The sequence below is a fragment of the Lissotriton helveticus genome, chromosome 1_1 (assembly GCF_964261635.1).
Source record: "Lissotriton helveticus chromosome 1_1, aLisHel1.1, whole genome shotgun sequence".
Lineage (NCBI taxonomy): Eukaryota > Metazoa > Chordata > Amphibia > Caudata > Salamandridae > Lissotriton > Lissotriton helveticus.
In genome coordinates this window covers 869,922,312-870,066,490 of record NC_136057.1, presented here as the reverse complement: position 1 = coordinate 870,066,490, position 144,179 = coordinate 869,922,312, and positions in this window count along the sequence as shown.

The window sequence follows — 144,179 nt, the reverse complement described above, 5'->3', positions numbered from 1 at the left end:
TTGAGCCCGTTCGAGACCGCGAGAGGCCGGGCCGGGCCCACCCTCTTACCGGACCATATTGGAAAAGGTTAGCGTTGTTTAAATTGTTTAATTTTCCTTGAATTGGCGTCTAGCCCCCATATTTGCAGTACCAGGCTCTGTTTTCTATTTGAACCTAAGGACCTGTGCAGATTGCCGCTAATGGAGGAAAGGGGGGAACTCTGCATTTGGAGGCTCTGTGGTGGGCACTTTGGACCAATTTTTGGTAAGAGCCACATCGGTATTGGCTCATGAAATCGCCTTGACCGAGCGACGCTTATTGCTAGATCCCCTGGCTTTGAAACGATCGTCCTGGGTGACTTAAGGTATGCAAGGTCCCCTGAGCAGCAAACTATCAGGAGTGATAACTCGACTGCAGAGCACGGGGGAAACCATCGCCCCTCGCTGAGCCCAAAGAACCTTGTTAACCTACCCACAGCAACGGAGCATGTTTTGGCTGCCGAGCCTGCTGTGGTGCCTCCTAGAGTTTTTCCCTGCGACTCACCTTCTCGCCCCTTGACTAGATCTGCTTGTAATTCATACCAGCAAATTGCAGCCCATCCACTGGCACCAGCTACAAAAAAAAAAGCGGGACGGGGCTACGCAGAGGAACAAAAATCCCAAAAATCTGAAACTCCTGAAACCCTCTAGAACTGGCGTGAGGGAGCCTATTACAACTCCATTGGGGGCGGAGACCCTGACACCACCGTGTTCGAGGGGCCTGTCAGGCCCAAACTTTACAGAGGCGTGCCCTCCACGAGGTCATGTGGACCTATTGGCAAAAATGGGAGCCCTCTTCACAGCATCTCTTCGCCCGCTCCTTGACAGACTCTCCCTTATAGAGGAAAAACTCCTGCATATTGAAACTTGCTTGGTCTTGAATAAATCAACCAGTAATCTACCAGGGGGGGGAGGGGGTCAGCTGCGCTCAACTGACATGATTCCTGCCCCAGCACACATCCCCCCAGTTCCCAATGGTTTAATAACTGCACTGCCAAGCAATCAGATACTATCCACTACCAGGGGGATAGCAGAGTCAGGTCCCCTTGAGAACCTGGGCAGCACGCCCTAGGGGGAGGGAGACTGTAATGCATTTCCAGCCCAAGTATCTTCCGCGGAAGAGGAAGGTTTAACACGGGTCTCTAAGAGGAAAGATAAATCGGTCATTCTACAGAGACCCGTGCTATTTTCCAATCTCCCTCCCATAGATTTGCCACCGGAATCAATGCCGTATGTTGTTGTCTTGGCATGCGTCCCTGGGCTGGCCCCTGGCAAGGAGGAATCATACCCTGATCTTAAAAACAAATGTACCCATTGGTTAAACCTTACCAGACCACTCCCACCGCAGGTACAGAGTGAAATCTTGTTTGCCCGAAGGGTTAGCTGGGTGGGCCAGCGCAAGAAGGACATTGAGGGCGATTGTATCCTGATCAATTTCAGGGACAGCCAGGTGGTTAAATTCATATGCAATTGGCAGTCGATAAGGGCTGTCTCACGGATAAGGTCCCTTCTCCTAACCTATTTTTTCCCCCCTCTTCCACCTTATCCTTTTTCAGATAGTTCGGGCCAACGTGGACTAAGTAGGGATTGTTTATCACAGGTGGGAAGACAAAACACCAGCTATGCCAATTATGAGGCTCCATCTTCTTTTGTCCTCCCCCTAAACAATAGGTTTAGTACCTTAGACCATGTTGACTGACTGACTCGGTGCAGTCAAGTCCCACGATCAGATGAGGGAGACATGCACAAAGCTCAGTTAGTGCCATTGAAGAGGGCTTAATCAGTTGAGCTCAATGATAGGGGAGTTAACGATGATAGTAAAGGGGCTACAACCCATAATCCAACTGGAATGGCAGGGAATTTGCAAATGATTACAGCTAACCAGGGAGAAGCTACCCACCCTTCGAACTCTATAGGAATTAACATGGGCCATGAAGAGGTGGTGTATGAAAACCCCTTGTTGAGAAGCATTGATCGGGTTTAATTAGAGGATGTTGAAGGGGCAATAGCGTCTCAGTATGACTCTGAAATTATGGAATTACAGAGAACTAGTGCAGCTCCCACACCAGGGTTGAGGATACTATCAGGTAATATAGTAGGTCTCAAAGCAAAAATGGACATCCCAGAGTGGGGGGAATTTATTGACTCATATGAGATCTCTCTATTCCAAGAGACTTGGGCCCTGAAGTCGATGCACAGATCTGGGTTTGCCACCTACAGTAAACTGGCCACTCAGGGGCCAAGAGGCAGGCCTTCCGGAGGATTGGGTATCTGGGTCGCCACACATCTTGGCTGCTCAGTTAAGCTGATAGATACCCACACCCCCGACATTCTATGTGTTGTCCTCTCCCTCAACAATTCCCCCAAGCTGGTAATTATTAATGTATATTCACGTCCCGTTAAGCAGGGGCAGACTGCGCAGACGTTGGACTGCCTGACTGCCTTCCTCACCATGATATCTGATCAAACCTTTCTTATCATTGGAGGGGACTTTAATTCACATGTTGAGCCTTTAAATGGGCTATCTAGTCCCATAACAAATGACGAGGATGCCTCGTGGGGAATTCCAGCATGTAATCATTATCCTCTGAGAGCCTGGACTCCTCTTGCTCTGCAAATGACCACACTAACTCTGACCCACTCGCTGAGAGCGTGTAATGGCAGATTGTTTGAGGATAACCCAGGGAAACACACATTTGAAAGGAATGACAAGGCGTCCGCAATAGATTATATTCTGGTGAAGGTGGATACTTGGCACAGGACAGTGAATTTTAAAGTTCAGTGTCGCCCTGAAAGCGATCATAACCCCTTAATCATTACTCTTGAGTGGGGCAACTCGGCAGCTGGGAATGCTGACCTTCCCCAGCCAACGTCGAACTTGACTACTGCCGAGGGTGGGAGAAGAATACGTTGGGCAGCCTTTGCACAATTACCTGAGGCAAAGGCTTTGCTCTACAAATTGATCCTTCCCTTTCTGGAAAAGGATAGCCTTATTGGCGATATATGTAATGATATTAAGTGTTTAGAGGAGCTAGGGGCAAATCATCAGGACTTGGGTGGAATACTGGCTGAGTTTTTACTTATTTTTCTTCTACTAAGAAAAGGAAGGAAGACAGTAGCAACAATCCTTGGTATAACCGGGCATGTAAAGAAGCAAGGATTGATTTGTTGACTAAACTAGGTGAGGGGGATGTCCCATCTATTAGGGAGGCTAGGGCTTCTTTTAAAAATATTATTTTAAACGCAAAATCTGAATGGGAGATAGAGAGATGGCAGTCTATTAACCCCTTGCATGCTGATGACGGCCCCCGTCCGTCATGCACCGCGGTACTCATGTGCTGATGACGCCTGGGGGCCGTCATGAACCCGCCCACTTGCGATTTTGCCGCACAGGCACAGAATCGTGGCTGCATGCAAGGGGTTAAGAGAGCCCTCGATGATAGGGATACAAAAGGGTTCTGGAATTTGGTTAGTACAGGCAACCCAGATGGTAAGAATGCAATTGAGCCAAATCTTGGGGATGAAGTTTGGCGATCCCACTTTGAAAAATTATACTCAAAGTCTCAAGAGGGGTCTGCCATAGTGGGGCCATCTGTAATTGATCTCACTCATGTTTCATCCGCTGACATTCCCCCTTGTTCCCTGGGTGAGGTATCAATGGCCTTAACCAAAGTCCTTCCAAATAAGGCTCCAGGACTGGATAGGGTCCCAGGTGACCTATACAAATCTGAGCAGGTAGTATGGGTCCCCTATCTGAGGTCTCTTTTCAATGCAATTCTCCAGGGTCCGACACCCCCCCAAACGTGGGCAAGGGGTGAGATTATTCCAATATTTAAAAAAGGTTGTCCTCTAGAACCGGCTAATTATAGACCTATTATCCTGATTGATGTATCGCGAACATTTTTTGCGCGCGTCCTCTTGGAAAGACTCCAGACCTGGATTGACGACCATAACATATTGACCCCCCTCCAAGCGGGACTTAGATCAAAGACCTCAACCATAGACCAGTTGTTTCGTCTTCAACTTATCTATTGGAAAACTATCACCTTGGAGGGAGGATCACTTTACTTAACATTTGTTGGCCTCAAGTCGGCATTCTATCTGGTTGATCGAGATCAGCTGTGGACCCTCCTTCTAGAAATGGGGGCTCCGGTTTACTTGTGCCATCAGTTACGAAACCTCCATGTAGACACCTTTGCCAAAATTAGGTATGGGAATAGAGGGGAACTCTCAGCTCCGATCCCCGTAGAGAAGGGCGTAAGACAAAGTTGCGTCCTCGCTCCAACACTATTTTCCCTTTTCCTAAATGGGTTAATTGTTGATCTCTTGGAGGTTAAGGATATAGATTCTCCTAAACTTGCAAATCGCAAAATGCCAACACTTATGTTTGCGGATGACACGCTGCTCCTATCAAAAACACCAATGGGGATGCAGCGTGTCATAGAGGCATTTGGCTCTTTTTGCAAGAAAAGGAACCTTGGGGTGAACTTAAAGAAAACCAAATATATGTTCTTCCATGCAGACACTACTAATTGCCCACATCCCAAATTAAATTTAACTGCCCTTGAGAGAGTACCTGTTTTTGATTATTTGGGGCTTACCCTAAACGATACCATGGACTGGGGCCCACAGACCTCGAAGGCGAATTTAAAACTCACTCAGGTCAGTGGGGGTATCTTAAAAATACACCGGAGTTGTGCAGTAAAGGTTATTGGCCCCCCTGTAAAAAAATTTAGACTACAAGCAAGGGGTGCCTCCCTGTATGGTGCGGAGCTTTGGGGCCATTCTCATTCCCATACTAAAGGATTGAGCACAACTGAGAATAACTTTTTAAGACAACTATTGGCTCTCCCTAATAGTACCCCTCTAATCCCTCTACGGATGGACCTAGGCATTCTCCCTATCGCTGAAGTGATTGCCTCTCGTCCACTACTTTATTGGCAACGGCTATGGAGCACCCCTGAGCTGGCCAAGTATAGAGAGGAATTAAAATCAGTTATGTGTATTCTAGGGGCAGGGAAAATCCCTTGGCTATCCTGCATTCGGAAGACCTTCTGCCAAATTGGAAGGAGTGATATCTGGTCTTCACCTGAGGAGTCATGTTCTGCCGTCTCCAAACAGTCGATAACTATGATATTAAATAATTTCATCTTCTGTCCATTTATAGGGTGATACAGTCTTCAAGTCTAACCTCGAGGTTCCTTGATGCAAAATCACTCTATAAGATGGAGCCGGCCTTAGATCTTATACAACCATCCCTAGCAAAGAAATTGTTCCTCCAATTTCGACACGGGACACTCCCACTTTATGCATTTTCTAACAACTGGCATGGAGCTAATAGACTATTATGTCCCGGGTGTAACGAGTCTGAAGAATCAGAGGCCCACGTGATCTTTTTTTGCCCTGCCTACAAGGTTGCAAGATCAAAGTGGGTCTCCAACTTTGTAGGAATTTTGGATTCAAATGTTCTTAGGCTACTTAAATATGACACACACCCTGACTTTGTTGTTGCTATAACAAAGTTCCTTTTGGCAATGTGATGTAAGTGCAGATGTTTGGTGAAAAGTTAAGGCTGTGTAAGATATTGACTCTCCCGTTGTCTATGTTCCCAGATTTTAAATGTTTCAAATTAATGTTTGTTTTTAACCATGTTTTAACTGTGTCTTTTGGTTTATCTATTTATATTCTTAATGAAATGGCCCATGTGATGTATTCCCCTTGTAGATGCGACCAGTTCCCCAACAATACTATCTGTCTTTTTGCCCATTGTACCCTATGACTCTAAGGAAACATCATTCAACTCAATTTTAACTGTCATTGTTTTTTAAATTCAAAGTATATTTTATAGTGTGTTTAACATTGAAACTGAGCTTTTATGGCAGCAATTGCCGAAATAAAGTTTTTTTGAATTGAATTGAATTGAAAACTAATAAAGGTAAAAAAGGTTTTGAAGTTCTGGTTTCCTTGACCTGTAATTAGCTGTCACTGTCTCTAAAACTAGAATCAAGTTACATGATCATTGTACTTTGTCTATGGGAGGTTCTGTTTACCTGATTCTTGGTCTTTACCCCATATTTCCTTCTGGGTAGGTTGAAAGTGCAGTGGTTTATTGCATTTGAATGTGTACATACATTATTCCACATTGCATTCTTGCCAGTTACACAGTGATACATTACAAAAGTGCCTAATTGAAGAGATTGCATCAATTCAATGTTGTAGATTAAAAGCCACGAATTCTAGTGAAACTGATCATCAGGGCTGAACAAAGCAGTTACACAAATAACTTGAGTCGTTCTTCAAAATGTGTGATTGCACTGTTGTACTTTAAATGCAGATACGCTGATGGCTGTTGCGAGCCATTGCAGGTTCCTGGGCAGAGGTTCCACCACAATCTCCGTAGCTCCTTGGACCTCGTCTGTCTTTTAGCACACCAAGTATACTGCCCTCTTTAGATGCAGAGGTGTGGGAACCATGCATCAAGGTAGTTGTGCACCAAGGCTAAACACTTATGTGTAGAAGTAGTGTGGTAAGAGAACCACACATGAATTCTGCAGTGTTATCTTACCTCACAGGAGTGCTTCAGCCAGACGACATGATCTCTGTGGGTGATTGAGCGGTTTTGAGCTGGTTTGTTGTTCGGGCTCTCCAAGGGCCCGATGTAGGTAATTCTTATTTACCACTTCTTAAATACCGAATTTTACCGATTCGGTATTTAAGAAGTGGTAAATATGAAGGGGGGAAATGTAGGTATTACAGATTCTGTAAATACCGAATCTTTAAGATTCGGTATTTACCGAATCTGTAAATACCGAATCGGTATTGCCCATTGATTCCTATGGGCCTTGAAGCCCATAGGAATCAATGGGCAATACCGATTCTGTAAATACAGAATCGGTAAATACCGAATTTTGCAAAGGTGCAGGGGGTGTCACTGTGACACCCTCTGGCACCCCAAAAATAGGCATGTGCGCCATGTGGCACACAGACATGCCCTAAGGGCATGTCTGTCTGTCACATGGCTAGGTGTGCATGCACACATGTGCATGCACACCTGAATTCGGTATTTTAACACCCAATTGGATTGGGTGGTAAAATACCGAATCTGAAAGGCCTGCAGCACTCAAAGACGTGCTACCTACATGTGCTTTTACAGAAACGGTATTTTTACAGAGTCTGTATTTACCGATTCGGTAATTTTACCGAATCTGTAAATACAGATTCGGTAAAATACCGATTCTGTAAAGCATGCTCCTACATCTGAAAACCCTAATACCGATCGGAAACGGCCGAAATCGGCCGTTTCCGACCGGTATTAGGGCTCCTACATCTGGCCCCTAGTCTCTTGAAATGTATGCAGTCACCTGAGACTTGGAAGTTTCGGTGGCCGTCTGGGATAACGCCCTATTTCAGCCACACCCCTCCAGATAAAGACGTCTCACACAGGGACGTGTGGAGGAGTCAGTGGTGAATTGTCCAGCAGCATCAAGACTCCTCATAGCTCACATGCTCCTGCTCAAGGCACCGGCGTGAACCTGAACATTTTCCACCACCAGAGCAATTAGAATTCAGGTTTTTGGGGACAGTTTGACTGGACCAGTCAGATAATTGATTTGTGTCCAGCATACGTGTGATGCACCCAATCCACTGAACGAAGCTCTCGTTCTGTGACTCAAGGAGTGCAGTTTGTTCAGGTCACTAATGTTTTGAGCTATTGTGTGTATGGAACTCAGAGTGAGTAGTGTGAACTCACTTGTACATACACATTGTGAATGATTGTGATACTGTTCTGTGTGTGGGTCTCATTGTGACTGCAAAAGGCAATGGACATTTCTGTTGTGTATACCACGTGACAAAATTGCACACACGACTTTTGAGTAGACTTTATGGTTTTGGTTATTGATTTGTGCAGTAACCAAACTGATTTAAAGAGAGGAAATGCGAACTGCACAATCTTATTTACAATATAGTTGTGTCTGTATTTTCTTTTGTTTCTATCATCTGCAAGGTCTGAAGTCCAGATCCTCAGGAAGCGCATATCTGATTGGCCCTGCCTGGAAACTGGTCTCCACAATCCCAGATGAGCATGTGATTTGTCCTTGTGCAGTTGTTTGCTTCCAGGATTGTGCGGCTGTAATCAGTACGAAATACATGTTCACATTAGAACAGTGTTCACACACTAGGCCTCATTAGGCCATAGCATGGTATGTCTCAGTGCTAGTTTTGAATGTCCATAGTTAACATTACATCAGGAATAAACTTCGAAATTGTGATTCTAAGCGGTGTCTTCTTGCATTTGGATGCACAACTTGTTCCTTCATGTTTTGGAGTCTTTATTTTAGCTTATTCTTTGTTACCGACCCCCTCTCCGAAGAGTCATCCTTTTTCTGCTGTGTTGATTGTTTAACGGAAAGGACTGGGTGAACCGCGGGGCCGAGGGTCGATGCTGACTCTGTTTTTTGTAGCAGAGAGAACAATGCCTCCCAGCGATATAGTATCTGACAGATGTTTTGACACCCTTGTCCAAGTGGCGCCACGGTCGGCAGCCTTCACTAATTATAGAAGCAGTCTGTCATCTTTTGTTGATTGCACCTTTAGAGTCACATACCTTCATTTGTCCAACTCCCGGCGGTGAACATACCACAGTGTGGATGCGAGATTTAAGCTCTGACTGTAACAAGCAAAGAAAGCCTGATATTGGAAAACAAGTCCAGAACACGTGGCCGAAGAGTCCGATTTAGGGACTGGGGAATTGGGTTTGAATCCCAGCGTCGGAGCACCATCCTGTGATTTAAGACAAATAACTTGATCTCCCGTGTCTTAAACAAAACAAGCATTTGCAATGCAATAGGTCTCGTATTTACATGAGTTTAAGCTATTGGCATTGTAAATGACAATGCCTTTTATTTATGTTTTAAAAACCAAAACATAAATAAAATGCATTGGCATTTATAATGCCAATAGCTCAGACTTGCGTAAATGCGAGACCTATTGCATTGCAAATGCTGGTTTTGTTTACTTTCCCTGGCTGCACACATTGGCGTCCGTCTATGGTGTTCAGCCTGCCACTGTTTACTGGAGGTCACTTCTCTTATCAGCTAACAAGCCACTTCGCCACAACCCCACTCGCCGGAAAAGTCTGAAATCAGAATATTGTACAGAAATGCTGTAAAGGTTGAAAGTTAAAGTAGATCGCCATCCTTCTTTCTGTACATTTGCAGCTCTGCCCACCCTCTCCCCCCATCCTTATCTTGGGTACGGGTACGGTGGCCTGAGGCTACCACTGCTCGCACGAGCATCACACCCAGCTCTACCCAGGAGATTGGATTTTTTTGCTCGTGCTTTCTGCCGGAGACTTTGTCCCCAGACTTTGTTGTTTTTAGCGTCCCTGCAGTATTGTGCGCAACAGAAAAATGATCGAAAACCCCCAAACGCCCCTGAAAGTTCATGTCAGCAGAGCACACTTCACTTCAGTCTAGTTCGGCTTTAACTGGACGATTCAGTGTCTTGTAGGTGGGGGCACTTGGAGGAGGGTGGGGGGAGTAACAGGAGAACAGGTGTCAAATGCGGACTCTAACCACAGATTGAATGGTTTTGTTGAGCAGGAATACCCGGTGTGGAATTTAGTTACTTGTGCGAGAAATTAATTATGCTGAATATAGGCGACCACTTCTGTTTAACTCGCGTTTCACGGGCACATTCTGAGCTAGTCCTGGTTTTACCGACTGCATCGCACAACTTCATGGAGCTTGGAATCATATCTGTTTTTAGGTCTCGCCTGGCGAAAGCAGCTCATGCGCTGTCCTCGCTACTGCGAGTACCTTTTGTCATTGATTCTGGCTATGGTTTTCGTGCACGCGTCTGCTTGGACAAACATGGCTGCTCTTGCCATTTGTCCATAGCAGACAGTATGTGTCTGTTCATATTGACTGTGGACAGTCGGATGCCATCTTGCGAAGAAGCTTTCATTGTCATAGCAACGAAAATGCCGCTTTTCGTATGGGTGTACAAAATGTGCACGCACGCTCATGGCGTCAAGCTTTCGTCTTCCCAACACGATTGCCTTCTCTCACTTGCCAGAAGTGCCGGCTTCTCAGTCCGTCCGCCAGCGCCTCACACACACTGCACGCACATGCACACTTCCCGCCCTCCTCATCAGTGCTTTATCACACTCACTGCCCGCAATCACCTGGGAGTCATAATGCCTGACATTGGCAGCTCTTTTATTATTATGAGTGACATGTTGATGTGCCGTCCGATCAATGCCGGTGACAACTCCTCACACTACTAGCCTGGAGACCAATTTATCACATTGTCCATTAATGTGACCCTTTCACGCTGCCAAACATTACCAGCTTTTCACAGTGCCGGCCAGTGCCAGTTTATCACACTCTCACCAGTGACAGCTCTTATAAGGCCCCCTAGTGCAAGCTTTTCACTACACTCACTCGTGATAGTGCAAGCTTTTCACTACACTCACTAGTGATAGTGCAAGCTTTTCACCACACTCACTAGTGATAGTTCTATACACAGTTCAGCAGTGGCAGCTCCATGTTGCTCACTATTGCCGCAAAGGGACGATGGAACGGGGCAGTTCTAAATCCTCAAGCAGTGACCAATGTCTGTAAAATTAGTGCCCTAGCCACTGTGTCTGCTGAAAGGAGCGCTTTATAACAAGTGTAGCTCACCTTTCACCTCTTTAGGCCGCCGTCTTTACTCCTGCATCTCCGTGGGCACTTGTAAGACTGCCAGCACTCTGAGGCGCGAGCAGGAGTCTCCCGGTTTAAACTGGTGTTTTTCACAACTTTTTTTCCTCGTCACCCAAAGAAGCAGTGGGTATTTCCAAGTTCCCCCTACTATGACAAGGCATTAAGTTACAAAGGGGCATATGTACAAAAGCAGTTGTATGAGTACAGTATTGGAGGACTTGGAAAATATACTGTGTGGTTGAAGTCTCGAACCTCCTTCTAAGCACCTCTGCAGCTGTCATACTCGGAAGCCGAAAGTGAATCTGCTGTTCGGACCTGGGAAACTGTAAATGAAACGGCACCACTTCCTCCCTAGTAGGAGAAATAATGCTACGCAATTAGGGGTGTGGCTACCATTGGTGCAGCGGCACCGGGGCCCATAGATCTCTGAAAATTGCGGTCTTTTACTACCCCACCAGCAGACAAAGGGGCAGTTTTGTTCCGTGCAACAGGTCCCATCCAATCCTTGCTATGCTACTGAAAGCAGTGGCTGCTGTCAGTTAAGTCCAGCCTGTAAAGAGTGACTCTCATGTGCTGAGGTGCACTTTGAACAAGCATTAAAAATGCAATAGGTCTCACCTTTTATTAAGTTAATGCCATTTGCTTTGCTATACAATACCATTAGCAAAGCAAATAGCTTTAACTTAATCAAAGGCTGGACCTATTGCATTTTTAATGCTTCTTTGTTGAAGGGAAAACCGAACGCAAATAATATGATCCATGTCCGAGAAACCGATACAGGCTGTAGACCCCGCTGCGCCTTCCCTTACACAATACTTATGCAGAATGTACCCCAGAGAAGGGGCGAGCGCAACCATGCAAGGAAAACCTATCAGTAGATATTCACCTGTGACACGTTCACACTTTTAACACCAACTAAAACGCTTGTATACTATGGTTTAAACCTTAGTTACGATAAAGTAATCTCTCATTTTCGGTGCTGACTTACGTTTTCAGCGTTGCTCTCCGTGTTTTGTGAGAGCTGATTGACAGAAACCAGCACGCCAGATTGCCTGTCAGTCATTGCTGATTTGTACTTCTTCTTGTCTTGATTAACAGTTGGTGTCATTATTGTATAGTAAGTGCCACAAGATCACCCATGCATGCACACTTGGACACCCATGCTTATAGACCCACAGAACAAAATAAAAGCCATGACAAAAACAAAAACAAGCGCTGAAAGACAAGCGCGGCCCGTGGCCAAGAAAGTTTTAAGTCCATCTACAGAATTTACTTTAAGGGAGCGAGCAGCGGCGGGCGTGATAATTGTAAACAGATGGGGCAGCTGTTCACTCCCGCAAGGTAAATGCCGTACATGCACGAGGGCTCATTGGAAACAGTGCAGTACATGCATGAGTTTCCAAAAAAGTACGGAGTGAATCCAAAAGGTCACTCCTAAGCTGCGATTGCGCGCAGCGTACCCGAGACGTAAAAAGTCTGACTTTCAGGTCTCGCGTAGACAGCGCATGCACTGTCGCAAAACCTATAGTAAACACAATAATCAGGGTAATTTCGCCTGTTGCTTGCCATTGGTTGATTATGGCATTGTTCTTCTTATCCCGCTTACTGTTGGCTGTTGATCGGATACGTCATTTCCATTTTTGTAGGAAGCAGCACTGACCAACTACAGTTTCCCTACATTGTGAGTGTTTATATATTATTTTGGGGACTACTTTTTCGGTTGAACATCACACACACACATGCATTCATAATCAGCACGGCTCCCTTTTACTAGCCAGCACTGTTAATGGTTTCATTGTTTCCTCCACAATGCGCTCCGTTCTCACTCCCCCTCCCACCTTGTTTAAAGAGCTTGAGTGCGGTGCTTCATCTGAGTAATGCACTGCACTCACCGTATTGGGATTACCATGTGCCTGACTGTGGGAGCCAAGCACTCCTGTTTCCACAACCATTTGCACAGCTCGTGATTTCCCGATTCATGTGCCCTAAGGCGCAGCTATGCCAAAGGAGGCCAGAGGGTATCACCACGGCGTTGCCCAGGTGATCTTGCAGCATAATCAGCCAGCCCTTGTCACGTGACACTGCTTCTGAGGGCGCCACTGACATTGCTGAAGCCTCCTCCCATGTTGGAGTACACCAACAAGAGAGTACACTGCATCCGGAGTCCCCAAGGTGCCGCTGTTGCTATCAACCAGGGGGCAGATGTTGCCAGTCCGCCCCCCTGCACTAGAGGCCACAGTAGTGTGAGATGTCTAGCGGGGCCACAATCACCATTTGCCACCCTTCTCGGGCCTCCCTGTCTTGTAACTGCATCAAGACATGAGCCACATTGCAGAGCCTGGGGGCATCCGAGTTCTGCTTGAAGTCACTCACTACCACCGCTAGTCCGGGTACATTGTTCCGCTATGAGCAACAAGTATGGTGACAACTCCGCATCACATCTCACCTTTTTGCTTAAATGTACTTGGTCATCTCAAGTTACCTGAATTGGACCTGAGTGTCCCCAGCGTTGCCCCTAAAACACAGAGGGCAGTTGGTGGTGGATTTACTTTGCAACATTCTAGTCTCTTCCTTCTGAAGCGGAGGTGGCAGGTGTACAAATTACTGTATCTCTCTTAAAAGGAGCACCTGCATTGTTTTATCCTGAACACTACTAATTTTGGGAGCACATTGCTTTCCTATCAGACACCACTCTAAGCACTAGACTAGCACTGCTAGCTTGCCAGCAGATTATCTAATCACCTCCCTTCTCCCCCTCCCTCCTCGCTTAAAGAGCTTGCTGGAGCTCCTTTGTCATAAAACCTATCACTGAGCGTCACGCGCCCTCACAAATGCATTCTTTTAAGAGCGCTGAAACTTCGCGTTTTAACTTTAAATATTTCTTTCATTTATCTTTTTATTTCTTTTCAACATCGGTAAGATGCTGCACTTTAACTTAAAAAAATTCTGCTTTTTAAGCAAAGAATAAATACGAAAATAAAAGATCGCCGGGAATTCGTCATCACTGGCACAGAAAAAAAGTTACTGGTCTATCCTAATTTTAGGGCACAATCAACACCACCAAGTTGTTAAACAAAGCAATACAATCCAGGGAGAGATAACATATTATTTGGTTACATGACTAGACTTACCAGTACTGCAGAAACTTGATCGTTTATAATATTTTTTTAATGTTGTGAAACCAGTTATAAATTAAATACTTGAAGGGAGGATAAAAAACACAGTGAGGGCGCATGTTTGGCACTTCGTACGCACTTGTCATACAACTTATGAGTATCCCCTCAATCCTCAATTATTTAAAGAACTCTAACTTGCAATTTTAAGTCAACTTGGTCGGAACGATGGTGCTAGAAAGATCAGTGTTGTGGAGGGACGTTGCATAAAACAGTGAATAAATACATTGCAAGTTGTCTCGTTCAGTTCCAAAGTTGACTTCACAGGAACAAATCCAGCAAGAATGTTCCCTTTAGAGACCAGCACTGGCAGGTAAAGCTCATGTTATAAAGCTTTGTTTTCGAGTTAGTTCACTTCCCTATAACGCTTTTAAATATCGGATGAGAAGGGACTATCTGGAGAGAGGTAGGGCGATTACTTGTGGCTATTACGCATGGTGACTGACTGCTGTCTGGCCTAAGCGTGGAGATTGCTTGATTGAGGAAGGAATGATGCTTGCTGCTCAAAACAGATTTAAGGTCAAAATTGGCAAACACATCGGTTCCAGCTGCTTTTCTTGATATTTTCTGCGTCAATCTTTGCTCCGATTAGCATAGGCGCTGGAAGTATTGGTGCGGGGCGCTGTAAATCAAAACAAGCATTTGCAATGCAATAGGTCTCGCATTTGTGAGAGTTTAAGCGATTGTAATTGTAAATGACGATGCCTTTTATTCATGTTTGTGAAACCAATACGTAAATAAAAAGACTTCGTCATTTACAAAGCCAATGGCTCAAAGTCTCACAAATGCGAGACGTATTCCATTGCAAATGCTTATTTGTAATGAGATCTAGTACTCGCTGTAGTCGCTCATACCGTTTCTGTGTATTCATGGTCCATAACAGTTTTCCCATTCCATAGAAAGTGAAGTCTTGGGTATGTGTGACGAAAATACAACTACGAACTGTGCTTGAATTGGAGAAAAAGGGGTGGAGTCACAAGGGGCTGAGTCATGAAACGCTGTCTCACAGTCAACTGATACATTTAGTTTTTAAACACTGTGTTACAAAGGAATTGGCAAAAAGTAGAAATAAGACAGTAAAACAGTTCTGACTTACAACCAAGATGGATCGCACACCGCTAGCCTCTCCTCCGGGTTGCCCCTTGGAACTCTGGTACATGTAGTGCATGTAGATGGACGAGTAAAAAGTAGTTCACCACAGTTGGTGCGAGTGGTTACTCGTTATCCCCAAGATCTCTGGACCCGAGACATGGCCCGGGTTTCGGGACAGTTTCCCTCGTCAGCAGAGCAGTGTTTGGGGTGGATGAGAAGGCCGCCAAGTAACCGTCACAGGCCCTGATGCCTCTCCGGCACGCAGGTGCGTCTCCAAGAGCTCGTCAGCTCAAGGCTCACGGGAGCCGTTTAAGTACAACCAAGATGGATCGCACACCGCTAGCCTCTCCTCCGGGTCGCCCCTTAGCACTCTGGTACATGTAGTGCATGTAGATGGACGAGTAAAAAGTAGTTCACCACAGTTGGTGCGAGTGGTTACTCGTTATCCCCAAGATCTCTGGACCGGAGACATGGCCCGGGTTTCGGGACAGTTTCCCTCGTCGAGGCCTTTGACTGATGTGTGGCGGCCTTCTCTTCCACCCCTAACGATCTTTCTCTACTGATGAGGGAAGTTATCCCGAAACCCGAGACATGTCTCGGGCGATATCCTGAAACCCGGGACATGTATCGGGTCTAGAGATTCATCAGTCCAACAAGTACCGACTTGCACCCACCTGGGTGATCCACTAAAGAACTACAAGTACCAGAGTCCCGAGGGGCGACCCGGAGGAGGGGCTAGCGGTGTGCGCTCCATTGATGACTAAACACAATACGGCTCCCTTGAGCTTTGGGCCGACGGGCTCTTGGACGATGCACCTGCGTGCCGGTTCTGGCATCGAGGCCTTTGACTGTTGTGTGGCGGCCTTCTCTTCCACCCCTAACGATCTTTCTCTACTGATGAGGGAAGTTATCCCGAAACCCGAGACATGTCTCGGGCGATATCCTAAAACCCGGGACATGTATCAGGTGTAGAGATTCATCAGTCCAACAAGTACCGACTTGCACCCACCTGGGTGATCCACTAAAGAACTACAAGTACCAGAGTCCCGAGGGGCGACCGGAGGAGGGGCTAGCGGTGTGCGCTCCATTGATGACTAAACACAATACGGCTCCCTTGAGCTTTGGGCCGACGGGCTCTTGGACGACGCACCTGCGTGCCGGTTCTGGCATCGAGGCCTTTGACTGTTGTGTGGCGGCCTTCTCTTCCACCCCTAACGATCTTTCTCTACTGATGAGGGAAGTTATCCCGAAACCCGAGACATGTCTCGGGCGATATCCTAAAACCCGGGACATGTATCGGGTCTAGAGATTCATCAGTCCAACAAGTACCGACTTGCACCCACCTGGGTGATCCACTAAAGAACTACAAGTACCAGAGTCCCGAGGGGCGACCCGGAGGAGGGGCTAGCGGTGTGCGCTCCATTGATGACTAATCACAATACGGCTCCCTTGAGCTTTGGGCCGACGGGCTCTTGGACGATGCACCTGCGTGCCGGTTCTGGCATCGAGGCCTTTGACTGTTGTGTGGCGGCCTTCTCTTCCACCCCTAACGATCTTTCTCTACTGATGAGGGAAGTTATCCCGAAACCCGAGACATGTCTCGGGCGATATCCTAAAACCCGGGACATGTATCGGGTCTAGAGATTCATCAGTCCAACAAGTACCGACTTGCACCCACCTGGGTGATCCACTAAAGAACTACAAGTACCAGAGTCCCGAGGGGCGACCCGGAGGAGGGGCTAGCGGTGTGCGCTCCATTGATGACTAAACACAATACGGCTCCCTTGAGCTTTGGGCCGACGGGCTCCGGGACGACGCACCTGCGTGCCGGTTCTGGCATCGAGGCCTTTGACTGTTGTGTGGCGGCCTTCTCTTCCACCCCTAATGATCTTTCTCTACTGATGAGGGAAGTTATCCCGAAACCCAAGACATGTCTCGGGCGATATCCTAAAACCCGGGACATGTATCGGGTCTAGAGATTCATCAGTCCAACAAGTACCGACTTGCACCCACCTGGGTGATCCACTAAAGAACTACAAGTACCAGAGTCCCGAGGGGCGACCCGGAGGAGGGGCTAGCGGTGTGCGCTCCATTGATGACTAAACACAATACGGCTCCCTTGAGCTTTGGGCCGACGGGCTCTCGGACGACGCACCTGCGTGCCAGTTCTGGCTTCGAGGCCTTTGACTGTTGTGTGGCGGCCTTCTCTTCCACCCCTAACGATCTTTCTCTACTGATGAGGGAAGTTATCCCGAAACCCAAGACATGTCTCGGGCGATATCCTAAAACCCGGGACATGTATCGGGTCTAGAGATTCATCAGTCCAACAAGTACCGACTTGCACCCACCTGGGTGATCCACTAAAGAACTACAAGTACCAGAGTCCCGAGGGGCGACCCGGAGGAGGGGCTAGCGGTGTGCGCTCCATTGATGACTAAACACAATACGGCTCCCTTGAGCTTTGGGCCGACGGGCTCTTGGACGACGCACCTGCGTGCCAGTTCTGGCTTCGAGGCCTTTGACTGTTGTGTGGCGGCCTTCTCTTCCACCCCTAACGATCTTTCTCTACTGATGAGGGAAGTTATCCCGAAACCCGAGACATGTCTCGGGCGATATCCTAAAACCCGGGACATGTATCGGGTCTAGAGATTCATCAGTCCAACAAGTACCGACTTGCACCCACCTGGGTGATCCACTAAAGAACTACAAGTACCAGAGTCCTGAGGGGCGACCCGGAGGAGGGGCTAGCGGTGTGCGCTCCATTGATGACTAAAAACAGTTCTAACTTAATTGGTTGCAAAGACTGGATTTTAAAATAGCTTATAGGGCTAGGAAACATGCTGCAGGGAACGTTGTGTGCCCTGTAAGTCTCAGTGAATAATAATCGTGGTAAGAAAACTGGTAGTTAGTGCACTTGCTGAAGAGATCTGGGTGTGGTCTTGTCAGACTCGACATCCTTGGCGAGCTAGTTCCCCAAAAGTTGCTAAAATCTTGTGCCCATTTCTACAGACACGTTGGTATTAGATTATATTTAATTTACTTATTAGTCACTAGTAAATGGTACTATATGTACACATGGCCTACAAATTAAATGCTACTAGTGGGCAGCAGTACTCTTAGGGCCACCCACCAAAGTAGCACTGTAAATCATATCTCAGGCCTGGCACTGCAGGCTGTAGTGCAGTTTTAAACTGGTATTTATACCTGACAAAATAAGCCCTTTGACAGCCCTAAACCTTCTTTTCAACACTTGTAACTCACTCCTATGGTTGGCCCTAAAGGCTCACATGGCCGGGTGCATCGTATTTGAAAAGTAGAACATGTGTTCTTAAGTTTGAATGTTCTGGTGATCTTCCAAACCCTCAACCAATAACCCAACTTCGTATAGGTCTACTCACAGTTTTGTAGGATAGAGGTTAATGTGTCTCCTACAAAGCACATTGTGTAATATGCAGATGACAGATTTTTATTTTATATAGCTAGGTAAGTACTACTTTTGAAAGAGACCCTTCGATTAGTACAGACAACCTCCTGGCTTTGCTTTTATCCTGGCCAATCACTCTTAGCATTTAACCTCTACCAGTAAAGGCAGTGTAACTCCTACACCCCGAAACCCTCATTGTCTTGTATAGGATCTTGTACAATTGATTTACACATTTGTATGATTTATTGTCAATGCAATATGTATGTATGTGATGTAACATGCTCAGACACCCTACACTGGGATGTAGGTTAAAAACTGTACAGTGCATACATATCTCTTATATACAGGGATTGAAAAAAGTAAAACGTTTGCCTCCAAATTGTAGTTTCCCTTAAGTGCTTCTGAAGAGATAACAAGCTGTGTTTCTTTGTTTCTTCTCCATTGCATTGACATCAAGGTGTTAGACCCCCAGGTAGCTTCCAGACAGGTTAATACTCGAAAAAAGGAGGGCTGATTGGCCTTTAAATTAATATTATCAATTAGTATCCCATATATACCTGAGACTAACCCCTTCAAGCTCTTTGGGGTCTTTCACAATGATGCAGCGAGATCACCAGCTTGGGTTTATTCTAAAACACCATACTCACCTGGGCCCATAAAACATTCATACAATAAGCTGGATATCAAACCCTGGAGATCAGGACTTTAATTTACCTTGAAATGTATCTTACCTTTACACCAATTCTTACCAAACCTTAACACCTTAGCTCTTAATTTCCTCTGGTCGATAGATCAGGTTGTTAGCATAATAGGTATAAATGACATTTACCTTTATTTCTTTGAATGACCACAGACTGTGGAGAGTTAAAAAAAAGCTTTAAAGAGAATGATCAAATAAATCGTAAAACTTAGTAAAATCTCACAACATTGGTACCTAGGAAGGGTGGAAAAGGAAATGTTTTTAAGACATACCACACAGAATTATATTTACCTAGAATGGTGTGAGGACCAACCCCTGGCCAAGAAGCTGGAAAAGGGACTCCCGAGGAGTCAGGAGCCAACAGGACAGGACAGGTAACCTATTTTAAGTGCAACAGCAGCGTTACACCACTTTCTGGTGCTACTCTCCTCGATTCTTCCCCCTTCTGGATGGACAGATTCTTCTCCCTCAGCAATCTCTCCAACTCTTTTCTCTCTCCGTCTCTCGATTCTTCTGTCAGAGTGCTCGAGCAGCGTCTCTGACCTCCGTGACATCCGTCTTCTTCTGCAGCAATGATGGGTGGGTGAAAGGTCTGTGACAAGTCTGACACACTAACTGACTGAGCCTACCTTAGTTATACTATTCTCAGTGTAAGTACCACACCCCAATGTTTCAATATTTGTTTATTCCCTACTGGTAATTGGACAATGGGATGGGGAGAGGCCATCCCTCCATACTAATGTAATGTCATTTTTATAAGGTTCATTATTCTATGTTCCCTCCCCTTACTTTTTTTCCCATGCTTTAATTCTCACCTGCATTTTACTTTAGGATTTTTACATTGTATACAAAATTTCGTTTTTCTCCTCCCCCCTTCTGTCTTCTGGTCAACTGTACTTGGCAGAGTTTCAATGTCACAGCTCGAAGTTTTACAGAGTCCAATGCACTTGCACACACCTCTGCAAGATGGCGCTTTCAGTCACCCTCCAGGCCCAAATACGAACTAATAACTGAGTCAAAGAAAAACATGTTAGAATACGAATATAAATGAATGCACTGTATACCACTTTTTCCTACTCTAATTCCCTTGATTTATTTTAGCTATTGCATTAGCAGTTTAGTAAGACAAGCAAGGTTTAGTTTAAGCATAGCCATGTGCATCAGCATGTGAGATTCAAAGCGGCCATTTTATTACTACTGCACAGCTGCAAAGATTCCCACCAAAGCGAAAGACGCCATACTATGTAGATGCAGTAGAGGCATGCGCAAAAGATTCCCGCGTTTTTGGCAGACATATGTTGTGTGGTGCAATTATTATCTACGAAATATGTTGGTTACATTATAACATATTATTTTGAGAGGATTGAATCCAAGCAAGTTTCTTATCATACGAAACCTTGCTCCATCAACAATGGGAGATTCTTTTTTTTAAATACATTTTTATTGTTGCATTGGAATGATCACAAAGTGAACGAATCTGCACACGGTAGAGCGTCAACATTCCGCTCTGGCCGTCAATTACGCAACTTTTCTGATGTCGTGAGACATAGTACTCCTCAATAGCACTCATGCTTTCGAACCATTAACATAAAAAGAAACAAAAACCATATACATCTGGTAAACAGCAGGCCTCTACCCCCTCCCTCCCATCACCCACCTCCTGGTCTCCTCTGTCCCCGCTCAAGTGGTCCCACAGTACCCTGAATGGGGACCGGGCAGTAAAGTACATTCCCTACAAACTTGGCATCCCTGTGTTCAGTCTATCTCGAACAGGGTCCCAGAGGCCTCGCGGCACAACGTCTCATTCTAGTCCGTGGTAGTGTCTCCATTTAGCCCACACCCTCCGAAACTTTTTGGGACATCCCCTGGCTTTGTAGGTCACCCTCTCTGCCGCCATGTACAGGTCTAATCCTCGTCTCCATTCCTCTAAATCTGGTTTCTCAGGCGCCCCCCAGCGCCGTGCAATGTCTCGTTTTGCCACTACTAGCCCTAACACCAGAAAGATACACAGGGGACGTGGTAGGTCTACTTCCGTGGTCGCGCCCAGCAACGCCAATCTAGGGTCTCGTGGAATGTCCGCCCCAAGCACCTCCCCCAGTTCCAGGAGCACATCCCCCCAGTATTCCTGAATGACTGCACAGCCCCAGATTATGTGGTAAAAATCTGCGTTCTGGTGGTGACATCTGAGGCATGTTGTGTCCGGTATTCTGCCCATCCTAAAAAGTCTCACCCTGTCAAAGTATGATCTGTGTAATACCTTAAATTGAATAAGACGTAGCCTCGACTTGACGGCCACCTCCCGTGGGTGCATGAGGGCAAGCTCCCAGTCCAGATCCTCCATGGTACCCACTTCTGCCTCCCATTTGACCCGTAAGCACTGCAGATCCCCTAGCATGTTGTTAGTCAGAGTTTTATATGTGAGGGATACCGCCCCCCTCCCCATCTGCTGCTGGAGCAGTCTACCCTCGAGTGGCGCATATTCTGGAAGGTCTGAGAGTGTAATGTGTTGTGCCCTCCATGCGTGTTGCAGTTGGACGTATTTGTAGAATTGGGTGTTGAATAGGCCAAATTCGTCTTGGAGTGCCTGAAAGGTTTTTAGGTTCCCCCTCGCTATCACGTCCCCCACTGTGGAGATTCCGATGTCGTCCCATCGTCTGAAGCCTTTCAGCTTATGGAACTCTCCCAGCCATTTGCAGCACCACAGTGGCGTCTGTCTAGTGGGCCTTTTGTCCCACCCCATTCTTTTTGACGCTCTATACCAAGCCGTTAAGGTAATCCTGGTGGCCGGGAGGAAGTGTCGTCCCATCTTTTCCCCATAGAGATAGTGTAATATGGACTTACTTGACCATTTAGACCTCTCCAAGGCGTACGTGGGGTGGTCAGCTGCAGCATGTAGCCACTCGTTGATCGGGGAGAGATGTTCCGCCCAGTAGTACGCCTCGAGATTGGGGAGTGAAATCCCCCCACTATACTGATGTCGCTGTAGGGTGGACAGCGCCACCCTCGGCTGCTTCCCCAGCCACAGGAAGGCACGCAGGTCAGTGTGGATTTTATTCATGGTCTTATTCGGCAAAGGATAGTAATCGTTCTGGAGTGCGTACTTAAACTTAGGGAGGAGGACCATTTTATATAGGGCCGCACGGCCCAGTATGGTGAGCGGGAGCTGTCTCCATCTATCCATCTCCGTGGTTGCTTCCTGCATTACTCGGGCTAGGTTAGCCGCGAAGGAAAGCTCCCTGTCCAATGTTATAAAGACTCCTAGATATTTGAAGCCTTCTGTAGTGTGTATCAATAGCTCTGGCAGGCAGGCTCCCCGTTCCTTGCCCTGTGAATCGTAAAGGATCGACTTGTGCCAATTGATCGTGTGGCCCGCTCGAGCCCCAAAGTCGTCGAGCTCCCTAAACAGCGCTGGGATAGTTATGTCCGGGTCAGTTACGAACAGCAGTACGTCGTCGGCATATAGGGAAATTTTTTCCTGTGTGGGGCAGAGTCACCCCAGGTAAAGCCTCTGATCGCCTGATTCCGCCTGATCCTTATCGCTAAAATCTCGATGGTGAGGGTGAACAGGAGGGGGGACAGCGGGCAGCCCTGTCGCGTGCCACGGCCGATGGGGAATTCGCGGGATAACCTCCCATTAACCCGCACACTCGCTCTCGGGTCCGAGTATAAGAGTCGAACCCATTGCAGGTATTTAGGTCCAACCCCGAACCGTCTGAGGGTCTCCATCAGGAAGGGCCAGTGGACCGCGTCGAATGCCTTCTCCGCGTCCAGAGAGAGGAACCAGTGGGGATCACTTCTCCCAGAGACCTCTTGCAGCCAGTTGTGGGTGCGACGGAGATTAAGCTTGGTCGCCCTGTCAGGGAGAAAGCCGGATTGGTCCATATGTACAAGCTCCGTGATGACCTGTCTCAGGCGCCGAGCCAGGACTGTGGCCAGAATTTTCGTCTCTATATTTAGCAGAGAGATTGGGCGGTAGGAGGAGCAGTCATCCCTAGGTTTCCCCTCTTTGTAAATAGGTACAATGATGGCCATGTCCAGGTCGGGAGGGAGACTCCCCGTCTGGAGTGATTCAGTAAAGAGTGCCCTCATGTGCCGCTGCAATAAGTCAGCCGTTCGCTTAAAAAATTCCGCCGGGAAGCCATTGGGACCCGGCGTTTTCCCCGGCTTCAGGGCCGCCATGGCCTCCGAGAGCTCCTCCAGCGTTAAGTCCGCCTCTAGGGCCACACTAGCGTCGGTGGACAGAGTAGGCACCTCCGTGTCACCCAAGTAGTAGTGGGCGTCCTCACCGTCACCCAGTTCCCTCGCCCTATAAAAGTCCTCATAGTAGGTCGCGAAAGCCTCCGCTATGTCACCATCCGTGTTCGCCCTCCTGCCCCCCGCGCACCTGATCTGATCCACCCATCTCGAGGCCCGTTCCTTCCTGCCCAGCCAAGCTAAAAGTTTACCGGATTTGTCGCCGCTATCATATAGCCTATGTAGTGTCGCCAATGCCTGGGTGCGTGCCTCATCTGTGGCCAGTTCCCGATAGTGTCTCTGTGTGTGTAGCAGTTTTCTAAGGCGGGCCTCCTCTTTCTGCTGGAGGTAGTGTGCTTCTAAGGTTAGGACACTCGCCGCGGCGTTCTCTATCTCGGCCTGCTGCGCCCGCCTGGCTTCTCCCAGCCTACTCTGGATGCGGTCCCGGAGGACCGGTTTCATCGCCTCCCAGAGGGTGACTCCGGAGTTCACTGATCCCTCATTTTCAGCCAGGTATACCCGTATGTCCGCCCGCACGCCCCTAAGTATTTCCGGCTTTTGGATGTCCCACGCCGTTAGTCTCCACTGCGCCCGCCTGACTCCCGTCGCCCGCCCCAGGTGTACATATAACGGGGAGTGGTCAGAAAGTCCTTTCGCCTTGTACTCCGCCAGGTCGTCCACCGCGACCTCCTGCCGGGATACAAAGACATAATCTAGCCTGGAGAAGACCTTATGTGCCCCTGAGTAAAAAGAATATGTTTCTTGTGTGGGATGCAGCCATCTCCAGACGTCCGTGAGGCCCATGGTATTCATGAGGCGTGCTAGGGCAGTTGTGTGTTCCCCTGAGCGTGTCGACCCGGACCTATCTTGTTCGATGCACATCACATCGTTAAAATCCCCTCCCACCACTTGTGTTGTGTCCGCCGTATCTAGCAGGATGGCAGTGACTGCCTTAAGTGTGCGTGGTTGTAACTTGGGGGGGGGCGTACACCGACAGAATTGTGTATCTCCGTCTCCTCCACAGCCCCTGAACTCCCACATACGTGCCCTGTGGATCCAACCAGGTGCGTGTAACTGTGAAGGGCAGCGCTTTGTGTACAAGAATCGCAACTCCCCTGGAGTCCGTAGTATAGCCTGCATGTGCTAGAACAGTGTATCTCCCTCTCGCTAGGAAAGCGCAGTGATTCCCTCTTAAGTGAGTTTCCTGGAGGAGGACAATGTCAGGCGCCAGTCTCTTGAGGTAGGCGGTAACCAGACCTCTCTTAATTTTGGACCCCAGGCCGTTCACATTCCATGTGAGAACAGTGACCCCTGTATCAGTCCTGCGTGGATTATCTAGTGGGCTTGCCATATCTCTACATAGCGTCTCCCCCGTGCGGGAGCTCGGCGTGGGACAGACCCCCGGTGTGGGCTGGTATAGCTCTGCTGTTGTGTGACGAACTTCCCCCCCCTTCCCTGCCCCCTCAACAACCCCAACATGGGGAATCTTGGAAATCAAACCCCATCCCGCACCCCCCTCCCCACCTCCCTCCCCATCCAGTTGCATCCCATTCCGGGACTTAACTATCCACGGGAGAAGGCCTGTCGCCCTCCCACACATCCCCCCCTCAGTAAACAACAACCAGTGCTAAAAACACAGAGAACAGTAGTGGGGGTGTGCCAACTTGCTTGCTCCGTATCGCCGAGCCGCCATCTTTTCCCGATCTCAGTTCACCCTTGTTCACGATTGCGAGTCTTGTGTGTCCACTTGTCCCTCTTGACCTGTAGAGTCTTGCTCCAGTTGCCGGATTTCTTTGGCCAGAGGGTGCAATGAATCACTCCTTGCATCTTCCTCCTCTCCTCCGGATGCGCGGCCTTCCGACTCCTCCATATCTTCGTCTTCAGAGCGGATTCCATTTCTCAGACTGCTAAATCTCGAGCCTGGCACGGAGTCAGTGCCCGGTGAGGCCGACCTGCCTCGTCTCCTGTCCTGCTGATTGCGTGTCCTGTATGGAGTCGCCGGCGTCTTCTTCTGCGACTTCCGTATACGTCTTTGCTGGGGCTTCGGCCTCTCCCACAACGGTAGTTCTCGTAGTGACTGAGCAAGTGCCTCTCTGCCTGCAGCCTCCCTACTATTCAGGATGGGGCGCTCCTCGAGCCACTGCCACGCGTCATCCGGGTGCGCAAAAAAGATGGATTTGCCCTGATACATGACCTTGAGCTTGGCCGGGAAGAGGAGCATATACTGGATGCTGAGGGACCTCAGCTTCGCCTTTACGGTGTCAAAGGAGCGGCGCTGCTTCGAGACTTCCTGACTGTAGTCCGGGAAAATCATTATGGTCGCATTTTCAAAGCAGATCTCTCCCATATTCCTGGCTTCTCGTAGGATCAAATCTCGGTCAGCAAAGTTCAGGAAGCGCGCTATGACCGGTCTCGGTCTCGCTCCCTCCGGTGGTTTGGCCAGGAGCGCCCTGTGCGCCCTCTCTATGATAAAGCACGGGGAGAACCGCGCCGTCGGGAAGGTCTTTTTGAGCCAGTCGAGGAGGAAGGCGGACATGCTCCTTTCTTCAATCCCTTCTCTAAAGCCCACAAAGCGTAGGTTGTTCCGCCTCGACCTATTTTCGGCATCGTCCACCTTCCACAGAAGTTGACGGTGGGAGGCCTGGAGCTCTGCCATGTCCTTCTTAAGTGTGGAGATCGATCCCTCATTGTCTGTCAGTCTCGACTCGGCCACTGTGACTCTTTCGGTCAAGTTACGAAAGTCCTGTCGCAACAGCGTCACCTCGGACCCTACCTCCCCAATTTTCGTTTCCAGGGCCGCTCGTGAAGCTTGGATGTCCGTTCTAGATGCCTGTATGGCCGCCAGCAGCATGTCAGTATCATTTCGTGCGCCAGACTGCATGGGCTGTTGTTCCACCAGAGGTCTCGGAGCAGCGAAATTGTCCATCGGGCCCTGCCTCGTGGCCTTGGGGAGCGCATCCTTTTTGCCCATGATTGCGTTGCCCAGAGACCGGGAGCTCCCGGGGCAGATCCTCTTCCTCTGTGTGTTCGCGGGGCTCGACCGTGTATTGGGGAGAGGGGCAGAGCAGACTATCTCCCCGTCCACTCAAGTCCCTTAGATGGTCTCCAAGCGTGGTTCCAAGAGTCTCTGGGCCAGGGCCCGGTAACAGGCGCCGTCCTGGGTGGGGGGGTCGTGGGGTATACCTCCACTCGTGCCTCGCGGGGGCCCCCCCCCCGATGGTCCCACCTCCACCGGCCCGAGTCTCAGGGTGCAGGCACAGGCGGCGGAGTGTCGTGGGTGCAAGGTTCGAGTCGTCAGCCCGCCCCTCCCGCTTCAGTGCGGGCTGCAGGGTTACTCGCACGGCAGGGCCGGGTCTTCTCACTACCGGCAGGCCCCGGCAGTCTGCTACGGTCCAACCTCCGTGCCTCGGGCCCCTCTAGAGCGCGGCCGCCTAGTTGGTGAGAGGCAGGCCCCCGCTCCTGTTACCGGGCTGGTTCGGATCTCGCCCCTTCAATGCCGGTACCACTGTCTATTTCGCCTCAGGGGCAGGGCCCCGGTCATAGACCCTCTCCGCAGCGGGGGGTCCCACCGTCGCCGCACTCTGGGCGGGGGGATCCGGGGGGGGGTATTGCTCCACTAGTGCCTCGTGGGGGCCGCCCCCGAGAGTCTTACCTCCCCAGGCCCGTATCTTCAGGCGCAGGCGCCGGCAGCTGTAGGCGGAGGGCTCGCAGTGTGGGTCGCAGGGCGTCCAGGACAGTAGGGCCGGGCTCTCTCTCACTCGGCGGACCTCCGTGAACCTCCGCGGCGCAACCTCCGTCCCCCGGTGTTCCTCTAATGTGCAGCCGCCATATTGGTTAAGTCCGGCGCCGCCTCAGAGGCCGGCCCTCGCTCCCGGTGCCGGGCAGGTTTGGAGCACACCACCCAGCCGCAGGCACCACCGCCACCTCTCTCCTGGGACCGGGTCCGGTCACTGTCTCTCTCCGGCAGCGGCAGCAGTGCGGGACCTCGCCTTCACCGGACTCCAGCCCCGGCGCCGGCCGCCATCTTGGGAAAGGCGGGCGGCGATCTTCTCTGTCCAGCTCCCACTGTCCGGCGGAGACGGTATGCTACCGTCCGCCCGGCGGCCAATCACCTCGCAGGGCCTCCGTGAGCTGTCAACATCGGCAGGCGGAATCGCCGGCTCCCGAGGCGCGCCGTACTCCCCGGGTGCCTAGGCCGCCATGATGGTCGCCGAGACTCAGCGGGGCCGCCGTTTCACATGGGGCCCAGGCGGGATCAACTGCGGTTCAACGCCGAAGCAGCCCGTAACAGGTACCCGGGCGACAGCTCCTTGCTTCGGTGGCGTTTCTGGGACTCGGGGGAATAAGTATTGCCGGATATTTAGTGGGCTCGGCCGGAGCTCTGTGCAGGCACGTCTAGTCTGCCATGCTGCTGGCCACGCCCCCCAACAATGGGAGATTCCTGTAGCGTAATGAATTACCAGCTTAGTATGCATTGAAAGTAGTGTGAATATGATCTACATAGCTACAACTAGATATTACCCAGACAAGATTCAGAGCTTAGCACATGGAACGCTTTGAGAATGACACCATAGAGTAGTTGGTCTTAGTTGAGGGTTCCTTTAGAAGCCCATTGAGTGTAATATATTGTCTTAAGATACCAGCATTAGACCATATAAAGACTGATTAGTGGATCAGAAAATTAAGTATGAGCAGTTTAAGAGTAGCATTCCAAGTGCGAATCACAGCTCTTAGTAGAGGATTAACAAGCTTTGGAGTTACAGACCTATGTCTATACAAAGGAGTCACGCCCTCACTATGAATCTAATCCCACTCTGTGAACCCAGGATTGAATGGGTACTTGGCATGTGAGGATTTCTATTATTTGTGAGAGACAGCACACCAGGTTTTAAGAGTCTGAGGAGTAAACTTATACCTCAAGCTGCTATTTATGCTTGTAGTTTATAGACTTTCATTCTTGGCTTTTCCCCGTCCCTTTTAAATAATTCAATGTTAGTATTGGTTTTGGTCAGTGTAGATCGAGGATTTATCAAATGTAGCAGGTCAAAGACATATCTGTAGCTTGAGGTAGCAACCATCTTCATCACCTCTAGTCTACCCCACATGAAGAGAGAAAGATGGGTCTATCATGTTAAATTATTTCTCGTTTTCCACAATAGGAGAAAAAGATTGTCCTCAACCATACTCACATGGCCTCTTGACAAGGATACCAAGTTATTTCAAGCTATTGGGTTTGCATTTTATATCATACTCTCATTTGCTGTATCTAGTTTTAGTGGATGACAAAGGCACGGCTTCACGGTATTCCCAGTTGATTTTGTACCCAGAAAGATCTGAGAAAGAATGTATCAGGGTAACTAATAATGGTAAAACAGGTGTTACAGTCTGTAATCTCAAGTAGGACATTGTCAACTTAAAGAAATGTTTTCCCTGAGCCATTTGATGTGGAAATATTCAAAAGTGCGAAATTGCAGTAAATAGAGGGTCCAATGAAAGGAGAAAGAGAAAGGGGTCTTGGGTTCAAACCTGCTGCAGCCCTCTCCATATATAAATGTGCCTCTATATGAAGCCCCTACAGTAATGAGTTTCCATAAAACCAGTGAACTTTAGAGATGGACACCTTCCTGTCTGTGTGACCATACTTCTCATGGAAATGGACGTGATATCCCCACTCAACATAACTCAATGCCTTCTCTGCCTCAAAGAAGATGACTATGATGTCCTCTGGCATGTCATAGATAAATGTAGCTGGTATGCCAGAGTCCTTAGGTGGTTGCATGAGGAGCGACCCGGTAACAAAGCTCACCTGCAACTCATGAATTAAGAATGGAATGACTAAAAGCAACCTATTGCTGATTATTTTCACTAGAATTTTCCTATCATCATCACTGGTATAGGGCAATAGCGACTGCAGTTAATGGTATTCTCTTCCTGTAGACACAGAAATTGGACCCAGAAATCCAGTATCACCCTCCTCTTTAAACATCACTAGCATGAAGTTCAGCCACCAAGTGAGTGCGGGTCCTGTGCAATTCTGACCAGGGCAGAAGGGTGTACAGATCGCTGGGCTGAATACTTTGGATTGATACCCAGAATCCCATGATGTAATGGGTCTGCAAGTCCTATAGCTCTTCTCCTAACTGAACTGCTCCAGTTCTCTCATTCTTAAGATCCAACTCATGAGTTACCCGTTCGTTTCTTGTATCCCCTGTCCTGATACCACCACTGAGTTCATTGCACTCGGCTTCAAACACCTGATACAAGCCCAGATCTTTTTGAATGATTTTTTGGGAGTGGTACTGTTTTTGTGATACTGCAATGTTATTGACCTTTATTTATTTATGTAAATAGCTTAAAATCCTTTGTGCAGCCCCTTCTAAGTGATTCAGTCTAATCCAAAATAAACTTCAATAACGGCAAAGGGGAACAGGCAAAAGTAAGAGTCACAGACGAGGAAAATGCTTCTGATCCCATCACACTGCTCCTGATCCCATCACACCACTCGTGATCTCCTAAAATCAGATTGTACCATTTCTGTAGTGCTTTCTTTTTCTCTTGTCGATGCCCCATAGCACTATCCAGACAAAGTTATTACAAATGTAGTGTGTGGATTGGTGAAGGGTGTTGATTGAAGTATCATCAGTTAGATTTCCGTTTAAGTGTTATTCTTGAGTCTTGGAGGGAACTAATAATTTATTCTCATCTCATCATCATTTTCCAGACTTCATCATACTTCTCGTGGACTCATTACGCTGCCTCTGACCTCACATTGTTGTTGATAGCATCAGACTTCCATTAGCATCATAGCTTTTCACCTGGCCTCATCATGCTACCCCCTCACCTCTTTGCACCCCTGCTGTTTTTTGTTTACATTTCGCGTGGATTATGTGGGGTTAAAACAAAGGATGCATTTTAAGTCTGTCGTTTGTTGTAGCCAGCCTGTACGCCGCTCCACCATCCAAGCAGATTGGTCATGAAATGTCAAGTTTGCCATCCTCAATCACACTAAAGAAAATACAAAGGTGATGCGTGTAATGGTCGCAACATTTTCAGCCACTTGCAATCTTTTAGGTTACATTCCAATCCATCATATTTGCCCACTTTGGCACTTGAGATGTAGGCCAATCACATGCATGTCTGATTGTGTACTCTTTCAAAAGGATAAGTACTGTCTAAACGCCAGGCACCCTCTAAATGGCAACACAAACAACCTGTGATTGGTTCGCCCTACTTAGCTCTTGTCTTTGGGATAAAGCTTAAGTCCTGTGGTACAGTGAACTTGAGACTCACTTATGTTCTCTCACAGCCAGCTGGCTCAAGGTTCTCACCATCCAATGCTGTAGATGGGTCTCTATTTTTAAATACTTGGTTTTCTGTGCACCGAACTATGCTTCCTGTTCTAGATGCACTGTGCCTAGTGTAGAATTCCAAAATGTCTTCAACATCAGTGGTTTCTTCCACATCAATACATTGCTTTGTACAATATTTTGTCTGCAAAGGTTTGTAACAGGCTGTTTTTCTTTGTATCCTCATAAATAAATCATAACAACCAGCCACAAGTTATTTCAGAGTGCAATGAATTATCAACAATTTTTGGGTAGCAAAGTATCTAACAATGCGTTTTGGTGGTGGCATCAGCCGTGCTTGGAACGTGACATTTCCTCCAGTGTAATATGACGTCTTCCCGGTAGAGGAGCTTGGGACTTCTTTGTTGATCTCTCTAAAGTTCTTCAGTTTTAGGGAACCTGCACCAAATATCTCAGAGATCGCTACACTTGTGACGTTTGATGTGCTTGATGGCATTGGCTCGTTATGAATAGATACATTATGATTTTCCTGGTAACACAAATGAGTTTTTTTGTTATTGTGCCTACTATTTATTTATTTATTTAAAGAGTTTTATATAGCGCTGGCTAGACCCGTAGGTATCAGAGCGCTTCACATAAGGTCAGCAAAGTTACAACAATAATAACAATTACACGTTACATCAAATATATGAGACACATTAACAGGAGATAAGGAGAGACCAGTAGAGAAGGAAGGGGGAGAGGGAGAGTAAGAAGAGAGAGGACGAGGGGGAAGACAGAATAAGAGACAGAGGTAAAGTCATCCCAAAGACCGAATGGGTAGGTGACGGCCATGGGCGTACACAGAAATTTTTCCAGGGGGGCTAACCTGGCAAATGAAGGGGCGTGGCTAATGTTAATCAATAGGGGCGGGGCTAAATTAGCAGACAATCAGGATCGGGTAATTTTCGAGCCAAGCTGAGAAAAACAAGCATTGGCATAACCAAAAGGTCTCGCCTTTGGGACCTTATCAGTATTTAGTTATGCAGCAGGTCCCACAGGCGAGACCTATTGGCTATGCCAATGCTTGTTGTTATAACTGGGCATGTTGAGAGGCTAGGGGACTGGGTCTCGATGTAGGGTTGGGAGCACAGCAATGACCTACTCAATTTGAATGCGTAGGTAATACAACCGGAGGCGTGAATTGAAAAGTCACTACAAAGAATAACAGGAAGGTAGAAAGTAAGGCTGGTTAGAAAGGTAAGGAGGGGTAGAGGCAGGCATGGTGGTGAGGTGAGAAACAGATGCATGCTAGGAGAACGCTGTGAGGGAGGGACGCGAAATGGGAAGAGGCACTGAAAGGTGGTTCGGATAAAGACAGTAGTGAGGCAAACAGAAGGGTAGCGAGGGGTGAAGGGTAGACAAAGAAGTGAGGTGTAGAAGAAAAAGATTCAGGTGCAGCGACAGGTAAATAAAAGATGGAGAGGGGAGATAACACAGTCGTAGAACGAGAGAGGGCCAGGTAGAGAGGGAGAGGTGTGTCAGAGACAGGTAGAGACAGCTGAGGAAGAGGCAATAAAAAAGACTGTGGTAGACAGGTGAGGTAGAGGGGGGCGTTGATATAAAGGAAGTGCAGAGATGTGTCAGAGTGCTGTTACTGAAGAGGTAAAGCAGTAGAGGTATTGAGAAAGGAGTAAGGTACTAAAAGAAGTAAGGGGTGAACAGAGGTAGAACGAGTGGAAGGGGTGAGAACACTTAGAAGATGAATGTCTGGGCATAGTGAGCGATCAGGCAGTGAGTGTGAGGAGTGGGATACAGAGGGATATGTGGCAGTGCACATGAGGTGTGGGGTACAGAGGGATATGCTGTGGCAGTGAGTACGAGGTGGGGGTACAGAGGGATATGTTGTGGCAGTAAGAGCAAGGTGTGGGGTACAGAGGGATATAAGACGGTGAGCGCAAGGGGTGGGGTACAGAGGGATATGTTGTGGCAGTGAGTGCGAGGTGTGGGGTACAAAGGGATATGTTGTGGCAGTGAGCGCGAGGTGTGCGGTACAGAGGCATATGTTGAGGCAGTGAGCGCAAGGTGTTGGGTACAGAGGGATATAAGGCAGTGAGTGTGAGGTGTGGGGTACAGAGGGATATAAGGCAGTGAGTCAAGGTGTGGGGTACAAAGGGATATGTTGTGGCAGTGAGCACGAGGTGTGCGGTACAGAGGCATATGTTGTGGCAGTGAGCGCGCGGTGTGGGGTACAGAGGGATATAAGGCAGTGAGTCAAGGTGTGGGCTACTGAGGGATATGTTGTGGCAGTGAGAGCAAGTTGTGGGGTACTGAGGGATATAAGGCAGTGAGCGCGAGGTCTGGGTTACCGAGGGATATAAGGCAGTGAGCGCGCAGTGTGGGGTACAGAGGGATATAAGGCAGTAAGCGCAAGGTATGGGGAACAGAGGGATATGTTGTGGCAGTGAGAGCAAGGTGTGAGGTACAGAGGGATATAAGGCAGTGAGCGCAAGATGTGGGGTACAGAGGGATATGTTGTGGCAGTGAGAGCAAGGTGTGGGGTACAGAGGTATATAAGGCAGTGAGCAAGAAGTGTGGGGTACAGAGGGATATAAGGCAGGGAGCGTGCGGTGTGGGGTACAGAGTGATTTAAGACAGTGAGCACGCAGTGTGGGGTACAGAGGGATATAAGGCAGTGAGTGCAAGGTGTGGGGTACAGAGGATATAAGGCAGTGAGCACAAGGTTTGGGATACAGAGGGATATAAGGCAGTGAGCACGAGGTGTGGAATACAGAGGGATATGTTGTGGCAGTAAGCGCGAGGTGTGGGGTACAGAGGAATATAAGGCAGTGAGCACAAGGTGTGGGGTACAGAGGGATATAAGGCAGTGAGCGCAAGGTGTGGAGTACAGAGGGATATGTTGTGGCAGTGAGAGCAAGGTGTGGGGTACCGAGGGATATAAGGCAGTGAGCACAACGTGTGGGGTAAAGAGGAATATGTTGTGGCAGTGAGAAGAAGGTGTGGGGTACAGAGGGATATAAGGCAGTGAGCGCAAGGTGTGGGGTACAGAGGGATATAAGGTAGTGAGCCCAAGGTGTGAGGCACAGAGGGATATAAGGAGTGGGGTACAGGGGGCTATGAGGCAGTAAAACACAGGGTCGGGATGTCCTGCCAAACATGACAGGGTGCATACTGGCAGATAGATATGTATTTGACACGAGTCTGTGTATGTTTTAGTGGGTCTATGCTACAACCTCAATTTGGAAGGATAATGTATTGACTCCCCCCAGAACTTCATTCAGAAGACCCCTTGCTCTCAGAATACACAGTGTTCAAAAGAGGTCTTGGTGTCCAGACCTAATCACTCATGCTTGTGGCTCGCAGCTCAAACTGGCCATTGTCATTCTGTTTGTGATAATCAGCCACAGATGGAATGACAATGGGCGGGAGGGGCTGCAAGGAGTGCAAGGTGCCCCATCAGGGAGTTGAGGCCTCTTCTCCCTGCAGGGCCCAGAATTACAGACAAAAGGCATCCGTAAAAGCATGGGCGGCCGCAGAGATACAAGGAGGGGCACTCAGGGGGGATTCAAGTGCCCCTCCTTGCCCCCCCCCCCCATTACGGGCACCCATGGTGACGGCCAGGGAGGTAGTCCAAGGCCAGTCTCCCCTTTAGCTCTCAAGGAAGCTCCAATGGGTATCAGTCAGACAGGTGGATAGACAGGAGACAAGGCAAAATCAGAACGGTAGAAATACGATGAGGGGGAGGGGGAGCGAGACAGGAAGAAGGGGAGAAACTGTGCCCAAGATCCGGCTGGGAAGGTGACAGTCAGGGGGTGAACCAAGTCCGGTCTCCTCATTAGCTGAACAGAGCAGCTCCACCGGGTGTCGCACATAATGCTAGGACTCCGCTGTCAGGAAAGAGGTCATGTGTACTCAGGGATTGTCAGAGTAGTGCGGGGGAACCATGGTCCAGAAGAATTCTAGAAGTCCTTTGAGGTCAGGCATAGTCCTGAAAGGGTTGAGTAATTAAAAGTTCAGCAAGGGCGAAGAAATCACGATTGTCGGCCATGTTTGGGTCAGGCATCCTGGGACCCTTTTCCAAACCGAGAGGGTGCCGAATACGATAGAGCTTGGTATGGAGGGAAGTGTCCGACTCCCATTCGTTCTTAAAAGGACACAAGATCTCCCCCGGTGTACCTAGGTGTTCGAGGCGTCCCTCTTCACTTTCCGCTCTTCCAGAAATCACAGGGCCAAAAAGGGCCTGCTCCCCCTCTCCATATGCAAGCACCTCTCAGGCACCCGAGGGCTCCGAAGGCTCGCAGATAGCCATTGTTAAGCAGCTGGATTCTCTGTGCCAAGCATGCACAATGCCTTCTTTAGGTACGGGGCCGGTAAAAGCCAAGGTAACACTGTGCAAATAGGTCAGCAGGGGCCTTCCCTTTCAGTGACTAGGTATCCACCGATCAGCACCCGCTGTGCACACACGTCTGCCCACCAGCAGCACTGGGTTGCAGGCCTCTCTAGACCCAGTTCGCCTCCATCCTGTAGTTGCTACCCCACGCTGTGCAGCCTTACTCGGTCCCCCGGCGAGGTTATCACTTCTCAGGCGGTCACCTATACACTGTCGGCTCTTCCTCTATCGGGAGGCAAGGGGGGACGCACCCCTGCCTTCCTTCCAAAGTGCCGCCAGCCTGCCCCTCGTCTCAGCACTCTTGCAAGGCCTTCAAATGACGGGTCCCAGTCTCCCCGCCTCAGGTCTCTCCTTACCGGGCAGCAGAAGGGGGGAAACAGGAACTGCCACTGTCCGATTCTCTTTCCTCACAGCGCGCACCCAGGGACCGCCGACCTCAGCTGGGTGCTGCCTCCGCCACAGGCCTCTCAGCTGCTTGGACGTGGCTACAGCCCCCAGCTCTGAAGCACCGTGATGATCGGGTCTGCGGGGCTGTCCGTCTTATTGCAGATATGTATCTTTTTTATTATAGCTTTTCATTTTTTAAGAAAAAACAATGAAAGGCCGTTTACGTGAGCAGCAGTCAAATGGTCACTTGTAGCAACAAATGGGGGTGCATTAGGGGATATTAATTTTAAAAAAACAGTAGTTGTGGTCTGGATGTGGCTAATTTCAGATTAGATGTGACAGGATCCTTTGCAAGATGAATGATAATAGGTTAAATATACCGAGTTCGATAAAAGCAACTGTCAAGTACAGAGTATTCTAAAGGAGCGCTGTACATGGGTTGCATTTATAGATATGTAAATAAATATCCTTTATCTATTTACATATTGCGATCCCGTTTTTTTTTTTACTTTGTTGTGTATTAGGTGAGGGAGCTTGCATGTTTAATTTTAGTATGCCCATATGTGTTTTTTCAATGTCTATTGATATTGATGCCTTAAATCTCAAAGGAAATCTTTGAATAGAGGCAGGTTGTGTCGGTCCAGGCACAGCACTGGATGGCGGGAGTGTGCAAAGCATGTGAATCTACAAGCGCACTTGATACGAACCACGAAGTTCTGTAAAGGAACCACCAATATTAATGAATGTCTACAACAAGACTTCTCACGGGTGTCTGAATAGCATAGGATTAATTACTTGTTGAAGTGACGTTTGAAAAGCAGGACTTTAAGCTATTTGTAGAAAACAAAGGCTTGAGCATAAAACTGGAGGTTATATGGGCCTTCCCTGACAAGTATTGATTAATGTTTTGCAAATTTTTAAGTTTAAAGTGTCCATGTCGGAAAGACTTAGCACTTCAGAGTACTTATGATCCACCTAAGACAATGATGAATTTGTGTGCCAGACAGTTCACTGATCTTCCACACAGGACTTTGTGCATTATACTCCACAAACTGAATAATAGCCTTTTGGCTTCTATGAGGAGCCAGTTATGAGTGAGCAGAAAGACTGCAATGTGATCATATGTTTTGAAGCCGGATAGCAGCCGAGCCTCAGTACTGCACTTAGAAGGCTAAGTAGGTTCTGGGTATGCCGATAAAAAAGGCGTTTCTGCAGTCGAGGCTTGCGAGAACTCGTGATTGCACTCTAGTTCTGAGAAGTCTGATCTGGTTTTAGAGTTCTTGCTAAAGCATTAGCATATGTACAAAAGTTCAGTTTCTTATCCAGAGTGAAACTCTATGATTTAGCGGTTTCAACAAAGACTGGTTTACAATCTAGAATGTTGGTGCCCTCCAACCAAGACTTCATAAGTGTGCTACTATATTGAGGGAATATCAGCAAGAAATTCAGTTTTCTGGGAGTTTAGTTTGAAATGATGTAGTGTCATCCACAACATGAGATTTCTCAGGGTCTTTGCAAGAACCTGTTTTGTCCTCTGTAGAGGAATCTATTATGTACAACTGTGTATCATCACAGTATAAGAGAAAAGAGAGGTTTGATTTACTTAGAAAAGAGAATGTGTTTCCGTTCCTGTGGCGAAGAGTGTTGCGAAAAGGATGGCCCTTCTAAGACTCCTTCTGATGAGTTCTGAAGAGTGTTCGCCAATTTTATTTGCTGCCGATAGTTGCCAATATACGATTCAAACCATTTAAAAACGGCCTCCAACATCCATCTGTTCTTCCAAGATTTTCAGCAAGGAGGCATGGTTGACTATGCCAAATGCTGTGAAAAATCAAGAAGCATGAAAGGATAATATCAGTCTTTGTGTAAAATAAAATGCACAATGCATCAAGTATTTGTAACTTTCCAGTTTTCTTACTGGTGCTGTTCTACAAATCATCTAGTAAAGTTATATTATTTTATGAAGTCTTTCAGCTGTTGCGGGGCACATCTTTGCAGATGTTTTGCTATGAAGTGAAAGAATCACAAACAAAATCTTGGCTTGTCTTGCAGACTAGCTCAATATCTCTGACTGTTCTTGGCACATCTTCTGTTAAGATACCATCAGGCTACAGACTAAGAAGTGCAACAAAAGAAACAAAGGAGCCTGCTTTTTCCAAATATGCCTCCAGGATAAGGAACAACACCCTGTTTTCATCAGGCTTGCCCCAGCACTGCTCCAATTAATGGAAAATTTGAAGACACACCTCTTTAAAGAACATTACAATGTATTGACTATCCACAAACCAGCAATCTCTCTTATTGCTCTTTGACTTATGCTTGTCTTTGACCCTTTATAGCATTCCACTGCCTTTTGGCTAGATTCTCACTATAGTAATACCCAGTACATACATGCTTACAAGGTTATACATAGGGTGGAAGTTGTTTAGGTGTTCAAGTTCCACACTTTTTGTTTCTTTTCTTTTTTTTATAAAGAAAAGGGATGGCCTGGACAATCTTTCAACAATCCGGGACTACTTTTTGTGTCAGAGAGAAGGTAACTGCATTTGTCAGCCAATTAGTGAAATAGAGACGTTATCCTACTTTTTTGTATGCCCGAATAGTAAAAGGAAAATGGTCTGATGGCTTGAGACCTGGAACTGTGTTCAACAACTACCTCTGAGTTACCTCCTGGAAGGATGGCTTGATCATTCTTTTGAGGTTTTGCAGGTTGTTTTCTTTAAGTTAATCTGATATAGTTGTGGCAAGTGAAAACGTTGTCTCTAATTGTTGTCAAAGAATAGGAAGAATTTCTTGCAGGTGTCAGAATGTTAGAATTATCAGGTGTGGCTGCTGGATTCCATAGTTTTTTGACCAAGTCAATGTGCTTTACAGTACGATTTTGAGTTAAGGTGATGTTTGACTGGTGAAAGTTGCTTTGCCTGGCTGGTGTATATTGCATACAGTTTTTAGATTCAGCTTTAAGGGTCAATAGTGTTTTAGGCACTCAATTGATCCAAGGCATTTCTGTTCTTTGAAAAGTTCTTTAGAGAATAACTGTGTAAACTTCGAAGTTTTCAAAGTCTATTCACAAAGGTACATTTACAAGTGTAAATTTGCTCAAATATAAATCTACTACTGCACTAAGGCATAAACCTACACTTTTTTGCTGTTCACCAGTTCCAAGTATAGATTTACTCCTAAGTGTAGACTTACATGTATCCACCTCCTGGTGGAACCGCCTTAAACAAGAGTTAAAACTGTAACATTACTACTAGCAACTTTTGACTTGCAGGTAGCGATTTGCACCACAAGGGTAGAGTTCTCTCTATGGGAAAGTACCCAGAAAAGTATTACAGTTTATTTTTCTTTAAAAAAATATAATGATATAAACATAAAATAATTTCAAACACTGATTATAAACCTAGAACGAATATAAAGCACATTAGCACATTAAATTAAGAGTATTCACAATATATATTTAACTTATTAATATTTCTTGAAGAATAATTCTGAAAAATCCCCCCACAGAAACATTTTGATTTTATATGTATTAAATGTTGTTATGTGTAGAATTAGTTTAAATTCTAATTTTAACATGTAATATAATTTAATTTCTAAATTATTTTTATTGGTATCACATTATAAGCCAATATATTAGTTAACAATTATATATAGTTGTTAGCAATAAACCTTATATATATACCAATTAAAATTGCAGCTGACTAGCCTCAGTGGTCTGCACTCTTTATTTAAAAAAAAAAAAATTTTGGGAGTACTTTTTTCGACACACACATATATATATATATATATATATATTCACTGAAAAAACCATAGGTTATAGACCATATATAGTTAGGAATTAGCATTTAAAAAACCTTATTTTACTCACACAAAACCATTGAAATTCCATATATAGTTAGTTGCACTAACTATATATCGCGCACCTGCAATCCACTGCTGATCATGTCACATATTACATCATTCATGACATGGTCAGTGACATCACTGATGACATCACTGATGACATCTCAAATGACATCACTGATGACATCACTGATGACATCATCCAGTGACTGTGTGTTTCTGTAAAGTTTAAATATGTTTTACATATTGAAGAATGAGTAGATGTATAAGTGTCTGGACGAAGGATTTAGTAGGTGCATGACTGAATGTATGAGTGAGTGATTAAATGTGTCTCACTGAGTGCATGGGTTAGTGACTAAACTGTCTTAATTTGTGCATCATTATGTCTGTTGTTCTGTAAACTGCTGCATGTGTTGATCAGTAGCTATATGATTAACTATATGGGTTATTGATTGATTGTCTAAGTATTTGTATGGGAGACTGAGTGTGTGTGTGGCTGGCTGGGAGGTGTGTGACTCTGTGCAGATCAATGTGTACTTGTATCAATGATTGTATAAGAAAGTAAGTATGTGTTAGTATATGTTTGAAAATGTAAGGTGCTCTATGTTTAACTGTATAGACAAAAAAAATGGAAGTGTGATTGATTCTTTACAGGACTGACTAGGTGTGTGAGTAACTCCATGGATGAGTGGCAGAGTGTGAGTGTCTGTATAGGTGTATGAGTGCATATGATAGTGTTGTAAAGATGAGTGATTGTATGTATGAATGATTGTATGGGTGAATGAGTGAATGTGTGTGTAGACGTAGGAATCAGTGAGTACGTATGTAGTAACTAGTATTGGTGTGTCAATGGTTTCAAAAATTATACTCTGTATTTAACAATGGGTGAAACAGAGGTTATATTAAAATGTGAGGAGATGCATTGTATTGTCACATGAATGATATCATCAGTGATGTGGTCATTGATGTCAAATGAGATGTCATCAGTGATCTCATCAGTGATGTCATTTGAGATGTCATCAGTGATGTCATCAGTGATGTCATTTGAGATGTCATCAGTGATGTCATCAGTGATGTCACTGACCATGTCATGAATGATGTAATATGTGACATGATCAGCAGTGGATTGCAGGTGCGCGATATATAGTTAGTGCAACTAACTATATATGGAATTTCAATGGTTTTGTGTGAGTAAAATAAGGTTTTTTAAATGCTAATTCCTAACTATATATGGTCTATAACCTATGGTTTTTTCAGTGAATTTTCAAGGTTTTGTAAATGCTAATTCCTAACTATATATGGTCTATAACCTATGGTTTTTTCAGTGAATTTCAATGGTTTTTTAATAGCAAATATCATAAGCTGTCGAATGTCAAGTACGTGGTAAGTGAAAACATTTTCGTGTTTATGCACACTGATCTGCTTTGAATGGTGCCCCCCCCCTCATTTCTATTAGGAGTACTCTCTCTTTGCAGATAGTGAAAGGTAGTTAACGCAGGTCTTTGCCCCCATTGTAATCCGTCGTGCCTGCTTCTCTCTCCATTTGATTGATTGTTATCCAAGTATTTACTGTTTTAGAATTAGTTCTCTTTGGTTCATTCTCTATTTACAAACAAACACAGAGTCGCAATACTCTGTTTAGTCTTTGCAGATAACGAAAAATCGTGTAAAAAAAAAAGAAAAGGAATCGAGCAAAATCAGTAGGCCACTAATGGGATCTCTTTTTGACCTCGCTAAAATAGAAACATTAGGAACAACCCCTCATGACAAATACAAAACTAGTGAGATGAACTGAACTCCACACAATGATGGCTGCAAAACAGCTCGGCTCCGCCACCCACCCCGCCCAAAATAACGATAAAGAACGGCTGCCATGATTGGTTGCGGAATGACCACGACGGAGCTACGAAATGGTGCTGCTCTCATGCTAACCCCAGCTTCAGTCTGAAACATCCAGAAACACTGTAGACTACCAATTCGATCAGTTCCGGTAGCGCCCCAATGTAACCCGGTAGAGAAGAACTAGCTCTCCCCTCTTTGACTGATGGTTCTTGTTGCCTGTCCCTTCTGTTGTCATTTAACAGAACTATTTAGCCTGCTGAAAGGGGTTGTGTTCCGACCGCTGGTTGGTGGAGACATTTTGACTATATTCTGTACCTGCGTTGTCGCGTAATGCGTCATATGACGCGCCGCGTTAGCGCATCCGGAAGTCATCCGGGGCGCGCAGCGCGTAACGTAAGCATAACAAGTCATGTGACTTGTTAATAAAACTTTTCATTGGTTCATTTTACTTTTCTTATTGTAATGATGAAAGGCTTGGTCATATGACCTAAAAATTACGCTTTTCATTACTTCCGAACATTATTTTTTCTTAAATATATGTTATAATGTTCCAGGCTAATGTACTTTCCCGGAAATTTTACAACTGTCCTGCAAGTAAAATATATTCTTTTTTCGAGAAAAAGAGCGTTTCTTCGTCCCATGACGGAGCCGTTGAGCAAAAGAGGGTCGACCTGCTGTCTTAGTCGCCGATACGCCTGAATATGAGATTCTTATCGATCACTTTATGTTGCAGGAATAGAAAACACAACAGCCCTTGACCATTTATCTTTACTGCGTTCCTTCGTATTATACCTTTTACCCTTCATGTAATTGGTCTGCTTTATTTCACTTGCCTTTTAATGATTCTAAAACAGTCACTATTATTAAAAACTTTACCAATGTATATACTACTACCATGTTTTCTTTTAAAAACCTTTATTGTGAAAATTTCATTATACAAATACGAGCCTATAACCACGTGGGCCTGCCACAGAGCAAACTGTAATCGTATATGATGAATAGACATTTACACTGTAGAGGAACGTAACGGGCGGGCCATTAGGTTGCAAGAACTAAGGTGTCTAACAGTTACGGAATCGGTGGACGTACATTTTATAATTAAAATACGACAGGGCCAGTTACAATAAAATTATCTAGATATACATTTGCGGGCAAGTACCATGGGTGACGTTAATTCGAACTTTCAACAGTACAGTAATCAATAACACATCAGAACTTAATATCAATAGGGATGTCGAAATATTCAATCAATTCTCGTCCCCGCCCGCCATGTGCTTCAAAACTGCATACGTATCTCGTGATTTCAAGGTTCTGCAACCAGTACACAACAAGGAGTTACGAGTCCCATTTATTCCGGCGCCATTTTGGGCGAGGACGGGCAGGTCCAGGATATAGTCAAAATGTCTCTACCAACCATCGACTATGATGATGTTCATATGCTGTATTTATTAGAGTAACACTCATCTGTCCACATGAAATTAATTTGCCACAATCTAAACATGTCATTTTAATCTTTCCAAAGTTCTTCTAAATATTTGGGACCGTTTCCCTTGCCTCTGAAGCTCTCAGTGCCACTTCTTTGATGAATGTACTAGCAGGTCAGGGGTTCTCCTCCAAATCTCTCTTTTATGCAGCACTATAATTAATTGGTGCCACCTCTCCATATGACGATGCATGGTATAGTTACCACAACTATATTTTTTTTCGGTTCCTCTGGAGAGTTCATCGTGGCAGATGAAGCGTGTAACGTACCGGGCATTTACCTTTTTTTGCATGTACAGGAAAGGAAAAAAAAATCGAGCGTCCGAGTTCTAAGGTGTCCCAGGGCCATTTTGGTGGACCAGGCCCAAATCCAAAGAACAGCCATCTCACAGGCTAATGGGGCGACCCACGCCGAGTTTCAGCATTGTAGGATGACCACACAAGTACAGCAACTTGCTAGACATCACCTCGGTGCCATCCGGATCTCGGCGCCCCACTGCAGATGAAGTGCCTCTCAACTATGAAACCACCACGGTGACATCCGGATCTTGGCGCGTTGTGCTGCCTTCGGCCTATTCGCACATCGGTCCGCTACTGACGCCATCTCACAGGCTAATGGGGCGAACCAAGCCGAGTTTCAGCATTGTAGGATGACCACACCAGTACAGCAACTTGCTAGACATCACCTCGGTGCCATCCGGATCTCGGCGCCCCACTGCAGATGAAGTGCCTCTCAACTATGAAACCACCACGGTGACATCCAGATCTTGGCGCGTTGTGCTGCCTTCGGCCTATTCGCACATCGGTCCGCTACTGACGCCATCTCACAGGCTAATGGGGCGACCCACGCCGAGTTTCAGCATTGTAGGATGACCACACCAGTACAGCAACTTGCTAGACATCACCTCGGTGCCATCCGGATCTCGGCGCCCCACTGCAGATGAAGTGCCTCTCAACTATGAAACCACCACGGTGACATCCAGATCTTGGCGCGTTGTGCTGCCTTCGGCCTATTCGCACATCGGTCCGCTACTGACGCCATCTCACAGGCTAATGGGGCGACCCACGCCGAGTTTCAGCATTGTAGGATGACCACACCAGTACAGCAACTTGCTAGACATCACCTCGGTGCCATCCGGATCTCGGCGCCCCACTGCAGATGAAGTGCCTCTCAACTATGAAACCACCACGGTGACATCCGGATCTTGGCGCGTTGTGCTGCCTTCGGCCTATTCGCACATCGGTCCGCTACTGACGCCATCTCACAGGCTAATGGGGCGACCCACGCCGAGTTTCAGCATTGTAGGATGACCACACCAACTTGCTAGACATCACCTCAGTGCCATCCGAATCTTGGCATCTCAACGCCTAGTGGTATCTTCCATACAAAAAATATTGTTACGCTGCCTTTGGCCCCATTCGCACATCAGTCCGCAACTTAGACATCACCTCGGTGCCATCCGGATCTTGGCATCTCAGCGCCTTGTGGTGTCAGTCAGAAAATATTGTTGTGCTGCCTTCGGCCTATTCGCACATCGGTCCGCTACTGACGCCATCTCACAAGGCAACGGGGCGCCCCACGCCGACTTTCAACATTGTAGGATGGCCACAGAAGTGCGACAACTTACTAGACACCACCTCGGTGCCATCCGGATCTTGGCGCGTTGTGCTGCCTTCGGCCTATTCGCACATCGGTCCGCTACTGACGCAAACTCACAGGCCAACGGGGCGCCCCACGCCGACTTTCAGCATTGTAGGATGGCCACACCAGTGCGGCAACTTGCTACACACCACCTCGGTGCCATCCGGATCTTGGCGCGTAGTGAAGCTGCAGCAGCTGCAAATAAGCTTCAGACAGTGTTACAACCGCTGCTCAGAACTCTCAACTATGACACCACCTCGGTGCCATCCGGATCTTGGCGCGTTGTATTGCCTTCGGCCTATTCGCACATCGGTCCGCTACTGACGCCGCCTCACGTGCCAACGTATTTTCTCCGCATTTTATACCCTATGCCGCATAACAGATCATGTGACTTGTTTATAAAACTTTTCATTGGTTCATTTTACTTTTGGTTTCCGAATGATGGAAGGCTTGATCATATGACCTAAAAACAACACTTTTCATTGGATGAAAACTTTTTTTTTCCCCCAAACGATGAAAGCCCCACCTTGTTTCTGGATGTTTCAGACTAAACTGGCGTCAGCATGAGAGCACCACCATCTCGTAGCTCCGTCGTGGTCATTCCGCGAGCAATCATGGCAGCCGCTCCCCACCAGAAGCCTGCAGGAGTCGGGGCCCCCAAAACTTTTGATGAATTCTCAAGGCGGAGGGGACGCTTTCGAGAATGGGGTCCAAGACCTAGCAGACAAGCGTCCGATTTCCAAGGTGTCCCAGGGCCATTTCAGTGGACCACGCCCAAAAAGGAAAGAGCCTGCCGCCATTTTGAGAGTCCTGTGGCAGCCGCCTATCGCTGCACCGCAAGAGTGGGCGCAACTCAGCTGAATGGCGGATTTTGACACAGTGGACCAAAAGCGGACGGAATGGCAACTGAAACGGTAAAGGGGCGCCCCACTAAAACAGATGAGACTCCACCTGGAGAGGCCCGTTCACGCCGCCTCCCCCGGGGCGCTCCACGCCGTTATTCGGAGCAGCATTGTAGGATACCAAAACCAGTGCGGCAACTTACTGGACATCACCTTGGTGCCATCGTTCTGCTGCCTTGGAACTATTCGCACAACAGTTTGCTACTGATGACCCACCCCCCGCGACGCCCCACGCCGTTATTTGCTGGGTGGCAACTTACTAGACATCACTTTCGTGTCATCTAGATTTCGGCGCGTTCTGCTGCCTTGGAACTATTCGCACAACAGTTTGCTACTGATGACCCACCCCCCGCGACTCCCCACGCCGGAAATCTGGACGTTGTGCTGCGTTGGGACTATTCGCACAGCCGACCGCTACTTCGTTGTTTTTCTCTAAAAATGTTTATATGTTATTACTATTTTTGTTTTCTTGTATATATTTATAAATTATTAAAGTTTTATAATCTTACTACTTTGTCGGAGTGCTATATATTTTTAATGTGACACATAATTGTAAAAACTTTGATGTACAAAGAGTCATCCCTGGAATCTTCCGCTTCACGCTCGGTCCCCTCCCCAATCACAATACAGGATGGTTTTCAGATAATAGCAACGCTTCTGCTGTGACGGATCTCATCGAGTGTGGGCCTTGATCTACTATAACTCCTTTGAAGAGGGGTGATTCTTTACAGCTGTGGCCATAAACTACATCTGCAGGGCTAGCTGATAGCCTAGGACCGGCCTGGACAATCGGACACAGAGGAAAAGGAGTGTCAGAGGGTGCGGTAGTGAATAGGGCGAAAGGGAGGTGTCGGGCGGGCACAGGGTGTGATTCTCAGGGAAGAGCAGCGCAGATGGGGGGAGGTTTATTACCCATGCATAAGACAGAGAGCGGGGGTGACCACTGCCTGGGTGAGATGCTTGCGAGGGTGGGGAGCCATGCTAAGGATCGACAGCGTGCACAGAGTGGGTCTGGTCAAGGCATCTAAAATGGCTGCCGTGCACGACAAAAGTGTGGCATTTGAAAAAAGACAAGATGGCGCACACAATGTTTTTCAACAATTCCTGATTTCCTTCGAATCGAACGTTAACAGACGTTGGGGCATATTACCAAAGTTAAGCGATATTTATCCCTAACGATGCATTGCAAAGATTTTTTTACCGTCAGAAATTATCGCAGATAAACCTTGCTATTATCAAGGTTTATCGCAAATACGATAAAAAACGAGCGCAATGCATTAATATCGCTGAAAACTCCGCGATATTCATGCATTACCGAGCTAATGCTCTTAGCCATGTTATCCACCTCCCATTGGATAACATGGCTAAGAACTGCTCAGGGCAGCTGTTACTTTTTGGAGATATTCGCGCTTATCTCGAATATTTCCAAAAGTTGATAATAGGAGATAGCGATGTTAGCGACTGTTTCCAGTCGCTAACATCTTGGCATGCCCACTTTGCATGTCATTAGTGATAAATATCACTCACATGCAAAGTGGGACCCAAGATGGTCGCTATCTCCTACTAGCCGTCGCTAACTGGTGTTAGCAACAGCTAGGTAATACAGATATAATTTTATCTCCGCGAAGCGGAGCGCTGTTACAGATATATATCTTGTTTTTGAACGTTAATTTCTCAAAATGCACTGAAGCACATATATTGAGACATAGCAAAGGCACATCGGGCTACCAGTCCCTAATATTTTACCAAGTTTCGTGCAAATCCATTCAGCCGTTCGATTATTATTATTATTTTTTTTTTTGCCCCGCGGGGCCCTTTTAAAACCTCCACATCAAACCTAGGGGGTCAGCGAGGATCTACTATGCCCCCTTATGGTCATTTGCCCCTTCGCTTTGGCCTCCTCTTGTCTCTCGATCCTACCGAGAGACAAAATGGCGGCCGCTACGTACTGTTTGGAATGTTTACAGACACCGGAGAGACAATCAGCTTCGCTTCGCAAAGCTCCGTAACGCGAAAAGTACGCGAAGCGGTGCGCTGTTACAGATATATATCTTTTTTTGAACGTTAATTTCTCAAAATCCACTGAAGCACATATATTGAGACCTAGCAAAGGCACATCGGGCTACCAGTCCCTACAATTTTGCCAAGTTTCGTGCAAATCCATTCAGCCGTTCGATTATTATTATTATTATTTTTTTTTGCCCCGCGGGGCCCTTTTAAAACCTCCACATCAAACCTAGGGGGTCAGCGAGGATCTACTATGCCCCCTTATAGTTATTTCCCCCTTTGTTTTGACCTCCTCTTGTCTCTCGATCCTACCGAGAGACAAGATGGCGGCCGCTACGTACTGTTTGGAATGTTTACAGACACCGGAGAGCCAATCAGCTTCGCTTCGCAAAGCTCCGTAACGCGAAAAGTACGCGAAGCGGTGCGCTGTTACAGATATATATCTTTTTTTGAACGTTAATTTCTCAAAATCCACTGAAGCACATATATTGAGACCTAGCAAAGGCACATCGGGCTACCAGTCCCTACAATTTTGCCAAGTTTCGTGCAAATCCATTCAGCCGTTCGATTATTATTATTATTATTTTTTTTTGCCCCGCGGGGCCCTTTTAAAACCTCCACATCAAACCTAGGGGGTCAGCGAGGATCTACTATGCCCCCTTATAGTTATTTCCCCCTTTGTTTTGACCTCCTCTTGTCTCTCGATCCTACCGAGAGACAAGATGGCGGCCGCTACGGACTGTTTGGAATGTTGACAGACGCCGGAGAACCAATCAGCTTCGCTTCACAAAGCTCCGTTGCGCGAAAAGTCCGCGAACCAGAGCGCTGCCCGGTCCGCTGTTACAGATATATATCTTTTTTTAAACGTTAATTTCTCAAAATCCACTGGAGCACATATATTGAGACCTACAAAAGGCACATCGGGCTACCAGTCCCTACAATTTTGCCAAGTTTCGTGCAAATCCATTCAGCCGTTCGGGCTAAAAGTGAGGCCAACCGCCCTATGGAAAACTCAATGTTAAAAACACGTTTTGGGACCCCCCTTTTTTCTCGGCCCCCACTGGACGAACCCCCCCCAAATTTTCAAGGGCTGCTCAGAAACAAAATGTGCCATTTTCCTGAAAATTTCAGCCAATTCCGTCCACAAACGCCAAAGTTATTAGACATAGAATTTTCAAAAAACCCATAGAGAAAAAATCCTAACTATATATACCTACTGGCGACCGCCAGTAGGTAATATATATATATATATATATATATATATATATATATATTACCTACTGGCGGTCACCAGTAGGTAGTTATAGTTAGGACCTAGATACCATAGGAAATCCGCAACATTCTATTGGGAATAACTTTGGCGCTGGTTGAGGAATTTGCGTGTAATTTTCCAAAATGTAGGCCAGCTCCGCTCCGCTCCTTCCCTGAAAGTTTCGGAGGGATTCGTGAAGTGGGGGCCGAGAAAAAAGGGGGGTCCCAAAACGTGTTTTCCCCATGTTAATTGCCATAGGACGAATTGACAAGGCTACAGCCCGAACCGCTGAACGGAATTATGCCAAACTTTGCAAAATTGTAGGGACTGGTACGCAGAAGTGCCTTTGCTATATTTGGTGAAAATTGCTCCAGTGGTTTTTAGCAAAATTAACTTTAAAAAAAAATATATATCTATAGGCGCGCTTCCAGCGCTCACCGGTACGCGTATCGGGGAGTGTACCCGGCGCGCTACGGGAGTGCGCGAGCGGAAAGCTGATTAGCTCTCGGATGTCTGTCAACATTCTAAACAGTCCGGAGAGTCCACCATCTTGTGTCTCGGTAGAATCGAGACACAAGAGGTGAAAATAAAAAGGGGGAAATGAATAAAAGGGGGCAGGGTAGACACCCCCTGACCCCCTAGGTTTTCTGAGGGGGGGCCTAGAAGGACCCTGAAGGGCAAAAAAACTTTTTTTTTTTTTTAAATTTCCGCGGGGTAAGCGCTGGGTGCGTTCCCATGTGCGCTTCCCAGTACGCGCACCCTGAGCGCGCCACGGGGAAAAACAGTGTAAAAAATTATAGTAAAAAAATAATTTAGAGTGCTTAGAGGTAGGGTAGCTCTGAAAAGAGCTGTTGTGTTATGTGGGTGTTTTTTGTACCTACAAGTAGGTATCAATGCAGAGTCTCAAATTCAAGAGGAAGAAGACTCTATTCCCCTCATCTGTAAAATGTACACCATCTCTCCTATAGATGCCTTGCATGTTGTAACGCAAGTTGTTGTGGTATATGGAATCCATACCATAGTCTCTGAGGAAAGCAGAAACAGATTTGTTCACATGTTTCCTTGCTTTCTCAATCTGTGGACAAAATTGGTTGGACTAGTTCCATTTTTGCCTTTGGCATATATTAGAAAATACCAAGGCAGTTTTTGGAAAAAGTGACATCAATTGCTAAAAGACGTCCTTTAAAAGCATTTCCAGACCTACCCCAGTCAAAGTGCCCAGGTCATTTCCACCACAGTGCACAATTATGAGGTCAGGGTGGGGTAGATGCATAAAGGATTTTACCAATGGTATCAATTGGTGACTTCTCAATCCTCTCTGTCCAATCCATACAATGTCCACATTTGGTAAATCAAGGTTGTAAATACCTCTGTTACTTGCAAATCTTTCACTCCAGTAGACAAAGCTATGAACCACAAACCAGACTTTTGGCATCTTGAAGGTAGATGTGCTTGTATTCAGATGAGTTGTGGAAATGAAATGGCAGTTTGAAAGTAGGAATTATGAAAAAAAGTGGTTGAGATTCAGTGTACTTGAAAAACAAGAAATGATTGGTGTTTTCTTAAAATTCACCACTGAAAATTAGGGTGCATGCTTTTCTTTTTAAAGAAGTCATTTTAATGGTGGAGAAAGAGTCATTGAAAGAAACATTGCACATGATTAGCTAGTACATTGAAAGGTCAAACACCCTTGCTGGATTCTTTTGCAACATAGTATGATGAACTTTTCACCTGTGTGCTGAGTTAGATGGGAGTTACCATGGTAACAGGGTGAATGAGCACTGGGGGGGTGGGTGAATATTATGTGAGTTTCGAAGTGTTGAAATGTACAACCAATTAAAATGTGCAGTTTGGTTTTGAATTTGTGTGGGAAGAATTTTGATTGGTTATGTACAAGAATATGGGTCTGAAATTAGAGGGAATCTGTGCCATTATTCTGAGGCTGCAGTGACAGAAGCATTATTCAGAGATTCTGCTTAAGAAAATCTGGTGTGTGTGACTGACACTGTTCTAAATCTTCCAAAGCATTTTTAAAGGTGAGTAATGATTCTTTTAATCAAGATAGACTGCTGTATGCAGTATGGGGAAGATTAAGAAGCATATTCTGCTTCTTTATTCTTGCATTGTGTGTCATGTTTTTTTGTAATCATCAATAGAGGAAACGGACACTAGTTACACCTTATGACCATTGGTATAAGGAATAAAAGATCAGAGTAGCCTCAAAAAACTCTATGTTATGGTAGGAAGGAGGTGCGGTATATCTGGTTCATCCGCCCCACATTAGAGTTATGGCAGTTATCATTGGCTACTCCGAAGTGGTGAATTTTCCAGCCTCACCCGAGGCGCCTCTGGTCTAAGGTGCAGCGTCCAGAGAAATTGAGTGAAAAAAGGGTGTAAAGTAAATTGTGCAAAAAAAGGAAAAAATCGTTAAAAAATGGTAAACGACCCAGAAGTTCTTTAATAAGGGTTGTTTATACCACGTTAAAAATTAAATGATACGCTTTTTAGACCAAGTTACTGGGTCTAATAGTGTAATTAGAGGAATACGTCGACATGTTTCAGCTCCTTGGGCCTGGATGGGTCTATGGAGCTTTCGTCAGGACTAACAAACATAAAAATTGTACTCACACAATTAGTGTAGTAGTTTTTCAGGTATATGCACTCTTTGTTTGGTTATGTAGTTAGGAAATTCTCCTTCATAATCTGTAATGAGACGAGATGAAATACACAATTGCACGCACACACACACTTTTTTTCTTAATGCATTTCATTTTTTGATCATGATTGGTTAAGTGACATTTTCCTTCTACCAATACATCTTGACTTAGGGAGGCAGTGAATAGTGGAGAGTAGAGGTGCTAATGTTAGATCTTGCTAAGGGTTAAAAGAACCCCATTAGAGAGATACTGATAGTAAGCGCTGGTATGTTTTTCCAAAATATGCGCAGAGTATAATGGCCAGTTAGTCTGATGTTGATCACAAGAACGTTAGAAGGCGCTGTTTAAAGTAGCTAGGGGTACGCTACATTATCGTTTTAACATGGGTGTTTGTAGTGCGGTCAGAGCAATATAACGGCACTATTAGTACCCCAGTCGCTAGGTAGTTAAGTTTAAATAGACTCACATAAATTCGCGCATTTGTACAGTTGTTTCTACGCGTTCGTTATTGTGAGAGGAGGGGGGGGAGGGGCGGGCGCGCAGACGCTGTTAACTGTGCTGGTTTTAGAAAACGGTCGTGTTCGCCTACCTTAAAACCAAGCGTGCTCCGCTTCATCGGGGTGTCGCTTAATTAGCATTACGAAGCCCAGAGCTGTTATTAAAGAGGACTCCATTAGTCTCAGGGTAATTATTCATCTTACCGGAGTTTCAAGAATCCAAGGATGCCGGCGCCATTACCCGCGTGTTAGGAGGATTGCTGCCTTGTGCTGACTCTGCCCCGGGGTGTGGCTTAGGCTGAAAAACCCAGATCTTTAAAGGGTCCTGTTGAGCGGCAAAGGCATGTCGTTTTTTTTTATTATATATTTGTTCGACAGCGTCTTGTTTTTTGCAGGCAACTTTATTGATCAGTCTCTGGCATTCAGGTTGGGGAAAGTTTATACTCGCCAAAATTACGAGTAGATATATGTTTTTGACAAATAAGGAACAAGAATCATGGGTATATGATTATACTCAGTTATTCCCATGTAGTTTAATTTGCAAATCTGTGCCAGGGAATAGCATCGTTCAATCCCTGTTCGCATGTTTTAAGGCGGTCCACCCACCTTTGTTCTTTTTCGAACAATAGGCGTTCACAGTTACTACTCTTGTCAGTGAGCATTTCTAGTACTGTCCAGTGGAGCTCTTCGCAGGAGTGACCTGTCTCTACAAAGTGGGCGCATAGTTTGGTGGTATTTTTCTTCAGCCTGATGTTACTTTTATGCTCACCAATCCTTAGTTTTATTTTGCGGCAAGTCATCCCGATGTATTTTTTATTACATGGGCAGCTGACCATGTAGATGACATGTGATGAGTTGCAATTCGTATGCTGACGTTGTGTCCATATCAGTGTCTCCGTCAGCTGTAATGTTTTGGATACTGTAGTTGTCTTGCAGGCTACACAGGAGCCGCAGGGGTAGTGGCCAGTTACAGGATTCATAGTCACATCCCTCGTGGTCAGTTGTTGCTGTTTTTTCATTGGGCGGGTATGGACCAAGACGTCCTTGATGTTCTTTGTTCTACGATTTGCAAATCTTGGCTTTGGCCAATTGAAGACTCCAGTGTTCAGGATATGCCAGTTTTTATTTATCATTTTGTTTACCTCGTATGTTGATGGGCAAAAGGTTGTCACACAGGTCGTCAGATCTTGTATTTGTGCCTTTGGATAACTTTGTAAGAGGCACTCCCTGGGTTGGTTGCTTGCTCTTTTTTTACAATACTTTATTGTTTTGGCATTGTAATTCCTTTTCAACAGCTTCTGACTTAGATCTTGCGCTTGAATCAGATAATCTTCATTCTTACTACAGTTGCGCTTCAGCCTCAGAAACTGGCTGAAGGGAAGATTGTCTCTGAGTGGCTTGGGGTGGTAACTTTGGTATGATAACAGACTGTTTTTGGCAGTAGGTTTTGTATAAGTTTTGGTCTGTAGAATGCTGTCTTCCACAAAAATTGTGAGACCCAGAAAGTCCAAACTGTTGTTACTGGAGGTATAGGTGAATTTTAACCATGGGTCAAGATGGTTAAGCCAGTGCATAAACTGTTCCAAATCGTCTGTAGTGTCCCAAATCAGGATCACGTCATCTATATATCTCTTCCAGTAAAGTATACTGGAAGAGAAGATGTTAGCTACGTTGTGGATATGCTGACTCTCGAAGTGGCTGACATACAGACCCGCTACCGACGGAGCGAAGGCACTGCCCATCGATGTGCCATGGGTCTGGAGATATAGGTCTTCCTCGTAGGCAAAAAAGTTCTCTTTCAAAGCTAATTTGCAACACTCGAGGATGAAATGTCTCGGTGTATTGTATTGCCAATCTTCAGAGTAAAGAATATCTTCCAAGACTTGTAGGGTATCATCTTGTGGCAGACTAGTAAACAATGATTCCACATCCAAGCCCACTAGGAGCATTGTGTCCGGATCGAAAGGTTTGGCTTGGATCTGCACCAGCAGGTCTCGGGTATCTTTTAGATATGATGGCGTTCGTTGCACAAGAGGTTTTAGAAATTCGTCCGCAAATTTTGAAAGCGGCTCGAGCACTGACCCTATTCCAGACACTATAGGTCTCCCTGGGGGAGGGGACCTATTCTTGTGAGTTTTTGGAAGTGAATAGAAATAGGGTATTTTTGGCTCCGGAGTGATCAGGTATTCAGCTTCTTTTTTAGTTATCCACCTCTTGATCTCTGCTTCGTGGACCATAATGGATATTGTATTTTGCAATCTTTCTGTTGGGTCAGTAGTAAGTTTTTTGTAAAATCTTGTGTCTGACAGGAGGGCAAGGCATTGTTCATTGTAGCCGTTTTTGCTTAAGATTACAATGCCCCCCCCCATGTCGGCAGGTTTGACCACTATTGCCTCATTTTGCCTCAAAGAGTCAAGGGCTACACGCTCCTTTTTGGAAAGATTTTGGAAAGTCTTTTTATTCTTGTCTAATAGGTCCACTCCTTTCATTAAGGATTGTTCAAAGGTATGGAGTTCTGGAGGGACACTTGCATATGGTGGATTGAACGTTGATTTTCTGCGTAGCACAGTGTCGCCTTCTGTTTGGCAGTTGGTGTTGTTATGAAAAAATGCCTTCAGTTTGAGTGTCCTACAGAATTCTGCCAGCTCACTTTTTAATTTGAAAGTGTCCAGTCGAGGTGTTGGCACAAAGCTTAAACCCTTGTTCAGGATTCCTATTTGATCTTCAGTCAGTTGTAACTCTGAGAGGTTCACTATGAGGGATTGGTCTTGCTGGTTGATGGTTGTGTTGCTGCCATGCTTCTGGTCTGTACGTTTCTTTGTTGGTCCTGCCACCTGAGTGATTTTTTCCGGCCTCTTGGTTGGTTTTTGGCCCCTGGATAAAAAAGGCGGCTCTTGTTGGTGCAAGTTAGGGTTTACTGCCAATTGTTGTTCACCCAGCTGAGGCATCTGTTGTATGCCATGATTGAAAGGGTCCATCCACCCTCCATATTGTGGTACAAAAGGCGGATAGAAGGGCATGTTGAAGCCTGGATAGAAAGGTCTCTGCCATCTGTTCCCCCTTCTCGGGCGTTGGTTCCTATAGTTGTTACGTCCTCTTCTTGGAGTATAGTCATCGGTACTCGTGACAGAATTATTTGAAGAATTATTCCCTGTTGATTCATTGTCAGAGCCAGTATCTGGTACATTGTATTCATCCGATGTATATGGGTGCATTTTTTCTTGGCTGAATTTCTTTAAGTCTTTGCCAAGTTTCTGCAATTTGCTCTGCATGATGAATTCCCGGGTTTCATCCATTTCTTTGTTTATTTCTTCTAATCTTTTCTTGAGGATAGCGGGATCGATACCTTTCTTTAATTCGTTTTAATAAAAAATACATCGGGATGACTTGCCGCAAAATAAAACTAAGGATTGGTGAGCATAAAAGTAACATCAGGCTGAAGAAAAATACCACCAAACTATGCGCCCACTTTGTAGAGACAGGTCACTCCTGCGAAGAGCTCCACTGGACAGTACTAGAAATGCTCACTGACAAGAGTAGTAACTGTGAACGCCTATTGTTCGAAAAAGAACAAAGGTGGGTGGACCGCCTTAAAACATGCGAACAGGGATTGAACGATGCTATTCCCTGGCACAGATTTGCAAATTAAACTACATGGGAATAACTGAGTATAATCATATACCCATGATTCTTGTTCCTTATTTGTCAAAAACATATATCTACTCGTAATTTTGGCGAGTATAAACTTTCCCCAACCTGAATGCCAGAGACTGATCAATAAAGTTGCCTGCAAAAAACAAGACGCTGTCGAACAAATATATAATAAAAAAAAACGACATGCCTTTGCCGCTCAACAGGACCCTTTAAAGATCTGGGTTTTTCAGCCTAAGCCACACCCCGGGGCAGAGTCAAGTCAAGTCAAGTCAGAGAATTTATATAGCGCACTACATACCCAGAGGGTCTCAAGGCGCTTAGGGAGGGGTGGGGGATTACTTGTCAAATATCCACGTTTTAAGTTGCTTTCTGAATGCTAGGTGGTTCTGGGTAAGGCGAAGGTAAGTGGGAAGTGAGTTCCAGGTTTTAGCTGCCAGGTAGGAGAAGGATCTACCTCCCATGGTGGTTTTGTTGATGCGAGGTACAGTGGCAAGGGCTTGGTTGGAAGATCGTAGTTGGCGGGAGGGGGTGTAGAAGGATAGTCGTGTGTTGAGGCATTCTGGTCCGATTTCGTAGAGTGCTTTGTGTGTGTGGGTTAGGAGCCGGAAAGTGATCCTCTTATTGACGGGAAGCCAGTGGAGGTTTTTCAGGTGACCAGAGATGTGTTCATTACGCGGGATGTCTAATATGATCCTGGCTGAGGCGTTTTGGATTCGTTGGAGTTTTTTCTGGAGTTTAGCGGTAGTACCGGCGTAGAGGGTGTTTCCGTAGTCCAGTCGGCTCGTGACAAGAGCGTGGGTGACCGTTTTCCTAGTTTCGGTGGGGATCCAACGAAATGTTTTTTTGAGCATGCGAAGAATGTTGAAGCAGGATGAGGAGACGGCGTTGACTTGTCTGTTCATTGAAAGTGAGGAATCCAGGATGACGCCTAGGTTCCGTGCGTGGTCTGTCGGGATGGGTGCTTTTCCAAGGGCTTCTGGCCACCAAGAGTCGTCCCATGCGGAGGGGGAGGTACCTAAGATGAGGACTTCTGTTTTATCTGAGTTCAGTTTCAGACGGCTGTGTTTCATCCATTCGGCAACTTCTTTCATTCCTTCGTGTAGGTTAGTTTTGGCGGTGCTAGGGTCATTGGTGAGTGATAGGATCAGTTGAGTGTCATCCGCGTAGGAGATGATGTTGAGGTTGTGTTGGCGGGCGATGGCCGCGAGGGGGCTCATGTATACGTTGAAAAGGGTGGGGCTGAGTGAAGATCCTTGTGGTACGCCGCAGATGACTTCAGTGGCCTCTGACTTGAATGGTGGAAGGCGGACTCTCTGGGTTCTTCCGGTGAGGAACGAGGTGATCCATTCTAGTGCTTTTCCTTGGATTCCGATGTTTCTGAGGCGCTGTAGAAGGGTGCTATGGCAGACTGTGTCGAAGGCTGCAGAGAGGTCGAGGAGGATGAGGGCGACTGTGTCTCCATTGTCCAGTAGAGTTCGAATGTCGTCTGTTGCTGCGATGAGGGCTGTCTCAGTGCTGTGTTTTGCTCGGAAGCCGGACTGTGAGGAGTCGAGGGATTTGTTGGCTTCGAGGAAGGCGGCGAGCTGGTTGTTGACAGCTTTCTCGATGACTTTGTCCGGGAATGGAAGGAGCGAGATGGGGCGGTAATTTTTGAGTTCGGTGGGGTCCGCTGTGGGTTTTTTCAGAAGGGCGCTGAGTTCAGCGTGTTTCCAGCTTTCCGGGAAGGTGGCGGAGTTGAAGGAGCAGTTGATGACGTCTCGGAGGTGCGGTGCTATGATGGAGTCTGCTTTGTTGAAGATGTGGTGAGGGCATGGGTCTGTGGGGGATCCTGAGTGGATGGAGTTCATCAGGCGGATGGTGTCCTCAGTGGAGATTGGGTTCCAGTCATTAAGGATGTTCGAGGGGGGTGAAGGTTCAGCAGATGGTTGGGTGGGTTGGTCTCCGGGTTGGTTGTCGAAGCTGTTGTGGATGTCTGCAATTTTGTTGTGGAAGAATGAAGCTAGGGAGTCGCAGAGGGCTTGAGAGGGGGTGATGTCGTTGGAGTTGGCTGAGGGATTGGTAAATTCTTTGACGATGTTGAAAAGTTCCTTGCTGTTGTGGGCGTTGTTATCTAGTCGATCCTTGAAGGCGGTTTTCTTGGCCTTTCGGATCAGTTGGTGGTGTCTGCGGGTGGCGTTTTTGAAGGTGTCCTTGGTGCTGGTGGTTGGGTCTTTTTTCCAGGCCTTCTCAAGGGAGCGGCAGAGTTTCTTGGACTTCTTAAGATCATCGTTGAACCATGAGGCCTTCTTGCTGCCAAGTTTGCTTTGTCGTTTTTTCAGTGGTGCTAGGATGTCGGCGCTGTTGGATAACCATAGGGTGAGGTTGGTGGCGGCTTGGTCGGGGTTTAAGGAGTGGGCTGGGGGGTTTAGAAGAAGCGATGAGGAGATCTGGTCGATGGTGATTTTGTTCCAGTGTCTTTGCAGAGTTGGTTGGGGGTGGTTGTTGGGTTTGGGCTTGTTGTAGGTAAAGTGAACGCAGCTGTGGTCAGTCCAGAGGAGAGCCGTAGTGTGGCTGAAGGAGACATGATTGCTGGAGGTGAAGATAGGGTCGAGAGTGTGACCTGCGATGTGGGTGGGGGAAGTGACCAGTTGTTTAAGTCCGAGGTTGGCGAGGTTGTCCAAAAGGGTGGTGGAGTTGCGGTCGTTGTTCTTTTCAAGGTGAAAATTGAGGTCTCCCAGAAGGATGTAATCTTTGGAGGGGAGCGCGTGTGGAGTGATGAAGTCCGTGATGTCCTCACTAAATTGTGCGCGGGGTCCTGGTGGCCTGTAAAGGAGGGTGCCTCTGAGTGTGGTCTTGGGGTCGATGTGGATCTGGAAGTGAAGGTGTTCGGAGTTGGCGAGATTGACGTCAGAGCTGGTTGAGATGTGGATGGATTTTTTATGGACGATAGCGATTCCTCCTCCTGTGTGGCCGGTACGGTCCTTGCGTATGATCTTATAATCTTCTGGGATGGCAATGGTGATGTCTGGGGCGGAGGAGGCGTTCATCCATGTTTCTGTTAGGAAGGCGACGTCCGGAGAGATGGTGTCTAGTAGGTTCCATAGGTCAATGGCGTGCCTGTGGACTGATCGGGTGTTGAGCAAGATGCATTGTAGGTGGTTGGGGTCGGGAATCTGAGGTGTGATCGTAGCGGAGTTGGTGACGGTGCCGATGAATTTGCAGGAGTAGCATGAGAAAGGTCCATGGGTGTGTCCAGGAGCAGCTTGGACGCAGTTTGGGGAACGGCCGGGGTTAAGGGCTAGGAGGGTGGTGGCATCGTAAGTGATGCGAGTGGGCTGGGCATTACGGGGGCCAGGGGGTCTGGCACTGGGCGCGGTCCAGGCGCGGACGGGCGTAGACGGGCTTACCTTTGGCGTACCTTCGGCGAGACCGCTACGCGAGACCGCTGCGCTAGAGTTCATCTATCAAATGCGGATAGTGGAGGGGAGGGGCGAGGGAGGGTCAGCAGGGAGGCGGGGTGGAGATCAGGGGAAGGAGGCAGGGCAACAATAAACAAAATGGCAGCAGCAAAACAGGCAAACTTGCAACAACACTGGGGCACAATGGAGGGGAGCGCGATGTGAGAGACTGCGGCGCTAATACACAGTGCAATAGCAGGCAATCTTATCTATTCAGGCAGCACGGTGCAGGAGCTGCTGTCACACAAGCGCACTTTGGGGGCTTCAATATGTTAATGGCCTCGGCGGAATTCTAAACAAATGCTGGGAGGTCGGGGCAGTCTAGCGCTACACACAAGCTAGGCGCTTCTAAAACTTCAAAAGCTGTGCAGGCTTAATCAGGTGAGAACTCTGCTAGCGCTACACACAAGCTAGGCGCTTCTAACACTTCAAGAGCTGTGCAGGCTTAATCAGGTGAGAACTCTGCAATGACGATACCAAATCCGGAGGCTGGGAGCGTGGAGCGGCCGCTTCTGCTGAAAGCAGGACGGTCACAGCGCGATCGTGGAGGGGCAGCGAGGTCAGTATCAGTGGGAGGGAGGGTCAGCAGGGAGGCGGGGTGGAGATCAGGGGAAGGAGGCAGGGCAACAATAAACAAAATGGCAGCAGCAAAACAGGCAAACTTGCAACAACACTGGGGCACAATGGAGGCGAGCGCGATGTCAGAGGCTGCGGCGCTAATACACAGTGCAATAGCAGGCAATCTTATCTATTCAGGCAGCACGGTGCAGGAGCTGCTGTCACACAAGCGCACTTTGGGGGCTTCAATATGTTAATGGCCTCGGCGGAATTCTAAACAAATGCTGGGAGGTCGGGGCAGTCTAGCGCTACACACAAGCTAGGCGCTTCTAAAACTTCAAAAGCTGTGCAGGCTTAATCAGGTGAGAACTCTGCTAGCGCTACACACAAGCTAGGCGCTTCTAACACTTCAAGAGCTGTGCAGGCTTAATCAGGTGAGAACTCTGCAATAACGATACCAAATCCGGAGGCTGGGAGCGTGGAGCGGCCGCTTCTGCTGAAAGCAGGACGGTCACAGCGCGATCGTGGAGGGGCAGCGAGGTCAGTATCAGTGGGAGGGAGGGTCAGCAGGGAGGCGGGGTGGAGATCAGGGGAAGGAGGCAGGGCAACAATAAACAAAATGGCAGCAGCAAAACAGGCAAACTTGCAACAACACTGGGGCACAATGGAGGCGAGCGCGATGTCAGAGGCTGCGGCGCTAATACACAGTGCAATAGCAGGCAATCTTATCTATTCAGGCAGCACGGTGCAGGAGCTGCTGTCACACAAGCGCACTTTGGGGGCTTCAATATGTTAATGGCCTCGGCGGAATTCTAAACAAATGCTGGGAGGTCGGGGCAGTCTAGCGCTACACACAAGCTAGGCGCTTCTAAAACTTCAAAAGCTGTGCAGGCTTAATCAGGTGAGAACTCTGCTAGCGCTACACACAAGCTAGGCGCTTCTAACACTTCAAGAGCTGTGCAGGCTTAATCAGGTGAGAACTCTGCAATAACGATACCAAATCCGGAGGCTGGGAGCGTGGAGCGGCCGCTTCTGCTGAAAGCAGGACGGTCACCACAGGAGAGTCAGCACAAGGCAGCAATCCTCCTAACACGCGGGTAATGGCGCCGGCATCCTTGGATTCTTGAAACTCCGGTAAGATGAATAATTACCCTGAGACTAATGGAGTCCTCTTTAATAACAGCTCTGGGCTTCGTAATGCTAATTAAGCGACACCCCGATGAAGCGGAGCACGCTTGGTTTTAAGGTAGGCGAACACGACCGTTTTCTAAAACCAGCACAGTTAACAGCGTCTGCGCGCCCGCCCCTCCCCCCCTCCTCTCACAATAACGAACGCGTAGAAACAACTGTACAAATGCGCGAATTTATGTGAGTCTATTTAAACTTAACTACCTAGCGACTGGGGTACTAATAGTGCCGTTATATTGCTCTGACCGCACTACAAACACCCATGTTAAAACGATAATGTAGCATACCCCTAGCTACTTTAAACAGCGCCTTCTAATGTTCTTGTGATCAACATCAGACTAACTGGCCATTATACTCTGCGCATATTTTGGAAAAACATACCAGCGCTTACTATCAGTATCTCTCTAATGGGGTTCTTTTAACCCTTAGCAAGATCTAACATTAGCACCTCTACTCTCCACTATTCACTGCCTCCCTAAGTCAAGATGTATTGGTAGAAGGAAAATGTCACTTAACCAATCATGATCAAAAAATGAAATGCATTAAGAAAAAAAGTGTGTGTGTGCGTGTAATTGGTGTATTTCATCTCGTCTCATTACAGATTATGAAGGAGAATTTCCTAACTACATAACCAAACAAAGAGTGCATATACCTGAAAAACTACTACACTAATTGTGTGAGTACAATTTTTATGTTTGTTAGTCCTGACGAAAGCTCCATAGACCCATCCAGGCCCAAGGAGCTGAAACATGTCGACGCATTCCTCTAATTACACTATTAGACCCAGTAACTTGGTCTAAAAAGCGTATCATTTAATTTTTAACGTGGTATAAACAACCCTCATTAAAGAACTTCTGGGTCGTTTACCATTTTTTAACGATTTTTTCCTTTTTTTGCACAATTTACTTTACACCCTTTTTTCACTCAATTTCTCTGGACGCTGCACCTTAGACCAGAGGCGCCTCGGGTGAGGCTGGCAAATTCACCACTTCGGAGTAGCCAATGATAACTGCCATAACTCTAATGTGGGGCGGATGAACCAGATATACCGCACCTCCTTCCTACCATAACATAGAGTTTTTTGAGGCTACTCTGATCTTTTATTCCTTATACCAATGGTCATAAGGTGTAACTAGTGTCCGTTTCCTCTATTGATGAATATAGAACTGACCACGGGGAATGAAACGGAGATTCTGATCCCTTATCCCTCCTTCTGATTATTTAATGTTTTTTTGTAATGCTGTTTAAAAAACTTGAATGGTGCATATTGGAAATGTATTTTGGAAATGAGTTAGGTTTCTGCTTTGTTATGTAGTGGTCATTTAAATGGGCTGTGCTCTGTGTTAAAAACAATTTACTATGGAAAATGTTTTCTGGTAAAAAGTCTGGCTTTAAAATTTTGGTCAAGGATTACATTGAGTGTCTGTGTGAAATAAGGAAATTTATTTTTTCACATTTTTCAATAATGTCACCTGTGTGTGCTGACAGTTTGCCTCTCTTAGCTTAAAGGGTACTCTGCGCCTGTGTGTCATGTGCCTAAGATCACACTGTGAGTCAAGCATGATTTTAAATGGATCTGGGTGAATAATTTGCCTATTTGATGTGTATTCTTAAAGTCAGTTAGGCTTTAGCATATGTACTAGTAGGGAATCTTAGGCAGCATGTCTGTTAGGCCTCTTACTTCAGAAATAGGCTCTAAGCTGTGCAATCAAGATCCAGGGTGTGCCTTTGAAATGAAAAAGGAATGTTATGTCTTGCTTATATATATGTGGTCCGTTTTTTGCCAGTAGACACAGTGAAATAGTATGAGCAGACACACGCATATTGCATTCAGAGACAGGCATGGTAGATTACATGTAACATCCTGGTCATGTGCCTAAGATCACACTGTGAGTCAAGCTTGATTTTAAATGGATTTGGGTGAATAATTTGCTTAGTTGATGTGTATTCTTAAAGTCAGTTAGGCTTTAGCATATGTACTAGTAGGGAATCTTAGGCAGCATTTCTGTTAGGCCTCTTACTTCAGAAATAGGCTCTAAGCTGTGCAATCAAGATCCAGGGTGTGCCTTTGAAATGACAAAGGAATGTTATGTCTTGCTTATATATATGTGGTCTGTTTTTTGCCAGTAGACACAGTGAAATAGTATGAGCAAACACACGCATATTGCATGCAGAGACAGGCATCGTAGATTACATGTAACATCCTGGTCATGTGCCTAAGATCACACTGTGAGTCAAGCATGATTTTAAATGGATCTGGGTGAATAATTTGCTTATTTGATGTGTATTCTTAAAGTCAGTTAGGCTTTAGCATATGTACTAGTAGGGAATCTTAGGCAGCATGTCTGTTAGGCCTCTTACTTCAGAAAAAGGCTCTAAGCTGTGCAATCAAGATCCAGGGTGTTCCTTTGAAATGAAAAAAAGGAATGTTATGTCTTGCTTATATATATGTGGTCTGTTTTTTGCCAGTAGACACAGTGAAATAGTATGAGCAGACACACACATATTGCATGCAGAGACAGGCATGGTAGATTACATGCAACATCCTGGTCAGGTGCCTAAGATCACACTGTGAATCAAGCTTGATTTTAAATGGATCTGGGTGAATAATTTGCTTAGTTGATGTGTATTCTTAAAGTCAGTTAGGCTGTAGCATATGTACTCGTAGGGAATCTTAGGCAGCATGTCTGTTAGGCCTCTTACTTCAGAAATAGGCTCTAAGCTGTGCAATCAAGATCCAGGGTGTGCCTTTGAAATGAAAAAGGAATGTTATGTCTTGCTTATATATATGTGGTCTGTTTTTTGCCAGTAGACACAGTGAAATAGTATGAGCAGACACACACATATTGCATGCAGAGACAGGCATGGTAGATTACATGCAACATCCTGGTCATGTGCCTAAGATCACACTGTGAATCAAGCTTGGTTTTAAATGGATCTGGGTGAATAATTTGCTTAGTTGATGTGTATTCTTAAAGTCAGTTAGGATTTAGCATATGTACTATTAGGGAATCTTAGGCAGCATGTCTGTTAGGCCTCTTACTTCAGAAATAGGCTCTAAGCTGTGCAATCAAGATCCAGGGTTTGCCTTTGAAATGAAAAAGGAATGTTATGTCTTGTTTATATATATGTGTTCTGTTTTTTGCCATTAGACACAGTGAAATAGTATGAGCAGACACACGCGTTTTGGATGCAGAGACAGGCATGGTAGATTACATGTAACATCCTGGTCATGTGCCTAAGATTACACTGTGAGTCAAGCATGATTTTAAATGGATCTGGGTGAATAATTTGCTTATTTGATGTGTATTCTTAAAGTCAGTTAGACTTTAGCATATGCACTAGTAGGGAATCTTAGGCAGCATGTCTGTTCGGCCTCTTACTTCAGAAATAGGCTCTAAGCTGTGCAATCAAGATCCAGGGTGTGCCTTTGAAATGAAAAAGAAATGTTATGTCTTGCTTATATATATGTGGTCTGTTTTTTGCCAGTAGACACAGTGAAATAGTATGAGCAGACACACGCATATTGCATGCAGAGACAGGCATGGTAGATTACATGTAACATCCTGGTCATGTGCCTAAGATCACACTGTGAGTCAAGCATGATTTTAAATGGATCTGGGTGAATAATTTGCCTATTTGATGTGTATTCTTAAAGTCAGTTAGGCTTTAGCATATGTACTAGTAGGGAATCTTAGGCAGCATGTCTGGTAGGCCTCTTACTTCAGAAATAGGCTCTAAGCTGTGCAATCAAGATCCAGGGTGTGCCTTTGAAATGAAAAAGGAATGTTATGTCTTGCTTATATATATGTGGTCTGTTTTTTGCCAGTAGACACAGTGAAATAGTATGAGCAGACACACACATATTGCATGCAGAGACATGCATGGTAGATTACATGTAACATCCTGGTCATGTGCCTAAGATCACACTGTGAATCAAGCTTGATTTTAAATGGATCTGGGTGAATAATCTGCTTAGTTGATGTGTATTCCTAAAGTCAGTTAGGCTTTATCATATGTACTACTAGGGAATCTTAGGCAGCATGTCTGTTAGGCCCCTTACTTCAGCAATAGGCTCTAAGCTGTGCAATCAAGATCCAGGGTGTGGGGGGGGCGTGGCCGAGCGAGCTGCGAGATGGCCGCCTAAACAGCGAGCTCCGCCGGCTGCCTTCGTAATCCTTAATTTATCCTGCTGTTTCGTAAAGTACGCACTCCTAACCGATGCGCAACGGCTGCTGAAGTGCTGAGACGGACCCGACCGCAAAATCGGCGTTGCACTGTGCCGGCAACATCCTGAACGCGCCTCCACCGCCCCCGCCGCGAGGGACATCCATCGGACCTGGAGGCCGAAGTGGGGGACGATGCGTCAATAGAGGGCGCGGCGCGAGGGGCCTAGCGCACTGACGGTCGCTGCAGCCTGCGGAACCCCCCGCTGTCCGCGTCTCCACCGGAGCGGAGGGGTCCTGACACATCCTGGGCCTTGTCGCCGGCTGGACTACGCGGTGAGTGCCTACGGAGCCTCCGGTGCGGGGATGGGCCCCGCCCGGTCAGAGTATCGACATTGGCGGGCGCCATCTTAAGTGAGGCTGGTGCGTCGCTGCTGGGGTCGCTGCTGATCGGGCCCGCCTAGAACATAGCTCCTTGGGTGTGCGTTCGGCGCTTGCCTCCCCCTGGTGTCCTGCACGTCGAGGGATCCTGGGCCGTGTAGGCGCTCCTGCTGGGGTATCGCCTGCCGGTTGATGCGACCATCGTGAGAGAGAGTGCTCCTTTTTGCCAGCTGGGGTGCAGTGTGGGACACTTCAGAGAACCATTGTAGTGCCGATCGCTGGCCGCCTGGGCCCACTCGCCGCTGCGCACCCACGCATCACCTGGCGCTGGCCGCTCTCCCTGCTGGTGAGTTGAGGCCTGCGCCGCCTGCGCTAGAAGAATCGTGCTAACCGCCTACACACTTGCAGCTGGCCCTAGCCTTGACATCCCAGGTTCCGTGGCATGAAGGTACTGTGCCCTCATTCAAGCTTGTACTCCTGCAAGGGGCTGATTCTATTTGTATTGGTCTACCCTGCCTGCCGCTCGTAGGCACTGGTCTGCTGCACGTCCACAATGGGCAAAGGAGATACTCGCCAGCCCAGGCTCACGTTTGAGCAGCAGAAAAAAATGGCCAAGCAGGCGGAACAAGAGGCTGCGGCGTCCGGGGGGCAGAATACGGACCCCCAGCAAGACATTGACGTGCCTGCTCTGCTTCTGGAGGTACGGTCCAGCTTGAAGGGCATTGATGCAAAACTCGACAGCATGGCTGCTCAGCTGGACGGAGTGAGAGCGCAGGTGGCCACCCATGAGACGCGCATTGATGTGCTTGAGAACAGGCACACGGAGTGCTGTGAATTTCAGCAGGAAACCAAGACACATATCAGCAAATTGGAGAAAAGAATAGACGCCCTAAGCGCCAAGGCGGATGATCTTGAGGCGAGGTCCAGGATATGCAATGTCCGCATCACGGGCATTCCAGAGACGACAGCGATGGGTAAAATGGAAACCTTTGTGACTGACCTACTGCACGAACTCTTTGATCCCAATCTGTCCCCGGTTTTCACTGTATAAAGGGCCCATAGGACACTGGGGAAAAAACCGCCTCTGGGGGCCCCGCCGCGACCGATTCTGGCCAAGCTGTTAAACTACCAGGACAGGGACAACGTGCTACGACTGGCCCGAGAAAAGGTGAAAATATCACACAAGGGAAACTTCATATCCTTCTACCCAGACTTCACCCCCCTGGTTCAGGCGGCGCGCAAAGAGTTTCTACCTGCTAAGAAGATTCTGCTCCAAGCACAGATAGGAAGAGGTGTGGCGCCGCGGCCAGGGTGACTGACTCCGGAATCTGGGGATCACGGTTCGATCCCCGGCACCGGCGGCAGATTAGCCCAGCACCATGTGACTCTGGGCAATAGCTTGCTTAATCTTCCTGACGGCCCCCCAGCGCCTAGAGACCCTTACGGGTGATTGTGCGCTTTACAAATGTGGATTATTATTATCCCCTACTCTCTTATGTATCCGGCGAAGCTTAGAGTGGTGCATGAAGGCACGACACATCACGTCCTCGATGCAGGCTCTGCTTTGAAATTTGCAAAACACATATGCAAGCCCAGATCAGGGAGGAAGTCGGACACTGGGACTGAATCAGTGAGCCAGCTAAGTGACAATGATTGAATGGCAGACCTGTAGCGCCCTGTGGTAATAGTCAGCTGTAACCTATCTGACTGTCTGTATAGTTTGGGGCGCACAGGCTCAATTATGATCTCAGGTTGTTTTTTCTACTTAGCCGAATGCGACAAGGAGGGCAGATGCATACTGTTTTCCTAATCTGTTTTGACATTTGCAGAAATAGCTCATTTAATGCAGCCACCCTGTGCAAACAGGGGTGTATGCTCGGGATGCCATGCCTCCGAGGGGTGTCTCCCACGAAACTGTTGATCTTCTGTTTTTGCGCCTATTTGGTGTTTCTACCTGGCGCACTAGTTTTTTTTTTGACACAACCTGATTGGGGGGTTGATGTGGGTGGAGGGTGGGGTTGGGTCGGGTGTTTTTTGGTGTACTACTGGGCACATTGCAATGAGTACATACTGTTGATTTTCAGAATGCATGTGGCAGGTCGGGTGGTGAGTGAATGCCAACTGTTTTTACATTTTAAATGGAAGTAACCCGGCTCCTGACATAGAACATTAGAGGCCTAGGCGATCACAGAAAATCAAGGCTCATGCACAGCTACCTCACTAGACACAACATAGATATCTGTTTTCTACAAGAAACACATATCAATTCATCCTGCTTCACCAGACTTAAGCACTCCAGATGGGGCTTGTCATACTCAGCCATTTACTCTAACTATGCCAGGGGGGTAGCCATCCTACTGCGCCGTGGCGTGGATTGGAGGACAACATCGGTAGTGCTGGATGATGTCGGGAGGTATGTAGTTTTACATGGGGTCCTGCTGGGCAAGGAGGTGGTACTGGTTGCCGTATATGGCCCGAATGTGGATGACCCGGAATTTTTCAGGGAGGTCTGGGCAAAGATTGATGTCACTGGCTGTTCCACTGTAATTTGGGGAGGCGAATTCAATGTTGTACTGGACGGGTCGATGGATAGACAAGGCGCTTCAAGACCCATACACCCACATGCATGTCAGGCCCTGTCAGATATCATGTGTGATGGTTTGTTGCTGGATGTGTGGAGAGCTAGAAATGTGAATGCTCGAGTAGGCACCTGTATATCTGCACATCATGCGGCCTGGTCCAGGTTAGATTTTTGGTTAGTCTCGGCGGATGTCGCCACTTGGACCACGCGAGTGGACATACTGGCCAGGTCCCTGTCTGACCATTCCCCTTGCCTACTAGAACTGGCAATCCCAGGTAATCTGCGTGGCGCCTTTTCCTGGCGCCTCCCGCCGGATGCGTTCCTTGATGCGGAATTCACCGAAGAAATCCAGCAGGATATAGTAGAGTATTTTGACACTAACACTAGTACAGTCAAGACAGATGCTGTGCTATGGGATGCATTCAAGGTAGTTATTCGGGGGCAGTGCATTGCGCGCAGGGCGGGGGTCCTGAAGGCAATCAGAGATACACTGGCAAGGATTGAATTTACATTGCAGCTCCTAGAACGTGACTTCTGCATGTCTCCTACACCCACACTAGCGGGCCAGATTAAAGACAAACTGCTGGAATTCAATGATGAAGCGCAGCGTGAGCTCAAATTTCTGGGGAAACAAGCCGAAGCCCGCAGATATGGGGAGGGGGACAGACCGAGCCGCACGCTTGCCAGGTTGATTCGTCCAATCCCCACACTGACGAAGGTACACACTATCATTGATCATACGGGGAGGGCACTGACAGATCAGCGGGAGATACTGCAGACCTTCACTGAGTATTACGCCACTTTGTACATATCCACCCACACTAACTCAGATGAATCACTTGAGGCTTTTTTGGAATCCATAGCGCTAGTGTGGTTCAATAATGCGCACAGACAGTACATGGATCAACCAGTAACGGTGAAAGAGATTGCTGACACCATTAGAGCGCTGCCCCAAAACAAGGCGCCTGGTCCGGATGGACTCACAGCCGCCTTCTATAAAACATACGCAGAGGAACTGGCCCCCCGCTTGCACGCCATCTTTGTGGAGGCACAGGAAGTGGGGATACTGCCGGACTCGATGAGGGAGGCTTTGATTGTCACGCTCCTCAAGCCTGACAAAGATGATAAATATGTGGACTCTTACTGCCCCTTGTCCCTCATAAATGTCGATGTGAAGATCTACGCTAAGATTATAGCCGATCGCTTGCAACCTCTGCTGCCCTATGTGGCTCTGCCGGATCAGTCGGGCTTTATACCAGGACGCTCCACCACGCACAATTTGAGAACGGTCTTCTCTGCGTTGCACTATCTTCACCCCGACACCCAGGCCGTCGTGGTGTTCCTGGATGCGACAAAGGCCTTTGACTCTATCCAAATAGAAGTAGTCATCTTGAGAACATGTGTCTGTATGACGTTCTGCAAACCTATACTTTTAAGAGGAACGTCACAGAAGATATCAATAACGGTGTATATGCTGTAATTGGATGTGAAGGCTGTCTTGTGAAACAAAGAAATGGCCATTTGATTAATCATCGAAAATTGAGTTGCGAATCTACAGACAAAAGAGAATTTTATTACTTAGCTCTTTTGCAACTCTTTAAGCCTTGGCGTACAGAAGAGGAACAACTTGGAGATTTTCTTACTTATGAAGATTCGTTCAATGCAACCAATGATACCATAGAATGTCCAGTTTTTTCAAATTATCTGCAAATGTTGAACAAGGAAATACAGCAAGAAGCTACAATTGCAGCAGAGATTGCTAGAGACAGTTCTCAAGACAGTTCTGCTTCATTGAGTCAGGAACCACTAGGAGGACCAATTATACAAAATTAAGCTGCCACTGCCATGGATGAAGTTGAGAGAGCCATGGAACAAGCTCAGGAGGATGTAGGTAACTTAGAATATTTGTAAAAAGAACTAAACGTTGAGCAGAGACAAATATATGACGAAGTCACAGAACAGATTGAGCATGGTTTATCTCATGAGAAAAAAGAGTGCTCATGTACGTCATTTATACCTGTCCGACTATACGTGAGTGGAGAAGCAGGAACTCGAAAAAGTTTTCTGATTAAAGCAATTGCAACTTATCTGCAGAAAAGAACGGAGTCATCGCTGTCTTGTGTTGTTACCGCCCCAACTGGGTTGGCAGCAGATAACATTAAAGGGATAACTTTACATCGCTTGTTGATGCTGCCAGTAGAGCATGATAATAAATTACAATACCACAAGCTATCTGGAGAAGCTTGTTGTGAAGTTTCCCGAGTCTTGAAGAAAATGAAACTTCTTATCATTGATGAGGTAAGCATGGTATCAAATGTAATGCTTGCTTTTGTGCATTTAAGAATGCAAGAAATTCTTAAAACAGAGTATGATGTGCTATTTGGAGGCAAACACATCATTGTTTTGTGAGATCTACTGCAGCTAACTCCAGTGAAAGGACAACCAGTGTTTAAAATGCTTACACATGAAGAAACAAGGAAGTGCCTAGGAAGCATTGGAAATGTTAACATATGGTTAAATTTCAAATATGCAGAACTGCTACAAAATATGCGACAGTCAAAGGATGAAGATTATAAAAAGATTCTACAAGATGTAAGAATTGGAAAAGTAAGTGAGCATGGGAAAGCAGCTTTACATGCACGATTAATTTCAAATTTGTTTCCAAATGAAAACATTCTCCCAGAGAATATTTTTAAGAAAATTCCTGAAAACAAATCTGTCATATGCTTGATGTCAACTCTGCAAGAATGTTCAATCTTCAACAACAAAATGTTCAAGTTGGAAAATCAAGAGATTGTGAAACTGGAAGCTATTGATAAAATAGAACATGAAGGAGCAACTAATATTTTGTCTGAAAAGTTGAAATCAAAATTGGATTCTTTAGAGAAGACAATATCTAAAACTGCTGGTTTGGAAAAGACTCTGTATGCATCTTTAAATTGTCATATAATTTTACGACGTAATTTACATGTGGAAAGAGGTTTAGTAAATGGAGCAATGGGTCATGTTGTTGATTTTGTGAATTACCGAAATAGAGATGTAATTGAATTTATAAAAATAAAATTTGATGGTATTGAAGAAGTACAACAAATCAGTCGTTGTTCTGCCCGATTTTTGCTTGTGAAAGATTTATATGTCCGCAGGAAACAGTTTCCTATTTCTTTGGCATATGCGGTGACTATTCATAAATCTCAAGGTTTAAGTGTAGATAGTGCTTTAGTGAATATTGGAAGTTCTGTGTTCAAGGAGGGTATGGCATATGTTGCTTTATCTCGAGTCAGAACTTTATCTGGATTGTACTTGATTGATTTTGATGAGACACGTTTTAATGCAGATCTAAATTGTGTAAAAGAATATAATAGGTTAAGAAGAGAGAATGCTCCAAATTTACCTCAATATCCTCTATTTGAAAAGCTTGTGGTAGGCCGAAAAAGAAGAAATGAGAAAAATTGTAGTGAAGTTGTAGCAAAAAGAAAAAAAGTAGATGAACCAGTAATTGTAAGCAGAAAGGAAAAGAATTCAGTTAAAGATGTTGTTGGATTTCAGTTGGTTTTTTTCTCCAAACTGTACAGGAACAGATTGCTGAAAATCGGGATCAAAGATTTTGTTATTTGTTGAATTCTGTGTTTGAGAAATGTAGCAGTGATAGAACAAAAATACAAAGTGTTTCTGAAATTCGAAATGTTTTAGACATCTGTTTTGGTCTAAATCAATTTTCACAGAATATTCAGCAAGATTGTCAGGAATTTCTAATGTATATGCTTGTTGTATTGCAAGATGAAGGTGTAGATGTAGAAAATCTTTTCGGCCTTTCTTATAAATGGCAGCATGACTGCAACAATTGTTCCTTTTCAAGTAGTACTACAATAGACACTGAAAGATTTATATATTTGACTTTACCAGACTGCAAATCAGTGTCTTTTAATAATCTAGTTAGAGGAGCAGATCAAAACATGGTCTGTACTTAATGTAAATCAGCAATGCTATCAACATTTTTTATACAAAGATATGGACAGTATGTAATTTTAATGTTCCAACGATGTAGACCTGATGGAACTAAATTGAACACTTTAATTAAAAATGTTGTGGCTTCTCAATTATCAATTTTAGGAAGAACCTTTGCAACTGCAGCAATTATTTACCATGATGGTCCTTCAACAACATCAGGACATTACACAGCTTATTTAAAATGTCAAAAAGGTTGGAGTTATTGTAATGATACTGAATTGACTTTCAAACAACGTTTGCCTTTTGACTTACAAAATTCTTACCTAGTGTTCTTACAACCGAAATTTTAGGGAAGGTAATTGGCCTATGAAGATTGGACCAGTTAATAAAACTTAGTTTGTTGTTCAAAATTACTTTGCGAGTGAGAGTGATCAAGATAATAAAAAACTTGTAGTTGTCATAGAGGTAGTATAAGTGTATCACATAGTGCGTGATGTGAGTATTAAAGGAAATATTAATCATAAGTAAGCCAGAGGTGGAAATAAAACTATTGTTTCATAATAGTTTTTAATTTCTTTTAATTGTAATTTCCCCTGAGGCGGAAGCCGGGGGACTAGCTTTACAGACAGAACTTGACTTTTACTATCTGCCTGGTTTTTCAAGTGTAGTGTGTGCTCTCCTACCTGTACCTCGTTTTTACGTGTTGATTCACCTGGTGCTCCGCGCGCAGCCGAATAGACGCTGACGTGGCAGGAGATAGGAGGAGCCGCCATCTTGGGGGGGACTGTGAGCGCTGAGGTCTAGTTGTTGGCTGCCTCCCACCCTCCTCCCGCCCTTTAAAATGACACCTAGTTCCCATCCGCGCAGCGGGCGGGCACAGCGTGCGGGCACAGCGTGCGCGCTGGCAGAGCGCCGAAGGCGCGCCACAGGCGTGCCTGTCTGCGCCTGTCCGCGCCAGAACGTCGCCTCTCGCCAGAAACGCTGGTCAAATCCCGCCGGATGGTGGGTTTTATTCGCAAGAGGACTTATATGAGCTGCGTCCCAAAAAACAGCGAGACGGTTGTACTTTTGTACATCCTTTGAGTGGCCCGTGTACTTATCAGTGTGGTCAATTCTCTCTTCCCATTCCGACCACTATCAGAGCTTCTTGTAATCGTCAGGTGCAACAACAGATAAAGGTGCAACAACTGAATGTTCGATCTTTAATGTAGCATTATGCGGAAGTTTTAGATCTTTTAGTTGATGAATCCCCAGTAATCCTGTTTTTGACAGAAACTTGGATGAGGGAAGACCAACTGTCCATTCCGAACCTAGCCCTACCTCCTGATTATTCGATATCTTTGGTAAATAGATCTACCAGAGGAGGTGGTATCGCTGTGATTACGAGAGCAGCTTATGGATGCCGCTTTGAGAAAGTCGGTATGGAGGGAGGAGAATGTGCGTTTTTTAGTATATCTATCAATACTCACTTTACCTTTTCGGGGCTGTTGATTTATAGGCCCCCGGGTGCTATAGGCTGTTTTGGGTCCTCTCTTTTGGAATTTGTAGAGGCGTTCGCTGTGGGGAAAGCGAATTTTAACATCTTGGGTGATCTTAACCTCCATTTTGAATTGGAGCACGATCCTACTATTCGTACCCTGACTGCTGATTTGGCCACTTTTCAGCTTGTTCAGACTGTAAGGAACCCCACTCACATCGGTGGCCATGTGCTGGATCCGATTTTTAAGAACAATGAGACGCCTAGCATTGCTATTCCTAACCTATAGCCTGGTCGGACCACTTTCTAGTGGGTATGACATTTTCTATCCCGCTGTCTAATCCTTGTAACACCCAAAGAGTAACTTGTAAGAGGCCCTGGCGTAAGCTTCGCTTAGAGGACCTCCATGCTCTTTTGGGAACTATACCGTTGGGTCCGCTTGGTGAAGTTGAGGTAGGATATGATTCCTTTTGTGCCTGGATTACACGGGCTCTAGATCAACTTATACCTACTGTGTGGGTTAAAGGACGTACCAAAGATGCCAATCCTTGGTATAATGACGCCTTGGCCACCCTAAGGAAGACCTGCAAGAGATTGGAGCGTGATTGGAGGAAAGACTACTCCTCGGAGAAGAAAGCTTGTTATTTAAAGAAACTTAAAGTCTATCATAGAGCTATTTGCAGGGCTCGGGCAGACTATTATGCCTCTGAAATTAAAGCAAGCTCCAAAACTGCTAAGGTAATCTTTAGGATTCTTAAGGAGCTCAATACCAAAAAAAGTCCTGGAAACTTACCTACTTCTGATGCCTATTGTGAGGAACTGGCTCTTTTCTTTGTTGAGAAAATCCGGTGCATTTATCAAGGGTTCATCCCTGTGAAGGAGTTGAATCCCCCCTCCTTGGTGAAACCTAGCCCTGCCTCTTTTCTGACTGTGATTCCAGAAATTTCCTGGGAGGAGTTTATTACTCCAACTAGCAAAATTAAATCTGGATCACCTGCGGATCCTCTTAAGCCGGCGCAGTTTAGAGACACTGCATCATGCTGCCTGGCTCCTCTGCACAGCCTTATCAATGCCTCATTTTCATCGGCTACCGTTCCAGCTAAATGGAAGCAGGCATGGGTCTCTCCCATATTAAAAAAACCTACTTTGGACCCTCTGAAGCCGGAACATTTTAGACCGATTTCCCTGCTTCCATGGGCAGCGAAGATTGCGGAATCCCATGTGAATTCAGTTCTTTCCACCTTATTGTATACCAATAACATCTTGGATAATACTCAACATGGGTCCCGCGCCGGTCATAGCACTGAGACAGCGTTGCTTGCTATGACTGAGTATCTTCGCCTAACTCTTGATCAGGGACAAACAGCGGCACTGGTCCTTTAGGACCTGAGTGCTGCCTTTGACACTGTTTCACATCAGATCCTGCTCCATCGGCTCTAAGAAGCAGGGGTCACGGATCTGGCACTTGCATGGTTTAGATCTTTCCTGTCAGGAAGATCTATTCGTGTTTCCACCCCTCCTTTTCTTTCCAGGGCACATTCCATCGAGCAGGGTGTTCCTCAGGGCTCTGCCTTGAGCCCCACCCTGTTCAACCTTTATGTGCAGCCGCTCGCTGCAGTCGCCAAGATGTGGGCCCTTAACATAGTCTCATATGCGGACGACACGCAGCTGGTGGTTGCCCTATCGGAGGGTGCAACCGGGGATCATGTCAGATTCAGAGCCGGGCTGTCTGCAGTGGCTGACTGGTTGACAGCTAATTGCTTATAGCTTAATGCGGCCAAGACTGAGGTTTTACTGGTTGGTAGGAACACCTATTTATGGGAAGACCACTGGTGGCCAGCTACTTTGGGGAAGGCTCCGGAACCGAAGATAGAAGTGAAAAATCTCGGAGTGTGGCTAGATTCGACCCTTAGCTTTTCCACCCATACAAAGAAAGTTGCCGCCACTTGTTTTGGCATCCTGCGTAGTCTGAAACCTGTCTTAATTTTTTTTGACTCTGAGACCAGACAGATGATAATCCAGGCCACAGTGATGTCTAGGCTTGACTACGCCTGCTCTTTACTGCTGGGCGTAAATCAGGCAGAAATCGTCCGAATGCAACGCATTCAAAATGCAGCGGCTAGAGTTCTAGTAGGCTTGCCTAAATTCAGCCCGATTTCTGTGACCATCCGAAGGCTCCACTGGCTACCTGTAGCCCAATGAATACAGTTTAAGACTCTCTGTATTTCGTTTAAAATCTTGAGACTGACAACTCCCAGGATGCTTTGCCCGCTTCTGAACTTGTATGCTCCTTTGCGCACATTACGTTCTGCTGGCCAAAATTTGGTCGAAGTACCTCTGGTCAAACGTAGTAGAGCGGGAGGACGTTCTTTTCGCTTTTTGGCAGCTAAAGCTTGGAACGCTCTTCACTCCTACATTAGAGAAATTCAAAGTCTGTCTGTCTTTAGGAAAGCTATAAAAACTCATCTATTTCTGTAATTTTTTTTTTGGAGATGCCTATTCACTACTTCGCTCATGGTTCTTTTTTCTGTTCTGGAGTTCAGCGCCGGGACGCCCCTTCGCTGGGGCAGCTGCGCGCTTTATAACATTTTATAACATAACATGTAAAAGATGTTGGAGCTTTTCTTTCAGAAACTCGGGTAAATGGGAGATTATGAATACTATTGAGTAATTTCCAAAGAAAATGACTTTCCATTTACTATTTGGCGTCATGGAAAAGTACGTGGATCAAAAGTGAGTTAAGATATGTTTTTTCTAAATTATACATTATCAAATATATATTATTCTCTCCTTCTGTTATGCTCACTCACCTTTTTCCACCCTCTATTACTCCTCTTAAGTCACCCTCACTGGCCTTCTCTCACTCTCCCTCACCTCCCTTCCGTTATTCCACTTCCCTCACTTATCCTCATTCCCCATTCCTTCACTGCCCTTTCCCTCTCTCCCATCCACCACTTTCCAGCTGTCAGTCACTCTACTTCACTCCCCTTCCCCTTCTTTCCTTTCTTTGCTCCCTCAATAATTCACCTTCTCTTACTCCACTTCACTTACTCCTTCTCTCACTCCCTCTGTCCTCTCACATCCTCACTCCCCTTCCCTCACTCCCTCTCTCTTAGCCTCACTCTCTCAGTCCTCTCACTCTCTCACTCCTCTTCCATCACGCTCACTCCCTATAACTCACCCACACTCCCTTACTAACCTTTCTTTGCTCTCTCACTCAGTCCCTTTCTGCCACTCTTTCCTTGACTCTATGTTCTCACTCCTTCACTTCCCTTGTCTCATGCTCACTTGCTTTTATCCTCTCTCTATCTTCCCTTTTTCCTCAACCTCACTGCCCTTCACTCACCCTCCCTCACCCTTGTTCCCTTACTCCGATTCCCTCAGTTATCCTCATTCATCATCCTTAACTCCCCTTCCTCTTTCTCTCCTCATGCACTCACCTTTTCCCAGTCCCTTTGCTTCACTTCTCTTCCCCTTCTTTCCTTCCTTTGCTCCCTCAGTCATTCTCCTTCCCTTACTCACCTTACTCCCCTTTACTCACTCTTTCTCTCACTCCCTCTGTTCTCTCATTTTCTCACTTGTCTTCCCTCACTCCCTCTCTGTTACCCTCACTCCCATTGTCTCCTCACTGTCTTACGACCCTACATTCACCCTCACTCACCTTCCATCCCTCATTGTCATTAATCCACCGTCATTCACTCCTGCTTCCCTGTCACTCACTCCCCTTTCTTTACTCCCATTTCTTCCTTTAGTTTTCCTAATGCACATTCCTTTAGTATCTTACTCACCTTCACTTCATTTCTCTCTCCTGCTCTTCTTCTCTGTCACTGAATGTACCCATGTCATTATCCTTTTAGTAATTTGCTCTCCCTCTATTTCTTTTTAACTCTCTCTGACCTTCACCATTCCTTTGTTTTCCTTTCTGAGTCCCTCACTCCTACTTTATCTCTTACTAACCTTTTATGACTTTTCTCTTGTATTGTAAAATATACATTATAAATATTATAACTTACTTTTTTTTCTCTTTCACAGATATTAAATTTACTGAAAATATGTGATTAAGTTTACATAACTTATAAGGTAAGTTTGACGTACAAAATTTACTTTTTCAACACTCTTTTCCTTAACCTCACTACTCTTCTCTCATCCTCCCACACACCTGTTCCCTTACTGCGCTTCCCTCACTTATTCTGAATCCCCACGTTTACTCCCCTTTTTCTCACTCCTCTCTCACACTCACCTTCTTTCAGACCTTCTCCTTTACTTTCCTTCCTCTCTCTTCCCTTTCTTCACTCCTTCACTCTTTTCCCTTCCCTTACTCTCCTTACTCCACTTCACTAACTCCTTCTCTTACTCTCTTTGTCCTCTTACTTCTACACTTCCCTTCCCTCATGCTCTCTCTGTTAGCCTCATTCGCTCCGTCCTCTTAGTCTCTCACTCCTCTTCTGTCACGCTCACTCCCTATAACTCAGCCATACTCCCACACTCACCTTCTTTCAGACCTTCTCCTTTACTTTCCTTCCTCTCTCTTCCCTTCCTTCACTCCTTCACTCTTTTCCCTTCCCTTACTCTCCTTACTCCACTTCACTAACTCCTTCTCTTACTCCCTCTGTCCTCTTACTTCTACACTCCCCTTCCCTCAATCTCTCTCTGTTAGCCTCATTCTCTCCGTCCCCTTAGTCTCTCACTCCTCTTCTGTCACGCTCACTCCCTATAACTTAGCCATACTCCCACACTCACCTTCTTTCAGACCTTCTCCTTTACTTTCCTTCCTGTCTCTTCCCTTCCTTCGCTCCTTCACTCTTTTCCCTTCCCTTACTCTCCTTACTCCACTTCACTAACTCCTTCTCTTACTCCCTTTATCCTCTTACTTCTACACTTCCCTTCCCTCATTCTCTCTCTGTTAGCCTCATTCTCTCCGTCCTCTTAGTCTCTCACTCCTCTTCTGTCACGCTCACTCCCTATAACTCAGCCATACTCCCACACTCACCTTCTTTCAGACCTTCTCCTTTACTTTCCTTCCTCTCTCTTCCCTTCCTTCACTCCTTCACTCTTTTCCCTTCCCTTACTCTCCTTACTCCACTTCAGTAACTCCTTCTCTTACTCCCTCTGTCCTCTTACTTCTACACTCCCCTTCCCTCATTCTCTCTCTGTTAGCCTCATTCTCTCCGTCCCCTTAGTCTCTCACTCCTCTTCTGTCATGCTCACTCCCTATAACTCAGCCATACTCCCACACTCACCTTCTTTCAGACCTTCTCCTTTACTTTCCTTCCTCTCTCTTACCTTCCTTCACTCCTTCACTCTTTTCCCATCCCTTACTCTCATAACTCCACTTCACTAACTTCTTCTCTTACTTCCTCTGTCCTCTTACTTCTACACTCCCCTTCCCTCATTCTCTCTCTGTTAGGCTCATTCTCTCCATCCCCTTAGTCTCTCACTCCTCTTCTGTCACGCTCACTCCCTTTAACTTAGCCATACTCCCACACTCACCTTCTTTCAGACCTTCTCCTTTACTTTCCTTCCTGTCTCTTCCCTTCCTTCGCTCCTTCACTCTTTTCCCTTCCCTTACTCTCCTTACTCCACTTCACTAACTCCATCTCTTACTCCCTTTGTCCTCTTACTTCTACACTTCCCTTCCCTCATTCTCTCTCTGTTAGCCTCATTCTCTCCGTCCTCTTAGTCTCTCACTCCTCTTCTGTCACGCTCACTTCCTATAACTGAGCCTTACTCCCACACTCACCTTCTTTCAGACCTTCTCCTTTACTTTCCTTCCTCTCTCTTCCCTTCCTTCACTCCTTCACTCTTTTCCCTTCCCTTACTCCCTTTACTCCACTTCACTAACTCCTTCTCTTTCTCCCTTTGTCCTCTTACTTCTACACTTACCTTCCCTCATTCTCTCTCTGTTAGCCTCATTCTCTCCATCCTCTTAGTCTCTCACTCCTCTTCTGTCATGCTCACTCCCTATAACTCAGCCACACTCCCACACTCACTTTCTTTCAGACCTTCTCCTTTACTTTCCTTCCTCTGTCTTCCCTTCCTTCACTCTTTTCCCTTCCCTTACTCTCCTTACTCCACTTCACTAACTCCTTCTCTTACTCCCTCTGTCCTCTTACTTCTACACTCCCCTTCCCTCATTCTCTCTCTGTAAGCCCCAATCTCTCCGTCCCCTTAGTCTCTCTCTCTTCTTCTGTCATGCTCACTCCCTATAACTCAGCCATACTCCCACACTCACCTTCTTTATACCTTCTCCTTTACTTTCCTTCCTGTCTCTTTCCTTCCTTCGCTCCTCACTCTTTTCCCTTCTGTTACTCTCCTCACTCCACTTCAGTAACTCCTTCTCTCAATCCCTCTGTCCTCTAACTTACTCACTCCCCTTCCCTCACTCTCTCTCTGTTACCCCCATTCTCTCCGTCCTCTTAGTCTCTCACTCCTCTTCTGTAACGCTTACTCCCTATAACTCAGCCACACTCCCTCACTTATCTTTCTTTTCTCCCTCACTCTGTCGTCTTCTCTCACTCTTCCCTTCACTTCCTCTGTCTCCTCACTCCCTCACTCCGCTTGTCTCATGCTCACTTGCCTTTATCCACTCTCTATCACCACTCTTTCCTCAACCTCACTGCTCTTTTCTTACACTTCCTCACCCCCTTTCCCTTACTCCGTTTTCTTCCCCTTGTTCACTCCCCTTCCCTTCACTCACCTCCCACACTCAGCTTCTTTCAATCCCCCTACTTCACTTCCCTTCCCCTCTCGTCCCTTTCTTTGCTCCCTCACTGATTTTCCTTTCCTCTCTCACTGCACTCCACTTCACTCACTTCTTTTGAATTTGTAAAGAATACAGCTCTTTTTGGAGAATTGGAGGTAGTTCTAAAAAGAACATGTTTTTTTTCTTCTTTTTTCGTTTTTTCTTTTTTTTTTACTTTTTCAGAACGTTTTTTATTTTTTGGTTTTTTTTTCTGAACAAAAACAAAAATAGGGAATGCCAAACTGCTCAACAGAAGCAAAAAAAAGTGGAAAAATTAGGGCTGGGGAGGGCAGCGATGGTCTTCTCTTTTGCGTACAATTAGCATGATACTCTGCTCTCCGTAACAAAGCAGTTCGTCACACTGTTTACACTTAATTGCAATGTCCGTAAAAACAGGTTGAATATTTAGAATTAATTCAACTGGTCTTCCTCTCACGGATATTGTTGCTCCTCCGGTGGAAGTTGAAGCGCCATCTCTGGGGGGATTACGTGCCAGGTCCCTGACACTCTCCCGGGCATAGTTCTGGGGGTGCCTCCTTTGAACATGCCGAATCATTGTGGAGTTTCCAAAACTATATTTTCTTCTGGGGTCACCCCGTGAAAGAATAGTATGGCAAATTTTGCACTCCACCTTTGGAGCATTTACCTTTTTATGTCCTTGTGGAATGGAGAGTCCTCTTGAAGTAAGTCATCAGAGTCCTCACTGCTGCTGGGTGGTCTTGCAGCAATTCTTTCTGAAGAATTGAAGAGCAGAAGGGAATAGGTCTTGCTCTCTCCAAAGTGAATGAGGTAGTGAAGGAAATGGGTGGGGTTTTCATTAGTTGTAAAAAAAACTGTTAACAGCCAATGAAAAATGTTATTTTAAGGTCACAAAACTTGAAGCGCTTACGCTACGCGCACCGGAGTGCTTCCGGGGGGCGCTTACGCGGCACGTACGTAGGCGCTTCCGGGGGCGCTTACGCGGCGCGCCTGAATGACGTTTTGTTAGATTTTACGAAATGCGTTTAAAGTTAAAATATGGTTATTTAAAATCAAAAATACTACTTTTATAAGTATGCCACTGAATGTCTTGCATTATTATTTACTTTAAATACATACTTTTTTTTCCGCACGCGGGAATAGCGCTCTCGCCACGCTAACGGGTGCGCTTACCGGTGCGCACACCCTGAGCGCTCCGAGGTAAAAGGATAAAAAAAAACACATGAAAAATACATCATCAGTGATGTCATCAGTGATGTTATTTGAGATGTCATCAGTGATGTCATCAGTGATGTCACTGACCATGTCATGAATGATGTATTATGTGACATCATCAGCAGTGGATTGCGGGCGCGCAAGTTATAGTGAGTCCAACTAACTATAACGTGGGAATTTCAATGGTTTTGTATGAGTAAAATGTTCAGCTAACTATAACTGGTGTGAAACCTATGGTTTTTTCAGTGAATTTGAAAGGTTTTTTAAATGCTAATTCCTAACTATAACGATTGTGAAACCTATGTTTTTTTCAGTGAATATATATATATTTATTTTTTTCACTGAAAAAAACATAGGTTTCAGGCTGGTTATAGTTAGGAATTAGCATTTAAAAAACCTTTGAAATTCAATGGAAAAACCATAGGTTTCAGGCAGGTTATAATTAGAAATTAGAATTTAAAAAACCTTAGAAATTCACTGAAAAAAACATAGGTTTTAGGGGTGTTATAGTTAGCTGGACATTTCACTCATACAAAACCATTGAAATTCCTCTGTTATAGTTAGTTGTACTAACTGTAACTCTCGTGCCCGCAATACACTGGTGATGATGTCACATATTACATCATTCATGACATGGTCAGTGACATCACTGATGACATCTCAAATGACATCACGTGCTGACTACAGCCTTCAATCTACACTATGTACAGCAGGGTACACAACTTGAATTCAGCTTTCCATCTACACTACGGACAGCATTCAAGTTAGCCTTGATTTATGTAAGGCAGAGACAATTTTGTTAATGGAAGCCACAAAAAACATTCCTCAATGTCTGTGCAAAGTACTGCCTTCAAATTGTGAACAACAGAATTCACTACTTGATACCAGAAGCGGAGAAGCACTACAAACAACATTTAATTCAGTCTTTATTTATTTAAGGCAGAGACAAATGTACTGTGTCCTCAGATTTGTTAACTGTGACAAAATAGCATTTATCGATGTCTGTGTCGACTACTGCCTTCAATCAACACTGCGTACAACAGGGTTCACAACTTAAATTCAGCTTTCCATCTACACTACTGACAACATTCAAGATATCCTTCATTTATGTAAGGCAAAGACTATTTTGTTAAAGGATGCCAAAAAACACATTCCTCAATGACTGTTTTGAGTTCTGTTTTTAAATGTACACTGTGATCAAAAGAGTTTACGGCTTGATACCAGTGGCGCATAAGCACTATAGACAACATAAAATTCAGTCTCAATTTATTTAAGGCAGAAAAATACTACTGTGTTGTCAGATTTTGTTAAAGTATGTAACAAAAAAAAGCATTCCTCGATGTCTGTGTCAACTACAGCCTTCGATGTACTCTACGGACAGCAGGATTCACAACTTGAAGTCACCTTTGCATGTATACTACGGACAATAAGGAATTCAACCTTGATTAATTTAATGCAGAGACAATTGTACTGTATGTGTTCAGATTTTTTCAGATAGAATGACGATTGTACATGACGCATTCCAGTAGAAAAGAGACATTATACCAGTGCGACCCCCCGAACCACTAATCATCACAGGGTACGCACACGCTGAGTTATTTCGGTACCACTAAATCACTGCACCGCAATTCATTTCCCCATAGCCTTATTAAAGCAGAATTCACTAGGCAAAAAACATTGTTCACAGTACAGCCCCCCTGCATTACGCATTATCGCAGAGTACGTACAAGGTCAGCACCAAAGACACTACTAACTCAGTGCACCATAAATTATCGGAAAGAAGAGTGAACAGTTTTATGTCAGCAATGAGGCATACTATCACTTTTAAGTGGAATTCATGCAGAATCCAATCGACAAAACACATTACTCCAACTACTGTTTCCCCCACCAGACCTCACATCGTCGCAGAATATGTACACACTAAGCTCCAAAGATACTAGTAACTCAGTGCACCAAAAATGATTATCACATGGCCTTACTAAGGCACCATTCACAACACAAAAAACATTATTATCAGTACAGCCTGCCTGGACCATACATCATCGCAGGCTCCACAGAACCTTCTTGTTTTAGATACCACTAACTCAGTCTAAACCAAACTAAGTATAACACCTATCAAACCCTCCACAATATCCCTTTATTATGCTCCCTTGAACAACTTATTTTATATCACTTATACATTCAGCTCAATAATAAAATGCATGCTTCATACATGTTCTATCTTCCACTTCAATCATAATTCCAGATGATGCATTCCACCATCATCGCAGGCTCCACAGAACCTTCTTGTTTTAGATACCACTAACTCAGTCTAAACCAAACTAAGTGTAAACCTATCAAACCCTACACAATATCCCTTTATTATGCTCCCTTGAACAACTTATTTTATATCACTTATACATTCAGCTCAATAATAAAATGCATGCTTCATACATGTTCTATTTTCCACTTCAATCATAATTCCAGATGATGCATTCCACCCTAAGATGTACACTGCGGACAGCAGGTTTTACAACTTGAATTCACCTTTGCATCTACACTACAGACAGTAGGAAATTCAACCTTGATTTTTTAATGCAGAGACAATCAGATTTTGTTAAAATAAGTGAAAAAAAGCATTGTTCTATAACTGTACTGACAACTAGCTTCCATGTACACTGTGCACAGTAGGGTTCACAACTTGAATTTACCTTTTCATCTACACTACAGACAGCATTAAATTCAGCCTCGATTTATTTAAAGCACACATAAAATAGTGCTGTTGAACAGCTAGTATGTGCAAGCAGCTTCAATCGTCGCATTTTGTGAACTATGATAACAAAGAATGTAGAAAATTGTGCCAAAATGTACCTCCACCACTGGCAATACCAAGTACTTCTCGGATATCACCTCCAACATCGCTACCAGACATGCGTCCCCATTTTGAGAAAGTTAGAATGCACTACGTGAAATGTAATCATTTAATTTGTTATGGGGGCAATCAGTAGACCTAGGTTACAGAGCAATTGATAACCATCGATGCTAGATTTTTCCCCCCTCAAAGTTCATATAGTCCAGTATGCAACAGTGAATGATTTCAGTACAGCCCACTCAGAACACGCATCATCGCACGGTGAGCACAGGATAAACACCAGACATACCACTAACTCAGTACACCGTAACTAATCGCCACATGCCCTTGCTAAGGCAAAATTCAATAGTCAAAACACATTTTTACCAGTGCGGTCTGCCTGAAACACGCATCATCCCAGGCTCCACACAAACCGCCCCTACCTCAGTGCATGACAACTCATGAACTCTTTACGATAGAATCTTCTGTGCATTATTTCACAAACAATGCTTCTACCTTTGTACAACAGAAGTCATAAACCGTTTAGGGTTAAATATCTGTCTATGATATCATGATTACTATTCTACTTGTTACCAACAACAACGTAATGGAATGGAGTCGAGCACACATGCCCGTACCCACTTCAACTATCTATCTGTGTCTGTGTATTTATTGTGTTTGTAAAATGCTGCTCCTCCGCCCTACCACATTATATTGTGCTATAAATAGCGTATGCAACCATCTTACCTGTGACAGTCAGTGTGGGCTATATTGTGATGTATTTACTATGGGTACTGTATCGATCCCCCTATTTCTGACCCTTGTCTGGTTAATAATTAACTAGCAGCCATTCAACTGCACAAAAACCCGTTATCTGATTAGCCATACAACGGCACAGAAGCCCGTTATCTGATTAGGTCATAGCGCATGCCATCTCATTAGGCAAGCACTATTTCTCCAGCCCCCTAATAGGTATACGGAGTTCTCAAAACAAATCAAACCTACAGCGACCTGGGAAATCCCCGCAGCCATTGTTTTGATTTAGCCGAGAACTTCAGTAAAGAATGTGCGAACGACCAGTTCTTATGACATCCTTATTGACGTATTTATGTCCATCCTTACGTCAATCTCAGCACCTTTCAGGTATAAATAATACCGACATTGCCTTAAGCAAACACACGAGGTGGTGACAAGATTGGAGCAGCGAGACTTGCCGAGGAGCCCAGCTGACAGCGAAGCCCACAGACGCTGCCCCTCCTTTCTGACGTGCTGAGAAAGAGACGCTGCCTTTTCTCCTGCAGAGAAATCCAGCTCCGGCGCTTCCAGCCGCCCTTGCAGGCAGCTGGGATATCAAGCCCTGAGATAGAGATACCAGTCCTCCAGCCTTTTAAATCCCAGGTATTGAACTGAATAACCCCTTGCAGAGAATTCTTGAAGCAGACCCTTGGCAAAGCAAACTTAACTTAAACTGCTACTTATCTACTCCCGCCCACGTATTAGGCTTAGGTCAGGTACATTGGGGTAGGCGTAGTTAGAAGCACCAGTTGAGTACGATTAGTCAATGTATATATGTATGTATCTATTTTATCAATTTTAAGTATCATATGGCTAAGAAACCATATCAATGCTTTTACAGTATTATTTTATAATTCTGTTTTTACTGTATGCACTCTACTTAACAATAAGTATTGCAATAATAGCGATTCATTTCTCTGGTATGAGAAAAGAGACTGATCAATAAATAACATATTTTATTGAACACGCCCGTCTCTTCCTTTTCTCTACAATCTGGTGAAACTAAGAATGCACTGAACTGACTGAGTAAAATAAGTTGTCTTTTGTTTTCACACGACTCTAGAGATACACTCTTGATTAGGGGAGAGCAAAGTTGTCATGTTCTATGGTTGTCAGAAACTAAATCCCTTCTTGTCTATCCAGGGAGGTTAAACTCCTCCTTGTCTATTCGAGAAAGTTTCTGGTGAACTCTGAGCTAGCTGGCAAACACTAAACTTTAAGTCTAATATCATCAGTAGAAGACCTAGTTAAACTCTGTCCTACGTCTATACTATTGAAGATATTATTCCAATGCGCAGAGCCTATTGGGATAATAGGAACTACACTACATGGCGCCCAACGGTTTGGATAGGCGATAAATCTAACGTAAGACATTAGAGTAACTCAGTCGTGCTTTTTTACACAGACCCCTTTTTCCCCATAATACTCCAAAGACGTCTGGAGTGGGTGAAAGGTTATATCCGCCAAACTTCGTAGGAGGAGACTCCTATGTATGGTTCTTGGTTTATTCAACGTTGAAGGATACAATGTTCCAAAATATGCATCTAATCTTTGTTTCCATAGAAACCTGATCTGCAAATAAACAAAATCTTCTTGTCAGTAAAATGTCAGACAATGAAGTAGAAAGAGAGACAGCTAGAATAGCAGCTCAACTCCTAGCAGATGACAATAGTCTCCTACAGCAAGACCCGGATGCAATACTCATCCCGGTCAACATAAGAAAATCTATAACTTTAAAACTTATAGAAAATGGGCTGACACCGAGAGGTGGTACAGTCATATTCGTAAATGAGGCACACGAATATCGGCAGACAGAGGTATTCTATTCATGGATAAACTTTCCAGCAGTAAACGCTGTAACAAAGGACTTCCACTATTACAAAATAGAGGAACCTCCTAATGAGTACACTCCTTTCGAGGAGGTGGAAATACCACTCAAATACCAAGAGTACCTGCACTGGTTTAATGGCGCCCTAAAACATAATAATCACATCACCAGGCTCGGTCCACTAGGTAGACCAGGAGCAACGTGGCCAGTCCTAGCCGGATACACACCACATCCAGACATTGAAGAAATGCCTGCACCAGATCTTTTAGCACAGCTAAAACAATTAATTAAAATACATAGACAATTAGTCCAATATGTAATGCGGACTTCAACAGTCCAACCATCGATTAAAATTCCACAGCTGATCCCTCATCAGGGGAACACAAATAAAATTACACCACAGAACATACAGTCCTGTCTAGGTAAAGTACCCGCAAAACGTGAACAAATTGCATTCTGGTTAGCACAAAAAATCACTCAAATAGAGGCAGTGTTCCCTGATACCACCTCTGTTGAGAAACACAGAATTCTGACTATCTGTCTTCCAATGGGAATCGCACCACATGTGGAGGACTGTGACACTTGGGGTACAGTCTTTGCTTCCATTTACACAAAAACACATGGTGTCCCATCCATGTCAGTAATACCAGATGTGCTAAAACAAATTCAAGATGAATACGGTCCAGAACCTGCTTTAACTCTTGGTATGAAACTACTAAAAGACTTCAAGCAGGTCTCGGCAATATTATTAGCCAATATAAAGGGAGAAGCAGCAAATGTGGCGATCCGCCAGAGGATGAAAGAGACAAATATAGCAGATCAACCATTTGAAATTGCCAGAATCATAGAAAAATCCCATGAAGAACTAGGAAAAGATAGTTTGGGTGGAATACCTGTAAAACCCCAACTTATTGAAAGCCCTGAAAAGGTGTTTATTCAAAATAATCTAAACAATCAAAAGAAGAGCTGGGATGGAAAACAACAATCCACTCCCAAAGAAAAAAGATTCCAGTCCAGAGGAAGGTCTCCTCGGCGGAGAGAAAGATCTCCGGACCAAGGACGCAAGTCTCCCCAAAGGGAGCCCTCTGTGAAAAAATACAACCTTAGAAATAGGGATAATATAAAAAAACCTTATAGATATCAAGATATTGATACACGTCCCTCTCAATCTTTTCAGACTTCCTCGCAGAAATCGGAAAGAAGAGGACGATCAGAACACAGGGAAGAGCACGTCAAGTCCAAAGACAAGGAACCTGCTCATCAAAATAAAAAATTACAGTTTCCAAAAAAGAAGGTAGCCAGTATTAAAGTAATCAACCATGCCGAGAATACTGAGGACACAGCTGAAAAACGGAGAATGGGCTCAGACAATGCTAGACAGCGCAGCAGAAGTGAGCATAGCTCGCAAGATCCTTATGAATCATCTGGAGACAGTGGACACGAATGAATACATTCAGGTGGAAACTGCAGATACCAGAGTTAGCAAACCTCATAAAATATATGAAATAACATTGCGTATAGAGGGGGATAAGACTAGGAAAATAAGGGGTCTCTTTTGGGATAATCTCTCCAAGGGCTATGACATCCTTCTAGCTGAAAGAGACTGGCCACCAGAGTTTGTCAGGGAGTGCCCTCATGGCGAAGAAATAATTATGCCTGCCTTCTCAAATCATATTCCAATTCATAAAAAATATACACTTGCAAGAAAGTGGGCAGTAGCCCAAGCTCCTGCATTATATAAAAACCATGTGAGATGGGATGAGGACTCTCCTCCTCACAAAATCCAGTTAAAATCACAACCTACTGCACAGAGGCAGTACCCAATTAAGCAAGAAGCTAAAAAACGGGTAAAAGAGATCCTAGATCAACTTGAATACCAGGGGGTGATTGAAACTTGCACCTCACAAATGAATAATCCTTTGTTTCCTGTCTCCAAACCAGATAATTCATATCGTCTTGTTTTGGACTACAGACACCTTAACTCATGTTGCAAAACCTTTGCAGTACAAAACTCGCATAGTGCTGCACTAATGAATAACATAGTGCGCAAAAAATACAAAACAACATTAGACATCTCTAATGGATTCTTCTGTCAAAATATAGCACCAGAGAGCAGATATTTGACCGCGTTCTCAATAAATGGCGCGCAAAAAAATTTCTGTCGTTTGCCCCAGGGGTTCAAGAACAGCCCAGGATTATTCTCAGCAAGAGTAACAGAGTTACTACAAATATATGATGATGAGGCATTATCTTATGTCGATGACATCTATCTAACAGATGATGACTTGGATACTCACTTGAAGAGAGTGAACACCATAATACTTGGGTTCGCAGCAGAGGGTTACAAATTCAACTTTAAAAAGTCAAGAATTGCCCATCTAACTGTCCTGTTTTTAGGTTTTTATGAACTATCAAGTGAAGGCAAAAGCCTGGCTGACAATTTCCTAGAGAAATGTGCTGTAATCCAAGCACCTAGAACACTAAAAAACTTACAATCAATTCTAGGTTTCCTAAATTTCGGAAGAACTTACATTATAAATTATGCAGAGCGAGTTAAACCTCTCTATGATCTTATAAAACCAGATTTTAAAAGAATCAATTGGACTCAAAACACACAGAAATTTTGAGATCTTTACAAACAGATATGTTAGTTAAAACAAAATTACAAACACGTGATAACACACGCAACCTTGTGATTCGAGTCATCCCAGGAAGATGCGGATTCACGTACCTAACCTCTAACGAGGGAGAGAAGGTACCAATTGCATACAAATCACACTTGTACACAGAAGCTGAAAAAAGGTTCAGCATTAAGGAAAACATTGCGGTTCAAACAGCTGTAGCAAAAGAAAAATACCAAGCCGACGGTAGACAGGTTACAGTCAGAACAGCAGAATCAGCTTTTGAGGCATTAACAACACCATGTAATCTACCGACAACGGCACTGTTTTCAGAATGGATACAATGGGTAAATTCTGTTGCTACAGACAAAGTAAAATACTATTTTGACCCGGAAATGAAAGAATTAAAATATCTAGAATATGAGAGAGAATACCCTCTGCCAATCGACATTCTGCCTTTACGACAGTACGCTTGTGTAATATATACAGACGGTCATGCTCAACCCTCAGTTTGGGGAGAGCTGGCTTACAACGCCACATGCGAAATTGTAAAAGACATGTGGCGCGGAGGTAAATTGAGAACTCTATTTACAAAAACACATTCAGTGGAAAATAATTCAGAACAACAAACTGAAATAATAGCGTTAAAAATGGCACTAGATAATGCCGATCGCGAATTCCCGACACTTATAGTGTGCGATTCGTATTACTGCGTCAAATCATACAATTACGATTTACAGAAATGGATTCAGAACGGTTACAAAGATGACACAGGTTCCACAATAAAGCAAAAAGCGCTTTGGGAACAAGTAGTTCTTTTACAGAAAGAACTACCGAAAACTCACGTGATACATTCACTGAGTCATCAGCGTGATGGGGTTCACGTTGCAGGGAATTCATTGGCTGAGACAGTCACAGCGGTAGCAACTGAATCGGCATCCGTAGCTACAAAAAAGCGTGCAGTAAAATACATTGACGGTGAAACTGTGCTGGCAGTAAAAACGTCATCAAAAGGCGACTGCTCAGCGCTACCGATCAATTACCCACTCAATTATACATACATAATCGATGCAAACTCAGTCCCTTTTGCTCGAATCCCTGGAGTGGGGGATAGAGTAATTCCAAACACGGACAAGAGAGTCATGTTAATAGTAGACGCACATATTGGCGAGGGTCTAAGACATCGCACAATTAAAGATTCTCTAGCAGAATTACAAACAACATACTGGTGGCCAGGAATGAGTCTGGACCAACACCTATTCGCGAGGAACTGTCCAAACTGCAACAGAGATCGCAGTGGTGAACAAAACGGTATATTCCCACGGCTTTTCGCTCAATAAGGAATAGGCTACCAACATAAACACACCCAGTATGAATAATGCGTCATATTAACATGTAGAGACTATTTTCACTTATAATGTAGACCCCAACTTTCGGCTGACGTCGGAACTGTTATACAAAGATTTGCGAGTCTATAATGGCATATACGCTAGAAGCATGTTACGTTCTGACCAAAATCTTTCCTTTAGCTCTAAAACAGCTTATGGGGGGTGCCTGGCCAGAATGAACATTGCATTGCGGGACTCTTCTCACTTCCTTCCTGAGGGAAACGGGATGGTGTAAAGAAAAAAACCAAGGCATAAAGCAATCTATTACAGCAAAGGTATTAGGTTCAGGAGCTGGGTGGGTCAAACATTTAATAAGTGTCCAACGTAGTCTAAATAACCTGCCAAGAAATTCTCTGAAAGGACTCAGTCCGTACGAACTATTGTTCGGGACTAGAATGTTGATCCAGGACCTTGATAGTCAGACTTCAGTGGCTAAAGATAAATACTTTGATATCAAAGATCGTTTGGCTATTTTACAGGACTTACATGAAACAAGAAAAGACCTGAGCAACATAAAGTTGAAACAGCAGCCAACAACCACTGAAGAAAAACCCCCTGTCTGGTCAGAGAGAAGATCGCGGTAAAGAAGGAATTTGGGCCTTCTTACAGAAAAGCAGTTCCTGTCTTGTCTATCAACGGGACAAGATCAGTAGTACTACCGCCCCTTGCTGGTAAAAAGGAGAACCGAGTCATATCCATTGACCTGGTTAAACCACAATCATGTGGCCGATAACAAATAGTAGGCCAAGTGGACTCCCAAGAAGTAGCAGAACACCAAAGTTTGCTACATCCACAGAGGTTCAAACTGAAAGACTGATCACATTTGAAAAATCTACAGTGAAAGAACAAGGACTATGCAATAAAGCAATGGAACTTAAACCTCTTAAACCCCAAATCAAAGCTTTTCATCAAGAAACACCGACCTACGATGATGTAACTACAGACTTTTCTAATGAAACAAAGCAAAATCCAAAAGCAAAAAGTAATCCAGAAGCAATTGGAACAATTAACAGAACGGCATCCGGCTACTTCATCAACTTCGATGATTTTTCTGAAGATCCAAGTGAACCAGAAGTACAGCCATCAACAAAAACTTTTAAAGACAAAGCAAAGGAACTTTTTCATCAACTAAAGGGAACCTATCTGACTTCTCCATGGATTGAAATTTGGGTGACATTAGGTGCATTTGTCCTCATACTTTGGCTCATCATGGTACTATGCTTGGGACATTTCATTGAGGGAAAATATGCTAAAATGGACACAGCAAGCCAGAAAATCAACTTGGTCCTTAAACCACACACATCTTCACACGTCAAGAAAAGAGAACTTTCTTCAGTGAACTTCACAGCCAATCCTATACCAGGCGGTGTAGCATGGGACAATACTGATTATGAAATCTATGGCCCGGTTGAAATCCTGAAGTATCCACATCAATTTAAGATCTCGTTAAGTGACTTTGTAAAACCAAGCACATTTACTGATGATTGGGACTTTGAAAGTATTAATGATATGATGTCTGACCTAGTAATGTCTGCTAAATTTACAGAACATGATTATTTGCAGGGTTCGTCTAATTATGATCAAATGTTCTGCTACAACCACTATGGTAACCATTATCTCCATAAATCTGCACAACCTAGAAATGTTTTAAATTATAACCAATGGGAACATTGTGCTACTCCTCCAAAGGGTAGTTCTAAAACATGTTATGATAAATATTCATATTTTTCAGGGTTTAACACAAGTAATGCAGAAACATTTTATTTCAAATTGTCGAATAAGACAGGTATGAAGACCATGCTTACAAACACGAAATTGATATATTCAGATTCATTTTTTGAGCAAATGAATACATTTGGTTTTGATTTCTGGAACAATAACATTGAAACAAAAACTGTTTGGGGTACAAAAGATTGGCAAGTACAAGGTATAGAATCATTGTTCAGAGCCTGCATGATCCCAGAACAAATTATATTTTTGAATGACACTATTCAACAAACTACCTGCCTTGGCTTAGCCAAAATCAAAGACTTAAACAAACCGTCTATTCCAAAGCCAACAACGAACAGTAATAGCTCTATAGATGTTGAGATAGACGTGAACCATATTTTAAACCAAAACAGAACACATCCTGATTGGAAACAATGGTTGATCTGGCCCACAGACACAAATAACTGTCAAGACAGATTCCTGAACAAAATACAGGGGTTCAAATTGACCAGGCCAGACCCTAGATATTCCCAAAGACAACATCCAGGGATAGTAACTACTTACAGTGTGGGCAAGCTCTGCCTTCAATGGCTACAAACATCCACACTGGCAGAAATTAAGCAACACCTAACTTTACTTCAAGAGGGTGCTGACTTGCGTGATTTCATTATGGGACCACGCAAACAGCGTCAAAAATGTTTCATAGCGGCCTCTATATATGCAGCTTACAATGAAGCTTGGAAAGAAACTCAAATTGAGACAGCAGAAAAACTACGGGAAATTGACCGTATTAATTTGGAAAAATCACTTTCTGTTGTGGACAATGGGTTAATGACTCTGTCCTCCAGAATATATTCACTGGACAGTATTGTGTCTTCAGCAATCGATATAATATCGCAAGACTTACTGATGTTACAACACGGTCAGTCCCAATTGCGTTCTATTGTACAACTTGGCTGGACGTTACAAAATCTGCGTTCAGGCTATGTGCCTTGGCGTTTAATCAACACAACGTCACTATTTAATATCTTTAACCTTACTGATAAACAAATCAGTTTGGCACAGAAGGGTGCTGACTATACAATTCTGAGCATTGAAAAACTTGAGAGATTACCATTGACAATTCCAGATGATGCATTCCACCATCATCGCAGGCTCCACAGAACCTTCTTGTTTTAGATACCAATAACTCAGTCTAAACCAAACTAAGTATAACACCTATCAAACCCTACACAATATCCCTTTATTATGCTCCCTTGAACAACTTATTTTATATCACTTATACATTCAGCTCAATAATAAAATGCATGCTTCATACATGTTCTGTCTTCCACTTCAATCATAATTCCAGATGATGCATTCCACCCTAAGATGTACACTGCGGACAGCAGGTTTTACAACTTGAATTCACCTTTGCATCTACACTACAGACAGTAGGAAATTCAACCTTGATTTTTTAATGCAGAGACAATCAGATTTTGTTAAAATAAGTGAAAAAAAGCATTGTTCTATAACTGTACTGACAACTAGCTTCCATGTACACTGTGCACAGTAGGGTTCACAACTTGAATTTACCTTTTCTTGTCTATCTAGGGAGGTTAAACTCCTCCTTGTCTATTCGAGAAAGTTTCTAGTGAACTCTAAGCTAGCTGGCAAACAATAAACTTTAAGTCTAATATCGTCAGTAGAAGACCTAGTTAACCTCTGTCCTACGTCTATACTATTGAAGATATTATTCCAATGCGCAGAGCCTATTGGGATAATAGGAACTACACTACAATATCTCCTTTTTTAAAAAAAAAAAAAGCATATTCATGTACCGCAAACTCAACCCAAAACTATATCAGCTATTTACATGAGCACCGTATTTACAATACTTTTTCATGCACACGTACATTACGTCATTACTCTACAATTACAGGATGTGGACGCAACTCCGAGACTCGAACACTGATTTCCAGCACAAAGTACTACAGTCCACCTGAATGACCACATACATATATATATATATATAAGCTGCCCTTCATGTGCCAAAAACTACAACTTAAACCTTTCACAGCCCTGTTTTACTACAGCTATAACACTCCACTGAATCTACAATAAACATTCATAATCACAGAAAAACGTCATGTCCACCATCTTTTATGTATGCAACTATGAATGAATATAGAGTCAGTGATACCACGTACCTTCCAAGTTGGCCAAGTTGTGGATCTTTACAGATATAATGACACATTTGCTTTTAAGACCCGGGTGACGTCAGCGCTACAAAACGAACACCCAAATCACTTGATTTATCATATAACTCACGACGGGACCACGCCCAAAGCTCCGGAATCATGGTTCAGAACCTCGCACAGCATTGGCATACGTCAGCCCAACCCACTCCACTTACGATTCCAGGAAAAAACAAAAACGCAACATTGCCCAGATTTCCATTGTAGTGATTTATTAGTTCCAGGTCTAGTTGTCAGAACGGCACACACACATTTCTCATGGCTGGTATACACCCACACTACACCCCTGCAGCGCATCCGTCACTACACACGTGACCCTACCTATAAAAAAGATGGGGCGCACGTGATGTACGCCATTTTAGAGTTGCTCCCATTCCATCACAAGTGCTGTGATGGCCCGTTCTGGTCGTTTGGACGCCTCATGTAGGCCCGAACCACCGAACAGGGGGCCACCACCACGTGCGTGGCCTCTTTGATTACTGAATTAGTGGTACCGGAAGGACTGAGCAGGTGAAGAACCTCCGTTGATGATGATGGGAGCACAAGTATGTCGTTAGCCATAGCGATATCAAGACTCAGCACCATATGTGAGACTTCTTGGTGGCAGAGCGGAACTGCATGATGTAGAAGGTGTTCTGTCCACGAAAAGGTGAGTAGTGAGGCCTGGGTGCGCATCGGAGGGAGTTGATGGGCTGCAGCAGACTGGATACAAAAAAGCGACGCAGCGATTTAGGCGTACGCAGTCCTATATAGCGTATCTTATTGCATGTATATATTTTTTTACCAATAGCAGGAACATTTTTATAATCGGTCAAACATCCGGAATATAAACTATACAAATAGTTGTTTTGAAATGCGAGAGGGAAGGTGTGTGAAAGGGCGATGTTATTCAACTCCACATTAAGATAGTAACAAATACCAATCATAACATCTTTCTTTTACTATCATTTAGATGTAGAGCTTCAGGGTACATTATGTCCCGGCACGTGGTGAAAAACACACCGGTGAAATAAAGGTGAGCTGCGAATATTCTTTGCTGTCACTCTCTCACTTCCTCTCTCCTTTGATAATAAAAATGACACACAATGTTAACTTCCGTTTTATCTTACAGGTTGTGTTTCACTAATTGGCGTCCCCCCCAACACCTCTAAAACTCAACGTTCGAGGATTCTGCGATGATGCATGGCCAATGTAACAACTTAAGAATGCTGCTTTGACACGTAGTGCAACCTCTTTGAATCAGGCCAATAGCCCAAGGTAAGCAAAGAAGCTTGTTTCCGAAACAACGACAAGTCATCTGTGAAAGGAGAGAGTGGGTAGTGTGCAACAGCTTGTGAGAATAGATAGGTTACAACAGTTTGAGGGGCAGATGTACGAGCACCTTGCACCAATTTTGTGTCACTTTTAACAGAGGAAAAGTGGCGCAAGGACCTTCTAAATCTGCCTCTGACTTCCCAAAAAAAACACTCCCCTCTGGACTCTACGAGTCAATGGGGTGCAAGTCTAGATACCTAATATTGAGGACGCTCCGCTATGTAGTGGAAATGCATGGGATATACTACTTTGGAAAAAAACAGCACACAGACACCTCATTACAGTAGAACTTGTTGTAATATAGTATCCTGAGTGTACAAATAAATAAACCAAAAATATACGTGTGCATTTGTATGTACTATGCTATTACTAACTCTATATACTAACTTTCAGATCACTAAACTAGAGGGTGCACTATGAACCTGCACGTGCTTAGACACACAACAGAGACAATAGGTGAGCTACTAGTATTTTCTCCAGTATTAACTGCTCCATCTATAACTTTCTCTCTCCCACACTTTTAATGTCGTTTTTTTCTCTCCTTCTCTTTCTCACTCTCTCTCACATCGATTCTCTTTCTCTTTTAAAGTTATGGACCTTGCGGTCCACTCTGATGTGTAGAACCAAAGCTGAGTTCAAGTTGTGAACTCTGTTGGTCACAGTGTTTACACAAGGTAAGCAGAGCGGCCTAGATATACAATCCCTCCGCTTAAATGCATTAGAATTAAAAGAGCTTATTTACAAGCCCCTTGCTCCACTTTTGCGTCACTTTCAACATGAGAAAAGTAACACAAAAGTGGCGCAAGCCTTATAAATAAGCCCTAAAGGATATTGTCCTGCATAATGACTTGATCTCTCAAACAATTCTGTCTCATCTCTGAATCATTTTAAAGACCTGTTGATCTATAGTATAAATCGGACGCAGTAGGCACTTCCATACAGACACCTCTTGAACGCGGGCCTATAAGACAAGTGAAATGTATCAAGCACACTGCAGACGTAAAAATAAGGAAATATCGCCAAGTGTTACCTTGACTTGTAATGTTTGACCTCATTTAGTCACATCAATCTAATTTTAAACACTTACTTTCATTTTTGTTTTGCAGATTACCTACCGTTCTTCTTTTGGAGTCCATATCACATTTTGTTTATTATAGTGTTTTGTTAAAGTTATGTTTTTAGTTATTTATTATATTGTTATCTTTAAGATATGTTTCCAGTTATTTATTGTTGTTTCAATAAAAGTTAATTTAAAAAAAAGTATATACCTCTTTTTTTGGGGGGGTGACGGTCCCCAAAAGAAATGATATTGATAATTTGAAGTATAATTCTGAGGCTAACTCTATACCAGATCTTCACCAGAGTCTATAGCGACGACTAACAGTTCCTATGGAAAAGTTATAAAACTCCAGCACAGTAACTTTTTCCATTAGCAACATAGTGTGGTGAACTTCTAACCTCTGTGCTCACGTAAGTGTTCCATGAACTGTTACTATGGTAACAGGCAGAAAGCTGTTTGGTGTTAGGGTTGAAAAGTACTGGCTGTACAGAAACCATTATATTTACCCTGGATCCTCTACCTTACAGAAAGGAAACCAAAGTAAAACAAAACACTGTGTACCAGATTTACAACGCCCTTGCGCCACTTTCGCGTCCAAGGCCCCCCCCTGCAAAATTTTAAGTGTGTGGGCCTCAACAATGCCCCTCAAGCCCCGGGAACCACCACCCCCGGGGATTCGTGTATTGTGGGAGGCAGGCTGCGTGACCCTTCGCCTGGAGCCCTTGAGGGTCCTGGGGACCGCCACGCCCCAGGGCCGACTCCTGCAGTGTCCCGGGGTGCCTACCCCCGGAACACTGTTGTTTGCTATGAGAGGGCGGGAGTCTCGCGCCTTCCACCCTCCTATAGCAAACTTAGTTTGCATTTTGAAAGACACAACAGTGAAATCTGTTCTCACTTTCAAAATCCAAACCAGATTGCATTTCCACGTGCAAGTTAGCATCTCCCCATGCGGAAAAGCAATGCTGGCTCCAGAAGAACGCGGGGAGCCGGCGGGACCGTGGGGGCATTGTGGCTCCCCCCACGGTCCCCAACATTTTTTATAAGACCCGGGGGATACGGTCCCCGGGAATATTAGAAATTACTGATAGGGGCTACTTTTTTACAGTAAAATTAAAAGTCGCGCACCCAGCGCAGCGCTCAGTGCGGCCCCTTGGTGTGCACGTGCTGGATGCACGACTCATTATCTGTAGGGTGCGCGATTCCGGCGCCTTTGGTGCACAACCTCTATGCGTTTGGGAGCCGGCATTACTTTTCCACATAGGGAGCTACTAACATGCAGCTCCCCATGTGGAAAAGCAATCTGATTTAAATTTTGAAATACAGAACAGATAACATTGCTATGGGAGGGCGGGATGGACACTGCAGGAGCCGGCCCTCCCACAATACATAAAGCCCCTGGGAGTGGTGGTCCCCGGGGCTTTGGAGACCTTGCAGCCCCCCCAGCCATGTTTTTTTTGTAGCCCCGGGGGTAACGGGGCCCTCGAGTGCTCCAAGAGGGGGGCCATGCAGTCCCCCTCCCACAATACATAAAGCCCCGGGGGATGGTGGTCCCTTCGCCTTTGAGGACCTTTGACCCCAACTCCCACAATTTTTTTCTTTTTAGCTCCGGGGGGTGATGATCCCCGAGGCTGGGTATACAATGTGATAATTTTGCCCCCTGTATTTACCCCCCCGGGGACTAATTATAAATAAAATCAGTTTTATTTTATTTATTTTACGGCACAGTCTGCGCACCCTACACACACCTGCCGGGTTTAAAAAAAGTTGTAGGCCCTGGGGGTCCTTCTGGGATCCCCTAAGCAGGTCTAGAGGGTACAATTATTTCTACCCTGCCCCCTTTCTCTGTTTTGCCCACATGTTCCACTGACTTCCTCATCCTCGCTTCTACCGAGGCACAAAATGGCTGCCAACAGTTCCTGCTTTCGAATGTTGACAACCACTTGACAGCCAATTAGCATTCAGCGTGTGATCGGAAGGGTGCGCTTATAGTACGATGACAATCCTCACACACTCCGCGGATCTACTGCGCCCATAGATATATAAATGACTTTAACTGAAATTTTCTCAGAAACATACGAACAGATTGACACCCTATAAGCAAAAGGCACAAGTCTGAACTGGGGACTACCTCTTTGCCAAATTTGGCATAATTCCGTTCAGCCGTTCGGGTTGTAGCTGTGGCTAAATGTCCTATGGGAAATTGCATGTGGAAAACACGTTTTGGGACTCCCCTTTTTTCTGGGCCCCCACTTGACGGGTCACCCTGAAACTTTCAGGATAGGAACGGACCAGAGCTGGGCAAAAGTTTGGAAAATTTCGCAAAGATTCATCGATGGGCGCCAAAGTTATTGGGAATAGAATGTTGTGGATTTCCTATGCATAATAGGTCCTAACTATAAGTACCTACTGGCGACCGCCAGTAGGAAATATATATATATATATATATATTACCTACCTACCTACTGTATATATATATATATATATATATATATATATATATATATGCTCAAAACAAAAGCCAAACTGTAGCCCCAGGTCCCCAGGGCAGAACAGACGACTCAACGACTCAAGTGTGAGGCAGTTGGAATTTTAATGAGCCAAGCTGAGCAGAAGCAAAAAACTGATGCGTTTCGGGCGGGTGCCCTTGATCACAATTTAACAAAATGTATTTATTTAAAATAAATTGAGTCCTTCCCTCCACTGTTTTCAACGGAGTGGGTTGCAGCACCTGTGAGTGGTTAATTAGTGAATGGGCCTATTGTGGCTTTTTACTTTTAAGAGGGCGGGTTTATCACTCACCTCCATCATGGCTGTATTAACACGTCATGCTAGACGATGGGTCTGGTTTGGCCTGAATATTCAACAGTTTTAGGGAGACCTTATGTTCTATGACAGACAGGTTATTGTCATGAAAGTCTCTGACCCAGGTGTTAGCTTTTTGTTTGATCCTTTTCTTTGAGAGAAGGGGATTAGGAGGTGGTATGAATATTCAACTGAAATGGCCAAATTCACATTTACAAGGCCTTTTTAATACACTTATAAGATCAAGTATTGACCATGTTGCCTACGTTGGAGTTGAACATAAATTCATGAGGTTGTTGTGAAGCAGAAAGAGTCATATCTGTGCAGACGCAGACCTGTGCAGGGGAGGTAGTCAGATGCCTTCTGAACAATTATCTTACCTAGATTAATTCCCACATGCGATAAAAACATCCTCAATGAAGCCTCCCCTCAGAAAGGAAAACTTGACCCCATTTGACCCTCAAGCTACAGACCCAAAGCAAATTGATCATCCTTAGCTGTGCTCACTCCATTCTCTAACTTTACACAAAATTATGGCTTAATGTCAGACCTAAAGTCCAGCTTCAGACCAGGCAGAGGCACAGAGCGATGCCTCATACCCATCTGGAATGATCTAAAACTCACAGTGGATAAGTACAGAGTAGCTGATTTGTTGCTTATAGATTTGTCAGCTGCATTTATCACTGTCCAACACTGCACCCTATAACAAATACTCCACAGTCTTGGAATCAGTAAAAGTGCTCTAAAATCAAAGGCACACAAAGTGCAGTCTACCTACCATCTTTCACATTACCTCCACACACCCAACACTGTGGCGTTCCTCATGGGTCCATCATATCTCATCTATTATTCAACATCTACCTACCCCCTTCACCAAATTGCATTAAATCATACAACCTCACCTGTTACAACTACGCAGAAAACACACAAATCATTAAAAAAATGTATAGCCCAAAGATCCCTACAATTCACAGCTCGATGATTGCCTCTGTGGCATAAACACATGGATAATAAATATCTATTTATCATTTATTTATGTATTTACAAAGGGTATGGCTACTGTAGGGCTTCACAGCACTCGAGAGAATAAGCAAAACTCCAGGGGGAGAAGACTGCTGGTAGATATTACGGAGAGAAGAGGCAGGCCTTGAGCATTTTCCTGAATTGAATCTCATTGTCTAGGCACCTTACTTCTATTGGTAACACATCCCATAGTTTAGGAACAAGGTATGAGAATGAAGAACCACCTTACCTGGATTTAAGAATTCCGATGACTTTCAGAAGCCATCCTGTGGCAGACCCTAAGGTCCTAAAGAGGCTTTCGGGTGCCAGTTTTTGAATTTTATAATTTTTTTAATAAGAAGCCTGTGCAGTGAGACCATGGCCTCCTTAACAGAGATATATTTGGGGATCTATAGTAAAGTCCTTTCTGAAGCATTTTGGACAGCCTGTAACCTCTCTTAAGCACATTTTGGGGAGCCTATATAGAATTAGTTACCATAGTCCAACCAAGACAAAACCAAGGATTCGACTAGAGTTCTTCTCAATATACGATCTAAGATTTTGTGTAGCATTTTGAGTGTACCAAAACAGTTAGCTGCAATCTTTTTTGCCTGTTCATCAATGGAGAAAGGGTTATTCAACCACATTCTGAGACTTTTTATGGAGGAGGAAGGGTAGGCGGATTTCCTAAACATTCTGGCCAGTCAATTGCTGGTTGGGGGACCAGTCTATTCCCTAGGATCATTATCTCTGTTTTCTCCCCATCCAATTTGAGGTAACAATTTGCCATCCATTTAGACACTTTTTCTATTCAGGGAGATCACTGATGATTCAATAACCTCTTACAGTGGGAGAGGCATACAGCCACTGTGTATCATCAACATAAGAGACTATGGAAAGTCCAGATTTCTGCACACTATTTACCAAAGGGGGCAGATGCATGTTAAAGAGTGTGGGGCCTAGGGCCAAGCAGTGTGGCACCCTACATTGCATTGGCAAGACATCAGAGAAACAAGTGTCCTCACAGATCTGAAAGGATCTGTCCTTCAATAATGAAGTCAGCTTTTTAAGTGAATGGGTCTAAATTCCTGCTTCACTAAGTCTGTTGGTAAGTATCACATGATTGACAGTATCAAACACTGAACTTAAATCTAATAGAATGATAGTAGCAGTTCCTTTCTGATCCTGCAGCAGTTTGAGCTCCTCTGTTGCTGCCATTAGGGCTGTTTCTGTGCTATGTTGGGGGCGGAATCCCATTTGCATGATGTGCAGGAGTTGATTCTCTTCAAGATAGTGCAAAAGGAGTTGGTTGACATATTTTTCCACTATTTTTCCAATAACAGGGAAATTGTTCTATAATTACCTACACAGGTGGAATTTGGGTGAGGTTTTGTTTTTAGCAAGGGTTAACAACTGCATGTTTCCACTTCAAGGGTACAACTCCAGTGGAAAGGGAAATATTGAGACATTTTAGTAAGATAGGAACAATTACTTGCTTTCCTTGGAGTAATATGTGCGGGAAGGGAGGTCCAATGGACGGCCTGATTTAACCTTGCCAATTAATGGAGGCAGGCGGTCCTCAGTGAAGGAGGGGAAATATATTAAACAGATGGGGGGATTTTGGGCATGTCCAATTCCACCAGAATAGTGGGAGGAGAGCAATTCTTTTGTAGTGACCCTTAAATAGAATTTATTTTGTTCTGAAAGTAGGCCCCATTGCATTACAGCAATCAACAGTAGGGGCTCAAAGGGGACTTCCATTATTTTGGATAGTAAGGGATTTAACAATTTTAAATAGTTCCCTTGGAGCATTGGAGGCTTGGCTGATTTTATGTACATAAGGCCGGTAGACTATTTTCATAGGTTTTCCTTCATTTTATTTCAAATGTTTTTAATTCTTTTTCAGGGATGCAAGGTGGGTAGTAAACCATGGTACTAATTTCCCTTTTAGTCCCTTGTTTATCTTTGTGACTAGGATGGTTTTATCAAGAACCTGTACAATCCATTCTTCTGCTTGCATGTAAGCATAATCCGGATTGTCATCTAATGATAGTGTAGCCATCTAAACCTCAATACTACAAAGACTGAGATAAAAGGCCAGATGTACCAAGCATTTTTACATTCTCAAACATTACAGTTCACAGAATTGGGCAATTGGCAAATGAAAAAAGGCATTCTTAAATGTATAAAAAGGCCCATTTGGGTTTGTGATTCAGTTTTAGGAAGGGGCGTGTTTACGGCATCCCTTAGTAATAGCGAATCACAGTGGCATGTATGAATGTATTACAGCTGAAGTGTGGACCCAAAACATTAGCAATTTACCATCAAATTCAAGTTGGTGGTATAAATGGGTAGGGGCCCCAAGAGACCCCTTCCACTTTGTGAATGTTTGTAAAAGCATTATTTGAGGGCAGGCATTGGTCTGATAGACCACTGCCTACTCTTAAAGAATGAATAGAAAACTTGAAAAACATTTTTTTGAAACAGATCTTATTTTTCTTTAAGGAAAACAGGCAGCATTGAAAAAGAAAATGCTTTATTGAAAAGCAATTACAGACATGGTGGTCTGCTGACCCCTGCAGGCCACCATTTCTGTGATTTTTGTAATTCCCCATGGGTTGCAAACAAGACCTATCTCATTAACATTCTTGAGGTAGGTCTATGTGCGACCCACTGGGATTTGCGAAATGTGTAATACACACATTTGTACATGGCTGTTTGTGATTACTAAATAGCGAATAACAAAAATGCGCTCTTCAATAATCAGAGTGCCTGCTACACAATAAAATACTGCATAACATCTTCCCATACCTTGCATACAAACATAAACTGAAAGCCATTCTTAAGTGAGTTTTCTCCAGGCATTACTTGGTCAACAGCCTATAACTTGGCACACCCACATTCATCATATGTAATATAGAACTTATCCAAAATGTTGCCGCAAGGTTTTGTCTTCAGTTTCACCCACCAAGAGGATGCAAGACTCTAGTCTGGCAATGGCTAGAATGACAGGGGTTTATTGACAAGCCTCTTGCGCCACCAGTGCATCACTTTTAATATGGTAAAAAGTAACGTGCTAGTGGCGCAAGGGACTTGTAGATAAGCCCCACCTTGTTTATTGAACTCTACATTGTCCACTGAGCCTCCTAAGGAAAAGGACTACAACACCTATAAGTTAAATACAAACAAACCAATCAGAACACTTCGCTCCAGACGTGCACCACTTATTACACCATCTTAACCTAAGAAAGCCATAGGAGGCACTACTTTCTCTATACAGGCCTCAAAGCACTGGAACTCACTACAAGCCAACATAAGAAGCACTAAGTAGCATGTACACTCCTGAAAACAGCTGAAATCATAGCTATTTCCTAGATAACTGTACTACTCACAAACCGGTAACAGGGCTCAGAAAACAGTTGTACACTCAAGCAAAATTCTCAGCTTACAACCCATGACTTTAAAACAGCTCCACCAGTATACTGTTTAGGATATGCAGGTAAAGTAATAAGGGCTTACTATGGTTTGATTACATAGTTATGTACTTGCACATATAACAGTTAGATCATAATGCACAGCAGTCAGCAGGAACTCATAGCTTATACCTCTTAAATTCACATAAGACATATCTGCTATGAGGGTTGTCCATCATCAGTACCGTACAGCGGAACACAAATACTTAGAGCAAATTAGCAGGCATGAAATAACTGAAGACATCTGCTGCACATTGCTAGACAGTTCGAAGGACTTTAATTTAGCCCACCACTACAGGTCAAAAATATATTTACAATCAGACCACTACTTTACAATTCACAAAGGCACTCAAGTACGGGATGATAATAAAAATGCCCATCCCAAAAGATCTCTCTACTTCTCTCTCTTCCTCCAACTATGCTTGCTCATTACCACAACAATACACAAAATCCCAGTTCAGTAACCTAATAGACAAACTATATAATAGGAAATACCATAAAGGTACCTACAGAGCTGTTGAAAGCTATCAGCAGACTGAAAACCATAAACTACGTGTATGTCTCTCACACTTCATCATCCACCACTCTGCTACGCCATGAGTCCCATAAAACGATAAAGGGACCTTAGTGGTCATCACACAAGACATGGAAACCCTACTCACATAGGATAAAAACAAAGACAACATCCTTTCAACCACAAAACCTATATGGTGTAGCATGCAACCCATGTAGGCAAGAACTTTAGCACCCCACATAGGGGTAGTAAGCGCTATACAAATTCTGCAATAGAATACAGATAAACCCTACTGCCCTCTCTATAAATGCCAAGTAATATTATAAGCCCTATCTCAGGTCAATATCTATCCTTGCAGAGTGCCTTTTGCACTAGGCTACCTGTGTAAAATGACCAAGCTGCCCACAACGGTAGTCTCACACATGTAGCATGTGCACACATGTTCATGTGTAACCAGCCCAGTATTCCTTACCCAAGCTGCGCCACAGAAGCCTTATATTAAAAGGTGGACACGGACAGTAGACACTGTGAGCAAGACCCAAGTAGTGAAATTCACTCACAATAATGGTCCAAAAACTGGGTAATGAAAAAGTAAAAAATCTGGCTGGACTAAATAAACAATGGCTGCAATTGCAATCCGTTACTAAAAAAATTGGAGTCACTCCCGGAAATAATGTCCACCCTATTTGAAGGTTTGCAGAACGTGGCCCAGGCCAGGCCTCAGAAAATAACCACTCCCTTGTACCCTCAAACTCAGAGTAAGTCAGCTATAACAAAAGCACATTTACCGAACGCCGAGCGATCAAGCTTCAATACGAGTGGTACGAGAACAAACCATTCACCCCATGAAGCTAAGATAAGCAGTCTACGAGAACACCCCCTCACTGCCGTTCAAGAGCAGGTACCAGGCACCCAGAGAAGCGTCAACCACTGTGTCTACTCATCTGCCTCAAATTTACCAGCATCGAAAGCCCAAGATAAAATAACTCTATTTAGCACCGAACCTGTATTAGCTAACTCACAGTCGCACTGGGCCCTTAAATACTACCTCACAAACCACAAAGGAAGGAAATTCTATATCCAGGAAGAACAAGAAAATATTAAAGAAATTAAATAAAGCTAAAAAAAAGGGCAATGCATTATTACAGTGGCTAGGTACAGACAAGAGCGAACTAAAAGCCAACCTATCTCAGTCAAAGGAAAAATCAGTCCATCACAAAGAAGAGACAACAGAAAATCTAGATACGACCTTAACTAAAGCTAGCAATGTCTATAATTAATTATCCACTAGACCAAGCTAAGAATTCAATGGCTCCTATGGAAAAAAAAGAAATCGCAGAGAATAATTAAAACAAAAAGCCCCACAGTACTGTCACTAAGGCCAGGGAAAATGTTATCAATCCGCTTAACAAAAGCTCAACCCTAATCGAACAAGCAAAAAATTCTATTGACCAGAATCCAAAGCATAAAACAATAAATTATCATGATGAAATCTCCTTGCCTAAAATAGAGGAGGAAGTAACAAATCCTGAAATATTTATAGAAGCGTTACCAACTCAAGTTAAAATGAGGGACGAGAATGGAAACAAAAAGCAAACAGACAAACCCTGGATTCTCATGAAAAGAGACGAACATACGAGGCAGCTCCCCCAAGAAATAATGAGAGAAAGGGGCCATCTCAAGGATGCCTGCCTCCCGAGCCCTAAAACAAACAGCCAAGACGATTTAGAGTTCCCAACTAATGAGAAGTTCTACATCGAGAAATTAGTGGCACACCGCAAGCAACAATACCTGAATAAATTAAAGCCAAACTCTCGAGTTACCTCATCACTCTCAAGAACATACATCCAGAATATGTATCCCAAGGAAAATGGGACACTTTAAATAGAGGTAACATCCTAAAACTATGCTCACACCTGGATTAGAAAATATAAAATCAATGGATATCGAAAGCGTGGCTTTTCTTGAACCTGAACAAGGCCAGAAAAATGAATCAACGGTGGTAACCTTCTACAACAAAGATCAGGCCTCAACCCTAATAAATGACAAAGACCAACTGAGTAACTGGGGCATCCACATTAGTTTTCCTACCAGCATCAAATACCCAGAGTTCCTAAAAGATAACGTATGGAACTCACCAACGATTGGCAATAACAAATTACTGCTAAACCAGGACAAGAAGACCCACCAGCCCTCGCCAACATTATGTGGCACAAGACCAGGAATAAAAACAGCGCCCTGGATTGAGAATCCACTCCAAATAATAGCGTCAAAAGCGGGCGGCCCACGCAAATGTGTACTCTTGCCACATAAATCACAAGATGGGTCTTGGCTTTCTCAGGCCTTAGGGTAAAACACAGAAAACAAGGAAGGACGAAAAAACCATTTATGACAAAGTACAATATCTTAATATTTGCTCCTGGAACATCCGAGGGTTAACAAAAGAGAAAAATGAGCAGCTAACCAAGGGCCTCCTGAAGACTCAGGACATATTTGTTCTTCAAGAAACCTGGGCCCTGGAAAACACCGTCTGGGAGGATTTTACTGTTATTGAGTCCCATGCTATCCCTTCCGTCTTAGGTGGCCATGCCTCCGGAGGTGTGCTTATCGCCGTGAAGAACACACTGGTTGCAAAGGTTGCATTGCTCTTTAAGGGCCAGGGTGATTACATTTTTATCAGCATCGAGATTCAGTGCCGCGAAAAGGAACAGCTGAGACGGGGAAAAATCATTCTCGGCTGCCTCTACTTGCATCCGTCTAAAGTAAGACGAGAGGCCACACTGAGCAAAATGCTCCCTGACATAAACAACCTCGAGGCTCATCACCCAAATGACATATGGCTGATAATGGGCAATTTTAACACCAATCTAATGGAGGTAGCACCCACTCTCTCCCTTCAACCATTCTCAACCGACGAAATGTGGTCTGTTTCAGAGATAAAATCTCAGTTCCAACGCAAGGAAAGCAAAGGGATAAAATTGTCAACGCATCCAAACCAACTAGGCCATCGCATTCTTAAATGGCAGAATTGATTCAGATCAACCAGCGGCATATACTCACGCATCTTCCTCTCGAATGGCCACTTTGGTTTACATATGGATCTCGCTAACTCACTTACAGTTGGTACAGCAGTTTTTGGTAACTCCTTCATTGGAAAGCGATCACGCAATTCTCATGTGCAAAATCAACCTCTGGAATTCACATCGCCTAAAAATTCCCTTAATTGGAAAAGAGATCATCAAAAAACTAAGATGGTCTGGAGACGATCGGGAAATAATGGAAGCAAAAGTGGATGATCTTCTGACCAAATGGGAATCCGACTGCAATTGTCGTCTGACAGCACCATCATGGGAAATCATTGTGGCCGAGTTCAAAGAACAACTAGCCTTAAAGTTAACAAAAAGTCAAGGCAAAGGCCTCCCGATTTCACCCTCCGTCTCAGAGCAAAAACCCCTCATAACTACCACCAAACACAAACTAAATAGGCTACAGCATAATTACGCCAACAACGAAAGTGCTTATAAATCTCTGCTGGGTGAAATAACAGTTGCCCGAAAAGAATACAGGAAGGCAAGGTTTATCCTCAAGAGAATGGAAGAAGAACATCATTGGGCAACAGCCCATGAGATCATAAAATCAAAAGATCAAAGAAAATTCTGGCGTTGGATGAACAAGGCTGCTAAAACTACTAAATCATCAAGTGCAACAAACATCTCTCCAGCTGACTGGGAGGTTTATATCAAAGCACTATATACAGAACCGAATGGCACAATCTGTAATGGCTTCTACACCCTCACCCACTCTAGTTCCTACGATGACACGAAGTTGACTGCTAAGATAACCCCAAACCAAGTTGCGCTCATAATAAAGAAAATGCGCTCAGGGGGCGCCCCAGGACCTAACGGAATTCCCACCCAAGTATACAAAGCTGCTGCCCAGAAATGGGCCAACCTGCTGGCTCCTCTTTTCGAAACAGCAATACTGGGTGGATCCATCCCGGTTTCCTGGCGAGGATCGTTACTCGTCCCCATTCACAAAAAAGGCTCTCGCTCCAGCCCTGATAATTATCGTATGATTGCTCTTCTCGATGTAGATGGAAAGGCGTATGCATGTGTCCTTTTATCAGAACTAACAACCTGGGTGGATAATCGTAACTTAATTCCCTTCACTCAAACCGGCTTCCAAAAGGGCTTTCATATTGAAGACAATTTGATCTGTTTATCCCATATGATTGAGTCCACTCTAGCCATGAAAGGCAAATCATTATACTTGGGCTTTATTGACTTTCGGAAGGCTTTCGATAGTGTGATTCGCCCCAAACTGTGGGAGAAATTGGCAAAATGGGGCATCCCTCAGCCCCTACTGAAGGCTCTCATAGCTCTACACACAGATACCTGGGTGAAAATAAGAGTTACCGCGAGATGGTCAACAACTGATAAAATCTTCACCAACAGCGGCCTAAAACAATGATGTATCCTTGCACCCTTACTCTTCAACCTCTATCTTGCAGATCTCCCTGAATGGCTAGCTGGATGCCGAGCTTTCCCCCCGCGAATCGAATCAACAAAAATCCAAACCATGCAGTATGCTGACGATACCATCCTGCTTGATCAAACCCAGGAGGGCCTTCAAAGATCATTTGACTCCCTCGTGCAGTATTGTAATATCAACACATTGGAGATTAACATCACCAAAACCAAAGTGATGACAGTTTCGCCCTCGAAAACAAGAAAGAGTACTTGGTTTATTGAGGGGAAGGCACTGGAATCAGTTACTGCATATAAAAACTTGGGTGCTTAGAGAGATCACAAGGGGAGACCAACCGCGTACATTACTGCAATGCAGAGTGTCGCCCGCAGCTTGGAGGGGGCTTTCATTAGAACAAAGAGAGCCCACCACTCCCCGGATTTTGCCCCACTAATAAGACTGATGAGCGTAAAACTCTTGCGGACAATAGCCTTCGGTGCTACAACCTACAAAGACAAATTGTCCACCTGGCTAGATAGAGTTCAGTCAGCATGCTTCCGCAGAGTGTTCCAATTACCAAACTCGACCTCTCACGCTCAAATCCGAATGGAAGTTTCCTTGTCTTCCCAACACTGGGTCATGAGTGCAAAATGTATTGCTTATAGTCTAAAAACAAAACTAGCTAGCCCCCATACTCTAAAGAGCAGTATATGGTCATTGCTTAGCAATCCGGACACATCTTGGAATAAACATTTGTCATACTGTTTGGAATCACTAAAGGATCAAGACATATGGTCAGCCTCGCTACCCATAGAGACGACATCCAAACTTTTGACCAAACAAGCCAAAATTCTGTCCTATGAAAATGATGCTCAGTCAGTATTAAAGCTATCTCATGGCAGTTGGGCTTCTAAACTCTACGCTCCCAAAACATTACCGCTCTACCTTTCATCGCCAATGAAACCATATGTTAAGCACCAATTAATGAGGTTTCGTTTTGGCCTAATTCCACTGATGGCTTATACGTTCGGACAAGGATATAAGAAAGCAACTTCTACGCAATGCCATTTCTGCAAACAAGAGGAAGAAAACCTAATTCATATCCTGTGCATTTGTAGACGCTTGATTGCCCTACGAATCTTCTGGCTTCGTCCGATCTGGCTCTCTTTTAATATTAGGACATGCCATGAAGCATTAGAACTGTGCATAAGGGGAGACTCACCTCAGATGGCCACTCGTTTTGTAAAATTAATGTCTGGAATTAACAATTTATTACCACCAGGTGACCAAGAATGACCCCTAATCTCTAAAATCAACTGCCCCCTCTTTCCTATGTGCTCACTGTTTTTTATTTAAATCTGTTTAATGCTTCTCTTTTAATTTGTAATTATTGTCTGTACAAATTGCAACGATTTTAATTAATTATGCAAATAAAATACTTACTTACTTACTTACTTACTGGCTGGACTAAATAAGCGAAACCCGTTTTACTGAAGTATCCAGACATTGCAGAAGTGTGTTTCAGTGGGAAAATTACTTGGCATGGTCATTAATCTACGTTTCAGTGATCCTATGTAGTCCTTCCCTGTACAAATTCTATTCAGATGTGCACCTGCTGCTGCCTGGCCAGCGCAATGTTAATAAAACTGTGTTGTACCTGGCCCTTTTTCTAGGGTTATCCCCAAAAATGTTTGCCTTCCTCCACCTGTTTTTCTGATCCTAGTTTTGTTGGCTTAAGGACTCTGGGCACTTTACCACTGCTAAGCTGTGCTAAAGTGCATGCGCCTTCTCCTCTAAACCTGTTATTATTGGTTTACACTTGTTTGGCATATTTGATTTATTTATAGGTTCCTTGTAAAGTGGTATTCTATATACTCAGGGCCTGTAAATAAAATTCTACAAGTGGGCCTTCAGAACTGCTTGTGCCACCAACAGAAGTAGCATTTCAAACCTGTCTCAGGCCTGCCAGCCCAGGGTTTGGGTGAGCAGTTTACTGCCACTTCCACTTGGGACCTTAAACTACTTGCCAAACCCTAACCACCCATTTTATTACACATAAGTGACCCCTAAGATAGGCCCAAGGTAGCCCTGTAGGCAGGGTGCTGTGTAAATAGAAGGTTGGACATGTGCCTTAATGTGAGGCATGTCCTGGTATTGACAAACAGCCTCTTTTGTTTCTTACTGCTGTGATGCCTACTCCTCTTAGGCTAGCATTGGGGATTCCCATATATACTTTTAAGTAGTATTTCCTGATTAGAAAGGTGTGGTGTTGCCATGTTTGGCATGTTTAGGACAGTGGTTATAAATCCTACTTACTGGTGTAGTTGGATTTTGCATTACAATTTTAGAAAATGGCCACTTCTCTGTGCTTATGACTTTTTTTGCTTGGCAGCCTGACTCCATTACACACCTAGACTAGGGTAACAGCTACCAACTTGTTGAATACCTTGCAAACATCCACAACACAGGAACGGCTGGGAGAGGAAGAGGTGTTTCACACTTTACATTTGTATGGGTTATGTCCTAAACTCAGACAAAGAATTGATTTACTACCTACTGATCATCTGGAGCCAGGGTCCGGGTTGAAAGTGATTGTTGTGCATATCTAAGTGTTCCTTTGAAGTCACCCCTTCATCAAATACATTTTTGAGTATAAGTACTGGGTCTCTGAGAGGACTGCTGTGCTGACAGTAGAGACCTTATTTGGGACTATTTGCTTTGTTTCGCTGACCTGCTGAGCTGCTACAGGGATGGCCACTCTGCTAAACGTAACTTTATGTGCTGGCCTGCCTGCCTGCTCCTCGCCTTGTGACTCAGTGTTTTCCAAAGGTATGTTGGTTTGCCCTCTGTTCATCAGAGTCTCAGGATCAGAAAAGACTCTGCCTTATTATCTCCTGCCCATGGGACTCTGAATCCAGCTATTTCAAGTTCCCAAAGGACAACCCATGGTGAGCAACCCTCTGTTCAGTCAGTGCATGTTGTAGTGCTCCCTTGTCCCAAGGAATTCAGCCCAACCTCAGCTGTGCTTGGGCCTCCAACTCAGCAACAGGTTATGCAACACATTTGCCATGGGAGTAGTGCAGCAACTTGCCCTTGACAGAGAGAGATTAGGCGTCTTAAGGTTTTCACTGGGAAAGAGAGAGGTTTGTGGCCTCATTGCCTGGGCAATACCATGGAGTCCGGTCGACACCAGCACTATTTAAAGGAAAGTGTTGCAGCGCCTCCCAGAGTTGCCCTCCTTGGATGCCAGCTGCCCCACTCCCATGGCCCACTGATGTGTGTGAAGTACTACTCAGAGGGGTCACAAAGACTGTCTCCACCCTCCAGGTGCTGTACCCAAACACTAATGTGGGCTACTGGGAGCGTAGGGACTTCACAGCTCTCTTTCTTGAGGGCCATGTCCTCCAACGCTACCTGCCACAGTAACAAGAGTCTGAGCAAGTACTGCCAACATTGTCCATGACCTGCCACAGTCCTGTCAGTGTTTTTGGAGCTGTACAGGAGCACAACTCCTTTCCCTGCAACATGGATTCTGTGAGCGAGGCACGCTGACATCGCCCAGTGGGCACGCTGCAGAAAGGATGCGGGCAGCTTTCTCTTTACAATTCTGTACGCGGAGGACCAAGTAAGGTCTTCCCGCTGCAATCTGCAGTGTGTGTGCCCGCCCCCTGTGTGGCAGTACCTTTTGGGGCACTTGAACCTCTGTAGTCATACAGGGTGAGTCCTCAACAAAGGTCCCTGCTTTGCTGATTTAGGGACTTAACTGTGAATTATTATGTTTACAGTAATAGGAGTGAAGGTGCTTCTGAGCCTCAAGTTTTTTTATTTCCTGAAACAAAGGTTTTTGCGATGTTACTGTAGTACCTATAATTGCATATGTGATATTACTGCAATACATGTGGTTCTTCATTTTATACTGCCTTTATGGCAGAAGTACTAATTTGATACATGCCATTTTGGTCTTTGATGATTCATAATATAGTGAGTTCATTTTATAATCCTATGTAGAGTCTCTTTTGTTGTGTGTTCATTGTGTTACTGTGTGAATGTGTTGCACAAACGCTTTACACATCGCCTCTGATGATAAGCCTAACTGCGCCAAGCTACCAGAATGTGAGCACAGGTCATCTTTGATGTGTAATTTACTTGCCCTGACTAGAGTGGTGGGTTATGCCTGGTTTAGGGCATTCTCTAGACAAACTTAAACCCCATTTCTAACAAATATTGATTGTTAATGACTTGGCATACGACCTGTCTACCACCCACTTGCATTTTATCTTTAATTTAGGTATTCCTTCATTAAACTATATTTTGTCCCATTGTTTCTGCTAGCGGTGCAAGGTAAGGAAATCATTCCATTTATGAAATGTTAAAAAGTAATCAGTGGGTGAATGAAATTGCCTTCAATGAGAAATCTTCCCCACTTTTTTCTTGGCACCTTTGTTGTTTATATTCAGAATGTTTATAATGTCTTGTGCAACTGACTTTTTGGAATTTCAGAGGCTCAGAGGCACTGAAATCTGCAGATCAAGGGTGCTGTAGATTAATTCTTGAAGCAAGAAAATCATAGTTTCTGCCTTTTAAGAACTCCATACAACCTCACATTATCCTGATCACATTAGTGGCATTTAACGTTTGGCACTTTGTTACCAATTCCGTATTTCATGGCCCAAATCAGTTTAGCGTCTAGACAATGATAACAGGAGGACACATCCCCTCTTATTGATTTGCACCCAGAGTACACCTCTGTCTTTTTGGTTTCCACCACAGCAACTTTAGAGCCAATTGACAATATTTCCTTCACGAAGCTGGCTCTGCCATTTTCTGTGTTGCTGTGGGCAAAGAACCTTTGGGTCCCACTATAGCCTGTGAAAAAAAGAAATGACTGAAGATTGATTGATTGATTGACAGGTATTATTGAACATTAAGGAACGTTTCCCTCATGTGCAGTCAAAGAAACTCCTCAATAAGCCGAACAGAGTAGTGGAGATCCCATTTTAAGTGACTGGAAAATAATATCCCTCCAGAACTAACTGAGGATCCAGCGAAGAATATCATCAGTGTCACTTCCTGACCATAATATTCCCTTTCCCTTTCAACAGATCGGCTGTTAATATGTTGATGACATTTCTATTTTGCATGTATACCGACTGTCTAGTAAAATAAAGTGGGCAGAGGATAGGCCTAACTGTGTGCCAGTGCAAAATGTTATGTTCTACCACTTGCACTTTCTTCAATCAGAACATAATTGCTTAAAATAGGCACCACATTCAGAGTTGTAATGCATTATGGGTTTCCCAGCAGAATATATTTCTTAGCCCTAGATTCAGAAGGTGTCACAAAACACATGATCCCCCCTCAAAACACAGGCACTATAGAGGCCCTCCGTGGCACTCACGGGCTGTCCATGAACCCTCTAGCTCCGTGCACATAATCAGGGCAAGGGGAATGTAAAACATTGTGTTATTAGTGGGTGACTACCGACCCTTAAGTAATAAACACAATCCTTGTCAGGATGAACTACTAAATCAACTACATGATATGGTACACAGGCTTAACTTATAGGCAATGTGTAAAATATTTATGCTGCACCAAAAGAGAAACATGTTCAAAATACAGCACAATAAAACAATAATAATCCCAAACCGAATTGTAAAAATGTAGAATACATTTTAATTAATAAAACACCACTAATATTTCAAAAAAAATAAAAAGGTGAATCAGAGACATTAAGTTTTAAATAAATATAGTGCCTAAAAGTGTTAGGCTCCAACAGCTGTCAACTTGCCTGAGGTAGACTGGGACCTATGCATGATTTGAGGCTGACCACAATGGAGTGCCTGTCAGAAACAAGGACAAGTTTGACCCAATCAGACGATTTACCTTGGGGCTTAAGCTCAGATTTGCTAATCTTTCACACAACACAGGAAGAGAACTTGCTGCACTGCTTTCTGTGAAAGGAAGAGAGCAGAAATGTACCACATTGATTAAGATATAGCACACTTTTGCTCGTCTGTTGTGGTTGCATACTTGTGGCAGCATCCGACCAACGCAGAAACCCTTGCGCCATGGTGCTGCATTCTGCAGCACACATCCTGTTGGGACAGAAAAGTCTTCTGCATGGTAATCAACATGAATCCCTGCCCTGTGTGCTCCAACTGTCAGGATCCCTAATGCTGATTGTTGTTGTCATAAGCAAACATGGATCATGCGTGTTCGCCATGACATAGGCCTGTCTCAAACTGCAGGCTACCCTGTTAGAGATCAAAGGCTACTGCCCTTACCAGAATTTTTAAAAAAAATGTTTTATTTGTTATTATTACAGATTGCAAGAAGTACACAGCTATATGCCTACAACCCAGGGGCCGGCAGCAGTGAAGTAAGCACCATAGGTTTATATAACACAGCCAATTCGCTGACAACCCGCGGGTCCGGCAACTCTTACCAGAAGTTAAGTAGAATGAGAACAGTGGTGGCAGCATACCATTTACTGATTAGTAGGAGTGAACAGGTCCTTTTACCTGAATCACTGGTGTGAAGTCTATGTTCTGCTTCTGTGTCTATGTTCTGAGTCTGTGTGCTTAATCCACCCTTTTAGCTTATATTGGTTTGGTATGTAGTGCTGGGCACTGCATGTGTGGTGTACATGTGCTTGACTTATTTATGCCTGTGAAAGGTACAGTACAGGCATAATACAGTACTGTGTATTACATAAATGTTACATGCATGTGCTGTGTGTATGTGTGCCTGTAAGTGGTACAATGCTCGAAAGATGCAGTACAGTGCATGTATGCTGTAAACATGTGCAGGGAGTATGCGTGCCTGTGAATGGTAAAGTATATGGCTAACTCCGGGTTCCATTGTGGTAGACCCAGCTTGGTGAAACCTGAGGAAAGAAGGTGGAGGAATCTTCCCTGATATGTTTGTGCATTGCTGCATTCCTCCAAGCTGTGTGGAAAAAACTCACGTAGGGGAAGTCAGGCTCCCCCAGTACACTTCAAAGGGTGCTCTTTGATTCAGAGAAAGGTAACACCGAAGAGGTCTGTGCACATCTCAGGAAGGTGATGGAGCTGATAAGTGAATCATACTGAATAGCGCTCAAGCCCTGAGCTAACCTTTTTGATACACATTTCATTGAGGCTGACATACAGGTGTGAACTCCTGTCACTCCCATGGCCTGTGTTGTGGGGCTATCAGCTTTGAAGACCCTTCTGTCAGACTACTTTCTGGAAGCAGTGGGGGCAGAGGAGTGGGCACTTAAAAAAAGAAGAGACCTCCAACATAAACTTTAAAGACTCACAGGCACATGCATCAAACGGTGCGAATCGCAAAAATCGGCCGTTTGCGATCGCAAAATCTGCTTTTGGAATGCATGAAGGGTGAAGGCCCTCGCAATTTGCGAATTCGCAAATATTTGCGAATTCTCAAATTGCAATTGCATTTAAGGAATCGCATTTTGCGATTCCTTAAATGCAATGCATGAAACTTTAAAAAATTGCGATTTCACAATTAGGGTGAGCAAATTACCTTGAGGTTGAACCTCGCAATTAAGGAATATTAAGAAATCGCAATTATTTTAGCAATTTTTTGATGCATTGCATTTTGCGATACCTTAATTGCAATTCCTTATTTTTCGCAAAAAGCCATATTGATGCATGTGCCTGTCAGACTCTAAATCACATTTGTTGTCTGGGAATATAGTATAGAAAGGGGATCTTGAGACCTCAAAGAGTTGTCAACTGTTATGCAGTCAGTCAGGCTACATTAGGAGGAGGAGCTCTGCAAGACTTCTACCTGTGACCAGGACAGGGGGCTAGTCCTGCTAGTCTCCCAGCTGGGTGTCAGGATATCACCCCGGGAATACAAGACCACCTGCCCTAATATATGGTGCACCAGCGCCTGCCTTTTTGACAAGACCAGTTTTCCATGTGAGGAAGAGGAAAGAGTTGGAGGGAGCAAGGTGCAGTAGGGAATACTGAGGAGTGGATTCCCTTGGATTCCCTTAGCAAGCTGCTGCTCCCATTGGGTCTTTGCCTGTGTGCACAAAAAAGTTGTCGACTCTTCTAGGCCAGAGGAGGACCAGCGTGAATTGAGCAGTGATTATCGCTGTGTTAATGGTTCATTGCCATATTGCAGTGAGGGACCAATGACCCCTTATGCCAGGTGGGGCTGCTGTGAACAGATTGTTGTGCTGAGTGGTCCACAACCTGTGTGTGGTGATGAGCCTATGACCAGGGGGAGCTGCTGTGAAAGAATCCCCTATGCTGATCAGGTTGGATCCTATGTGCAGTGGAGAGACTGTGACTCCCTATGCCAGAGGGTGTCACCAGGAAACGGCAATAAGTGTGACCTGGTGAGCATCTTAACTGACCAACAAAATCAACAAGAGAGAAAGGGCGCGAGTAACCACTCCTATGCCCCAACCAAGTATATCATAAACAACTAAGGAGTGACTCAGTGAAAACGTAAATAATCCGTGAAACAGAAAATAAGTGTAAGAGTGTCAGGTTTATCAAAAGGCTCCAATCCGGTTCAGGTAACTACAAGATTAGCAAAACAATAATCTTATTAACCAGGAGGTTGCAATCCAGTAGACGTAGGGTATTCACACCCAACTGGGAAGGGCAAGTAAACCTCTGTGTTAAAAGGACCCTCGCTCACCACTAGTTGGTGACATGCTTCATCATTGGGTCCCCGCTGGGGTGGCCGAATGGCCCCCCAGCGTGCTACAACGCCTGATTTACAGCGGAGCGGGTTGGTGGTGAGTGTAAAGTGGTATAACTCAAAAAAGTGCAAAATATGTGTGTGCAGAATTAAAAAATACACGGTTGAAACCCAACCAAAATAATTAATGTGGGCCAACCTGTATTAAGGTTAAAAACGTGAAAGGCGGACACCACTAGGTTCTAGATTAGGAGACCTGTGTCCTTAATTAGTATATAAGGTCAACATGTTTCTGCTGTTAAAAAGCAGGATCGCACAGCATTTGTCAGGACCACAGAAAGAATTGCTCTCCGGTGGTATGTGCGGACTGGACTGTTCCCATGGGGCACAGGGTCAGCGCTGATTTGCATATCGCCATTGTCTAACCCAGGGTGGTGTGGAGTGGAAAAACGATGGATTTGGGCCCAGATCTTTGGACTGGGGTGAATGTGTGACATTGATCCACATTCTGTCCATCATTGTTGTGTTTGCAGTTACCGCTCTAAGTGTACTGGGGATGCTCAGACATGAGTCCCAGGCACTCCACACCACTGGAATCAAGCTAGCCGGGCTGATGAGAGGTGTTACCTCGAAACCGGGCCGGTCCTCGGATGCTTGTTTCCGTTCTGGGAAGGACATGGCTTTTGTAGTTCGGACTGGACTGTTCCCATGGGGCACAGGGTCAGCGCTGATTTGCATATCGCCATTGTCTAACCCAGGGTGGTGTGGAGTGGAAAAACGATGGATTTGGGCCCAGATCTTTGGACTGGGGTGAATGTGTGACATTGATCCATATTCTGTCCATCATTGTTGTGTTTGCAGTTACCGCTCTAAGTGTACAGGGGATGCTCAGACGTGAGTCCCAGGCACTCCACACCACTGGAATCAAGCTAGCCGGGCTGATGTGAGGTGTTACCTCGAAACCGGGCCGGTCCTCGGATGCTTGTTTCCGTTCTGGGAAGGACATGGCTTTTGTAGTTCGGACTGGACTGTTCCCATGGGGCACAGGGTCAGCGCTGCTTTGCATATCGCCATTGTCTAACCCAGGGTGGTGTGGAGTGGAAAAACGATGGATTTGGGCCCAGATCTTTGGACTGGGGTGAATGTGTGACATTGATCCACATTCTGTTCATCATTGTTGTGTTTGCAGTTACCGCTCTAAGTGTACTGGGGATGCTCAGACGTGAGTCCCAGGCACTCCACACCACTGGAATCAAGCTAGCCGGGCTGATGAGAGGTGTTACCTCGAAACCGGGCCAGTCCTCGGATGCTTGTTTCCGTTCTGGGAAGGACATGGCTTTTGTAGTTTGGACTGGACTGTTCCCATGGGGCACAGGGTCAGCGCTGATTTGCATATCGCCATTGTCTAACCCAGGGTGGTGTGGAGTGGAAAAACGATGGATTTGGGCCCAGATCTTTGGACTGGGGTGAATGTGTGACATTGATCCACATTCTGTCCATCATTGTTGTGTTTGCAGTTACCGCTCTAAGTGTACTGGGGATGCTCAGACGTGAGTCCCAGGCACTCCACACCACTGGAATCAAGCTAGCCGGGCTGATGAGAGGTGTTACCTCGAAACCGGGCCGGTCCTCGGATGCTTGTTTCCGTTCTGGGAAGGACATGGCTTTTGTAGTTCGGACTGGACTTTTCCCATGGGGCACAGGGTCAGCTCTGATTTGCATATCGCCATTGTCTAACCCAGGGTGGTGTGGAGTGGAAAAACGATGGATTTGGGCCCAGATCTTTGGACTGGGGTGAATGTGTGACATTGATCCACATTCTGTCCATCATTGTTGTGTTTGCAGTTACCGCTCTAAGTGTACTGGGGATGCTCAGACCTGAGTCCCAGGCACTCCACACCACTGGAATCAAGCTAGCCGGGCTGATGAGAGGTGTTACCTCGAAACCGGGCCGGTCCTCGGATGCTTGTTTCCGTTCTGGGAAGGACATGGCTTTTGTAGTTCGGACTGGACTGTTCCCATGGGGCACAGGGTCAGCGCTGATTTGCATATCGCCATTGTCTAACCCAGGGTGGTGTGGAGTGGAAAAACGATGGATTTGGGCCCAGATCTTTGGACTGGGGTGAATGTGTGACATTGATCCACATTCTGTCCATCATTGTTGTGTTTGCAGTTACCGCTCTAAGTGTACTGGGGATGCTCGGACGTGAGTCCCAGGCACTCCACACCACTGGAATCAAGCTAGCCGGGCTGATGAGAGGTGTTACCTCGAAACCGGGCCGGTCCTCGGATGCTTGTTTCCGTTCTGGGAAGGACATGGCTTTTGTAGTTCGGACTGGACTGTTCCCATGGGGCACAGGGTCAGCGCTGATTTGCATATCGCCATTGTCTAACCCAGGGTGGTGTGGAGTGGAAAAACGATGGATTTGGGCCCAGATCTTTGGACTGGGGTGAATGTGTGACATTGATCCACATTCTGTCCATCATTGTTGTGTTTGCAGTTACCGCTCTAAGTGTACTGGGGATGCTCAGACGTGAGTCCCAGGCACTCCACACCACTGGAATCAAGCTAGCCGGGCTGATGAGAGGTGTTACCTCGAAACCGGGCCGGTCCTCGGATGCTTGTTTCCGTTCTGGGAAGGACATGGCTTTTGTAGTTCGGACTGGACTGTTCCCATGGGGCACAGGGTCAGCGCTGATTTGCATATCGCCATTGTCTAACCCAGGGTGGTGTGGAGTGGAAAAACGATGGATTTGGGCCCAGATCTTTGGACTGGGGTGAATGTGTGACATTGATCCACATTCTGTCCATCATTGTTGTGTTTGCAGTTACCGCTCTAAGTGTACTGGGGATGCTCAGACGTGAGTCCCAGGCACTCCACACCACTGGAATCAAGCTAGCCGGGCTGATGAGAGGTGTTACCTCGAAACCGGGCCGGTCCTCGGATGCTTGTTTCCGTTCTGGGAAGGACATGGCTTTTGTAGTTCGGACTGGACTGTTCCCATGGGGCACAGGGTCAGCGCTGATTTGCATATCGCCATTGTCTAACCCAGGGTGGTGTGGAGTGGAAAAACGATGGATTTGGGCCCAGATATTTGGACTGGGGTGAATGTGTGACATTGATCCACATTCTGTCCATCATTGTTGTGTTTGCAGTTACCGCTCTAAGTGTACTGGGGATGCTCAGACGTGAGTCCCAGGCACTCCACAACACTGGAATCAAGCTAGCCGGGCTGATGAGAGGTGTTACCTCGAAACCGGGCCGGTCCTCGGATGCTTGTTTCCGTTCTGGGAAGGACATGGCTTTTGTAGTTCGGACTGGACTGTTCCCATGGGGCACAGGGTCAGCGCTGATTTGCATATCGCCATTGTCTAACCCAGGGTGGTGTGGAGTGGAAAAACGATGGATTTGGGCCCAGATCTTTGGACTGGGGTGAATGTGTGACATTGATCCACATTCTGTCCATCATTGTTGTATTTGCAGTTACCGCTCTAAGTGTACTGGGGATGCTCAGACGTGAGTCCCAGGCACTCCACACCACTGGAATCAAGCTAGCCGGGCTGATGAGAGGTGTTACCTCGAAACCGGGCCGGTCCTCGGATGCTTGTTTCCGTTCTGGGAAGGACATGGCTTTTGTAGTTCGGACTGGACTGTTCCCATGGGGCACAGGGTCAGCGCTGATTTGCATATCGCCATTGTCTAACCCAGGGTGGTGTGGAGTGGAAAAACGATGGATTTGGGCCCAGATCTTTGGACTGGGGTGAATGTGTGACATTGATCCACATTCTGTCCATCATTGTTGTGTTTGCAGTTACCGCTCTAAGTGTACTGGGGATGCTCAGACGTGAGTCCCAGGCACTCCACACCACTGGAATCAAGCTAGCCGGGCTGATGAGAGGTGTTACCTCGAAACCGGGCCGGTCCTCGGATGCTTGTTTCCGTTCTGGGAAGGACATGGCTTTTGTAGTTCGGACTGGACTGTTCCCATGGGGCACAGGGTCAGCGCTGATTTGCATATCGCCATTGTCTAACCCAGGGTGGTGTGGAGTGGAAAAACGATGGATTTGGGCCCAGATCTTTGGACTGGGGTGAATGTGTGACATTGATCCACATTCTGTCCATCATTGTTGTGTTTGCAGTTACCGCTCTAAGTGTACTGGGGATGCTCAGACGTGAGTCCCAGGCACTCCACACCACTGGAATCAAGCTAGCTGGGCTGATGAGAGGTGTTACCTCGAAACCGGGCCGGTCCTCGAATGCTTGTTTCCGTTCTGGGAAGGACATGGCTTTTGTAGTTCGGACTGGACTGTTCCCATGTGGCACAGGGTCAGCGCTGATTTGCATATCGCCATTGTCTAACCCAGGGTGGTGTGGAGTGGAAAAACGATGGATTTGGGCCCAGATCTTTGGACTGGGGTGAATGTGTGACATTGATCCACATTCTGTCCATCATTGTTGTGTTTGCAGTTACCGCTCTAAGTGTACTGGGGATGCTCAGACGTGAGTCCCAGGCACTCCACACCACTGGAATCAAGCTAGCCGGGCTGATGAGAGGTGTTACCTCGAAACCGGGCCGGTCCTCGGATGCTTGTTTCCGTTCTGGGAAGGACATGGCTTTTGTAGTTCGGACTGGACTGTTCCCATGGGGCACAGGGTCAGCGCTGAATTGCAGATCGCCATTGTCTAACCCAGGGTGGTGTGGAGTGAAAAAACGATGGATTTGGGCCCAGATCTTTGGACTGGGGTGAATGTGTGACATTGATCCACATTCTGTCCATCATTGTTGTGTTTGCAGTTACCGCTCTAAGTGTACTGGGGATGCTCAGACGTGAGTCCCAGGCACTCCACACCACTGGAATCAAGCTAGCCGGGCTAATGAGAGGTGTTACCTCGAAACCGGGCCGGTCCTCGGATGCTTGATTCCGTTCTGGGAAGGACATGGCTTTTGTAGTTCGGACTGGACTGTTCCCATGGGGCACAGGGTCAGCGCTGATTTGCATATCGCCATTGTCTAACCCAGGGTGGTGTGGAGTGGAAAAACGATGGATTTGGGCCCAGATCTTTGGACTGGGGTGAATGTGTGACATTGATCCACATTCTGTCCATCATTGTTGTGTTTGCAGTTACCGCTCTAAGTGTACTGGGGATGCTCAGACGTGAGTCCCAGGCACTCCACACCACTGGAATCAAGCTAGCCGGGCTGATGAGAGGTGTTACCTCGAAACCGGGCCGGTCCTCGGATGCTTGTTTCCGTTCTGGGAAGGACATGGCTTTTGTAGTTCGGACTGGACTGTTCCCATGGGGCACAGGGTCAGCGCTGATTTGCCTATCGCCATTGTCTAACCCAGGGTGGTGTGGAGTGGAAAAACGATGGATTTGGGCCCAGATCTTTGGACTGGGGTGAATGTGTGACATTGATCCACATTCTGTCCATCATTGTTGTGTTTGCAGTTACCGCTCTAAGTGTACTGGGGATGCTCAGACGTGAGTCCCAGGCACTCCACACCACTGGAATCAAGCTAGCCGGGCTGATGAGAGGTGTTACCTCGAAACCGGGCCGGTCCTCGGATGCTTGTTTCCGTTCTGGGAAGGACATGGCTTTTGTAGTTCGGACTGGACTGTTCCCATGGGGCACAGGGTCAGCGCTGATTTGCATATCGCCATTGTCTAACCCAGGGTGGTGTGGAGTGGAAAAACGATGGATTTGGGCCCAGATCTTTGGACTGGGGTGAATGTGTGACATTGATCCACATTCTGTCCATCATTGTTGTGTTTGCAGTTACCGCTCTAAGTGTACTGGGGATGCTCAGACGTGAGTCCCAGGCACTCCACACCACTGGAATCAAGCTAGCCGGGCTGATGAGAGGTGTTACCTCGAAACCGGGCCGGTCCTCGGATGCTTGTTTCCGTTCTGGGAAGGACATGGCTTTTGTAGTTCGGACTGGACTGTTCCCATGGGGCACAGGGTCAGCGCTGATTTGCATATCGCCATTGTCTAACCCAGGGTGGTGTGGAGTGGAAAAACGATGGATTTGGGCCCAGATCTTTGGACTGGGGTGAATGTGTGACATTGATCCACATTCTGTCCATCATTGTTGTGTTTGCAGTTACCGCTCTAAGTGTACTGGGGATGCTCAGACGTGAGTCCCAGGCACTCCACACCACAGGAATCAAGCTAGCCGGGCTGATGAGAGGTGTTACCTCGAAACCGGGCCGGTCCTCGGATGCTTGTTTCCGTTCTGGGAAGGACATGGCTTTTGTAGTTCGGACTGGACTGTTCCCATGGGGCACAGGGTCAGCGCTGATTTGCATATCGCCATTGTCTAACCCAGGGTGGTGTGGAGTGGAAAAACCATGGATTTGGGCCCAGATCTTTGGACAGGGGTGAGTGTGTGACATTGATCCACATTCTGTCCATCATTGTTGTGTTTGCAGTTACCGCTCTAAGTGTACTGGGGATGCTCAGACGTGAGTCCCAGGCACTCCACACCACTGGAATCAAGCTAGCCGGGCTGATGAGAGGTGTTACCTCGAAACCGGGCCGGTCCTCGGATGCTTGTTTCCGTTCTGGGAAGGACATGGCTTTTGTAATTCGGACTGGACTATTCCCATGGGGCACAGGGTCAGCGCTGATTTGCATATCGCCATTGTCTAACCCAGGGTGGTGTGGAGTGGAAAAACGATGGATTTGGGCCCAGATCTTTGGACTGGGGTGAATGTGTGACATTGATCCACATTCTGTCCATCATTGTTGTGTTTGCAGTTACCGCTCTAAGTGTACTGGGGATGCTCAGATGTGAGTCCCAGGCACTCCACACCACTGGAATCAATGCTTGTTTCCGTTCTGGGAAGGACATGGCTTTTGTAGTTCGGACTGGACTGTTCCCATGTGGCACAGGGTCAGCGCTGATTTGCATATCGCCATTGTCTAACCCAGGGTGGTGTGGAGTGGAAAAACGATGGATTTGGGCCCAGATCTTTGGACTGGGGTGAATGTGTGACATTGATCCACATTCTGTCCATCATTGTTGTGTTTGCAGTTACCGCTAGTGGGCCTGCAGCACGTGTTGTGCCATCCACAGAAGCAGCCTGGTAAATTATGTCTAAAGGTCTGCCATTGCGAGACCTATAGACCTACGTGCAGTCTGGTACTGTCACGCAGACTGCGCAAGTACACCTACTTGCCAGTCCCTAAACCTTCCCTTAACTTCATGTTAGTCACCCCTATGGTAGGCCCAAAGGGCAGGGTGCATTGTATGCATAAGGTAGGACAAGCCTGATGAGGTTGGCATGTCCTAATAGTGAATTACAGCCATATTCGTTTTCACTATTGTAAGGTAACCTGCTCTCCATAAGTTAGAATGGGCTGCCAGGATTATTAATGGTATAATCCTAGCGGGCTCGGGGAGCATGGTGCAATGTCGAGTTTGGTATCCCTGAACTCAGGGTTTAATAATGCATCCGTTTGGGTGGATGGTTTTTAGACTCTGTGTTTGAAAATAGCACTTTTAGAAAGTGACTATTTTCTTGTCTGACTGTCTACTGGTCTCTGCTGGTTTGGTGTGCGTGTGACAGGAGCTGGGTGGCTCCAGAGGTCTGAATGAGTCAGTGTGGGGTGAGTGGGGCATTTGCAATGAGAGTAGGGGAAGAGTAGCTCCTGATAGCCTGCCCTGGCCTGACAAAATGCTGGCTCCACCTCCTGCCAGGCGACTGATGACTCTGTGCCAGCCATGGACGATCCTGGCCCCACCTCCTACCGGGCGATTGATGACCCTGCCCCTGCCAGTGACAATGATGGCTCCACTTCCTGCTGGGCGGCTGAAGACTCTGCCCTGCACCGTGAATAGGCCAGGTGCCTCGGCCTGGCAACACCCACAACAAACCCAGGATGGGGGGAAATTCCCCTGCATGGACAAAGGGATCAAAGCCAAAAAGGGGTATAAGAGAAGTACCCCTGAACCAAGAATTTAGATCACTTCTGACAAGGAAACCTGAACCAAGGACAAGAAGCCTGCTGATCCAAGGACTTGCCTACCCCTTCTGCCAGTGTGCTGTTTGTTGGGGGAATCCTGCAGTCACAGGGCCAAAGGACTTCATTTATTTGCTAAAAGTGCTTGTTGCTGGAACCCGAAAATCCAGCACCTCTGAAGAATCCAGCACTCTCGACGCTGTCGGACGTCGCCGAATCCAGCTCGACATCGTGAGTGCAGCTACCGTGTCCCGCACCTTTGACGCCGGCCGACGGGCCCGATCCACGCTAATAGCGAAGCCGCTGCCGATGCCTCGACACCGAGCTCTCTCGACGCCGTGAGCGCTGCTCACTCTTGCAACATCACCATCGACATCGACGACAATGTCGTATCCTGCTTCGCCTCGTGAGCGCTGCTTCTGCCTGACATCTGTCGACGCCGCTGCAGATCGCCCCGACTCAGAGGCCCGATCGACGCCAAAGACGCGACGACGGACATCTCGACGCCGCTGATCATCGTGTGCTTCACTTCTCCAAGGTACTGTGTTGCGGGGGTCTGTGCGACTCCGGGCTCGACGTAGCGCTCCTCACGGTCGAAGCCGAACCTTTGGATTAACTTTGCCTCGACGTCGTGTGACTCCCGTGTGGGTTACATTGTTGCCAAGAACTGTGTTTTAAAGAAGAAGAGTTGCTTTTGTTACTAAAGACTTTGTGCTAAGAAGAAACTACACTTGAACTATTATTTTTCCTTCCAAGAGTATTTCTTAAGATTGTGGTATATTTGTTTGTCGTTATTTGGTCTTGTGCTAAGCCTTATATAAACATCCTTATTTTTATAATACTACTGTGTCGTGTCCATTTGTAGTGTATTCACTTTATTACTGTATATGGTCATAAATGCTTAACGCACTACCTCTGAGATAAGCCTGTCTGCTTTGCCAAGCTATCATGGGGGTGAGCAGGGGTTATCTAAGTGTGTGATCCCCTTGCCCTGACAAGAAAAGGTGTGTCCCTATTTGTCAGAAGTGTATACCTCTGCCAACTAGAGACAGCCACTTCTAACACCCATATTAATAGAAGTTAGGAAATCTAGGTTTGAGTCAAAATCCTTGAGTAGATGCAATGGCACACCCATGCTCCACCTATAGAATCCTGCTGTAGCTAAGGAGGCCTCCATGAGTTTGGATAGCTGTGGACGAGTTTCGGGTGAAGTCGTTGGTTTTTGCCAGAAGAACTCAGAGTGGGAGGAATTCAAATTTTAGTCCCAGGGAAGGCCACTTGCTAGCCAGATCGTTTTGGTGACTTCACTCAGTCAAGGATTCTTTTTCGTATTTAGCTGCCAAAAAATCTTCAGCCCAATGGCAACACACCTTGGTAGGATCGGCTGGCAGGTTAATCCTGGTCTTCTGGAGGTCTTTGAGCAAAACCATTCAAAATCCCAGGTTTCAAGGGTGGTAGGAGAAGTCCTGCCAAACACACCAAAGTGTTCCAGGACATCAGGAACAGCACTTTGGGTTTAGGACTCATTCCTGGCGAGGCCTCTAGCATGGTACAAGTCAGGTCCAGTTGGACCTGGTCAGGTGAGAGTCTTCAGGAAAGACCCCTGGTAGCTTTTTGTGACCCTGTAATTTGGACAGCAGTTTAGACTTGTGACTCTGAATACAATTCTTAGTCCAGGGTATAAAAGAGCACAGGCCCCGTGCCCTCCAGCACTCCTACCAGATCTTACATAGTAGGTTCAGTCCTTTTCTGATCTTCCTCAGGTCTAGTAGTGTTCTGAGGAGGGTACTGGAGATGCCACATTTATACATGACACTAGCTTACGGGTGGCGGTGACTCACTGCTCCTTCCTAATCACCGAGGTAAAGGTTCCCAGGGGTTACACAACCTACTTTTGCAGCATTTCATTTTTAACCTACTGCAAACAATCCCACAGTGTCCTTCTTTGCCTAAGCCAAAGAAGGTGAAACCCTTCTCCCACTATGCAGAGCCTGGGTGCCCACTCCAGAGGCGTGGCCAAGGAAATTGAGCAATTCCTCATCCGTGTTCACTCTAAACCAGTTCTGGGCAACAGCTCCCTTCCCACTGGGATTGGTGCCCTCTGACAGGGTGGAACAAAGTAAGGGTCCGGTCCAGGTGTCATCTGACATTTGACTGTGACAGGGGAGGACTCATTGAAGAGAATTAAGTCCTTTGCACTGACCAACTGGTCAACCTGCCACACAAACAGGAACACCTCCCCATACCATCACCTTTGTCTCTACTCTGGGAACAGTTTTCATAACTCATGCAGGCCTTGAGGCCTCAGAGGGCTGCGGGTAGAGGTTAATGCAAATTAGTCACTCTAGGCTTTAGGCAGGAAAAAAGAAACTTTCTAAAAGTACATTTTCCACACAACATACTACAAATCTGAACTCACCACTGAATAGAGCTTTCAATAAAAATTACAAAGTGACCACAAAATACATTTCAATTTGATCCCAGTCCTAGATAGCATTATTGCATTTAATAGTGCATCCCAGTGTTTCTCTATGGAGCAGCCATCCTTATTACAGTGAAAATAGCTTGTAGGTGCTATTCCCTGTTGGGGCATGTTTAACATTAGCTTTCTACAATTTCTACTTTTAAATACCGTGCCGTATGGCCTACTTAAGGTGGACTTATTAATATTTGAAAGGAAGGACTAGGCATGTAAAAAAAAAGAAAGTTTGACAGGTTGAATTGTAGTTTTCAAACTGCTCCAGTCAGGCTACAATGGTAAGCCTGAAGCCCTGTTTGCAATACCACTGTAGTGGAAACCATAATAGATGCTGCAATCAACGGGTGGTGCTTAACTCCCAGGACCTGGGTACATCTTGGGCCTTATACTAGGGACTTATTAGTAAGTTTGGCAATTAGTGTTGAGTCAAATCAACAATGTTAAAAGGGGGAGCACAGACACTTTAACGTTGGGTAAATTGCACAGAGTTCAACAGCTAACAAAAACAAGGCAACAATATGAGGATTACACCATGCACATGAAGGTAATTTCCTATAGGAGCCTTCACACATACGCACAAGAGCTCCCAAAGAAGGATCTCTGGCCACCAGGAGTTCTTAGCAGATTTGTGGAATAGCACACTTTTTTTTCAGTGTGCCACCATTGTATAAGAAACCAATAGTGTTCAGTAAAGTTCAATGAAGGGAGAGGGTCCTCAAAAGGATGTTGTATTTCACAGTAATTGGAAAGGGGGGAGCCCTCATATTAAACTGTGCTCTGTTGGAGCACATCATGCCCATTTCCCTCTCTCTACAGAGTATTATAAGTCCCTCAGTACATTGAAATCATTGAAAACAGATGTTAGTGGGCAACATGCATCAGAGCACTGAAGCAAGAAGTCATCTTGGAAATTGCAAGGCTCTGCCTTGCATGCTTTCTCTCTTACATTGGCGCCTGCAGGTATATTGCATTAGACAAGTGAGGATGCAGGGTTTTCTATACCTTAATCGTCGGTGTAATCATTAAATAACATCTGTCACTGGTCATAGGACCTTTTATTGTTGACAAAGAGAAGCAAGGAGGGATCATCTACACCAACCCAACATCTTGCAAAATCCTAAATTACTTTTAGTGCAGTCAATAAAGAGAATTAGTGTGAAATAAACTGTTTTATTTTCAGTGTTTTAGGCTTCTTAATTTTATTCAGCAAGAATTACTCCTATAAGCATCATCATTGGAAATAACATAGTCCAATAATTTAGATTTCTATATAAGGTAAAATATTATATATGTCAAAACAATAGTAATGATTGTTATAATGCAGCAAGTGAGTTCTGTTAGAAATGGAGATCTCGAATTGGCAGAGGTAGGTACATTTGTCCAAATAGGGATCCTGGCTTCTAGTCAGGGTAAGGTGGATACACTTCTAAAATAACCCCTGCTCTCCCCCTTGGTAGCTTGGTACGAGCAGACAGGCTTATCTTAGAGGCAGCGTGTAAAGCATTTGTGAGCACATACAGCAATACAGGGAAAACACTACAAACGGACACCACACCAGTTTAGAAAAATAAGTAATCTTTATCTAAACCAAAACAAGACCAGATGACAAAACTCCACATTACAGGAATATGAATATGACTTTCAGATGGTAGAAATAGTTCAGTTCAAATCAAATTGCAGAGGCAACACTTTTCACACAAAGTACTTTGGATGCATCACGTAAACAAATAAAACGGGCCGCAGGGTTGGTGATGCGTCGGTTCCTTAAACTCAGGGAAGGTGATGCGTTGGGCCCTTGCTCCAGGGGAGGTGATGCATCGGTTCCTTACTGCTGCATAGAGGAGGTAATGCTTAGATTCCTTACTGGAGAGCAAGTGATGAGTCGCTTTCTTACTGCACGGGGAGGTGATGCGTCAAACGATGCAACAGACTTGGCACCTCGATGCGATGCAGTGATCCAGGACGATGGATTCTTGCAGCCGCACAGCAGGGCTTGCGTCAGAATAGGTGCAGGGACCTCGGACTAAGGAGATTGTTGCACCCAATGTGGCGTGCAGTGATTTCTCGAGGTGCGGCAGGTGCTGTGACGGTTTGTTCGGTGATGCATCAGAAACAGGTACAGATGCATCACGCTTCTCGGTGTTGCATTAATTTTCCAACTCCCAGCGGGAAACAGTCTCTAGAGGTCCAAAACAACAGCAGGCACCTCTTTGTAGGTCAGAACTCCCAGCAAGGCATTTCAAGGTAGCTGGTGGTGAAGTCTTTGTGCCCCAGAGATTTCAGAACAAACGGCAAGCTCAGTTTCAAGCCCTTGGAGATCTTCTTTAAGAAGGGGACATAGCAAAAAGCAAAGTCCTTTTCTCCTTTCCTTGGCAGCAAGTAGTCACTGCAGGCCAACCCCAGACAGCAAACAGCACAGGGGCAATATTCCTCTTCAGCTTCTCCTGCTCTTCTTCTTGGCAAAAGTTCCTCTTGATTCCCAGGAATGATCTAAAGTTCTGGGGTCTTTGCCCCAATTATATACTACAAAATCCTTTGTTCTCTGGTGGCAGAGAAGCATTGTGCTCGGTCAAAACCGGTTATGCCCTCTCTTGTGCAGCTTCCTGGCAGCAGGTGGAGAAAGCCTTGTCCATGGCAGACCAGGCTCATTAAGGTGAAATGAAATCTCCTCCCCCTAATCTAAATGCAGCCCAGGTTTATTCAGTCCAGCCCTGGCTCATCAGGCTCTCAGGAGCCACTGCTCCTCCCCAGCCCCTGTCACCCAAAAGCCAGACATGCAATACACAAACCTAGCAGAGGCACACTGGATTGCTAAGCATGACAATTCCCACTTTCTAAAAGTAGTATTTTCAACCACAGAATCTAAAAATCGCCCTCACTAAAAGATGCATTTTAACATTCTGAGTTCAGGCATACCAATCTTTATTTTCCTACCTTGTTCCCAGGGGTAGTTATGTTTACAAGATGTTATAAGCAAACTTCCCATTCTGTCCTATGGGAAAAGGTAGCCTTGCAATAGTGAACAATGACTTTTGGCAGTAATTCACTATCAGGGCATGCCACACACATCAGGGCATGTCCTACCTTTTCCATACACTGCACCCTGCCCACAGTGGTACCTTGGGCCTACCTTAGGGGTGACTAACATGTAAGAAAAGGGAAGGTTAGGACCTGGCAACTGGGTGCACTTGCCAGGCTGACATGGCAGTACCAGACTGCACCCAGGTTCTGCAATGGCAGTCCAGAGTTACATTTACAGGCTGCTTATGTGGGTGGCACAATCAGTTCTGCAAGACCATTAGCAGCATTTGATTTACAGGCCCTGGGCACAAATGGTGCACTGTACTAGGGACTGATTACTAAATCAAATAGCCAATTATGGAAACACCAATCCATAACAATAATTTACAAAAGGGGGCACTTGCACTTTGGCACTGAACAACAGTGGCAAAGTGCCCAAAGCACCTAGATCAGCAAAACGGAGTCCAACACACAGCAAAACACAGAAGGGAAAGGCAAAAAATGCAGGGGAGACTCACGCCAATGGTGCCAGGTCTAACATGTTCCATAAAGGAAATTCCCGGATCGTAATCAAAAGAGAGAAAAAGTGTCAGTGTAGATACCTGATAAAGAGTTCTGATGAGAGAAATCAATGCGTGAGCGTACAGCCTTTGCATAATAAGCTGGAAAGTAGTCTAAATCAACAGATTATCAAAGAAAATAAGTGGGGCAAACTATCATGAACAGCAGTATCGATTCGAATAATCTTTATTTCGATCACAGGATCATAAAAGATGTACATTACATTCTATATAAAATTTAAAAACGTATTAAACAGGAATAGTGATCAAAATAGAACTAAAAGTGGGAAAATTACCACGGAATTATAATCATCTTAAATCTTCAAGGGTTTTACACAAGCATTTTTACACGACTTCTAGTGTACCACACAGCGGTTAAAAATTTGGACAGTGCAAAAACTACAGTGGGGGACAAATCTGTCTTTAGGACTCTATAGGCGGGTAAAAAAGTTCTGAATCCGAGATTCCTAAGCAAGGGGACTAGCCAGTGTTTCCTGCTCCTCTTGTAGCCCCTACAAAAGAAGACAACATGAACATCGTTCTCCTTCGGGTGTGCACATACCGGGCAAATTTCTGAGGCGGAGCGAGAATACCAGGATGCTCTAAATGTCGCTAGGGGGAGAGTTCCATATCTCCATTGGAGAAATAATTTCCTGGTCAGTTGTGGGGTAATGGCATCTAAGACGCTTTCGAGTTGATAGGAGTCTTTTGTTTTTATGAACTGGTTGGCCAATGATCCGTCCTGGGTACCTTCTGTAGCTCTAAAGAGCATATGTTCGTAGTAGGCTCTCGCCAGTACCTTTTTCGGGATCTTTGGACAGGTATTTAATGGGTCCAGCCATAGTTCAGGGTGTCCAATTGCCTCCAGCATTCCCTTGATGTATGTAAGCCATGAAATACTTTTACTTTTGGCGTTAGATAACTCTAAGAATTCCTGCAACTCAGTTCTATAATTTAAAAGGTCTGGACTACTCCATAGACGCCGCCAGAATGTCAAAGGCTTAAGACCCAGCTCCTCCGTTATTGGTCGAATGCCCAAATCCAGTCTGAGCGGGAGTAATGGAGTACTCTGCGGAAGAGCAACTATCTGTCTCAGGAATTTGTTCTCAGTTATTAATAATTTGGGTGATGGAATATGACCCCACAATTCGCCCCCATATGTAACACCCCCCTGTGCTTGGGCTTTGTAAATATGGATTATAGGACTAAGTGGACGATAGGGGGATTTGTTCGCCAGTCTTATAGTGCCACCCGCCAGCTGTGCCGGTTTTATGTTCATTTTCGACTGGTGGGACAGCAGTATCAGAAACACAAGGCTGAGTCTCAATTTAAATAGCCAGGAAAGAGAATCAGGCTGCTACTTTAGGAACATGCACTAATATAAACATACAATATTCTATGTGACAATATTATTTTCTTTCATCTTCTGAGTCCTCCAATAGAATTGCAGTAAACTCCGGGGAATAGGCAAATTCTCAGTTTTCCCAGACTGGTACAAAAGTCTTTAGATATCAGACTTTGCAAAGTTACATGTTGGTATTCTGTGGGCCAGACTGTTCTTCTCATGACTCATTCTTCCTGTTGCCACCTCTCCTCCCGATGAATGCCTCACTATAAGTAGTTTAACCACCCCGCTGCGCCGCCGATTTTGCGGAAGTGCGGCACTTTCGCAAAACAGGCGGGGCCGCGTCGGCCATTGGCCGACGGCAGCACCAGCGAGGTAGTGCAGCCGTTGGCCAATGGCCGACGGCAGCATAGAAGGGGTTAATATAAAACAAGTGTCTGTTTACTAACTAACCGGAGGCTTCTGGAAAATGACATCTGCAGAATAGAGAGAAAACATCTTGTGCAAATAGCGATTCAACATGAAAACAGGCGTTTGAAATGTTTACATATTTTCGGTTAACATGGCATTGGCAGTTAGGCTAACTTAAATTAGAAGTTTAACTTCAGGTTTAGGCCAAGAATATTTAAGTGTGATTATCTACTATCATTTTTAGCGTTGTAGTATATTTGCTTATATAAATGTAGGCTTTGCACATTATCAATAAAAGAAACACGTTTATTCGCGTCATCACATCATATCTTTAGTAACAAACGCCCTCACATCCGATTTTAAATGAATGTGTACAAAGTAAAAATATAAAAATTACAACATTTGATATTTTTAATTGGAAATCTGACAGACAGGCGAGATTCACGCTTACAATCAGCATCACAAGTAATAAACCCACAGATATATGAGGAAGTTGAATGTTCCTGATGCTTTTGTAGCATTTATTACAATGCATAACAGGTTTTCTTAGGTTTACTATAAAGATTTTTATCGTCAATTTGCGGCAGTTTTTTGTATTAACTTTACTCTCACTTAAGGGCACCGGCACCGCTCTTTTAGCATTCTAGATTTTTGTGCTGCTTACCATTTTTAAGTATATTAAACGTATTATTCTTTTGCAGAGCTTCACCAATTCTTTAGTCTTGATATTAAAAATAAACTGGGATAAACCTTAAAACTGAGGGGCATATTATCAAGCCTGTGCGATAAAATTATCGCAGCTTTATCGGCCGAAAACGGCCGATAAAGCGGCGATAATGGGCTTGATAATATGCTCTAAGGAATTCCAATCGAAGCCCATGTTAGATGTGAAGACATCTAACATGGGCTTCGATTGGAATTCCATAGAGCATATTATCAAGCCCATTATCGCCGCTTTATCGGCCGTTTTCGGCCGATAAAGCGGCGATAATTTTCTCGCACAGGCTTGATAATATGCCCCTAAGTTGCTGATAGATAAAGACTGGGTCCCAGCGTTATCATAAGTGTTCTTTTCAGGTGGGCTTATCAAGAATACCACATGTCTCTTTCCATGAAAACACAATTTCTTTATCCGCAGGTCTTAAACAGCCATGTCCTCTCCAATATCCATGACTGATCTTTCTTGCTGCGACACGTCGCATTCATTTATGTCATTCAGATCACATTATGTCATGGATCGTGCAGTAACTCCACCACGGCTGGTGCAGTGACTGATCTGCGAGCACTTGAAGTGCCACTGCTGGGCACAACTTCAAACCATTAAAAGTGCAAAGTTGCCCTCGCTTATCAACTGTGATAAAAGAGTTAATGTTTCAAAAAGAAGTGAAGAAACTCCTACAGCTTGTATCCCTTTCCAAAATTGTAGATAGGTGTAAAAACATTTGAGCAAAGCGTTCACCGGGGGAAGCATTTATAATACATGCACAGCTGGACTCATCAATAAAACACATACCTTTTTCTGTTCCAATCCTCAAATTTGAAACCTATATTTTTTAGGTAGTTTTTCTGTGTGTTGCATCCTAGCATATATTTATGAGGCAATGCCCCATTTCATGGGACGCATTGATGCCAGCAGAGTGGCAGTAAGTAGGGGGTGGGTTGTAAGCAGGGGCATAACACAGGCCCCGCAGCCCACGCGGTGCGGGGGGGGCCCAAGCTCCGAGAGGCCCCCTCGGCACTGCACTCTGGCCAGAGAGCTCATGATACCGTGCAGGGAGGCCCCCTCAGTTTTTGTTACGCCAGTGGTTGTAAGGTAGGAATAGGGAAAGTTAAGTGTGTACAGCTAATGGCTGAATGGCACATTGTAAAAACCAGAAAACCTTGGATCAATCCCAGCTTCCCCACTTGACCAAAATGTGTGATTCTATGCAACTCTTTGATTTCACTTTGCCTCTTTTTTCTTCATTATCACATATAGGAGGACCTTGAAATACGTGGCTTCTGGTTCTGAGCTGTACCAAACCTCCTCTTGTGTTTGATTTCATAAACTATAAGCAAGGCAACTGGGATTATGCAATTGTGTAACACAGCTTTTTATTTTACATAATATTGGATCAGCCACAAAGTCCATCATCTGCTGCATAATCTGCAGACTTTAACAAAAACAAATGTTTCTAGCTCAGATACTTGAAAAGTTACTAAAAAGTCAATGACAGGTGTTGGTGCATGGTGGAAAGCCCTTAACTAAGATTGACTGCCCACCTTTCTGTTGCTTATTGATATATGTGGTTATTAAACTGGTACTAATGAGAGGCAACCAATGCTCAGACATTGTTAAAAGTTTTAAAAGGACAATAAATGAAGTAATACTATCACAAAATGTGGCAAATTATGCAGCCTAATTTCCTTTTTTTGCTGCATAATTTAGTCAACCCAGTCGCATAATTTGGTCCTCCCCTGCTGCAAAATTCCAGTAGGCCTGACTGTAATGTTGTTCATGTATAATAGTAACCCAAGCCCACCCAGCTGGCGCGTTAACAAATTACTTTCCTCCTAGCTCCTAAATCATTATTTGCATTGTTACCATGGTGGGGTGGGGGGAGGGGTTAGAATGGAAACTGTTCATGCTTACGCAGTGCTCCATGCAAGTTAGCATTTGCTGCGCCATTTTCTTTTCAGCCGCCATTTTAGGCTTTTCGAAACTGATCTTGTTCAATTCCGAGAAATGCCTTCTTCTGAGTTTTGTTTCTTGAACGTTAGGTTTTGTTTCAGTAATGAGCACAGTTATCATGTCAGCACATATCTTTCTCACTAGACAGAGGCCCTCTCCTACTTGTCCGGTTGCGGATTCCAGATGGAACAACCTTGGTTTATGTTAGTTTGTAGAAGATATGAGCGCTGAAACCTTTTTTTCTGTATTTTGCTGTTTAACTGCACCTGCTTGGAAAATTTCACTTAGAGTGTGTTTTCGCCTGGCCAATGAAACGTACATAATGTATCTTTTTGCGTGTCGAATTCAGTTTCCTCTGTAGCACTCCTTGCGACTGGGCAGATGGGGCTCCACTCTGGATGTATATGAATAAACTGTTTTTGGTTTGTATTCTTTACTGTCTGACCGACTCTTCATTTAGTACGGAAGGCTGAGAGGTGGTTATTAGTGACCCGGGTGGCCCTAAATGGGTCATTTTCGTCAGAGGGAGCATGAATGTTTGTATATTCAAGTTTGAAAACTATTACTTCTTAAAAATACTTCTTAATGCCCTGATATCCTCTGTAACCCTACGGTGTAATGCTTCTGGATGCTAATGAGATGCATATTTTGAATTTTGAAGAGGATTCATCTTATTTGTACATGTTTGTTGCAAGATGTCTTTACAAATGAAGATGTTCCTAAAGTTGAGTGGTGTTGGCCATCTTAGTTACTTCCTTTAACTTCAGTTCATATGTAAATGAATGCTTGCCCATTTAATTCACATATTTCTGAACGTTAGACTCTATTAAGTAAACAGAAGACCAGGGCTGAGGTGCACCAGGGGACAGCATGTAAAGGTCAGGAGGACCAATAGGTATAGAAGCACACATGCAAAGTCTTGTAAAGTTTGTATAGACAATGAGTAAAACAGTAACTGTTACGGAGAGACCCTCTCCTGCATGTTCCTGCTTATCAAGGTCTCATGAATCTGCTATTATTAGCTATTGGGAGAACCCAATTTACAAGGAGATTCCTCATTTTACTGTTTCATAAGCCTCTACCCCATCCGGACCCTGCTCCAAGCAGGATTTTGGGATGAACAGCTTACACACAGGACCTTAACTCCGGGATCAGGACTACCACTGATAGGTCCTGTTTGACCTGGCATCATTGGTGCGGGCTCCCCTGTATTTGTGCCTTTACCTCCTGTTTTTTTGCTGTGTGTCGGACTCCGTTTTGCTGGTCTAGATGCATTGAGGACTTTGTCACTGCAGTTCGGTGCCAAAGTGCAAGTGCTCCCTTTGTAAAATGTTGTTATGGATGGATAATTCCATGATTGGCATATTTGGTTTACTAGTCAGTCCCTAGTACAGTGCACTGTGTGTGCCCAAGGCCTGTAAATCAAATGCTGCTAGTGGGCCCGCAGCACCTATTGTGACACCCACATAAGCAGCCTGTAAATGTAACTCAGGCCTGCAATTGTAGAGCCTGTGAGCAGTCTGGTACTGCCATGTCGATTTGCCAAGTGCACCCACTTGCCAGGCCCTAACCTTCCCTTTTCTTACATGTTAGTCACCCATATGGTAGGTCCAAGGTACCCCTGTGGGCAGGGTTTATTGATTGTAGAAGGTGGGACATGCCCTGATGATTGTGTCATGTCCTGGAAGTGAAATACCGCCAATTTTATTTGTCACTATTGTAAGGCTATTTGTCCCCATAGGATGAATGAGGAATTTGCTTGTAACATCTTATAAGCATAACTTCCCATGGAAACAAGATAAAGTAAAGTTTGATATGCCTGAACTCAGAATGTTGAGATGCATCTTTTAGTGAGGGTGATTTATACATTCTGGGTATGAAAATACCTCTTTTAAAAAGTCAGTATTTTCTTGCCTAATTATCCAGTGTGCCTCTGCTAGTGTATTGACTGTCTGGCTTTCAAGTGACAGCGACTGGGGATGTGCATTCTGTTCAGACAACCACTTAGGCTGTTACGGTGTGTCCTGTCTTTCCAGGGTGAGTCAGGGCTAGGTTGAATAGATCTGGGCTGCATTCAGGGTAGGGGGAGGAGATTTCTTTCACACCTGAATGGGCCTGGTATGCCAAGGACAATGTTGTGTCCAACTCCTGAAAGGAAGCTGGACCAGAGAGGACAGAACTGTTTTTGGCTTACGAAGAGCTTCTCTGCGACAGATAGCAAAGAGATTTACTGTATGTAAAAGAGGGGCCCAGACCCCAGACTTTTAGATCACTTCTGGGAATCAAGAGGAAACTTGCCAAGTAGAAGAGCTGGAGAAACTGAGGAGGAATACTGCCCCTGTGCTGTTTGCTATCTGGGTTTGGTCTGCAGTGGCTACTTTCTGCTAAGGGAAGGGAAAAGGACTTTGCTGATTGCTGTGTCCCATGCTTGAGGAAGATCTCCAAGGGCTTGAAGAAGAGCTTGCCTCCTGTTCTGAAGTCTCTTGGACACAAAGACTTTACCCCCAGCTCCCCTGAACTTCCTTCATGGGTGTTCTGGCATGCCAAGAGGTGCCTGTAGCTGTTCTGGGCGGGCCTCTGGAGGTTGTTCTGCCTGTTGGGAACAGGAAAAGCAACATAACGACGAGAAGCATGATGCAACCATACCTGTTTCCAACGCATGGCTGAAGAAACCGATGCAGCGCCTGCCCGTGGCTTGAGAAATCGCTGCATGCTGCATCGAATGCACCGGTCGCCGAAGTCTGAGATCACCGCACCGATTCTGAAGCAAGCCCTGCTGTGCGGCTGCAAGAACCGACACATCGGCCCGGATTGTCGCATCACATCGAGGCACCAAGTCTGTCACATTGTTGGGGGACACAGTAAGAAACCGACGTATTACCTCCCCACACAGTAAGAAACTGGCGCATCACCTTCTCTCCAGTAAGGAACCGACGCATCACCATCCCTGCACAGCAGTAAGGAACCAACGCATCACCTCCTCCAGAGCAAGAAACTGGCGCGTCACTTTCTTTGATTGTAAGGAACCAACACATCACCTTCCCTGCGACTCTTTTTGTTTGTGTGCGCAATGCATCCAAGGTACTTTTTGTGAAATGTGTCGCATCTGCAATTTGCTTTGAACTGAAGTATTTGTACGATTTGAAAATCATATTTTTATTACTGTACTGTGGATTTTTGTTGTTTTGGTCTTGTTTGGTTTAGACAAAGATTACTTATTTTTCTAAACTGGTGTGGTGTCCATTTGTAGTGTTGTCACAGTATTACTGTATGTGTTCATAAATGCTTTACACACTGCCTTTGAGATAAGCCTTTCTGCTCATTTCAAGCTACAAAGGGGGTGAGCAGGGGTTATTTTAGAAGTGTATCCCCCGTACCCTGACTAGAAGCAAGGGTCCCTATTTGGACAAAGGTACCAACCTCTGCCAAATAGAGACCCCAATTTCTAACAGGTCCTTGACCCAGTCTAGCGGTACTGCTGCTGTACCATTTTACCCTTCAAGTTCACCTTCCAGGACATTCACTTTGTAGAACAGCCTTGAGAAAGTCTTTTTGCAAGGCGAATCACATGTCAGCTGACTTTTTGTATAGACATATTTGTATTATTGGAATGACAATAAATGACAATGGATTTCTTTGTAAAAAATTATTTGTTAAATCTTAATTTACATGCACCATTATCTATACAAACTTGAAAAGTCTCTGCTTGTGTGCTTTGGTACCTATTATTATTCTTCTAGCTACCGGTCTGGGGTCTGCCAGGGATGGGAAACACCCCCAAGGTGGCAGAGTGTTGGTGCCAAGCAAGCACCATGTTTGGACAGTCTGTTGCCCAATGTCTCTCACTGTGCTCACACTTTTTGTGAGGACTATATGACATAGCCATCAATTCTGTTTTGTATAGGTCAGGAGAGCCACAGGGTCTCAGGCCATACTTTGAGTTTCACTGCACTATACCCAGAATACCCTGGGTGTATTGAAGCTGAATATATGTAAATATAGATTCACTCTTTACCATGAAAACTAAAGTAGATGAATGAAGCTAGGAACACGTACAGTAAGGCATATGATAGGCTCCCATTCCATAATTGTACACATTATCTATATACAGGGAATATCTAAGCTGAGTTAAAACGTCAATTACAGGTTCCATTTTCAAAATTGTAATTTAGAATCCCACTTCCCCGTAAGTTACAATTTTTAATTACAATTCTAATGACACCAATCATGAAGAGGTACCTGATCCCATTTGAAAATGACAGCTTATTAAATGTAATAAGGTATCTCCAATGTTAGTCAACAGGGGAGGTAAGTCTTGAAGCAGTGAATGACAAATGTAAGGTTTTTTTTTTTACCACCAGGACATGTCCAACATTATAAGTACACTGCACCCTGCCCTTTGGGCTGTCCAGGGCCTACCCTACAGGTGACTTACGTATTAAAAAGGAAGGTTTGGGACTGGCAAAAGGGTTATTTTGCCAGGTCAAAATGGAAGTTAAAAACAGCACACATAGGCTGCACTGGTAGGCCTAAGACATTTGTAAAGTGCTACTTAGTGGTTGACGCAATCAGTGCTCAGCACCTGATCTCAGCAAGAAATCTTTTTACAACTGCTCTGGACCTAGACCCACCTTTGACAGTGCCAAGAATCCCTCTGGCATTAGTTTCGCGCTTTCCAAGTTACATTTACATTACATTACATTACTGCAGGCCTTCTAGTAGAATTTATTTTACAAGCCCTAGGCACAGGCAGTACCACTTTACTAGAGACTTACAAGTAAATTAAATGGGCCAATTATGTACGAGGCAATGTTGCCACGTTTTATGGAGTCACAAAAAACACAGTTGATGGACAGAATGTAGAACAATGTCATACATTCACCCCAGTACAAGGATCTGGGCCTAAATCCATCGTTTTTTTTGCACTCCACACCACCCTGGGTTAGACACTGGCTATATGCAAATCAGCTCTGACCCTGTGCCTCATGGGAACAGTCCAGTCCGAACTACCAAGCCATGTCTTTCCCAGACCGGAAACAAGCATCCAAGGACCGGTTTCTGGCTATCAGCCTTCATTCAGCCTGGATAGCTTGACTCCAGTATGTCAGACGTGAGTCCCAGGCTCTCCACACCACTGGAGTCAAGCTATCCAGGCTGATGAAGGCTGATAGCCAGAAACCGGTCCTTGGATGCTTGATTCCGGTCTGGGAAAGACTGGACTGTTCACATGAGGCACAGGGTCAGAGCTGATTTGCATATAGCCAGTGTCTAACCCAGGGTGGTGTGGAGTGCAAAAAAATGATGGATGTAGGCCCAGATCCTGGTACTGGGGTGAATAAGTGACATTGTTCTACATTCTGTCCATCAACTGTGTTTTTTGCACGTTTTACGGAGTCAGCATATGTACTTTAGCCCTGGTTAGTTGTGGTAATGTTCTCAGAGTCCTAAGGCCAGCAAAAATTAGATCTGCAATAAATAGTGGGGGTGAAGGTAAGGGGGAAGACAACCCTAAGGCAGAGACATCTAACATCTAGTTAAAGAAAAGCATAATAAATTGGTGTGATGCTAACTGAAGATTACACATTTGATGTAGTTGAAAAATGAATCCCATTATTTAATCCTTTCAAAGGAATTAGGTGAAAGTGCACACATTTTAACATAATGAATAGTTATGTCAGAAACCATTGGAGTTTCCATAAATACTTTCCTGTTATCTACTCGGATTATCTCTGGAATCGAATGAGTCTACTAGTAGGCCTGGAGCACTGACTGTGCCACCCGCCGAGGTAGCCCTTTAAACTGCCAGTTCAACCTGGTCAAATAAACCTTTTATTAGGCCCAAACCTTCCTTTTTAATGTATGTAAACCACCCCCAGGGTAGACCCTGGACAACCCAGAGGGCAGGGTGCAATGTATTTTGTACTGTGTACCTTCTTCTCGAGCCAGGCTCTCTGCACTCGGTAGTTTCATGCCAGCGCCCCGTTCCACCACGGGTTTTCCCGCTTGTTGCGGAGGGCACCGGCACAGATTGTTGGTCTCTCGCTGATTGGGGGGCGAGAGTCACGCACTAGTTCTACCTCCCGACGCCACCCTACTTAACCCTCATGACATGCTCCACGGACGCGGGCAGCGGGCACGCCGGCGGCGCACCAAAGGCAAGCCCGTCTGCGCCCGTCCGCGCCAGGGGCCAGGGAGGCTGCACCATCGGTCATCTGCTCACAAGTAAGGCTTTGTTGTAATAGAAAGCTCCTGCTTGAACTTAGGCCTCTAGCTAAGACTTGTCATCATACTATTGCCCCAGAGGCTCTCTTAGATAAGTTGGTTTATGGTTGCCAGAGTTGTGATCCTGGAAAGAGGAACATACAGAAGCTACAGTTGATTCTTACTGTACCCAAGCCCGTTCCCAATCTGACGACTGAAAAGGGGTTTCTTATTAATGTGAGGTCGTTAGTAAAAAATAATATTGCTTTTAGGGACTTTGTCTCAGCCAGGAAGCCTACTTGGGTGTTTGTCACAGAGACCTGGGCAACAGATGCCTCGGGACCTGACCTGGTAGATGCTATTCCTATCGGTTATGCTCTGTCTAGGATGGGCAGAGCTGGTCGCCAAGGAGGAGGAGTAGGAATCTTGTACAAGGACTCTCTTATTTGTCACACTGAGTCTCTCTCTACTCCCTCAGAACCTTTTCAGGCTTTCTACTTCTCTAATAATACTAGTCCACCTGTCTCTTTTTCCGGCCCCTTGTGTTATAGATTATCCGGGGCCTAGATCTTCTTTCAGCCAGGATATGATCAAACTGCTAGAGCCGTTTATTGAGAGGCCCAATATTACTCTCCTTGGTGATTTTAATTTCCATTTGGAGAATATGGGATCTAGAGATACCCAGGTTCTCCTGGAAACTCTGGACTCTTGCGGTCTGGCTCAGTTGGTGGTAGGCCCCACCCATTTGGCAGGACATACCCTAGATGGAGTCTTTTCCAATGACCCTAGGCTGAAGGTGAGACCACCGGTCCCCTTAGCCTGGTCTGACCACTTTGCTGTACAGTTAGATTTGTCCTACCAGGATACAGTCCCTTCTCTACCAGAGGCTAAGAAGTGGGAACTCAGAAGGAATTTTAAATCTATTAATAATGAGGTACTCTCTCCCTATCTGAGTGGGTTGACGTCTGCTGACTCGCAGGATGCTAATTCGGCTGCTCTTGAACTCGCTTGTGCTCTTTCAGGTGCACTGGATACTTTGGCTCCTCCCAAACAGCACTACTCAGCGAGGAAGAGTCCCTCGGCCCCCTGGTTCTCAAACAGACTCAGGCAGCTGAGACAAGGGTGTCGAAAACAGGAGAGGCTCTGGCGGGCCCATCTTGACCCCTTGGAGAAGGAACAACACAAACTCCGTCTAAAGGAATATAGGTTAGCCATTGTGGAGGAAAAGAGGGCCTATTTCTCTAAGGTTACGGCCTCCCTTAACTCTCCCAGAGATCTTTTTAAAATCATAGACTGCCTATCCTCTCCCTAGTTAGCAGATTCTATAGTGGAATCCCAAGAGCTGTGCGATAATATTTCCACCTTTTTCCATACTAAGATCTTGGATATTTATGGCACGCTTGAATCATTAAATTCTGGTATGGGACTTCTTACTCTCCCTGCCTCTTCTAAGGCCAAGAGTCTGCCTGGTGAGCAACCCTCGAGTCTTTTGTCCTTCCCTCTCCTAACTTCTGAGGTGATGACTCAGCTTCTGGACAATACTAAATCGGGCTCTCCCTTAGATTCTTGTCCGCTTAAAGTATTGAAAGCCTACCGGGAAGCGGTTATTCCCCCTCTCATGAATGTTATGAATCGTGCCATTTTGGAGGGAGTTTTTCCCTCCTCATGGAAGATGGCGGTTGTAAAACCTCTTTTGAAGAAACCTGCTTTGGACCCAGTCGTTCTGAAAAATTTCCATCCTATCTCGCTTCTTCCTGCCCCTGCGAAGATGTTGGAGTCCCACCTTAATTTCCATCTTAGTTCTTTTCTTAGGGACTCTGCCGTCTTAGATGTCTCTCAGCATGGCTTTAGGAGACTACACAGCACTGAAAGTGCCCTTACTGCTGTTGTCAACAATATTCGCTCTAAGGTCGACAAGGGCCATACCACTCT